This window comes from Mytilus californianus, unplaced genomic scaffold (genome assembly GCF_021869535.1).
Source record: "Mytilus californianus isolate M0D057914Y unplaced genomic scaffold, xbMytCali1.0.p SCAF_6, whole genome shotgun sequence".
Classification (NCBI taxonomy): Eukaryota; Metazoa; Mollusca; class Bivalvia; order Mytilida; family Mytilidae; genus Mytilus; species Mytilus californianus.
Window position 1 is genome coordinate 42876457 of NW_026262712.1, and position 144179 is coordinate 43020635.

General features: G+C 32.8%; 2 protein-coding genes across 5 annotated transcripts; both read left to right on the plus strand.

The window, feature by feature from the left end:
• The first annotated feature begins 15858 nt into the window (after positions 1–15858).
• On the plus strand, positions 15859–33545 carry LOC127705665 (uncharacterized). Its single transcript, XM_052209993.1, has 6 exons — positions 15859–15896; positions 17446–17632; positions 19567–19872; positions 28558–28624; positions 30378–30445; positions 33523–33545. The coding sequence occupies exons 1-6, from the start codon at positions 15873–15875 to the stop codon at positions 33543–33545; spliced, it is 675 nt and encodes a 224-aa protein (XP_052065953.1). The 5' UTR covers positions 15859–15872.
• A 1451-nt stretch (positions 33546–34996) lies between these two features.
• LOC127705285 (uncharacterized) lies at positions 34997–67802 on the plus strand. Of its 4 annotated transcripts, XM_052209601.1 has the most exons (14): positions 34997–35021; positions 38992–39051; positions 39455–39742; positions 45314–45580; positions 45985–46135; positions 46732–46883; positions 47577–47870; positions 48705–48983; positions 49157–49291; positions 61737–61772; positions 63681–63725; positions 64523–64567; positions 65365–65409; positions 66568–67802. In XM_052209601.1, exons 1-14 carry the CDS (start codon positions 35003–35005, stop codon positions 67356–67358), a joined length of 2607 nt encoding a protein of 868 aa, XP_052065561.1. In that variant the 5' UTR covers positions 34997–35002; the 3' UTR covers positions 67359–67802. The 4 variants fall into 4 exon arrangements, with proteins under 4 accessions (XP_052065561.1, XP_052065563.1, XP_052065562.1 ...); XM_052209603.1 differs by lacking the exon at positions 64523–64567; XM_052209602.1 differs by lacking the exon at positions 63681–63725.
• The last annotated feature ends 76377 nt before the right edge of the window (positions 67803–144179 follow it).

Sequence of the window (144179 nt, forward strand, 5' to 3'; positions counted from 1 at the left end):
AATTTATATGATTTTGGTAGAAAACCTTTATATTACAGACGTTGAACTTAAATTCAATCAAAACAATACGACAGACAAGTACTTTCAGCAAGTTGACTCTTGTTCTTCATAACATGTATCTGTTTTTATTGCCTGACTACAACCATGTAGCCCAAATAAAAGCTTTATTCAAATCTAGACTTTTTTTTGTGAAATTGACATTTTGTATTTCCGACAATGGTCATATCTGGTTGTATTTGTATGTTATATTATGCGAATGATCTAAATCAAAGAGGGAGAGAACTCAAAGTAGAGGGGAAACCTGATATTTTAATTGTTCCAAGGCAAAAAAAAAAGATTTTTGTGTTGATGGCAGACATTTTAAAACGTTAAAGTGTTTTTGAGCAATTGAATGATCGTTTCTTTGGTTGACGAATGTATTTTGATGTTTCTATACCGTTTCTGTTTATTTGTGGTATTCGCATAATATCTTTAAATTTGATCCAACATCTATCTGTTCTCATAAAGAGATTGATATACAGCCTTCAACAATTAACAACAGTTAAATTCAAGAAGCATTCGGGAACTTTGCACGTATTTTACTTAATGTTAGATTGAAACAGGCAAATTTATTGTCACATGAATGGAATATACATAAATTGGACCCCTCTACAACGACATTTGTTTTACATGCACACGTATAAAAATTGCGGTTTTTATCCAACGCAATCATAGGTTTGAACGCTGTTTTCAATTTAGACTTATTTATATTTATTTCGTCTGGGCTTGTGTTATATTTTCCCCCCGGTTTATATAATCTGTTCATCCTATTTCGACTCTTTAAAATTCAAGAGTCTATTCTAAATTGAGTTAAATTATATGGCCTTCCAAATACTGTTTCGATCCCTAACATTACTGAAGTGACATTAATTGTCGAAATCCGGATATGGTGTAATAAATTTAAGCGCCTCATGTTTGTGGTTTACCATCATTGCCACCAGTTTATTGTTTTCTGTTTGGTATTAAATCAATCCATTTTTACATCTTGTGATCAATTTATTTGGCAATCGTCAATGGCAGTCAGCAGGGTTTAAGAACATCAGTCGTTCGACCTGTTGGTCAAATGCGTTTTGTTAAAATATACTTTTTCACTTTTTTGGTCTTTTGGAAAATGTTGTTAGATATATATGCATATATACCTTTCATTAAAGGAGCATTTACAATAATTGTCACATTTTCTTCCATATGTGCCTTCACGACATGGTTTGCATGGTTCTTCATTCTTTGACCTTGTCCAAGGCTCACATTCTATAATATAGCATAGCTGTCTGAGTTTTAATAACTGGAAATGTTAAAATATTGGCGACAAATAAAAAAAAAGAAAAAACAACAACGCTAATTCATTGCTAATAAAATTCACAAAGAAATGTGTTTTGTGCTTTTATCTGTTGTCAAATGTATACAAAATAAAGTTGTTGTCTCTTTGACACATTCCCCATTTCCATTCTCAATTTTATTAAACAGTTTATGAATTCATACATAATGTTAATAAAATGTCTCATGAGAATAATTCACAAATAAAGGATAATAATTCCTGGATGAAATCTTACTTAGAAAAGTAGTCTACGTATACACTAGAAGATTTCGGATCATAACAGACAAATCAAAAGTTCGAATCATCTGTCAGTTAATCTCCTTCTGTTTTCTCTTTTCAAAGGTATATGTTGTTTTTATAAAACGTTAGATTGGAAGTTAACATAAAATTTCGCCTATCATATTACAGAATGTATATGTGTTCAATAAAAATCTTTAATGTTTAGCTTTTTAAAATTCAACAATACAATGTACGATTAAAGTTGAATCTTGAAATACTCCACAATTCTGGAAATATTTACAATGTGAACATAACACTTTTCGGGTGTCATTTATAAAAAGCAAAACGTATTAATTGATTGACTGTATGACAGGTTTTAAATTTGTTACTGGAACTGTGTACACTGCAAAATGCATGCTTTTTTCGTTATCTTTAGTGTTTTTTTTTCTGTTATGATTTGTGGACTGTTTATTTATATTCGGTTTTACAAAGTTATTTTATCCATGGTGTTCCAGAAAGTATTACACGAAAACACTTCCACCCGAAACCTGGTCAATAGGGAAAACTGTCTCTAGTTTAGAAATGTCAGAATCAGTTCTAGAGTAAAGTTTCCAAAAAACAGTTTTAAGGTAGAACTGTCAGAATGTGTGTTAACGCAGAACTGTCAGAATCTGTACCGAGGTAAAACTGTAAAAATATGTTCTATGATAGGACTGTAAGAATATGTTCTAGTGTATACCAGTTCTAATTGACGTATATCAAAGAAGATTTTTAATCGTTATTAAGAAGTTTTTGGAGGCGCCCTTTTCAGATTTATTAACAAGTAAGGAAAAATGGTATCAGTGCCAATGAAACTTTTTGTACTTTCCTCGGAGTTCAGAATTTTTGTGATTTTACTTTGATTTTGTTAGTCAGGTGAAATGTATGTCTTTGATGTATTTACAGAGTTTTGACTGCTGGATCTCACGTATAAGCTCATAAACAAATTATGCCTGTTTGGGTTTCTCATCCAATGTCTTCAATTTAACGGAACCATAAACAATTGTTCTACAAGTGGCTGGTAAATTATGTTAATATTTAAATGTAGTAGCTTATCTTTTTTCCGAAATTCATATTCAAGATAGAAAATATTACATAGTAAAATTAGTTACAAACTTGGATGTAAATTTTATTTTTGTTGGTTTTCAATGTAAATGTTTAATTTTTAATCAATACTAGTTTTAGTTGATTACTAGTATGTGCTTAACTAAGGAGGAAATATGCTTCTCAAATTTCCAAAACAACCAACATGCTAGGAATCTCTTCTCTTTAGTGAGACAATTTCACTGGCTAAGAATCACATATTAAAGGCTTACTATTTTAGTTGTTTGTGACAGGAAAAATATTTGAATAACTCAGTGACCATATAGATATTATACAAGTAACACCAATTACATACGCTTTACGTACAGACTTTTGTATAACCTCTATTTTATTTTGATAGTTTATGGAAAATTTAAACATAGAGTAACAATGCTCAAATTATTCAAATTACTCTAAGTCAATGAACCAAGACAGAAGGAAAATTATTAAATGATCCACGTGTAAGATATGTCAATCTTATCATAAATTTAAGGTGATTACACCACCGCCGGAATCAAAATTTGTAAGTCTCTCTTTTAGTCTCCGTCAAGGCGAAACACAACATTATATATAAATTCAAACACCTAATTAAATGGGCATTTAAAACGACGGAATGCTAATGTCGACATTCTTCTCAAAGCTTATCAAACCTTTAAACAGACTTATTCAGAAGTGATATAGTTTCGATACTGCTGTCAGGTAATTGACGATGGCATATTTTTGAATTGAAATTGATTCACTCATATGGTCTTTGCATCGGAAATAAACACATTTATTATAATAATCAGTTGTTGGCATTATGCGGGTTATGTTCATTTCTCATATATTTTGTAACGGTATGATACTAAACCACTAACGGGAGGGGTTGTGCTTAATTTTCATATAATGAAGACAATCTTTCAATCAGTTTAATTGAGGTCTGAAGCTGTCATGTCAATAACTGCTAGAAGTCCTCTTTTTATTTTGTGTATCATTGTTTGTTTTTTTTTTGTTTTTTTTGCTAAGTTTCTTTTGTTAATTATTCTAACATCGGACTCGGGCTCCTTTTAAATTGATTCTACTATGCGTATTGCTGTGTGTTTCCTTATTCTACATTGAGTAGAGGTATAGGGGAGGGTAAAGATCTCACAAAACATGTTTAATCGCGCCGCATGTTTGTGCCTGTCCCAAGTAAGGAAACTCTGGCCTTCGTTAATCTTGTATGTTTTTTTTATTTTAGTTCATTTTTATGTTTTGGAGTTTAGTTTGACGTCCATTTTCCCTGAACTAGTACACATTTGTATTGAAGGACCAGCTGAGGACCACCTCTGGGTTGGGGATTTTCTCGCTGCGTTGAAGACCCATTGTTGGTCTTCAGCTGTTATCTGCTCTTATGTCGGGTTGTTGTTCTTTTGACATATTCCCCATCTCAATTCTCAATTTTATTACAATACATGATATTTTATCTTGAAAATTAACAACTATCTCTGAATATTTTCATTTGATTGATAGAGATAATGTTAGAAAATTAAGTATAACAAAGAAAATTGAAATAATATAGAACAATTAAATGAGAAAACAAATGAACAAACATTATGAGACTGATAAAATAGATTGATTAGTTTAACATGTTTAATACATTATTAACTACTGTTCTTGAGATATAATGTCGGCATCAGTTCTAGGGTAACAATGTAGATCTGTCTTATTTAGTTTAAGTGTAGACCTGTTTAAAACGTTCAAGTCTGCAACTGTGCAAACATGTTCTGTAGGGTAGAACACATGGAACGGTGTTCAAGGGTAGAAGGGTTGAGATGGTTTGTAGAGAATTGTTCTACAGAATAATCAAGAAGTTCTCTCCTGTCAACTCTCAACAGATTGTAAGAGAATCAGAACTGATTCCAACTATGTACATGACATATCATTTATATAGACTTTTCAAAAATGCGAATTATTTCTCAACATTCATTTACAAGATTTCAGGAAAGTTTCTTCTTGTTTCTGAATAATTTGATAATTTAAATTCAAATATTTTTTATGTATTTGGTAAACAACCTGATTTTAGCTCATTGTATCAAAACCATCTTCAACTAAAACAATATTTAATCACTAACCATGTCAACTGGAACTTGATTGATATACGAAAATACATGTAGTTAAGTTTTTGAAAAATCTGTTTAACTGATTTTGAAAGAAGTGAACTGTTAGTTCAAATGCATAAAACAAATCTTACCAACACATTCATTGTTCAGGCGAACATAGTTTTCACAACAGATCGTTTCTATTCCTTTTCTGAAATGAAATTATTGTATTTGTACTATACTTTATTTTTATTTATTGTTATTTGGAGGTTGAAGAGGGCTTACAATATATAATTTACAGGTAGACAGTCGTTCACCATTATGATACATATCTATTTATGCGTATAGATATTATGCAGCTAGGTTTGAATGAGACAGCATTTCTCTACATTATTGTTTTTTTCTTGTACACCAGGTGAACTTTTTATCAATGCATGATGTTTCGTTTCCTTTTTTTTCGATCATATTCATGCAAATACACTTGCAATACATTTATGCAATTAACTTGAATGATTGAAGTTTTACATTAACAGATACACCTATACTCTGCGCCTAACGAACGGAAATTTACCAAAACTTTGACCATATGTTTCTCACGATCCATATTTAAACGGGGCCGACATTCTCCGTGGAATATCAATTTCCTGTCTAATAGGCGTATTGATATTTAGAGGCCATTACTATATTGACATTTCACTAAGAGAATACATAATACTAGTATACCCAAGTATGTAATTGGGTTACTTGTGTGCATCATAGTGTATTGTGAATACATGATTCAATTTGTCTTGACGTTTGCTATATTGTTTAAACATCTAACTTCTCAACACTTTACACAAGATTGCCTCACCTTAAAACTAAAAGTAAACTGTCAGATTTAGTCCAATTTTGCCTAAGAAAAAATGAGAGGCAACCGTAGAGAACAAATATCTGGCTTTACCAAAGGAGAACCACTTCTTTCGAAAAAACTGACAATATCAAAATCTTTATTTTTTTTTAACCATATACGATTTAAAGTAATTTATGGTGGATGTGTTTGATTCAGATTGTCATTACTCTAATGCAACCTAAATGTACCAAACCGACTATTTTAGTAATTGCTTTAGGCATAATTCTCAAAATTTCACATCAAAATTGCCTTACCGTACATTATTTAATTTTTCTTTAGAATGTGTATGTCGCAGAGTATGATGACTCAATTGAAGATGCATCTAAATGTACTTCTCTACTTGCTTTACACCTCGTATAATCGTGAAAAAATACTAAGAACTTGACTATAAGACAATCGAGATGCCTTTAATTTTCGAAAATGTAAATCTTCTATATTTGTGTTGTGTGCATATTTATATTTTGTACATATGTTTATGCCTCAGCTTTTTTCTTTATATGTGTGTCCGTTCGTTTGTCCATCCATTCGTCCGTCCGTTCGTCTGTCCCGCTTTAGGCTAAAGCTTTTTGTCAAATAGTTTTTGATGAAGTTGAAGTCCATAACAATTAAAACTTAGCGCACTTGTTCCCTATGATAGGATGTTTCTAATGCTAACGCAAAATTACTCTATTGACCAAACTTTCACGATCCATTTAACTTAAAAATAATAATGCGATTGGGACATCCGTGTACTATGGATACACTTTTGTTTAAGTATGTCTTATTTCTGAATTATGATAAGCAAACTAGTGTATTTATGTACTATATTTTAAAAATTAAATTAACTAATTGTTAATAATAGTTTTGTTAGGAGTTTTTTTTTTAAGTTACAGGCGTGTTTTCGAAAGCTACGTTAAATTGATAGCTGAATGCACATACATATCTGTGTTACATATGACCATCAACTTAATTGATACCATTTAATATATGTTGTGTATTTTTGTTTGGTGGTTTTAAATGTCATACAAAGAAATTAGAAACTGAAACATATTGTTACTACTACTTTAGCGACCTTTGATAATTGCCTGATATTTGATATTTTTTATTAAAGTTTTATTTTCCTTAACTGTACCTACGTTGCAGTTGATATAAAAAAAAAGTGGGTTAATCGTTATCAATACTGTAAATATACCTGTTTATTCTGAAACATTCCTTTGAAGCACATAATGAACTCACAAAAATTGCCCCATAGAGCAACATACTCGTTATAAATGCATCCATGTTGTTTCATATTGCAGCATGACAAGCCTATACGAAATAATGTCCTGTAAGGAAATAAACTAGACATAACCTGATTGTTCAAGGTCAAATGACTATTACAATTGCAGAGTCGGAAATATGTTTGCTGTTCTATAAGTGTTCTGCATTCAATTTAACATGAAATCATGTGAAAAATAATGTTTTAAATCTAATATAGTGTCATATAGAATTATTGATTATTTGTCTATGTGAGAGATAAATAAGTCCATGTAAAATGTGTCGGGGCGGACAAATATTACTAGTATAAAAAGCCCATGCTTACACAATTTACTTGTATATTTAGTCTGATGTCAATAATTCATGTCCCTGACTAACTGTCTTGGGACTTCATGTCCATGCCATCGATATTCTTTTATTTTACTAGGAAAATGTGTTATGAAAGAACTCATTTACCTGTCAATTTTAATTCTCATGTTTAGATGTTGTTAAACAGTTATGCATTAATCTTATCATAAAATGTATATGCCCATATTTTTTTTTATAAACTAGATGTTTTTTTTATATTAAAACGGACTTTTTTCTCTTAGCAAAAATTGATATCACAGACTTTTATGATGTACATAGATACAAAATTTACTTTTTTATATTTGAGTAATCTAAGAAATGGTTTAAGAAATTAAATTTTTAAGGGAATAGTTTTAGAAACGAAAATGAGAATACGGATATATTTTTTATCCAAGGAAAAAAGTGCCAGACATATCTTATTACATGTAGTTATGTCATTATTTTCAAAGAAAAACAATATCTTGGGACTTATATTCCTAGTACAATTATGGTCATGGACTTGATAACCAAGAGAAAAAAAAATCAGGTCGACAAAGTTTACTACCAGGATGAATTTACTGTTACATAAACATATATACAACTCATATAAATCCACTCATGATCAGTTACCGATAGGAATATTGATTACTGTGTATAAAGAAAAGAAAACAAGAAACTGTTATTTAATGTCGAAGGTCTTGAAAGAGATTAGAAAATGAATGTTACTGCTATGCTTTACTTAAGATCCCAAGTATTTGATTCAAAAACACAATCTTAGATCGTCTTTGTCTATTGATCCCAATATCTTATTGGCCTATGTGTGACATGACAATTTTATAATATATGTCTAATATGGGTGCTTACCTGTATATTTTAACAGGTAAGGAGATCGTCGTAATTTTTTAGTTGCTTTTTCGATTTATTTCCGAACCACATGAATGTAGAGATTGACAGTATTTGTTACTTTTTTAGGTCTGTGATTGAATGAGAAATGTTTGATTATGTGAGTACGGTTTATATAATATTTAACGATAAGATCGTGAATATAATCGAAATATACAAAAATAAGGAGACAACTGTCCTTTAGATTTAAATACTGTGGATAAATGTCCCCGTGCAACCTTCAACAATAGATAGTGCGTGCATAAGTTTTAAAATCAATAATTTTAGATTATTATATTCCTTGGACACAGATCCGGAAATGAATAAAAAGGAGGAACAATTTGTTACAAAGCGTTTCATTCCTCCCCCCTTTAAATAACAAATAAGAAGATAAAGAAAATACTTAAAAAACAACCTGAATATTTATTTATTGCAATCATGTTATTCATAGGGAAAGATTGGGTATTTAAAAAATTGTTTTAACCTAGTCAGAAGATATGACCAAGGATCCATGGAATGGTCAATGGTTGTCTTTTATTTCAAATCTAATGTTTTATCAGTAGTATACATAATTCTAGGTACATGACATATCTTTGAAAGTGCTTGTTTTTCTTCGTAAGGGTAGACACAGGACGAGGTATGATTCTCGCCTACCCCTATATTCGACATTTTTACCTATAATGTCTAGGGTTTTTTTTTGTACGCACAGTGTTGTCAATATAATGGAGTTTTATACGACTGTCATACAAGTGAGAAGTTTAGCTAGCTATAAAACCAAGTTTAATCTACCATTTTTTACATGAGAAAATGTCTTTACCAAGTTTGGAATTTCATAGTTGGTGGCCATTCGTTTTATGAGTTTTAAACTTTACAAAAAAACAGGCATGACAACGTTTATTACCTAAATGTCATTCAAAGTACTGTATAAAACATAAGAGAATTGATAAAACATTACAATGTGAGAATTATTTTTTTCTCAAACTTTGAGGATTGTTTGCATATGTTAGGGGTTAGTTAACACCTTATAGTATTTCAATTATTAAGTTGTACCTGTTGAAAATATTTTCGTTATCGGGTTCCATTTGGATTCTATTTGTCGATCTGTGAGAACAATGTCGTAATGACAACTTTAATAATTGATTTAAATCCTTTTGAAATATTATTGATTTTGTACAATTTTTCACTGGACTGACAAAAAGATATTGTTAATCATTTAAAAATAATCTTACATTTACACACTGTCGTAATTTTGAAAAAAGATATATATTGTCTACCTGAATTGATTTATTGTAATCTTGAAATCAATATGTGCATTACTATTATATATTAAATCTTACCCTATATCTGTTTGTTTTGGGAATTTATTGGGGTAATATAATACGTACAAGTGTTAACCTAGTGGAAAATAGAACTTTAAAAGAATGGAGGACCTTGCTGTGTAAGGTAGTTTTGCGACGTTAGTGTAATCATTACAGTGCCGGATTATTTAAAGTATCCTTTTGGAATACCAAAGGAAAGGTTGACAGATTTGAGGTTTTCTTAAATTTCTGTTGCTCTCCTGGTTCAGGTAGGGATATTGCTGGATACCAGGTGTTGCTGTGAATACCACGTTCTCTTGTTAGGCATTCCAAACAATGATTTTAACATATAAAACAGTAGTTGAGACAGTGTCTGCTGTATCAAAACCATATCTGTCGATAAGAAAGGATCAAACGTTTACAACCTCGGGATTCTTGAAAGCGTTAGAATCACTTAACCTCAATGTACATCGTATGTTCTGAATACACTTTTGAACACTTTTGATCCATTAAGATGAATTGTCCGGTTTCTCGGTTTCTGCTTTGCCCATTGTCTGACATAGTCCATAAATCGATTTAATTCAGTCCAAATATTCCGAAATGCACGCTTTCTGATCTTGTTTGCACGTTTGTTTTGCGATAAATTTGTTAAACGATATTCATTGTGTTTTTCCAGGTACAACAAACAGGATTGTGGATCACACTGGCACTTTGACATAATTATGCAAGGTAAAAAAATATTCTTCAATATTCCTAAAATTCTAAAACTCAATACTTAAAGCTTCTATCAAAATTAGAAAAAGAATCATAACCTTTGCTATGAAGTACCATTCGAAAACTTATAAACGGTTTCCTAATATATAAGACTAATTGTCTCTTAAAATTGAGGTTAGATTTTGATTTGTTTAGTATGAAGTTTACTGCACTGATCTTGTTCGTACGTTCGTTTTGCGATAAATTTGTTAAACGTTATTCATTGGGTTTTTCCAGGTTCAGCAAACATGATTGTGATATATTCAGTACTGTTTAGACGATTCATTTGCGTATCATTAAGATCAATAAACTCATCATAGATACCAGTATTGAAATTTAGTATTAGCGCCAGACGCGCGTTTCGTCTACAAAAGACTCATCAGTGACGCTCGAATAAAAGATGTTAAAATGCCAAATAAAGAACGAAGTTGAAGAGCACTGAGAACCAAAAATTCCTACAAGTTTTGCCAAATACATCTTACATGTATAAGGTTATCTATTCCTGAGGTAGAAAAACCTTAGTATTTCAATAGTTCAAAGTTTGGTAAACAGTTAATTTATAATTATGACCATATCAATGATAATTCTTGTCAACACAGAAGTGCTGACTACTGGGCTGGTAATACCCTTGGGGAATTAAAACTCCACCAGCAGTGGCATCGACCCAATGGTTGTAAATAAACTCATCATAGATACCAGGATTGAATTTTAGTATTTGCGCCAGACTCGCGTTTCGTCTACAAAAGACTCATCAGTGACGCTCGAATAAAAAAATGTCAATTTAGCCTATGTTCATACTTTTAAATAGTCGATATTTACCTGTTCACATCATAATCATACTGACTTGTTTAAGAGTATTGAATATCCCGCAGAGGATAAGTCTGAAAATTTAATGAAAGACAATTAATGACCGATGCATTTATTGTGAAGACTTTTTAGATTATGTTACGATCCAAACGACTGTTTGAAACTAAAATTCAGTTTCTATTGGCTCTTGGTGTGTTCTGGACTTACACATCCTTGGCTTTCAAATGCTTGGGTTCGAGCGTTAATGATATAGATAAATCACGAAAAGAGCTTTGGGAGCACGAAATTATTTGAGCCTTTTTCTCAATAACATAAATAACTGATACTAAGTCGATAACATTGCTTGTGGAGTTGTTAGTCTCTGAGGGCATCTACAGCTCGACAGTTAGGACTTCAGTACCTTAATGATTAATCATTTTTATAATACACATTTCGTAAGTTCTACGTTAATTATTTATAAATTCTGACACAAAAACTATATATATATCTATCATTAAACTAACATTCGAATTCCTGGGGTTTGGTTGACCTTAGTTGAATTTGTCTACTTTTGCTTTCCCTTTAGTCATTTAGCGATTCTTGTGCGTTCTGCGCATATATCCAATCCTTTCTAATGTTTGGGTTTGACTATTCCTGATGGAGATCAATCAAGAAAAGCGTTTCGTTTATAATAACTTATCTAAAAGGTTGTGTCTGTGTTGTTGTATTTTGTTTCATTCACTAGCATTACTATGCTGGTTGACTATTAGTCTTCGAGGGTATCATCAGCTCAATAGTCAGTGCTTCTTTATTGTCTTTAAGCAAAATTTACCTTCAATGAATTTGGTTGTTTTTATGTTTCTTCTGGTCGGGTAACTCTTCCTGTGCGAGGTCTTTTACATCTGTGCTAATCGATGTTAGGATTCTGACATTCTTTATGACAGTAAATCCAGAATTGAGCTTTTGACGCATCAAATTATTTAAGTATTGTATTTACTGATGACTTTAATAATTCATGTGAATAAATAAAAATACTTTCGTTACTATGCTATAATAAACAAAAGTACTTTTTGGATTGTTTTCAGCGAAAATATGCAATAATTTGTCATGGTTGGTTGACCAAGGTTAGTACCTCCTAAAAGTTTATTACTTTTTACATTTTTTCTTACACTTATTGTTCCATATTGTGTTTATTTGTTCAACGTCATTTTTTCTTTAAAACATTTTTTCATGCTTTTATGGTAGATTTCGGGGGAAATGAAGTGTTTTGTTGAATGTCTGAAAGTACCTAACAGCCACGTTTGCTTATTCTCCAGGACCCAACACATCGTGTTTCTGCAGTACAGAATAGGACAAACTCTACAATATTCCGTGGCTCATATGAAGGGTGGGTGCTTCATCATGGGTCCTGACCCAATCCTTCATGTTGTACTAAGCTTTGACTATCGAGCTAGTCAGTATTTCTTTTAAGTTCCGATGTCTACTATACGCCACCATTGGTGGTTTTGGAAATAGATCCCTACATTTCGCATTGCGAAGTAGTTTTTTATAATGTTTTCGCAAAGCTTTATTTATATTTCCCAACGAAAAGTGATATTTAGTTACAAATACTAGTGGTATCTGCTTGTCAGATTCTTGTTTAAAGCGGAGTAACTCTGATCGTTCGATATTGAGAGCCGATTCACAGTTACGATGTATTTCATGCTCCTTATATCCCCTTTGCTTAAGATGGCCTTTGAATTTACAAATTGTATCTTTTAAATTCTGCGTGTTGCTGTTGTTTCGGTGGTGGCGAATAGCTTCCCCTTTTATAAATCGAGAGAAGACTGTTGGGTTATGCATAGACGTCCTATCTAAATATTGAAATGTATTAGTAGGTTTGATGTAGCTCTTTATATCAAGGATACCGGTGTTCCTGAACCTCAACCCTTTATGTACGACTGTATCGAGAAAAATAATTTCTTCGTTTGAAATTTCATAAGTAAACTTTAATAAAGGGGGATGATCATTTGCTATTTTAAAAAACTCCTCAACCTCTTCTCGTGATGAATGAGCTATTATAAACGCATCATCTCTATACCTACCGTAAAATAAGATCTTATTTTTATACTTATATTTTTCAATTATTTCGTTGATAACTTCGAATGCTCTAATATCACAAATTTCTGGGCTGCATTTACTTCCCATACTAGCGCCTATTTTCTGTACGAAGTATCGGTCATTAAATTCAAAATAATTGTTTTTCAACACTGTTGCTACTAACGATTTAATTGTTTCACAGCTAGGTCATTTTATCGGATAATCTTCTTTTACTGCACTGCTATAAGCTCGTCCAACAGATTGAATGAGTTCATTGAACTCCATGTTTGTATACATGTTGGTGCAGTTAAAAGAGATTAAAAGGCTATCCCGATCAGGCCTTAAACTTTCTATTTTATTTATGAAATCCCCACTATCTCTTATGTAACTGGTCTGTCTTTTAACTATAGGTATCAAAAAGTAATCAATAAATTTGCTAACCCTTTCGGTGACAGAGTTACATTGAGAAATAATTGGTCTGCATGGGGGCAATTCATTAACTGCCATCGTTTGTTTTTTTATCCCTTGAATAATAAGTTCACTTAATTTGTGAAGTTTAGGAAGGAGAAAAAGACGACCCAATCTTGGTCCCTCTTTCGATGAGCCACGGAGAAAATCAAGAGTTATCCCATCAATCTCACCATTGTCAAACATCCTGCTGATTTGTGTTTGTATATTATTTTTAATCAGTAATAGATTAGGTTCTTTTATCTCCGTGTAATGGATAGAGTTTAACTGCCTTAACCCTTCTTTAATGTAGTGTGTCTTTTTAGATATTACAATTGCGCCTCCCTTGTCGCTCTTAGAGAAAATAATAAATACCATGCATGTTTCTCAAAGATCGCAATCTTAGCTGTTGTTCTTTAGTGAAATTGTAGTAGTTATTTCGTAAATCAAGATTAGATAATTCAAACTTTTTTAGATCTAGATAATTTTCAAGTTCAAAGCAAGCAGGTGTTGGTTCATAAAATGATTTCTGTCGGAATGGATGCATTCCCCGACTTTCTGTATTGCCAAAATGAAAACGACATCTAAGTTTTCTGGCAAATTCATTGAAGTCTGCCATTACAGTTCTGCGTATATTACACTTCTTAGGCATAGGTATAAATTTTAAACCCCTACCTAGAACTATGTATTGTTCGTCTGTCAATTGACAGTTGGCTAAGTTATAAACATATTGTTTAGCTTTATATACCTGTGCTTTTATTTGTCTTTTCTTTCTAGAAACCCGATCGAGTTTTCTTATTTTTTGTTAAACAGTTTTAACTTTCTTTTTAAATCTGCGAGCCATTCTTAATATTGACGATTTCAATTCTGATAGTTATAATTGCGATCACAGTTATAACCTTTACGCCTAAAACAAACCACAATGGGAAAACCAGCTGTCTGCAATCACAGACAAATGGAAACTGAATGCACACATTTTATCGTACATCTACTTAATAATAAATCATGATGTTGACCTCAGCTGACCCAATATGTCAGTGGTTGGAAAGTAAACATATGTTATCCAATATATTGATACCTTAATTAACATGCATAACTCCACTTATCTGTATTGAGGAGTGGTAGAAGTGGTACTAAGAACATTAAAATCCAATTAAGATGACAGATTAACACTTGTTTTATGAAACAAGAAATAGAAAAATCCAATGACAACATAACAAATTTCCATAGTATTATAGTTAGTAATTATATGAATTGTCTCTGTGTCTTTTCCTTTGGTCATATGGCCCATTGTGTTTTTCGGATTGTTTGTAACGGATTGCTGCCTTGAATTCGGCTAGCTTACTGTCATTATGGTCTTTCAGTTCTCCTAATTTTTTGTACATTATTGATCTTGCTGTACCTGCACTTTTACTTGTAATTCCAATTTTTTCCTTCGCCTCTCTTCTTATAGTTGTTATTGCTTCCTTTTTCTCTTCCAGGAAACCGTCTAATGTTCGGATAATTCTGTCCGTGAAAGTATTTCTGGTTTCTTCTGTGATGTTCTTCATTTGATCCCTAAACAAATTGTTCATTTCAACATTGCCCAGATCAGGGGTGCATCTCATATTCAGGTGACAGAAAGGTGGCATATTATTTGATGTTTTGCCGTACATCATTCCTTCTCTGGCTTTTGCTATGCTGAGTCTCTGGTTCATTACCTCTTCTATTCGGTTAGGTACTGGCTGTTAGGTACTTTCAGACATTCAACAACAAAAAAGCATTAGAAAAAGTATCAACAGGTCAAATTAAAAAGAAAGCATACATGTCTTTATGATTTTAAATGAAAGAAAAAAGATATAGAAGGAATATTTAAACTAAGAAGTTTAAACAGACTGACTATATGCTAAAATAAGGGAAATAAGAACTAAAAGACAAACAACAGTAAAAAAAGCACAATATAAAAAAAAATAAGACTTAGAAACACAACACAAAAATGGTCTTATGGGTTGTGGAAATGTAACTAAATCCTCCACCCCAGTTAGCGCCTTCATGTATGGCTCGTGACGAATTCGAATATCAGTCTCATTCATGTCAGACAACAGTTTAAGTAACGCATTTTCTTGAATAACAAGATCGATACATTTGTTAAATTTGACAAATGTTTGAATTATAACTGTTTTCCTTATTCAGATTGTTCAAAGATAATAATATCTTAGATTTAATTTTAAGACTACTTCAAATTGCAAGTTTAATAAAACAAAATAAATACTTTGCACTATTTAATACTACTTCAAATTGCAAGTTAAATAAAACAAAATAATTACTTTGCACTATTTAATTCAAAATAATACAAAGGAGTATGTGTGTGAACACTTTTTGGAACAAACTTATAAGTGTGATATTTCATTTTGTAGGATCACCTTCCTTGTTGTGCTGAAATGATGATTTTGAGATTATCACTGGTTGGTTTATTTAAATAATTTTCGTACATTTGACTTATAATTCTGTCCATTCAATTACATGACTTTTAAATAAACATGCATATTGGTAAAATAACTTGTAAGTTTTCTCGTTTGGAAATGCTCGTCATTATATATGTAAAAGCAAGTTGATTTATCTGCATTCAATCAAGTTTTCATCAAAATAAAAGGGTCTTTATATAAAAAAAAAATATGCATCTAGTATCTACGGGTATATGCACGCGTATGAATTGAAACTAAGATAAAAATGTATATTAAGGTATTGATATATATAATCACTAAGTACTTTGTTCTAACTTCTACTTGTTGTGTGTCTTTTTAAAATATATACTGTTCATCTAAAGATGTCAGACCACTTATTAAAAATCCCTATCTATTCAACCACATTTTGCAATTTTCATAGCTTTCTTAATATTTTTCTTTAAGTTTAACTTGATAGAAACCAGTTTTTCCCTGAATTGTATATGTATCACCTTTCTACAGGTGTTGGTTAGTTTAGACTATGCTATTTGCTAAATGCATGGAATGACGCAATGATATACGGGGTAAACATCAAATAATTTAAGTTCATGAAATCTTCATGACGACAATTTTTTTTCAATTTTATTTCGGTAGTAAACAACCTACGTACGTTTAAATGTTTAATACCACAGAAACCACTTATTGTGCATTCATAACAATTTAGGACCATTTATATATAAATGCAATTTGTAAGGGTGTGAAAAGCTAAAAATAGCACACATTCAGGTTTAGGACTGTAATTTTGCAATATGTTACTGTTTGCCAAAAAAAAGTTAAAATGAGGCTACTATCAATTCAAATGATCAGTTAGAAGAAAGGGAAATCAACTATTTTCTGATTTTTTGGTTTCATCGCTTTTGCATTTAAAGATGTCAGACCACACATTAAAAATTGCTATCTATTCAACCAAATTTTGCAATTTTCAAAGCTTTCTTAATGTTTTACCTTAAGTTTAACTTCATAGAAACCTGGTATATCATGAATTATATATGTATCACCTTTCAACATGCCAATTTTCAATCCGTGTTTAAAGACTTCTAAGAAAGAACTGTTCCTCGGAACACAAATACTACTAAAAATAACCCATGTATAGCTTAAATAGTATACTATAGAGCGAATTAATCGTCAGTTTTAGGGACAAGTTAATTTTGTAAAATGGTCAACATATATTTCTCTTTCACTTCTGAAAATTTGTTCGTTTGTTTACGTCAACTAAACAATTGCATCAAAAGCATTATTTTGTGTCAGAGTAGGGCTACTTTATTAGTGAATTGGTGGTCTGACACCTCAAAATGTTTCTTTGGTGAATATCTGTTATTGATTTGAGAGATTTTCCATTTTATTGTATGGGTATGGGGAGGTATGTGTTGGTTATATGGACTGTTGTTTTTTTTTCTATGTGAACCATAATCATATATTTGTAGAATTACAAATATCAATACTATTTAGTATGTATCTCCTAAGCCAATACACTCAATTGTATCTAATTGGAAGTATATCTGACTTTCAGCTTATCATAAGTACCATAATATGTTTATGTTATCGTGAGTTTCATTGTCCGTCTCCATCTGAATGGAAGATTAGAGCAAATTGGTACTGCAATGGGATAACAACATCTAGATATACCTGTCTATATAACGTTTTCAATCAAAAATATGAAGAGGCCTGTAAACATGAACCTGATCTATTGGATCTAGGTAAGACTTATTTTAAACATTTTTTTTTTTTGTATTTAAAAAAGAGAGGCAAATATACAAAAGGGTAATTCAAACTCATAAGTCGAATATAAACTGACAAAGCCATGGCTAAAACGAAATAGGCCAATCGGCAAACAAAAGTTTAAAAAACATAACATAGAAAAATAAAGACTGAGAAACACGAACCCCACCAAAAACTTTAGGTGATATCAGGTGTTCCGGAAGTATCAGCAGATCCTTCTCCACAAGTTGACCAGTCGTGTTACTCTTGTTAGTACACACACGATGATAAGTCTAGTTCAGTATTTTAAATACGGGGAACTATCAAGGAATTTATAGGAAATGCACGCACTTGACTATCGTGCCAACTTTGAGATATATACACCGTATGCAGACGCTGATGGAAGATTGCAACATAGAAAATGAAAAGTTCACAACGGGTAGACTTAAATTATCATTTTTGTCATTAATGTTTGTTTTTCACCTTGTTTGACCCGAGTTATCAATTTCTAGTTTAAATCAAAGTATGAGGCAGACTTTATATGTTGAATGCTATATCTCAGTTTGATATTTTCAAATATTCTTTAACCAAGTTAAAAGCTCTTAAATAAAACGAAATTAACGAGTACAAGCCGTTTCTTACACTATATCGTTACACCACCAAAATAAACGTTAATTATATCAAAGGAATCATATTATTCTTGGTAATGTATCTTCTTGATTAAACGATATTTTAGTGTTTGTTATTCCTTGTCATCAACGTTAAAGAATTTACATATTTATCACCAAATTTGAAATAACTATAAGCAACACGCATATAGTATGACACATGTGAGTCAGCAAATGTCGTCTACTCTTCCAGAGCACTAGTGATCAGCCAGCTTCTAATTTGGTTCGTGCTATTCTTACTCATAAATAGGGTTTGTAGACGGTCGTTTAATTTTGTCAGTTATTGCCATTGTTTAAAGTTTCCTTTTGACCGATCAGCCTCTTTGTTTGACCCGAGTTATCAATTTCTAGTTTAAATCAAAGTATGAGGCAGACTTTATATGTTGAATGCTATATCTCAGTTTGATATTTTCAAATATTCTTTAACCAAGTTAAAAGCTCTCAAATAAAACGAAATTAACGAGTACAAGCCGTTTCTTACACTATATCGTTACACCACCAAAATAAACGTTAATTAGATCAAAGGAATCATATTATTCTTGGTAATGTATCTTCTTGATTACTTTTGACCGATCAGCCTCTATGTTTGACCCGAGTTATCAATTTCTAGTTTAAATCAAAGTATGAGGCAGACTTTATATGTTGAATCCTATATCTCAGTTTGATATTTTCAAATATTCTTTAACCAGCTTCTAATTTGGTTCGTGCTATTCTTACTCATAAATAGGGTTTGTAGACGGTCGTTTAATTTTGTCAGTTATTGCCATTGTTTAAAGTTTCCTTTTGACCGATCAGCCTCTTTGTTCTCAATTATTTTCGAATATCCACAATATTAATTTATAATCTCGAATATGATTTTTCCGTTTATAACGATTTCTACAAGAGGATGAAATTGCCTAACCACCTTGTTTCTGTTATTCATTTGTTCGAACGTCTTTTACGACCAAACATTATTTTTTGTTGGCATGATATTTGATTATAGATTTATTGCCCTAAATCATTGGAGTGGTCGGAATATCTTACTATGATTAATGTGAAGAATATTGCAGTTAATCTGTGTTATCAGTTTCCAGTTATTCATTTACGTTTTATTAGTAATAGTCCACGTAGAAAAAACACAAGTATCAAGTTTATCTAGTCTCTTTCACATGTCCTCTATCGTACATTAAAATTTATTTCGGTTCACAAAAATATTTTGGAAGTTCTTTATCCTTCCGTTCTCTCTTCACATATTTGCTTTATTGAATATTATCTTGTGTTTGCAGGGGAGGAATACATTATCAGTCATCTTCCACGTGGAGAAAAATGCAAAAATGAAAACAAGTATCAACCTTTTAAGCTTGACATAAATGTAAGCAGCGAATGTGTCCTACGTAAATCATTATGTAATGAGGAAGGACAGGTTTTGTTTTACAATGGATCTTCAAAAGAAGACAGATCATGTCGATGTGATTTTACGAATAGTTACGCTTTTGTGGTCAGGCCGCAGCATCAATGTAAATGTTTACCAGCAATGGAAGACTGCTCCTGTTACGTAAAGAAATGCTTACCAAACTTCAAACTCACATCTGGTACGTATTTTATGTGTGCTGTTCGACTTATTTTTTTCAAAAACTGTATTAGATGGATGACAAAATCGATGATCATTATGTTTTTTTTTCTTTGTTCAAACTGTATAAGTGAGGCGGAAATACAGACAATTTATGCACTGTGCTTTTTTTCAACCACAAATTAGATTTATACTGGCGAACAAGTTTCATGTAAATAAAACAAATACTATTACTTCTGTCATCAAATGACATCTTATAAATAAGAGCTAATCAATTTCAATCAAAAACAATTTAACACAAAATAGTTCATAAATGGAAACTTATGATGTACCACCAAACACATTTGAAAGTCAGATGTTGAGGGAGGGGTATTGTTCTTGAGAAAATCAGTTTTAATATGGTTGGTTCCTTTTCGGTAATTATACCTTTCAAATTCAGTATTTATTGTCTCCTCCATGTTTCTGCCCTTTGACCGTACTCAGGCAATTTAACTATAATGTAAACGATCTTCGAGCAAAATGGTTATGCAAGATAGTTTTTGAATGTAATAGAAGACATTGATATCATTACATGCCTTCATGTCTGACGAAGATGAAATATTTTCAACATTTTTACGAGATGGTGACATTGGGAAAGTTGTGAACTGGTTTCAATATGGTCATCAGATAAGAAATGACTTCTTTCAGATCAACTCTGAAATAATTCTGAAAAATATATGATGTGCAGTATTACACTAATGTATATATTTTTCAACTGTATTTGTAAGAGTCGTCACATTTAGCATTTTAGGCATCAAAACATTGATGTTCGTTTCAAAAAACGTCTTTTGTAGATAATGAACGCTTACCCTATAATTGTTACTTTGCGCAATTGTTTTTTTGGTTATATAAAAGCGACTCCAAAAGCAACATTCACCAATTATGGACTCTCACGAATATCACGTATTAACTTTGGGATATATAATTTGTTTCATGGCGATTAGTTTTTATTGTTGGAAGCAACCGGAGTGCTCAAATGGAAATGTAACAATTGCAACTAGCAACGGAGTTGGAGGACCTGGTAACTATCATACACGCTTCCGAAATGATTTTAGATACAACAGTGTAGTTAAGATTTTTTCTAACCAAAAAAGCCCACACGGCATTAACATTAAATATGTATTGCAATACAGTTTCCCCATTGAGATGGATATCGAACTTCACAATAACGATTAGAACAATTAGGATATGCCTTTCTTCAAATGTGTTCAGTACACACCCTTGATGAAATTTCAATGGATCGGCATGACCATTTCTTGTTTGGTTATTGGGCTATTCCAATTTACTCCCTCGTCAATGAAGGAGTAACCTTAGTTAAGATTGTGTAAATGACATCATTGAACTATGAAGAAAGATTATAAAAATTCTTCTGGTTAACGCACGCAACTTCAAATCAGTGTTGTAAGTTTTCTTTTATAACCGTTTAGTGTTAATGCAAATCAATGTTATAGTTACCGGTCAAATATCTTGAATTATAATAGCAGAAACTTTTAAATCTTTTTTAGTCAGCAAATGATGATTCAAGAATATAAACGTATGCGATTTCATATTATAACTACTAAATTTACAGCAAGTATAATGTCCGGCTGGTTTCGTTTTTTTTCTAGTGTTTTGATCGGTCATTTTCGAGTGTGACCATGTTTTGTCGAATAAATATGATAAAAATGTGATCAAAGATACTTCCTCTTTATTCTTATATAATTCTTATATTATTTGCATAAAAAGAAATACTTTTATACGGTTGGTCGAGAAGGCTTCCGGTTGAGTTTCTTATTCTTTTTTCGATAGACAACATTAACCTAACTACATTTTGTAACCAATGTAAGCAAGATGGCGGCAACGTTAAAAAAATTTACTTTCCCTTTGCGTCCATCGGTAAATTAAATAATAAACTAAAACATTCATTTGAATGACAATACGATAGTTTTGCAGTTTATTTTGTTATCCGATAGCAAATATTATGGAGTACAGTTTTTGTTTTGAGTTAACTGAGAAATATATTCATCCGCCGCGCCAGTTCAATGGCATAAATATACAATTTACGAGTAATAGAGGTTAAAAGTGTGGAAATTAAATTCCTTCTCTCCAATTTTAAAGAATTATGAGGATTAAACGCCTTTTTAAAAAATAATATTGGTGTATAAACTGTACCAAGTCACTCACTATTTGTTTGTGAGTGGATTGGTCGAGTTTTTATTTTAAAAAAGGCGTTTAATCCTATTAAATGAAAAGGATGCTTAAAGTAGATATACAAACTTATACAAGGTAAGTTAGCATTAGTTATAAAAAGAAATCATTCCCCTACATTGATTTTTTTTATCCCAAAATTTTAATTCAGCTGTGCAATGAAACCATTTCAAAACATAGATTTAGTTTTTATTATACAAGTGCTGACGCAAATTTCAAAGGCAATATGTGTATGGGATCTATACATACGTAGATATACTTATGAAAATTCGCGTTTCTGCTTTGAAAGGGACATTTAGAGAATAAAGTTTATTTACATGTCCGTATTTTGTCGAGAACAGTCCGTGTTTTTAGTGCTGTCCAGGTTTTGATCGAGTTATTAAACCAAATGTATTAAAATTGATATATATCATTGCGAGTACGTGGTTAGAACAGCAATAAAAAAAAATAAAAAAAATACTTTTCAATCCACAATGCTAATGCATTTGAGCAGTTTGGTCATACTGTAGTACATATCACGTAGTAAAACATTGTAAAAAGAATCGAATATTTGTATATATTTCTTTCGGCCACATTTATAAATAGCATACTAGTAGTATAATTTGAGAGATCATGTGCACGCCAATGTACATACGGTGGAACTATCCAACCAGTCAACGCCAAGGTACAAATTAAGTATCGATCCAAAGGTTACATGTATAGCAAATTGTTTTATTGACAGAAAACTATCATTCAAATAAAATTGGTTAGTTCGATCAATATGGTAATATGTGTTGTTATTTATTAGGTAAATATAATATTGCACTTCGTTTAATTATAGTTTCAAACTAGAAAAGTAAGATTTTTTCAAACCCAAGAATTGTTTCTTATTCACATTAAATTTGTCTTTCATAAACCCAGACCATTTGTTTAAAAACCAGGGGGGGGGGGTGGCGTTTAAATGTTGCCATCGAAAAAAAAAACAATGTTAAACACTAAATAGTAAGGGAACTGCAAAGAAAATTGGGCTTCGTGTGTGGTCCAAACATGTTAAGTATTGAGAATAAAAGGAAAAGTCGTGAAAAAAAAAATTATTAACGCGAAATAGAAGTAGTCGCATGTAATATTACTCGAAAAAAAACAAATATCTACACTCGAAAAAAGTGAACCGATTCACTTGACAAAAACACGATATCCGACCTATCGTTAAATTGTTTTATAATTGTAGGATATGTTTGCTAGGTTTTATATTATAACATTAGAACACAAAGGGGAGGTAAATAGTATAAAGAATGGAATTTATGAGAAATTTAGCTTTTTTGTTAAGGTAGACAAAAATAAAATACTCTGACAGCACATGTATTCCTATAACTATCCACCGTTGTACCTAGCTGACGGATGTTCCTATCTCTTGTACCTCTCATGCAAGTCTCATATAGCGTGATTTGATGTATTACCTCTGTGGTACTGATAACCCTTTCAGTCAGCAGCTCAATAGCAATACTCTGTTCCGGCAATCCTTTGAGTATGTGCTCAACACTGAGTGTACTTTGTGTTGCTGTGTCAATGGTTGGGAAAGACTTCCTGACTAGCATCCCAACCCTTGAACTGTTGTATTGTGTTCTCTGTTGTTCTTTTTCAAAGTATTGAGCTCTTGTCTGTAAGTTTCAGGATACCCATGGTCTCCGAATCTGTTGGACCTGGCTGCAAAATGTACTGAATATGTTCATTTTGTCTCTGGTGTAAGGAATGATGCATAGACCGTTGCTTCATCTTTGGGAGCTGTAACCAGTTCAATGGCCATGGTTGGTGAAGTCCAATTATTCTTTTCTGCAATCAGCTTAAATTGCATCATATATTCGTTCCCTGGATCCTTTCCGTTGTAGAATGGCACTCTTGTTCTGCGTCCATTATCATTTAATCTTTGAACTTCTGATATGTGATATACTCAGGTCCACTGGGATGTGCATTGGTAGCAAGTTTGGCTCTGTGATTGGTCGATATTGTCGGGAATCTATATTTGGAACTGGATTACTTGACAAATTTCTGTTTTGGGCGTGATTCTGTATATATAATGGCTACTAGTATTCTGTACTGTTTTTGTGAATAGATAAATCTTTGCATATTATGAGGATATGTGTTGCTCAAAAATTGAATCTGAGTATACATTTTGTCGTTACAAACTGAATTCTGTGAAATGTTACTGCTAACAATATCCTGGTTTTTATGTCTATGGGTACCAGCATACACATGGTTTCTATATACTCTGTCGACTGTGTAATGGTGTTGACCAGAAGTTGACTAGGGTTATTTTGACTTGAACTTGGTATAGAGAGGCTGTTTTGTTGGGCTGTTTGCTTTAATTCAAAATTTTCATTTTTTACGGCATCTAATTGTCTTTTTAATTGTATGAGCGTATCACTAATAGGGTTTGTTGATCTGGAAATTAAAGCGCCATCATTTCTACTTTGGGTTAGAACCAAGAACGGATTGTAGTTATTCTCAATTATATGACTTATAGCAAATAAGTTGACGGAATGATCCATTGTACGAGAATTTCGATCAGTCAAAGAAGCTATCTCCCTTTCGCCCTCATAAATTGTAGTAGGCATTATATTTGGGTACTCATTTATTGTCTCCCCTTGATTAAAATTAGGGACAGTCTTGCAGTAAAATACCCTGAAAAATGACCCTCAATATTCCCAGATGATAAGGCTAAGTTGGAAATTGCTAAACTTGGTGAGTTTATTCAAGATCCCCTTCCCCTACCTAAAGACATTGATACCGTAAACATAATAGGTTGTCTGTTTCTCTATTAATACATATAACTTTTGACTGTTGAATGGAATCAAGAGTTTGAATTTACTTTTCAACTTAGACATGTTAGATTAAATTCTATTCTGGTAAGTCTTGTACTTTTTCATAATTATTCAAATTAGATGACTGTTTAACCTTGTTGAATTTGACATAGAATTTCCTATGCCTTAGTTTTAAATCACAATTTGGGATTATGAATCTATCCTTACGTTGTGAAATAGACTATTTAAATAAAAAAAAATGAAATAGACTATAGACGTTCAACTTTAACCTTAATGAAATATAACTACAACTAAGACGTATAGTTATCCTTGTTGTAAAACTTGTGAAATGTACTATTTAATATACAACTTCGAAATATTTACGACAAATGAGACGATTTTTCATTCCCTATTGTTAATTTTCCTTTTTTAGACGGCAATGTTCCTTTGGCTCCATCATACGGTGTTTATATATCCCAACTCGTTCGTTATGCCCGTGTGTGTAGTGATGTTATATATTTTAACGAACGTAATCTATGCATCACTGGTAAATTATTAAGTAAGGGATTTCGTTACCATAAATTACGTAAAACTGTTGCTTAGTTCTTTCATAGATATAAAGATTTGATTAGTAAATTTGGCTGTATCTGTAAAAAACTGATTAAAAACGGTATTTCACATCCTAAATTTTACGGTAATATTGTACTTAAAGCGCGGAAATCACTATGTGATCCGTGTAAACTCATCGAACCTTTAAACAAACTTATTAGAAATGTTATCTTACCAATGTTGTAATTATATCTTTGAATATAGTTTACATTGGCACTAATATCGATGTTGTCATCAGCAAATTAAAACATAACTAAATTTGTATTCTTTTTAAACAGGATTTATAATGACACACCCACGTTCATTTTGATCTATAAAGAGGTTAAACTCCTAACTATCCTACTGTTTGTCGATACATTTATTTTTGGCATTGCACTATTCATGTCTTCTTTCACTGTCCATGACGTTCAAATACTTAATCCCTGGGATGTGTTTTAGTTGATTTTAGTCTCTGATTCATGATTTTTTATTATTAATTGTTTTGGCTTTTAACTAGCTGTCAGTAACTGCGAGTACTCTCAAATCGTACTTTCTTGTTTATTTGACCTGTTGGTACTAATTGTAATGCTTTTTTGTTATTTAATGTTATTCAGGGTTATACTGGTCTATATACCAGCTTTGATAAGTGTTTGGTATTACTATTAATTTTCACTTCATACTATGAACATCAAAATTATTTATTTTGTAAAAATATTTCCTTTCTCTATTGGAACTGTACACGTATACCTAACAACTAAATTATTTTCATTTACCTGTGTTTAAAGTTATTGCAAGTGGCTGATATTTGTCTTCGAGCATATTGTTTTTCTCAAATTGTTTAACATTTCATACCGATATAACATGTTACTTTTATTATTCTTCCCTTAGTTTACTTATTTTGTATTTACATTGTATCATAGGTCAAATTTATTTGTTCAGTGTATGTTCACTGGTGTTAATATGTCCTTTGATTGAGTTAAGCTATTTCAGTTGATATTTTACAGTGTGTCTTTCTATGTTGTGATGTTACACTTTTGTTTCAGAAAAAGGTGAAGGTTTGGTACCATTAAAACGTTTGAATCCCCTGCATTTGTTTGCACATGTCCTAAGTCAGGAATCTGATGTTCAGTAGTTGTCGTTTGTTGATGTGGTTCATAAGTGTTTCTCGTTTCTTGTTTTTTTATATAGATTAGACCGTTGGTTTTCCAGTTTGAATGGTTTTACATTAGTAATTTTTGGGGCCCTTTATAGCTTACTGTTCGGTGTGAGCCAAGGCTCCGTGTTGAAGACCGTACTGTGACCTATAATGGTTTACTTTTATAAATTTTTACTTGGATGGAGAGTTGTCTCATTGGCACTCATACCACATCTCTTTATATCTTTATAATGTTTTAACTAGACCCTATAGAAAAAAAAACTGTGGTTTTGATATTCAACTTGGATTCAGATTTATTCTTTTTAAAACATGACAAATTGACTCCTAAATATAAAACTCAACTTGGATTCAAGTTTATCATTGTTGAATATGGTATATTCGATATAAATATAGCTCAACTTGGATTTTATTTAATCCTTGTTGAATTTGACTTAAATATTTATATATTTTAACATTCAACATTTAACGTTCATAAGTGTTGCTCGTTTTTGTTTTTTTATTAAACCGTTGGTTTTCCCATTTGAATGGTTTTACATTAGTCATTTTTTGGGCCCTTTTAAGCTTGCTTTTCGGTGTGAGCCAAGGCTCCCGTTTGAGAGTGTACTTTGACCTATAATGGTCTACTTTTATAAATTGTGACTTGGATGGAGAGATGTCTCATTGGCACGCAAACCACATCTTCTTATTTCTATAGATTAGAATTTATCTTCATTGATGTGTACCGCTTAACCATTTTATTTCATCTTGGATTCATATTTATCCTTGTTGATATATATTCAAATTTGATCATTATGACCTTTTTAACTTGGTTTAAAATGTATCCTTGTTGACATAGATTTTGATTACTACATATTTCTTTTCAACAAATTTATATTTATCCTTTTGTTGATATATATTATCACTCAATAAATATTTTCCTTCAACTTGTATTAGAATTTATCCTTGTTGAATTATTAAAATATATACTATAAGCTTAATTAATCTCACCAACTGTGCTTTTCCTTTCTTTCATGTTTTGTTGAAGTGTACTTTTATATTATGTTCAGTTTGTTTTTAAGTTTAAACAAATATGGACAGTAACAATTTCAAAATATTTTTACTTAATAATTGCATTGCCTGCCTAATAAAATACGTAGATTCTTAAGATTTTCTTTAAAAACAAATTTAAATTCGCTGCCACCAGTGTAAAGATTGTTCTCAATCTTTAATACAATACCTTTGCCAGGTTTTTAACAATATAACAACTAAACTACTATTTCAAGTATTAGAAATCGTTATTATAACTATAAAGTACTACAAAGAATAAAGGTAAAATATGTTAAACGGTTTAAGTGATTTTTGTGCTAGTAGTATTTACCTATTAAGTTTCTGAAAAGATGAGTTCACATTCGTTTTGCCTCTCTGAAATCCCCTTTTCATTGAACTTAGAACGCCTTTTCTCTTCGTGTAAGCAAATAGGTCGCTTCCGGTCAAGGTTAATCATATAAATCACTGGCAATACATACGTAAATATTGGATTAAAAAGAAAACAAGCACAATTTCATACGTCTCGACACCAATTTATCAATATGAAGCATGCAAATAGCAGTAACTAAACAAATGTAGAATTACCAATAAAATAGAAGATGCATATGTTATTCGAATGAGACATGTTTGCGGAATTTTGTAACGCTAAATTGTCAACTGTAAATTTTACCGGGAACGACGTTGCGTTAACACAAAGGTAATACCGCGTTATCTAACGTTTACAACAATATTGATAAATATGGAGAGGCAATTGCTGACCAATTTATGTTGAAGATATGTAAATGTAAAACATAAAACAAAATATTCATATAGAACAAAAACATCCTTTGCATCATTTGTAAAACACGTTTGCGGAGTTAACCCAACATTAACAATGAACAGTTCAAGTCAAGACAAAGCTTGTTTTATATTCTAAGGTGTATTTTTTTTGCAGAATATATGTGTATTCATAGAGATAACAAAACCTTCATATCTTCTTGTCCCGATATGATATATGCAAGGTAAGAATATTTGTTTCTAGTTTTATATATATTCATTATATTGTTTTATAATATTTATGACTATTCCTCTTCTAAACACGATAAATAAGTTTGACCATTTATTTCAGCAAATGTTAGTGTACTTTCCCTTTTTAGTTCATTATAAAAATATGGAGATTTTATATGATTGACAATAATACAACTATCCCCCAGAATGCAAATGAAGTTGATGTAGGTAATTGTAGTCAAGCATAAGGCCTTCAGCAATGAGAAAAACACATATCATATGGTCTCCAAGATGAAAATCAAACAATCCAGTTAAGACAACTAACGACTTCTCTTATAATAGAACAATTTAAGAAAAACAAATATGACAGACCTGGGCCAAATATCAACCACTAAACTTCAAGATCCTTTCATGTAGTGGGGTTAATCATGTTTGTGAGTGCACATCCCTTCCCTAACCTAAAACAGTGTCGAAACAGTAACAAATACGAACAAACTATAAAAAATATATTGAAAAAGGCTTAACTCTCGAGATCGATATAAAGAAAAACGTTAAACAAAAACACTGACTTGCCGTTGCAGGGTATTTATCCATTCTTGCCTTCGGCTCAGGTGATATAAACTCTAAGCCGGAAATGTCACAGTAAATATCCTGGCTGAGACCTGAATAACATATAAAATATATGTATGTGTGTGTGTACATCTTCTGACTTTAAATAGCACATAAATTAAACCTTTTAAGGTCTAATTAACTTGACAATTCCAATCTTTGCACTCTTGTTAAATATTGTATAAAACAAAAACAAAATATTGACCAAGAGATTTTTCTGATCCTGATCAGTAAAATACGGGCCCACAACAATTATAAATGACACGACACCAGTGTATGCTATGCAAAACTAAATAATCATAGCCTTAAAATTAGCTCGATACAATAATATATCAACCTGATTTTAATATATCGACAAAAGACGCAGATGATGTTGGTTGTTGAAGCTTGCTCAAGGTTCTGAATTGACATGTCAATATAAAAACCTTGTCTAGCGTTCGCATTCTAACATTGCACATTAATTCATTAGGATATTTTAGCAACACATGTTCTACCAACTGCAATATAGTCTTAATTGACACACCCGTTTAGTTGGTTTTCAAATCTCATTAACATTGTAGTTGATATGTGTTCTCAACTAATTTGATTCGACAACCATTGATGCGATTTGTGATGGCTAAATGCACGTCACATGTACCAAGTTATACACATGATATAGTTTATTGGTTATAAGAGTGCACTAAATATAATCTGACAGATTTCGGTTGATTACTTTCTGACAAAAGCAAATCTTTATATTTATAACATTGATATAAACCTGCAATGATATATATGAGATTACAATAATTTAAAATAGTTTGAATGACCTTTTCAAATTGTATCTGCAATAGTATTAATTATCTATCGACATTAAGGTGTGATATATTCATTTTTTTATTTCTCCAAGTGTCACATTTACACCATCAACCCCTGAATGTGTACTACAACATGTACAATTTCGTTAAACGATGAAACAAATTGTGCTTTATGTTACAGTTATACGATATGAGACGCCACTAGATATTCATTATATGTGCGTATCGATTGAAAGGTGAGATATTCATTCCAAAAGATAATATCAATAAAACTAATCCTAACATTCAAACTGCAAAACTATTCCAGATTTTAAAAGAGTAACACTTTGTGTCTTTAATGTTGATTCCGTCTCACATATTGCAGCTCTCATCGTAAAGATACAGCTTTGCAATATCAGTTTCGGATATCAGAAAAAGAAACAGACAATATTGGTAAGAACATGGATAGTAAAATTTTTAAGATTTTGTTTAGTAAGATATTATATTTTTTTATTATTTGATAACGGAAATCATTAAGAACATCAATTATTATAATGAAAAAATAAATACGATAGACAAAGCAACAAATATACGTGAGAAGATAAACACATAATTTAATAAAAATAGTTTTATAGATTATATTATATAAGTTTGACACGACTATCTGGACCGGTTAGTCATTGTAAATATCTACCTATGTTGATCATGTTGATGTTGTGTATATATGTTCCCTCCGATATTCTTCTGCAATTTAATCCTTTACTGACTGTTATTATATTAGACGATACATATATCATTGCTGTAGTTTGGTCAATCAATACTGGTTGTACGATTTATTACACGTACACGTTTAATGAGTAGAGTCACTCGTGCATTCAGTGACTGTTAGACATAATTACCAAATTTTATAAATACAAATTACATGAAAAGTGTTCATAAAATTATATTTATAAAAGAGGTAACTATGTCCCAAAAAGTTGGTTTTGAAAAAAGTGTTCACAAAGATACTGATTGCAAGAGTAAATGCAACCATAAAATGTTTCAACGTACAAACCTCTCGCGGGTTTTGATAACCAGTTAAGCTAAAAATCTGGCCAAATCGAACTGTACGGAGAATTATGCTTTTTCTATTCACGATCACGGAATTTGTTCAAGTCGAATTGTGATAGCGTGAAATCAGTCTAAACGTCAAATATGCTGTCATCCGTTTTGAATATAGGGGTGAAAAATGAAAACAATATTGTGTCAAATGATCAAAACTTGGGTCTACTCAAATTTTTCTTTACTTTAATGAGCATGATATTAAAAAAAAATGATATGCAAAATACAAAATATAAATGGATCAGAAAAATTATAAACGATACAAAATATACTATTTTTCAATATATATGTTATTCCCCATAATAAAAAAGTAACATCATTTTTATATCTATATATGTTGTTCTATATGTTATTGATTTCATATTTATACATGTTGTATTTAGGTTTGTGTGATTACTGTAACTTATTTCATTTTATATGTCATTGAATTCAAAATTTCTTTAATCGATTGTTCATGTTTTTATTTTTTATATATTTTGGGAGTTATTATGGGGATGGAGGAGATGGTGGGGGAAAAAGGCAATCACTTTACTTTCAAAATGGATGAGGGAGGAGGCAAAACATATTCCTTTGTTTGATTTATTTTGTTTTTTTAACATACCGGTATGCATACTTTTTCTTGGTTTGACGGGGTTTATACAAATGCGGGGCTTCGGAGTCAGGAAAGCGGACCATAGCCATATACATACATCATTACACACTTACAAAATTACATTAGTGAAGGGTAAAACTATAACCCCCTACCCCTCCCCCAACCCCTACCTCACTTTTGCCTTTTTTGAAAATCCGAAATGGCTACGAACACGACGAAAGAGAACAATGAATTATTTATATATTGAGACTATTATAATAGAAAATAAAGTTATTTTTGTTTTGCTTATCACTTCAAGAAGTCCCCCCTCCAAACTCTCTCCTACTTATCTGATATCAATCACAGAAAAGGGAACAGTTAATCAAATGAAAAGCGCTTTCGTAAACGCAAAAACCGTACTTTATTAAGGATTGTGTTCCCTTTTGTTGTTTGACCTGACTTCTAGTGCAGAAAAACTACGCGGGAATGATTGTGACCCGCCTTTTTTTGTTACCTTTGTTCTGTATCTTAAACATACTGAAACATTCTGAAAATATACCGCAAATGAAATGTGCAAACAGAAATAATTTTAGAGGAAATATTTGACGATGAACTTAACAAACAAAAGAACATGTCTTACTAAATATATTCCTCCTTTCAGAGCCGTTCAGATGAACATAATCGTCTCTGAAGTAAGGATAATTAACGCTTACCTTATCAATGATAACAAATATATGTAACCACCAAGTTTGATAGTATGTATCTGATTTATGTGCTTTTTGCCAAAAAATATCTCCAATGCTTTAATCTTGTTCAAAGCGGATGAAATTTATTATTGTTTGATCGAAACCTCTGACATTTGTATAATGCATCGTTTTAGAGTCAGTTATCGTATTAGCCACATTTCTCAGTTTAATCATATCTTTTGCCTTGTTTCATTCAACAGTCAATTAGCTCTTGAGTCACTTCTCCCAATCGTTTTTCAACTTTTTGAGACTGTTTGTTAAAAAATATAGATATCCAAGATTGGATTTAACAAAATGAGTGAATCTAGAGTAATCATGCTTTCTGCCTTTATCTGATTCCCTCAATTTGAAGCAATATATATTCTGGGTTACTGTGTTCCACCTTTTTATCACAATAAGCTTGAGCGTTTTTATTTCAATTTCTCCCACCTTAGTAGCAATACACCAACTTCACCTGCATATGGGATATGCGTTTTACAACTTATTCAGTATTCAAGAGCTTGCAGCTCCTGCTCAGGCTTTGTAAAACGTCACCAGTGTCTGAGCAGAAGATTGATGAACCAGGGGTTTGTCAAAGAACGTGTCGTCCTTTTCCTAAAAAAAAGTTCATCGGAAGGTACCAAGACCTTGTTGATATATATTCCGTATCAACTTCACAAATAATACACGATGGTCTGGAAGTATAGATTCTGCGTACTGACGTTGTTTGTCATCTTAATACGTGTAATAGTGTTCTCTAATTTGTTTTTATTAATATTACTTTTACCGTTTGTTCCTTTTTTATTTGTGATATCCATTTGACGTGGCTCTGTACTTATACATCCCGTCATTTTGTTGTTTGCATTATCTTTCATATTTACTTTGTCCTTGTGGCTTTTTGTGTTTCTTTGATGCATATGATGTGGCTTTGTACTTAAACATCTCGGTACTGTGTTATTGTTCTATTATAATTATTGTATTCTGGTCTTTCATATTTGCTAATGCTTTGTCTATATGCCCTGTTGTGTTTCTTTTATACATAATGACGTGGCTCTTTTTTTAGAAGATATACACAATTACCTTACAGACAAGCGGCAAGAAGGAAATTTAAACTTCTAATTTACATTCTGCAGAGGATATGTGTAAAGAACTATAGACATAATTTGGATAATTTGAACGACATTATTTTATAGTTCTACCTGTGTGACGTTTACATTTTGACGTCATACGCACGATTCAGTGTTAGAGCCATGTTTATCGTGTTTAAAACCTTGCAATCGTTTATGGGTAGATTTAACATACATAAATAAATTTCAAAAAAAATAAAGCGATGAAAAAGGTTGTTCCATTTGATATATGCCTTTTTATGCATGTTTGTTAAGTATTTGTTTATTTTATTGGTATTACTTGTACTTGTACATTCTGTCTTTATTGTTTATGACATTGTCGTATTCTTGTCTTTCATTTTGCTAATGTGCTTTGTCTATATGTCTTTTGGTGTTACTTCGAAAACTTGTTTGTTGCTCGTCTTTTATCTTTGCTATGTGCTTTGTCTATATAGATATAGGAAGATGTGGTATGAGTACAAATGAGACAACTCTCCATTCAAGTAACAATTTATAAAAGTAAACCATTATAGGTCAAAGTACGGCCTTCAACACGGAGCCTTGGCTCACACCGAACAGCAAGCTAGAAAGGGCCCAAAAATTACTAGTGTTAAGCCATTCAAACGGGAAAACCAACGGTCTAATCTATATAAAAACGAGAAACGAGAAACACTGATGAACCACATAAACAGACGACAACCACTGAACATCAGATTCCTTACTTAGGACAAGTGCAAACAATTGCAGCGGGATTAAACGTTTTAATGGTACCAAACTTTCTCCTTTTTCTGAAACAATAGTATAACATCACAACATAGAAAGACATACTATAAAATATCAATTGGAAGGCTTAACTCAATCAAAAAACGTAGTAACACAAATTAACACACAATGAACGAATAACTTTGATCTGTGATACAATGCAAATACATAGTTAATAAAAATAAGAGATGAATAACTAAGGTAAAATATATGCCTTTTTATGTTTCTTCGTTACATATATGACGTGGCTATGTACTTATATATCCCGTCATTGTGTTATTGTACTATGGTAAATTTGTGTATTCTTGTCCTTATTTTTTACTAATATGCTTGGTCTGTATGCTATTTTGTGCTTCTTTGTTACATGTTTGTATGTATTTTTAGTGATAAGGATTATACCCAACGTGACTGCTGTATTATTGACATTTTTACCTATTATGTCTGTTTGTTTTGTTCACGCATCGTTGTCAATATAATGCAATTTGATGCGACTGTCATACAAGTGAGAGGTTAAGGTAGCTATAAAACCAGGTTTAATCCACCATTTTCTACATAAGAAAGTGCCTATACCAAGTCAGGAAGATGACAGTTGTTATCCATTCGTTTGATGTGTTTGAGCTTTTGATTTTGTCATTTGATTAGGGACTTTCCGTTGTGCATTTTCCTCGGAGTTCAGTATTTTTGTGATTTTACTTTTTGTTTGGAATTCATTTCAGATAATCAAGTCCGCTTTTCAGCAAAAACCATGATTACGATTTGCATAGGTATGCTTGTTTACTTATAAGTGTGTTTAAGCATAAACAGACACGCATCTAATACTTCTTTGTAATAGAAAATTTGATTTTGTAATGTAATACATTACACTTTATCGTCAAAATTATTTAGATTCCGTTACCTTGATAACATTCTAGATAAAGAATTCTTTACATTTACTGCCGATAGTTAGAATAAGCGTAGTATATGTATCACTCGTATATCATTAAATCAGCGATCGATATCTTTACCATAAATTACTAAACATCGTTATTAAATTCTTTCAAAGGTTCAAACATTTAGTTTGGTTAGAGGTAAAATATTCTTGTTTTACTTTGACGTAGTTCATATATACCGAAAAAAATTAAAACCTCTGTTGAGCAACTTTATTCAAGGGATCAATACGTTCATATGGTTCGCATTTGAAATTAATAGTACACATATATTTGTATTGTATTCGTATTAAAATTAAACATACTAACTAAATTTGTATAGCTACGCCGTTATAACACTACCGGTAGTACACTTTGTTGAAAGAATATTTTTACTGTGCACAAACACTACAAATCAGTATAAGACTGAAATGGCTTAAATCTGTATTTGACTGTACTGATTTTTACTCAAACAGTCTGAATTGGTCTGAATTTTACTCGACTTTACACGACCCCAGTCTTAACCATACTCGACTGTACTGATTTGTACTTGATCCTTGTCTTTGCCTTGGGAATAGTCTGAAGTATTACGCGACCAGTCTAGAACAGTCTTAACCTAGTCTCAACGTGTAGTCCACCTATATTTTTAGTCTAAACCTTACTCGACCAAAGGTCTTGACAATACTAGACCAGTCTGAAATATAAAAAAAGAAGATGTGATTTGATTGCAAATGAGACAACTCTCAACAAGAGACCAAAATGACACAGAAATTAACAACTATAGGTCACCATACGGCCTTCAACAATGAGCAAAGCCCATAATGCATAGTCAACTATAAAAGGCCCCGAAATGACAATGTAAAATAATTCCAACGAGAAAACTAACGGCCTAATTTATGTACCAAAAATGAACGAAAAAAAAATATGTAACACATAAACAAACTACAACCACTAAATCACAGGCTCCTGACTAAGGACAGGCACGTACATACAGAATGTGGCGGGGTTAAACATGTTAGCGGGATCCCAACCCTCCCCCTAACCTGGGACAGTGGTATAACAGTATAACATAAGAACGAACTATATAAATAAGTTGAAAAAGTCTTAACTCATCAGATGGATAAAAAACAAATGACGTGACCGGGTACTTGTACATCCCAACAACAAAAAGACACAAGGTACATATCTGAGAGTACTCACAGTTAACTGACAGCTAGTTCAAAGCCACTTACAACTAATAAAAAAATCATGCATCTAAGACTAAATTATGAATCCGTACACATCCAACATACGAAGGATTTAGTGTCATTTTGGTCTCTTGTGGAGAGTTGTCTAATTGGCAATCAAACCACAATTTTCTTTTTTTATTTGAACCATACTTGACCAAATAACATCTACTTTTTTCAATTCTAACTATTAAAATAAATTTCTTTTTAACTGACATCACAGCCACAATAAAATAAATATATATATATAAAACAGATTGTTATATCCTTACATAATTCTCATATTTAACAAAAAGAGATGGTTAATTCAAATTATCTAAAATAACAATTTAATTAAAATAATTTCAAAGTTTTAGAGTTTTGTTAGAAAAATACATTCTTTTACCTAAATACCACACCTATACTGAGGGTGATAAAACCTTATCAAGGTCGTTCTTGTTTGGCTTGTGTTTTTTTAACTTATTTTTTGTAAATTCATTAAAAAACAATTGATGTTTCATGGTTACATACAATAGTTATATAATTATCTTTTAACTGAGGTAACAACAGTCAACAAAATCACGGAAATTGTTTCAACTTATATCAGAAATATATCTATTCATATTATAATTTGGAATACATGATATATAATATATATCAAAACAGGATGACAAAGAAATGAATACAATTGTTCTTCTGATTAGTGGTGAAGTATAAAGTAATACCTCCTGCTCGGGGCAATCTCTTTAAAAAGATCACACCTGGTCCGAGAGTATCAAATTCTTAATAACATTCATTAAAAATTGCAACATCCTATAAAACTTAAATCGCAATGCCTTTTACATTCACTACATAAGAAATACACGAGTTAAGGAAAAAAAGGCTTTCTTTTTACCTGTAAAACACACATGTAATGAGGTAATTAAACCTTATTTAAGTGCTTCTTTTATGCCATGTCTATAATTTTGACAACAGTTTTTAAAATTTAATTGAAATAAATTTTTACTCCAATTTTGGAACACATTTCCTTTTTTAAAAGGTTATCAATGATTGCTTTAGATATTCTATTAATATGATAAATTTAAATTCTTGGTTTTACAAAAACAGAGGTGTAATGTTAAAGTTATTAAGTTGCTTTATATACTATTTTATATATATTTTAATATAAAAAAATGTTCACTGCATTATTAACTAAACTCAACTAAAACCATTAATTTATACAAGGCTTAAGTAAATGGTGAAAATTGTGCAGTGACCATAAGATATATCTGAAACATTCAACAATTTTTGAATAACATTGAAAATACAAGTCACAATTCAGTTTTGAGATTCTTTGTTCAACTTGTTTTATTTTTATTTTAAAGGTGATATATATAAGTATGTAAGTATCGATGAATATGGTGTTGAAGTTATATTATGTTCATTGTGAAAATTTGGCTTCAATGCCATATTGAATACATTTTTAATTTCAAATTGTTGTTAAATTTTCTATCCTGGGGAAATAGTTGTCCAAACAGTTCCTAAATTGATGAAATGCAATAGATAGATACAAAAAAAAATAGGTCAAATTTAGTTAATAATAGTACGAGTATGAATCAGAATAAGTCTAGTATGGTTCATACTAAGTTGAGTATGGTTCATACTAGGTTGAGTATGGTTCACACTAGGTCGAGCATAGTTCACACTAGGTCGAGCATGGTTCAGACGCAAATAAAATGGTAAAGTACTGTTTGAGTAAAGGTAGATAACAAGTTCAGACTGTTAAGTATGGTTCAGACTACAGTCGAGTATAATCAAGTACATTTCAGACCAATTCAGACTGGTCGAGTGAAAATCAGTACAGTCGAGTACAGATATAGACCATTTCAGACTTTTATTGGAATGCAGTGAAATGTGTGACTTTCTTAGACTATTTCTGATACCTTATGTTAAATCCATTGTAGGTGTATATGAATAGATTAATGTTAAAAACATGATGCATTTATTTATGTTCTTACCTGTATTTTGCCTTAATGAGATTTCAGTTACTGTGCGTACTCTAAGATCGGAACTGTTTGTCTAAATTCTTGTTGTTAGTTGATTATTTTGTGCTGTATATCGGTCTGACAAGGTCACCTGATTTTTACAGTTTGTTCTTATGTGTTGCTTTTATATTACTGTCAAAGGTTAGAAGAGATTTTAGCGCCCACAACAATGTTTCACTTCGCTACTTTTTTTTAACTGCATGAGTATATCGTAAGTTTTGTTTTTCTAATATAAATCAGTTGGTTTTCTGTTTTGAATTGTTTAATGTGTTGAAACTATTATAGCTTACGTACGATGTTTTGGTTATTATTTTAACAGACCGTATAGTAACTGATATTTATTCATGTCTACGTCTGTCGGTATTTGGTTGAAAGTTGTCTCATTAGTAATAAAACCACGTCTTCTAATCTTTATACATGTAATATAGATGTCTGATAAGGTTTGAAATGGAAAAAAATTGTGTTTCTTTTTTATTCAGCTGATTTTTATTTAATATAAAACAAAAGAAATATTTCGCTTGAATCATCTTTATAGTAATTTGATGTAACGCATAAAACGAATTTCTTGATACTCCTTGATATTGGGTATATTTGTTTAAGGTATTTTGACTTCACTGCTGATGGTTATAATGCAGACATCGTCTTTTTACACTGATATACGTAAGTAAAACTATCATAGCTAGATGTTGTTAACAGTGATAGTCTTATAACTGATGCGTAATATCCTCTGGAAACGTACAAATATAACATGTATAATAGGCGGTTGTTAACGCCTTTGTTCTTTTATTGATTTGTAAAAAAAAATTAAAAAACATATAAATCTACACTTTAAATAAAAAAAAACTTATGAGACTAAAAACACAGATGATCTGAGGTGCTGTAAACATTTAATTGTATACTTAATTTCCTAGTTGTGTGTGTGTGTGTATTTTAGGTTCTTTATAAGTATACGAAAATGATCATGCTGAACATAAGTAATAACATAGTAATATCATAAGTTGGAATTGAGTCGAGCTTAGTTGTTTTGTATTCACAATTTAGCTTAACATACATATATTTGCAGCTTCAGCATACAATTTAGAAGTTATAAAAGAGGGTCGACGTTTGAAGCTAACATGGTCAAAGCCTGAAATGTCAGAAGATATAAAAGGATACCGAATTTATTGTAAATCTAAATCAACGTGTGAAGAAAAAACATTTCCAGTTGAGGGTGCTGACAACTTATGTTTCTACCTAACAAAAGATATGATAAAGTTTGTACCATGTAACACTTACAGATTTAAGATATCAGCTTGCTTAGATGAATCAAGGGAAAGCAAAAAAAGTAAAGAAGCAAAATTTGAAACAGGAAGTAAGTTTCTAAAGTATATTTCATTTCTATATACATTAAATGTAAAATTAGTTAATCATATAAACAATCGAAGATGCAGATAGTTAGATAATTCACCAAGAAGATTAAAACCAAACAAACCAAATAGAATAGCAGAAACCAATCATAAGGTAAACTGTGGATACATAAAAGGGTCAATGATGTTTACACACACATAAAGGTTGCATTTCCTTTTACTCATGTGAAGAAATAAATGCGTTATGAAACAATTTGTTTAACAACAATACTGTTTCAATATGTTGTAGATCAAGACTTTTGACTGATGGAAAAAATATCAAGTTTTTGTTCTAATGATGTAACAAAATTTTGAGACTATAACAAAAAGAATATACAGTTCTAGTTTTCAATAGCAAATATACAATGAAATATAGCTCAAATGTTAAATAGAAACATTTTATATTGTATTATAGTCACCAAATCAAGTACTATGGCTTGTTTAAATTACTTGATACGATATTAATGATTATTGTTCAATAAAACCGGTTTTGTGCTTTCTTTTTTTTTATGTGTAGGAGAGGTCTTCAATATTTTCGGTTGAGCTTTAATTTAAATCTTTCGCTTCTCTTTAACCCTTTAAGCATATGTGACCAGTCATAAGATTTTCAGGCTTTTTGAGTTAAGCCATTTCAATTGACATTTTATAGTGTGTCTTTATATGCTTTGATGTTACATTATTGTTTCAGATAAGTGTGAAGGTTTCGTTCCATTAAAACGTTTAAATCCACTTCAATTGTTTGCACATGTCCTAAGTCAGGAATCCGATGTTCAGTAGTTTGTTGATGTGGTTCATAAGTGTTTCTCGTTTCTCATTTTTTTACATAAATTATACCGTTGGTTTCCCGTTTGAATGGTTTTACACTAGTCATTTTTAGGGCCCTTTATAGCTTGCAGTTCGGTGTGAGCCAAGGCTCTCTGTTGAAGATCGTACTTTGACCTATCATGGTTTACTTTTATAATTAGTTATCAAAGGTACCAGGCTTATAATTAAATACGCCAGACGCGCGTTTCGTCTAAATAAGACTCATCAGTGACGCTCATATCAAAATAGTTATAAAGCTAAACAAGTACAATTGTGACTTGGATGGGAAGTTGTCTCATTGGCACTCATACCACATCTTTATATATCAATTACAATGTATGTAGGTGTCAGGCCAAAATGAGTAATTTGCATTTCATGAAGTATACATAGATTCAAAACACCCTGAAGAGTTCATTAGCTAGATTTTGCAAAATAACAGACTTATGGCCTGATTTTACTAAAAACATTGTTTTCAATTTTTCACATGTATGATCAAGGATATTGTTTATCTTTAAAACTTAGATTTGTTTTTGTTGTTTTTTTTTTTTGTAGTTTTTTTTGTAGTTTTTTGTAGTTTTCTTTGAAAGAAAAACAAACAAAGATTTTTTTTTTCTATACCAAACGTTCAGTGGTCATAGGAACAACGTACTGGAATATGCATCTAAATGATAACGACTTAAACATTTTTCATTTTCATAAAGAAATGAACAATAATGCTGAGAAATTTAATACAAGGACTTTCCCTTACAACTTTTTGTCCAATGTAATCATTGAGTTTTTCTTCAAAAACTTTTGATTCGTGCTATAAACTGTTTTGGTAATATTTAAGAGAAAAAATATGAACACTTCACTCTGAAATGCCTATAATGATCTAAAGTTGTTTTTGTATCAGACCAGTTTGAGAATTAATTCTAATTTAGATCAATGCAATGAAATTTGAACACGATTCTTAAAGGGAAAATAATTTTGACACTAACGACGGACACCAAGTAATACAACATATGACAAGTATTTTCGTGTTAGTTTTAATAAAAAATAAAATGAATTAAAATATATGAAAAAAATGCAGAAAAATGTTATTACAATTTTTGATAATCAAACATTTCATCGATCTCATTGTAAAGAGAAAAAATATTCCAATGTTGCCTGACGTATAGATAAAGTTGAAAATGGAAATGGTGTATGTTTCAAAGAGACAACAACCCGACCAAAGAGTATAAAACAGCCGAAGGCCGCCAAGGGGTCTTCAGTACAGCGAGAAAATCCCGCATCCGGAGGCGTGTTTGCTTTTCACAATTAAAAACGTCCTCGGTCATTGAATTCAATTGCTCCGTTTTATCTAAGTAACGACTATCCTTAGAAATAGAAAATTTGCGCAACGTTGTCAATAAATCCAAAATATCAGAATGGTTCATATCTGAACCGGGTTGGATCCGGGGGGGAAATTTCTGTTTCTACATCATCGTCGGATTTCATTAACGCGTCTCCAGTAAATTCAATGATTAAGTCCGTTTCCCAGTCACAAAATAAGTGCAAATCAACTATTACTATAACTATAATTGTTGAAAGCTTGAGTTTTATAGCCCCGGTTTAATTCTCAGTTTCAAACAGTATTGAATGTCATAATATGGATGCAGATACCCCATCATATACCAAAATATATCTATCAGCTACGATTCTTCCAGTATGGAAGCGAATTGTTCCCAAAAGATATGTAAATAGATATAAATTTGAGATTACGCATTAAAAGAAATTATCACTGTTTAAAATCGTAATAAGTTATTTTGTAATTCGTTATAAAGGATTAAATTTGTGATTTCAAGAATCTTGAAGAATCAGTGTTCATATGTTTCTTTTCGTAATCGGGTATCATTTTGCGTTATCACAGATTGTTATATTCGTTATAACGACGTTGTTTTGTTTTGTTTTTCACTTATTAAAATAGTGAAAAACAAATTTTACAATCAGCTGTTCTATTTATCTAGTTTGTCAATATGAATTAAAACAGTTATCAGAGATGATGAAATCAGTTCACTAATTATTAAAAACAGGAACATCGATTTAAATCTGCTATTAGGAACAACTAATATATGTAAAAGGTTCTCTTTTTTTTTAATTCAAACATCGTCACAGCTAATTATAGTATTTAAAAACAAATCATATAATTCACTACTTTATTTGTAACCAAAATTTTTTAAAATCAAAAAAGATGTCTGAAAGGTCCCAAATGAGCTTTCGTACTGCCTAATTTTTGTGTCGCATGCACCGTAGCTTTATTGCAAATTGTTATAATAATTTAAATACGTATCTATGTTTTTTTCCTCAGAGAACAATTTAGGTACCCCATGGATGCCTGAAACTTTGCATTGTTTTTTTTTATTAAATGAAATTGTAGCGCAATATTTGCAGTAGTATTAATCGATATGTAATTGTAGCGATATAAGATTAGAAAAGAAAAGTTTAGAAAAACGTTCAAACCAATGTCAAAGGTAGTTCTCAACTTGAAGTGAGTAAATTCCATCTAAAATGTATATTTCCAATTTGGACTTTCAATGGTATGGTGAACAGCATATCCATCACTTTTTATGATCTTATGTCTTTATCTTGCATTGTGAAGTATCGATTGTGTTTCGTTCATTGATTCCCAATCTCCTTCCTTTGCTGTTTTGAACCTATTACTATTCTGCTTTGACAATATCTATGTATTACTTTAAAGAGTTTGTATACTTCATCTCTACCTGTATGACGTCTATAGATGAAACAGTTATGTTACTTTGCATTCCGTTACAAAACAAAACCATCCTTTTCAGGATATGAAATGGTCGTCCACTAAATCAGACGGTTGTAGCATTCCCATTTGACCATTCTGATGAAGATCAATCTTAAAATGTGAATTTGGCTACAATACATTGATAAAGTTTCATTTTCAATAGTCATTGCCGTTCGTGGGCTAAACGATTTGTATTTTTTTTTATCATTGCTGAAAGGTAATGCTAACCTATATTTGCATATATCGACGTTATTTGGTCTCTTATATATGGTAATTGACAATTATACGTCCACTCTTTACTTTGATATATATCAATGTAGGATAATTATGAAAAATGAAAAACACATACACTTTGGATTTGTGTATTTCGTTTTTGCTTACTGATTATTTTTTTTTTTAAAAATTCGAAAATAATAAAAGTGATTTGACGGACATGTGAACATCAACAATTGATAAAGAAATAATGTAAATTCCTCAACTGTTGTGAGTATAAATAAATAGATGTAGTATGAGTGCCAATAATACATTTCCATCCAAGTCACATATACAAGAATTAAACAGTTATATGTGAAAGTACGGTCATGCAGACTTGAATCATACAAAAAAGCAAGCTATAAAGAGCCCCAAAACGACTAGTGTAAAGCTATTCAAACAGAAAAACCACGGTTTTCATTAAAGTGAATACATGGACTGTACGTCTATCGCAAAAAAAAGAACTCACATTCGGATGTATGGTACATATATCTGTATGAAGATTTTGCTGAAATACAAAAATTTCTGAATTTGCAGTATATCTATATATTTATTTTTTTGGGTTTGTTTTTTGCTTTGTTGACATATTCATGATATTCATTTGTTTTCAAAGTGATTAAGATTTAAACACAATGTTGACTCCTGTTCCCACAGTTTTAACATTTTTATCTTTTATACCAATTTGATTTGTTCACACATTGTTGTCAATATTATGGAGTTTTGTGCGATTTTCATACAAGTTAAAGGTTAAGCTAGATATGAAACCAGATTTCTTAACCATTGTCTACATTTAAAAAGGCCTGCAACAAGTCAGGAATATGACAGTTGTTATATATTCGCTTGGTGTGTTTGAGCTTTGATTTTGCCATTTGATTAGAAAATTTCCGTTTTGAGTTTAACTCGGGGTTCGGTATCTTTGTTATTTTGAAAAAAACTGCAAGCAATCCTACTCAATGCAGATCGCAGTTGAAAGCGCCTCCTACGAGTACAGTGCGAAATTCATACTGTGGATTCATTATTATTCGTTGGATACCGATTTTCGTGGGTTTCTTGGGTATAGGTGAACCACGAATTCAAATGTTCAACGAATAGCATATTTTCAGAAAACTTTGTATACAGAGATTGTTTGTGTTCCCAGTAGATGAATACATATTAAAAGAGCCGTGGGGTAGTGGTAAGTGTATCGGACTACTAACACAAAGGTTCCTGGTTCGATCCCCGGTCCGGGTGAAAATGTCAGGGACTAAATATTCGGCTCTCCCTTGACACCATTTGCGAGTATGGTCTTGAGAAAACGATGATAGTCCGTCGGAAGGGGACGATAAATGGTTAACCCGTGTTAAGCAAGCGACATATCTCTTGCAAGTAAGAGACACCCTTGTAGATTTCGAAAAAGAGCAGGCTAATGCCGCTACAAGGCAATACTCGCACCCGCAAAGTGGAAAGGGATTAATATAAGTTACAATAACGTGTTTCCCAATCCACTGTAAATAAATATGTTTAAAACTACAGAGATTGGCAAAATCACGAAATCAATTATCCACGAAAATACATGTTTTCAGCAATCCACGAAAATTGATACCCACGAAAATAAATGAATCCACATTACCTCAGAGTTCAGAGGGAAGTGATCACTGTTGATGCACTCCTTAGAACAATCGGTGACATTTGTTCCAAAGCTGGATTTTTTGTCTTTTATATTTGTTTGCAGTCACATTAAAGCCGCAGGATTTTAAGTCACATGTTGCTAATGGAACTGTTGTATTGGTATGGGCAAGTCCACCTGAAACTGTGTTCCCAGTAGAAGGATACACATTAGAACAAAAAACAGAGGACGATTGTAAAACGCACCACCTCTCATCAGACACGTTAAGTGTTACTGTTCAAGACTTGCAGCATACAGTGTATCATTTTAAAATTTACGCTTCTAGTAACAAAGTGCTAAGCGAGCCTGTGGAACGTATATTTTCAGCAGAACGTAAGTAATCTTTCTAAATCATTAGCATCAATTACATCAGCAATTATTTGCATATTGTGACACATTATACTCCAGGAGCGGCGAGATTCAGATGTGGATATTTGAAAATTCAAAGGATCTGTTACAGTGCATTCAATATAAGTCTCTTTCCTACTGCAATAGTTGTGTCTGATGTGTTACCTGAACATTTGTATATATGTTTGTGTGGTGGTGGTTGGGAGGGAGTTTCATCCTACTACATTATTCTGCATAGTTGAAAGATACAGAAACATATGTTGTGGGTTTTTATTAATATTTACAAATGTTCACTATTGATCTCTAGCCACAAAATGAATAAACATGTATCGTACGGTTTGCATGGTTTGTATTTAATAACAGATGCATGTATGATATTTGAAATTCAGATGCATATATCGTTGAAATGGTTTTAAGCATTACTGAAAGAGAGCATGGAAAAGAAGTAACTGGAAAAGTCGGTAAAATTATCGAGAAAATTTTTAGTGATGGATGCAATAATATACCAGGGAATCAGAGGATCATATATAGCAGAATACGGTTTGTAGTGTATAGTTATTTTTGCTTAATGATGTATTCAATTTAATGCTTGTTCTTTTCTACAGCCTTTCGTTCTCTATACACAGGGCTTTATTTGAACGTTGCTATATAAACAAATATGAAAAAAAATAATGCAGTGTAAATTTTTGATCTGTAACCCTTTTAGGAACTCGCTTGCTTCCATTGCAAATTGACACGTGTAGTTTGTTGTGCTTTTTGTGCATATTTTTTGACTGTATTTAGGGTGTCTAATATAAGCAAAATTACCATATAAAGAAAAATATAAAAATACCTTAATCCATGCCGCATCTCGAACCATAGTATCACCAATAACCTTATTATAAAAGCTAACTTGCAATTTTTATTTTACATTTGTCTAAGTGATATTTGGAATGTAGAATGGCAAAGTTGGAAATGCGGGTAGTTCTTCGTTTGAATATGCGAGTTTTAAATTAGACTTGTGTAGAATTGTGAGGTGTGAACGCTGTGTGGTCGAATAAGAAAATAAAACAAATGTTTAATTAAATTATTAACATATTTCGTGAAATCAATGTAATTCATCAATAACTTGTAGTTTTGCGTTCATTTTCTTTCAGTGATGGCTCTTTGCTTGTGGATCTCACATTTATATCTGAAGGATTCTACGAAGAGCAATATTTTACTAAAATATTAAAAAGTACTTTTAAAAGTATAAGAATCGGAAATAGAAAATTTGTTCTTGAGGACTTCTCATTACAAGGACTTAACAGTAAGTAAAAATATTAAACTTCCAATTAACATTTGTATATGTTTTTAAATCTTTTACTGTATAGACAAAAGTAAAACTCATAACATGTTTTGTCCTATTGTGTTGTGGTAGTCGGTAATTAAATTAAAATGTATACAATGATATATTTTTTCTAAATATTATTGAAAAAAGAGCATGAAACGGTTTTAAAAGGACAAAATGTAAAACTGTCATATGCCCATTCTTTAGACAAATAAACTATATCAATTATTAAAAACAGTAGAATCTTAATAAGAAGATTAGGTAAATGACAATTCAGCTGAGTCCATCTAGCTGTTATACTTTTCAGTGCTTTAACAGAAAAATCAATTGTTAATAATTGGTATCTAGGGGTGCCAGCTAGATAAAAAAAGATGGAATATGAATCACCATTGTCGACAAATCTTTTCTTTAGTCCTTATGAAAGAATTCGAAACAAACGAGCGAGAAAAAGCCAGTTCGATTATATAAGCATTTCATAAAATCATGTTAATTAAAACCCGTACCTTGACGATAATTGCCCATTATAAACCATTTAAAATATATCCTAAATCCACTAAGCAAAGGTTTAATCTTATTTTAGTCTTTTAATTCACTTAATTTTTTTTTTCTAAATATCAATTAAAAGAATCGATTCGGATACAGACTTGTTTTATGGAATATGCCTTTTTGTAGATCCAGCACCACCGCAATCTGTACACGCATCAAATGATGACAACGTTGTTACCGTCTCCTGGAATGAACCTTTGACGACATTGTTTAAAACCGATCACTTTAGCATACACGTTCAGAAGGTGGACAAAAATAAATTGACATTCGAGGAGTCTGACGAAGACGTCCCTTCGAATCAGCTGTCTTACACAATCTCTGATGTTTTACCAAATACTTCACTTAACTTCACGATTTTTACATGTATATGTCACTCAATCAGAAGCTTACCAAGTGAGATAGTTAGGACTTACGTTAAAGGTATGTTATATGAAACTTATTCTGTAGAAATAGCGGGCGTCCTGTGAGCTATTTTCGTTTAATCTTCGAAGTGAAATCCGTATTTTGGCTTTTTTCTGACTGTATTACGTCCTATTCAGTTGTATTGGATATCAGCAACATTTACAAGATTGTATGTATAGTCAACGTATTAAAATCTCGTATTACATAACAATCATTGATGATAACTGAAATTGTATCATTATTTGTTATAAAAAGGACCTACAACTTTGCAAAATGATCAGATTAAACAGAAATATCATGATATGTTGTACACTTGATTATGATTATACTTCAATAGACTTTCAACATGTTCAAGTTGAACTTTATCCAAAAATGAATTTAAAGTTTTGACGAACATGTTTATTATCCCAAGATCACATGAACCAGTGAACTTTTTATGTACAAATGAAAAATACTCTTAGTTAAAAAATCATAATTCAATTTACAAGGATTGCGAGAATGGAAACTGGGAACGTGTCATAGAGACAACAACCCGACCAAAGGGCAATACACAGCCCAAAGCCAACAACAGGTCTGGAACTCAGTGATAAAATCCCGTACACAGAAGTGTGCTTCGGCTAGTTCTTTAACAATAGTGTATACCTGTTCAGCGAATTGGACGCCAAGCTGAACTCCAAAATCGACAAAAGAACCAAGATTTTTTTTTTAAATATTTGTTTAAGCTTTTCTGAAAACATATGTCATCATCTAATTGTAGAAATAAAATTGTATTCTAAAAGAAAAAAAAACATCAATATCATACGTTTTGATCGAATATTGTCAAAACTCTTATGGTCAACGTTGTTTTTTTAGGTCCTACACCACCTGTAAATGTAAAGGCCACGATTAAAGGATCAACCATAGAAATATCCTGGACGAAACCTCTTAGGCCTGTATTGAAATTTGTGGAATATTTTGAAATTAAGATTGTTGAAAATGAAAATATATCATACGATTCAGTAAGAAGTGATTGTTACGAATATGAATTAATTAACTGTAAGCCATTAACGAAATACAGATTTGAAATTTCTACATACACAATGAATGATCATAAAAGCGAACCTAGTGACAGCATAGAAATCCAAACCACAGGTAGGTTTTAATACGGATCTTTATTAAATAAGTTTCGTTTTCGGCTGCTAGAAATATTACGTTAACAATAAAAAAAACATGAATATTTTGTGCTATTCTTTTTAATATACAGGACGTTGTATATGTTGAAAATAAAACATTATAATAGGACTTATTTATTTGTATATATGGAGAATGCATAACAGTTCAAAGCCAAGCACACGAGAAACCAAGTAAAGGCAATGATTATATACCTCCTTCGTCGCAAGGACTGACCACCGATCAGTTTACTACCTCAAAAGAACTGACTAGCGCCCAGGTGCCTGTTTGTAAGTACTCATTAGTCCGATTTATTCATTATTCCAAATCTTAGATCATTTAAATGTACAAGTAATCAATAATAAAAAAAAAAGAATTGTAAGATAACTTTAATGTAAGATTAATATAATGTTGACAAGCTAAAATGTCACTGTTTCTTACAAAATAATGAAAATTTTGATGTGCCAACGAATGTGTTTTACATTGCATGCACACATAGTTAACGAAAAAAGCAGCATTTAAGGACGTTGCAAGATTTATTTTCTTGAGAATATTTTAAATATTGAACTTGTCTGGCCTATACCGCGCTTCTCAAGGGGATGAAAAAAAGTTTTATATGCATATCTATTGATTGTCGATTACTAAAAATGAAATTTAACATTCTGTTGATGGCACATCACCAATTATCATAAACTATAGTGTTGAATTGTTATTATTTTTCTTGTTCTGCTTTTTACCTACGCTCTATATGTATATCGTTTGATATTCCACTGGTTAAAATCACAGGTAATGAAACGAGAATTGTTGGCATCTTAGTTATTTAATCCCTGTTTGAGTAAGGAGCCTAACCACTGCCATGTAAATAAGAAGATGGGCTATGATTGCCAATGAGACAAGAGACCAAATGACACAGAACTTAACAATTATAGGTCACCGCATGACTGTTTGTATTTTATTAACATCAATTTTCTATGAGTATCAACCAACAGCTGGCCACTTGAAATAATATGACTGGTAAAAGTTTGTTTTTTGTACAATCTAGTTGAGTTACAAATAGAAATAAATAAGAAATGTTGATGCTTTTGTAAATTCTTTATTGTTGCAATAGACAAGGCTTTCACTAGCAACCATGACAAATAATAAACTCGAAACTGACATTCTAAATATGGTTGAACTCAGCAGGTTGTAATGCAATCAAGGTTAAATACAAAATATCATTGAAGAATAACATCATATGCTATTAAAAACAAACATTAAGATACTTTGCAATATGTGATATCTTATTTGAGTATGCATGGCGCAAAGTTTAGTCTTAAAGATTATGTTAAATTTAAGTTTGGACCCTCAAAACATTTTTTGCAGAAATGTAGACCATAAATAATGTTAAGCTAACTAACAGCTAACTTTTGTCTATACATCTATGAAAAAAAAAACTTTCGGGCATTATCAGATTATTTAAGAATATGTTGTAAGAAGGTATACCACCCCCTTTTTTTCACAAAAAAAAACATGTATTTACTAACAACATAACAAGCTTTTTGCACATTTATAAGCTATTCTTCAAATATTGGTATGATGTTTCTGATCTTATGGTATAATAATTGTATAAATTTATTACCCTGACATATTACCTTGATGTATTGCTATTTAAATTTACTTTAAGATCTCCTCCAAATTTGTTATTTTTATTGACTATGCTCTTAATCAAATTTCAAGTACATGACCCATTGAAGTTTATTCTCCAATACTACTATTAATAAAATTGAGAATTGAAATGGGGTTTATGTCAAAGAGACAACAACCCGACCAAAGAGCAGACAACAGCCGAGGCAACCAAATGGTTTTCAACGCAGCGAGAAAATCCAGCACACGGAGGTGGTCCGCAGCTTACCTCTAAAAAATGTGTGTACTAGTTCAGTGGAATTGGACGTCACACTTAACTCCAAACCATATAAATGAACTAAAATTGAAAAACATACAAGTCAATAGCTAACAAAAGCCAGAGGCTCCTGACTTGGGACAGGCGCAAAAATGCGGCGGGGTTACACATGTTTTGTGAGATCTGAACCCTCCCCTTATATTTCTAGCCAATGTGTAAAATAAAGAAACACATAGCAATACGCACAGTAAAATAAGTCCGAGTCCGATGTCAGAATTAGGTAATAAAAAAAACTAAGCAAATTACAATGATACATAAATTAACAAAGGACTACTAGCAGTTACTGACATGCCAGCTTCAGACCTCAATTGAACTGATTGAAAGATAATGTTTTCATCATATGAAAATCAAGTACAATCCCTCTCGTTAGGGGTTTAGTATCATACCATCATAAAATATATGAGAAAAACTTAATCTGTATCATGCAACTGGTTTTAGAATAAATGTGTTTATTTCCGATGCAAAGACCTTATGAGTGAATCAAAAGTGTTACCAAAATATGCTTTCTTAATGACCTGACAAAAGTATCGCAATTATATCCTTTCCGAAAAAGTCTGTTTAAAGGTTTGCTTAGCTTATGGGGTGAATGCCGACATTTGTTTGTTATTTGTAAAGAATATTACCATAACATACTAGTATTGGATGCGAAAAGCCTGAACGTATAACACGTCTGCATGTTAATTTATATTTACGAATGATGTCCTTGTACCGATGATAAAATTTAGAAAATATTTTGACTAGTTTGTGATATCAAAAACCCTGGTGTAATATTTTTCAGTAATACAGAGATTTCTTTCGTTGAAATGAAGTACGTTGTTACATGCACGGGCAAATACAACAAGTTGAGATATATAAACACCCTAAGATGATGACAACGTCACCATCTAAAAATGGATAATTAACAAAAGGAAATAAAAAATCATCTCTTTTATCATAAGTTTTGGTATTAAGCTTCCCGTTAAAGATATCAAGTTCCAGGAAAGGGCAGTGTTCATGGTTAGTATTAGCTTTATTTAAAGTCAGTTCGGCAGGATAAATCATTATAGTGTACATACGGAGGTCGTCATTATTGAGAGCTAATATATCATCTAAATATCTAAAAGTGTTATTAAATTTTTGAATCAGATGTTGTTTCAATGGGTCTTTGCTGATTTTAATCATAAATTGTAACTCATAACAATACAGAAACATGTCCACAATAAGTGGTGCACAGTTAGTCCCCATGGGAATTCCATTAACCTTACAATATACGGAATCTCCATAGCGAACAAAATTGTTATGTAGTAAAAAGTCAAGGGCAGTTGTAGTATCAAAGCAGGTACAATTGACATAGTTCTTTTTTTTTTTTTTGCTGTTACTAAAAAATGATATGAAAGAGTTTGAACATATATATCCGCATACCGACTTTTTAAATGCCCAATTTGAACAGCTGTGTATTTTTTTTTTCTTAATAAGATGATGAGGCAAAGTGGTATATAGGGTAGAAAAATCACCAATATAAGAATGCAATTTATCAAGTACTTCCAACGAATTTTTGACACTCCAAAAGTAATTAATTCCACTAAGTGTACAAGTAAGCAGCATAGATAGTTAAGTAGTGAAACAATGGCTTGAAGACGAAATAAATCTATATTTGTAAGGAGTTTTGTGCAGCTTCGGAAGCCAGTATATAGTTGGAACTATTATTGTATTTGGTTCGGCTTGTAAAGATGTAGCTAAAAGTTTATGTTTGTTACAGATGTCATTTTCCGAAAATAAAGTAAGTTGGAATGTTGATGAATTCATGATTTCCATTTGTAGAATCTTAATGTAAAATTTACGTCAAACAATAATGATATTGTTAGCAGCCTTATCAGCCGGGATAAAAACAAATTCCTTGGCGATTTCTTTTAGCTTATGTTTGATACGAGAAACTGGGCTTTTATGGTTGTTGTAAAAGATCTTTAAAATGGTGAAAACGTATATCAACTATGATCATTATTGAATTAAAAAAAAAATAATATCAGTGAAGGTGATGTTTTTAGAGAAAACTGTTACTTTTAGGCACACTGACATTTTCTTTGTACAGTCATTGATTTGACTCCATTTCATCAGCTTTCCTGCAAAAAAAAACAATATGAAATAGTATTCCTGTTCATTTACATACATGCAAGTATAAATTCAAAACAACGTTCAAACCTATGATTGCGTTGGATAAAAGCGCAATTTTTATACTTGGCATTCAAAAAATATTTTGGTAGAGGGGTCTAAATAAAGCACATACAACATTTTCCAAAAGACTAAAAAAGTGAAAAAGTATATTTTAATATATGTAGTACAAGATTTCTATTTTAAGGCGTTTTCTGACTTCATAATTAGTTTTCCTTCAAAATGTCTACACCTAACTCTTTATTTTCAACTAAGGTTGTGAATCATGACAGAATTTCGGGTACATTTGTATTCCCATAAACAGGATAATCTCGAGGTAAAAATATTGAGCAAAATAAAAAAAACTAATATCAACCAACGAATATTTTGGAGGAAAATCTAAACTAATTTGTATTTTGTTTTGGCTAAGGATTGAGCACTTAATACATACATAATAAACCCAAACAAACTAACCTGCTCTTTGGTCGGGTTATTGTCTGCTTTACACATTCCCCAATATTTCCATATTTCAGATAGTAAATTCATGATTATTTTGTCAAAATGACAGGAGGACAAATTGTTCTTCCAATAGAACAAACTTTCCAAACGATTTTTTTCGAAAGTTCAGATTCAAAACAGAGAAGTGAAACATATGAAACCAAGAAAAAGAGGTTTGTTTATAATTAACTGATTGTTTGCTTTCAGTAGCAAATATTGCATGCATTTTTTAGATGAGGATGATTTGGTTATAATTCATATGGGTATTTTCTGAAGTGGATTATTCTGGATAGTGGACAGGAATTACGACTGCCGCTTGCCCATCTATAGCATGGGTTTCGCGATACAAAGCGGTTTACGGTTGTGATGTCAATATATGAGTATCTTCATATTCACTGCCTCAAGTAAACTCCAGTTATAATAGATGCATCAACCGTTATGGGCAGATCTGATTCACTGAGTTCAGTCCGTTAAAAGCTATTAGCCAAAAGATACAAGTCAAACTAGTCATGATAATGTACTTTGAATCTTCTGGGAACATATGAAAAATAAAGATATGCATGTGTGAGGTGTGTGCTCATTGCGAAACCCAATGTTGTTGAATTTTAAGTGTTTTATCAATAATGGTAATGGAAGTGCTTAATTAGTGATGATCCAGGTTTCTCCAAATGTGGTCGAAGTGCTTAAACCAGATGTTTGCGTCAATCAATGTATTTGCAGAAAATCAGGAAATATATTGTGATCAGTGCTGTCATCCAAACATTTTGAGAAATAATAAATAATTTTCAAGTTCTGTGCTTGTGTTAATTTGAAATATTTCAGTAAAATTTATTCTTGATTATTTAAACTCTTTTTTTCAGTAATTATCATAAATAAAACTGCTCCAAGGCTTTCATTTTTTTTTGTTTACATATCATTCTATAAATTATTTTCAGCCTTTTTGTAAAATGCCTTTCAATTGTTTCAGGAATTTTGTAAAATATCAAATATTATGTATAATGACGGAATCTTGCAGGCATTCTAGAAGATTCCTAAAGTTTTCAGGCATGTTACAAAATGCCTAAATTTAGAAAATGCCTGAAACATATATATGTGAAGCTAGGAGCCGGTAATCTGTTGTTTGTTCTTGTTAATGTTGCTGTTAGCCAACATGTTTATTTAATGATCGAGCAAAAATTTCTCCTCTGTTTTCAATTGTTTCACATTTTTTAATCCTCAGGCCTTTTGTAGCTTACTAAATGGTTTTGCACATTGCTGTAGGCTGTAAAGTAACGTTTAGCTGTTTGAATCCTTGTCCTTTGCTATTTGGTGTATCAAATGTAGAAGTTTATTTTGATGATAGAATCAACAGAACATAGTTTTTATCAATATTTGTTACCTTTTCTAATCAAATATGCTTTCAAAACTGTCAAACCATGATGAGAACAATTGAAATTACGAAATGATGAAATGGAAGGCATTGCCTTGACAGATGGTTTAAGGACATTTTCATCAATTTCAACAATTTTACGGTTGTAATTTGGTTGTTTCTTGAATCAATTGCCTGAAATAAAAATTTATTGTACTATAGAAAAAATATATAATCGATCTATGAGTATGAGTTTTATAGGTCTAGGACGAAAAGGTTAACCGTAAAATGTTTTTTTTTATTCCCATCTGTACATCTGCAGTCTGTCTTATTTTAATGTGTTACTTATTTCAGTGCTCTTTTTTTTAAATTAATACAAAAATATGTTTACATGTTGATTCAGGTTAAGTTATAAAGTAGAAAAGGAAAACTATACAAACACATCCTCAGATCAATGTCTTTTGATTGAGTTAAGCCATTTCAATTGATATTTTATAGTGTGTCTTTCTATGTTCTGATGTTACACTATTTTGTTTTCAGATAAGTATGAAGGTTGGTACCTATTAAAACGATTAAACCAACTGCATTTGTTTGCACCTGTCCTAAGTTAGGAATCTGATGTTCAGTAGTTCTCGTTTGTTGATGTGGTTCATTCGTGTTTCTCGTTTTTTATATAGATTAGACCGTTGGTTTTCCCGTTTGAATGGTTTTACGCTAGTCATTTTTGGGGCCCTTTATAGCTTGCTGTTCGGTGAGAGCAAAGGCTCTGTGTTTAATACCGTACTTTGGTCTAAAATGGTTTATTTTGACAAAGTGTGACTTGGATGGAGAGTTGTCTCATTGGCACACAATCCACATCTTCTTATATCTATTGAAAATATTAGCACTGGAAATTGGAAGGACATCTGGATATTTCTGTGGAACTTTCATAAAATTTATTAAGTGTTGTTCAGAAATATCCATTAATAGATATAAGAAGATGTGGTATGAGTGTCAATGAGACACCTCTCAATCCAAGTCACAATTTGTAAAAGTAAAACCATAATAGGTCAAAGAACGTTTTCAATTCAATTCTTTTTGAGGTTGAAATCTAAACTCGACAACAAACATGGCAAATCAAAACCTTTAAGCGAAATAGTATATCATATATTATTTAACCCTGCCACATTGTGTGTGAATAAAGGTCGTTGGTTACCTGACTTGAAATATTTCACAATTGGTCTTTAACGTTGACCAGCATTATAATATATGGCATGGGTTTTGCTCATTTTTAAAAGCGACCTATACATTGCTTACATTTAAATCATGCACATCACTTGGATTATTTTGGGTATGCTTAGCACTGAGTGAAATATTCAATACGTGTACTTGATCCCTGATCATTTAATTGTCATCCTTATAAATAAATTATATGTAATGACTCGTTTAACAGAGCCGGTATACTTGTCCATTGTCTATAAACACCTTATCGCTATTTAGTCCAATCCGGAAAATAACAGTCACTTAGACCAGTTCCTGTTTAGGTCAAGCATTGCAAAAAACAAAGGACATCTGAAACAAACTGAATCAAACCATTTAAAAGTTTGATAAATTATGATCCACTTTTTTTTAAACACAAATTAAACTAAAAAAAAATGCTTTGTTTAAATTGTTTCATGTTTAAACATTGTTAAATATGTCTCTTAGAAAAGTTTTATGCATAATATATATTGTTTTAATAAAACAAGGCACCAGATAGCTTCATCTCAGAGGCAGATTAAGGGGGGTATGGCCGGCTCGCTTTTGTAGGAAAAATTTTGTTGATTTATTTAGCGATTCAGTGAATCATAACTGGAGCAGGCCCTATCTTATGAATATTTCTTGATCCGTCTCTGCAATTGGATTTAAAAGTTGTGTAATTTCAGAACTTATCCGGATTTGTATAAACAGCGATAAGGTGTATTGTGAATTCGGCATGAGGGTGTGGATGGGGGTTCACAGAATGGAAAATATTGGGGGAAAATATAAATAATAAAAAAAAATAGACCTTAAAAATAAAGAATATAGAATAACAAATGAATAATGTGGTCCTTAAATGTAAAGAATGGAGAATAATGGGCAAAACATATACAGAATAAAAAAAAATGTCCTTTAATATACAGAATACAGAAATGAAGGACCCCCATTGATACCCTCTTGTTAGCTACGGAACCGTAGCTCTAAGGTCCTTGCGATATGTTTTGTTTATTTGCGGACCATAGAGCTACGGATTTTTTCCTATTTCAAAACATTAATAATTGCGACCAAGGTTCAGGTCTATGGTCTGCAAATAGTCAGAAAATAGCATAAGAACCTAAGAGCTACAGATACCCCCCTGCATGTTTTGGTTTTGGATTGATGTATCACTTACATTTATCCTAAAAAAATCAGTAAGTATCACACACATATCATAAAACTGTTTCATTTTATTATCAGTATTAAATATTGTTACATACGTGTTCCAACCGGCAAAACATATCCAGTATTTCTGTAAATGATTGTAACATATTCTACCGCTTTCTTTCTATGTGCAGAAATAGACGTTAATTTGCTCCTACTTTGTTTTTAGTGTGCATTTATCATTACTTGAACGTCAAACGATTGTTTTCTACTCCTGTTTGCTGATGTTTGATGAATTAAATTTAAATGTGTTGACAAATGGTAGTTTTTCAAGAGGATTAGAGTCACACTGCATAAGCCCTAGCTCTGCAAAAAGTATTGGTCTGTTGCTTAAAACTGTCCAAGTTTAAGGGTTATTCTGGATAACAATTTTTTGGTGCAAATTTCCTAAAGAAAGATCATTCTAAACACCATATTGATTGTGTAGATCTCAGGGATGGGCACGATTACTGACACATGTAATCGATTAATAATCGATTACGTGAAGGATTTTTGTGCAATCAATTAATAATCGATTACTCTGATTTTTGTATGTAATCGATTGCAATTGCATTACTTATCGATTACTGTCAATAACCTGCTATAAAATAATGAAGAAAGTTTAAACACAATTATGTTGCTCAACTTATTTAGGTGGAAATTTAGAACTTTACAAAAACAGCTTTTAAAGCATTGTTTCCAAATGTTATGTTGACAGTTGTTTTCTAGATGGAAGCTCTTACAGATGATCTAAACTATTTAAAAATTCTTGTGTGAGGGATGATAAACATGAGAACATTCCTGAAATGACATCGACCATTGCATCAATCACTTCTTTATATTGTAGCTCATTTTCTCCATAGTTGGCAAATTTTTGCTGTCATACTGACTAAAGTTTAATATTAACTCATTATTAACAGGTATATTTGAATATGATTCATTACAATGTGAGAGGTCTCCACTGAAAAAAATTATATAAAAAATAAGAATTAGTTCAGCTAATTTAAAAAGATGGAAATTTATAATTTAAATTACATGAATGAATTTATCCTTTTGTTTGGATAATCCCCTTAATAACAGGTTATAAAACTGCCAATGGGGAACAATTTTAATCCTAGGGCAATATAATGTATTAAATCTCTCACTTAATTAGACATAATTGAAATCAAAACAAAGTCTGTATCTTATTGATCAAAGTCTACAATCATCTGATTAGTAACAACAAGAAGGTTGTTTAGAATTCTTTGTTTTCTATTCAAAATCATAAACAATATACATTTTTGTGTCAAAATGGGATACATGTATCTATTACCGAACAAAAATGTCAATGCATTGGTTCATTGTCAAAAGGATTTGTATTCTTTCCTAATTTTGACATCATAACATTATGAAAAATCAACAGTTTATCTATTCTAAGCTAAAATTCGAACTCTTATTGAAAATTATGCTTCAAGAAATTGTATTACAAATAAGCTTACTACTTCAATGTAGTACAGAACTTAACTTAGACTACATGTATTTTCCTATTTTGAATCTATTTTCTTAATCTTAACATTTTTTTGTTAAATATAAAAGGTCTTAAATTATTGACAAGCATTGAAAGTCATTTGTTTCAAAAGCTGGAAATATAGTAAAAATTTGTTAGGAGATCTGGTTAATCATAATGCAGCTTGAGACAACAGATCTAAATGAGGTAATTGATAAACTCTCATTATTGACAAGTAATATTAATACATTCTATTTTATCAGTACTATAAACTGATGGAAGCATGCAGTTGTCTATTTTCATTTAAACTAGGTTTTATTTCATTAAACTATTTTACTAAAGTAATCGAAATTTTATCGAAACGTAATCGATGATTACATCCTAATTTTTGCTGTAATCAATTAAATTACGATCACATGTAATCGAAAATGTTGTCGATAACAGATAACTGTCAATTATTTGAAAAAATGTAATCAATTACAATCGATTACGATTACAGATTACGATTACCCCATCCCTGGTAGATCTTCTCTCTCTTATTACCAAAGAATTCCAAAAAGGGGACATAACTCACTTCAGTCCGTTTAGGAGCTTTAGTCTGTACTTTAGTACTATAGATATTTGATATTAAAGGAGATAAGATTTGCTACTATGTTTTAAATTGTTTTTAAAAAATAAAGGTGATACATTTTCCTTAAATTTTGAATATTTTTAATATTTTTGTAAAGGTCTGACTAATACAGCCATTGTATATAAGGGTAAGGATCAATACAATATCTATGTGGGTGACATTCAGACATATTGCCTCAATAATATTTTTGGGTCAATTTAATGAGAAAACAACCCCTAATTCATTTTTTCATAATGATATATTATGAAAATTCTGCTTTTTTTAAATAAATGAGGGGCAAAAGATACCAGAGGGACAATCAAACTCATAGATAGAAAATAAACTGACAAAGCCATCGCTAAAAAAGAAAAAGACATATAGACAAATAATAGTGCACAATAAACAACAAAGAAAACTAAAGACTAAGCAACACGAAGGTCACCAAAAACTTGGGTGATCTGAGGTGCTCCGGAAGGGTAAGCAGATCCTGCTCCACATGTGGTTCCCGTCGTGTTGCTCGTCTTATTACAAATCCGGTTAATAGTCTAATTCTTAAGGTCACATTCGTGAAAGGGAAGGGGATTGTAGTTAGAACATAAGGAACATATCCGATATCGTCTGTGAAACGGTTATTCCATAACGGTCAACTAACTCGTGATGGCGTCCGTAAAATTTACGGAGGTATAATTTCAACATGCTCAAATGGCCAAAAATCTAGTAGTTTTCAGTAAAAATACTACTTTTAACTACACTTAAATCTAAAAAATAGACTCAAATTTTATCAATATTTATTTTTAATGATTTTTACACCTGTATTATCCTTAACACAACTGCTGCAGTGACAGATATTGTATCAATTTGTCTAAATTTCTTTCAATAAACGGTCACTTGCTGAAATACACAAAAACGCCTATATAATCCAAGGACAGCCTTGTTTCAATGGCAACAAGAACATGGCGATACAAATGCTTGTCTGTTTTATGTTCTTATGGTTCATTCCTTTAATTTGAACACAACAAAAAAATATCTTTAAAAAAATAGTTTTATTTTGTGTGTATACGACCTAAACGTTAACTCTTTGTTATCAATATAGGGAGGTATAAAGTTTTGAATGGTAAAGTCAATAAATATACTCATATGTTTGTCTTCTTCCTCATAACCCTACACGTGTTATTTATACTTGTTTATCGTTTCCCAAAATAATGAAGGTGTTATACGTAGTAAATCAGCCAAAACAAATCCGACAAATAAGTGTATCAAAATGGGATTATCTTAATCACAAACCACAAAAAATGTCTTTCTTGAAATCTTCTTTTTGGTATTTGAAAATGAACAAAACTCTTTTAATAACAAAATACGTTATCGTCTATATTTTTGACATATTCATCATGTTCATCAGACATATCTTGAAGATAATTCTAGGAACACAGCTAGCTTGTCATACCGTAAATGCAACGAAAATTATGGCTCAAATATTTCAATTACGATGTTTTATATTGATTACGAAATTAATCATACAATGACGTAAATTAAAATTATTGTATATCTATTATAAATTCTCATTATGAGTTAAAGTGAATCAATATTAAGAAAATTATGCGGAGTTGTATTTGGCCTCCGAAATTACAACCAAATACAAATGGAACGTATGTTTCATTTCTTTTAAATTATATTTACATTTAAGGTAAAGTGGTTCCCCAAGTTACGTTGATTTATATTTGTTAACTATATCTTTTTTTTTGTAGAACAGCTCATATGTCTGCTCTTTTTTTTGCAGAAAGCTGTTTTATCTGGTAATGTCATGTGTTAATTCGTAGTTCAATTAGCATTTAGCGTGATTGTAATTAATTGATGATGTCTAAAAAAAAATCCCGAGTACTATATAAAGAATTTGATTAAGTTTAAGCTGATGAACAATCGAATCACCAAAAAAATGATTTCAGCTGATGTTATCATTTTAACTAGAATTTCTGTTAACATAAGTCATTTAAGTTAATTTGAAGTGTTGCCATTTTTGTTTTGAAAGTGTTTCTTATTTTCATAAATTATTTCATTATTCTGACGACATCACGAAAAATAACAAATCACTGTTCTTTATCGTTGATCTTAATTGGACTACATTACTCTGTGTGATATTTAAAGATCTGATAGTAAAGACTGTAACATTCACATAGTATGTTATTTAGCAGTATGTTAATTTTGGTGCGTTAGCATTAAATTCTTTGGCTAAAGACACTTCATTATCTCATGTTACAACACCAATGTCCTTTTGTGTATCAATTATATAGTTGTGTACCTTAACATATTATCTACATATAATTATATTTAAGCGCCCACAGACCTGAAAAGTCCATCAAGACTACCAGGTATTGTTTAATATATATTTACGTTAAAAAAAACATATCACAACAGCACTTACTCTACACTGTTTAAAATATCCATTTGGTCAATACAAAATCAAACATGGCAGGCAAGAACCAAAGACAACCACTGAACTACTGGTTTTTTAACTCGGGCCAGTTACATTAACAATGTTGCGAGGTTTAATATATTTGAAGGCGTCAACCCTTCCTACATCAAGGACAATGGTGTAACTGTAAAACATAAAACATCATCTGATTGAAACAAAATCAAGTACTCGCAATGCGTTTTGTACTCCTATTGGCCGACAAATCAGTCAATGATAAGTTGGTGGAATATCGTAAATATTACACGGAACTCCTTAAGAATATGATTATACTACATGTATGAACTACATTCAAAGATGTATGCTCCACAGATAATCAAATAATGAATAGTAATGGTACTACCACAGATCAGCTCAAGGCCATTTCTGCACATTTGTTGGTACCTATGTGTAATAAATGAATGTTTTTGTTACCCAAAGTACCCCCCGCCAGCCAACCCAACTACCTCCCCCTCCCCCGACCCGACCCCATCCACCATAAAGCAACTCCAATATCGTTTACTTTCGGCTTCTAGTTATTATACCTCAAGGAACAAAGTACTGTATGGTATAATATTTTTGATCCGTCTGTCCGTCAATTCTGTACGTCCAACAGTCATTCCATTCATTAGTCCTCTTCTTGGCATCGCAACTCTTCTGAAAATACAAATCAGAATTCATAAAAGGTTGTTGATACTAAGGATATACTATGAAGATGTGCATATCAACATCAAATTATAATTCACTTAATTTCTAGGAGTTAATCCACTTTGAACTTATAATTTTGAACTTAATATACTATTGCAACAGTGTGTCAACATAACTCCTCCAAACCCACACAACAAAATTTCATAAAACTTCGAAGATAATAAGGATATAATATGCATACGTGCATATCGACAAGAAATTATGATTCGATTTTGGAGTTAAGCCATTTTGATCTAAGAATTTGGCCTAAATATACTACTTTTTTTAAGGGCCTGCTAAACCCGCCTCTTGGTGTTTGATTTTTAATTAAACAATTTTATACACTCCAAAAAAAGTTAAATTTACTACTGTTTTATTACACACGTTTTTTTTTTTTAAATCCCTGAAAGTTTAGTAGTAAAAAACTATTTTAGATAAAGAATATTTGACGGTTTTGTTTTGAGTTTTTTTTTTTTTTTGTGTAGGTATTCAGTATATAGCAGGGACCTTTTAAAAATGTTAATGTCTGTTCTTAATGTTGTTTATTTTTTACGCTTTTTATACAGACAATATCTTGGAAATTAGTGCAATTGAACATTGATCTTAATTTGATGGTAGTTGCACTGTACAAATATTTTACGATCTGACCAAAATAATCGAAAAGGTGATGTGCATTTGAGTGGTAAATAATTTAGCCGTTATTTAGATAAGTGCATTAAAAATGAAATATTATGGTTAATAAAGGCAACCATATGCCGCTGTTCAGCAGTCATGAATAGATAAGAGAGAAAATAAATCAAGGAAACAAACTAAAACCGAAGGGGAACACATCAACTTTAAGAGAAAAACAACGGAACATCAGAAACACTGATTTCTTGACTTGGTACAGAACATTTTAAGAAAAAATGGTGGGTTGAACCTGGTTTCCTATATGGCAATGATAACACTTCGTGACAGGAATATAGCACAAACAAACACAAGAACACTTAAACCAGAGAAACACATAAATAAATCATATAAAAAGTTCGTTAATAACATAAAAACTGTATTTTAAATTCCCTTCACTTTGGGTAACCCACTTTTTTCTTTGCAGGAATACATGTTTGTGTCCCTTAACCTATATTGATCTATCTTATTACAGATGTTATAGATAGAAGAGACATACCCAGTTTCTCAGGACAACAAGGTATGGTTTGTAATCTGTTAGTTCAAATGCTATTCAACAGGCTCATTCTCTTAGCTCTGAGTACTATATTTGTATTTGACATTTAGATCTTATCATGCTTGATATGTTTAAAAATATGTTATATGCGTGACTATGTATGTGCTTGTGTGTAGAGAGACACAAAAGATGAGGTTGGATGTTTTGCAAAACTTTACATACTACTTTGATGGATAATGTTGGACTAAAATTTGCTGTAATATCATTTTGTAAATATACCTCCCTCTTTCAAAGCTTTGATTCAGTAAAGGCAGCAGTAGTTTATCGCTGTTCAAAAGTCATCAATCGATTGAGAGAAAACAAATCCGGATTACAAACTAAAACCGAAGGGAACATATCAACTTAAAGAGAAAAACAACGGAACAACAGAAACACTGAAGTGCAACAAAATAAAACGCCAACAGACATAGACATGGACTATTTTATAAAAACTGCCATATTTCTTACTTGAAACAGAACATTTTAAGAACAAATGGTGGGTTGAGCCTGGTTTTATGGCAAGCCAAACCTCCCGTTTGTATGACAATGTTACAAAATATCAATAAAATGACAACACTACACGACATAAATACAGTACAAATAAACGCAAGAACACTCAGCACAAAAAAAAACGCATGAATAAATAATATAATAGAAAGTAAGTACTATGTAAACCGAATGTTCAATTCCCTTCAGTTTATATAGAGGATAGGTAATCCACTTTTTTGGTACAGGAATCCATGTTTGTGTCCCTTTACCTATATTGAACTATCTTATTACAGATGTTATAGATAGAAGAGACAAACCGAGTTCCTCAGAACGACAAGGTATGGTTTGTTATCTGTTGGTTCAAATGCTTTACAACAGCCTCATATCCTTAGCTCTGAGTATTATATAATTATGTATTTGACATTAAGATCTTATATTCATTATCTGTTTTAAAAGTATGTTCTATGCGTGAATATGTATGTGCGTGTGTGTAGAGAGACACAGAGGTTGAGGTTGGATGTTTGGCAAAACTTTGCATACTAATTCAATTGATATTGATTTACTAAATTTTGCTTTTATGACATTTTGTAAATATACATCCCTCTGTCAAAGCTCTGCTGCAATAAAGGTAACAGTAGTATGCCGATGTTCAAAAGTCATAAATCGATTGAGAGAAAACAAATCCGGGTAACAAACTAAAACAGAGGGGAACTTATTTACTTTAAGAGAAAGACAACGGAACAAGAGAAACACTGAAGTCTAACGAAAACAAGCACAAACACACATATAAACGGACTTTTTTATAACAACTGCCATATTCCTGAATTGGTACAGAACATTTTAAGAACATTGAAACTAGTTGAATGGCTACTCAAATCCCCCGCTTATATGGCAATGTTAAATAAATATCATTAAAATGACAACACTACGTGACAGGAAAACAGTACAAACAAACGTATGAAAATTCAACATAAAGAACCGCGTAGATAAATAATATCAAAGTACATTAATTAAGTTACATGTCAACAACATGTTACATATTCCATTCACTTTATAAAAGGTCGATTAACCGTCTTTTTTGGTACAGGAATACATGTTTGTGTCCCTTAACATATATTGAACTATCTTATTACAGATGTTATAGATAGAAGAAGAATACACAGGTTATCAGAACATCAAGGTATGGTTTGTTATATGTTGGTTCAAGAATTATCTGTTTTAAAAGTATATTCTATGCGTGACTTTGTATGTACGTGTGTGTTGAGAGACACAAAGGTTGAGGTTGAATGGTTAGCAAAATTTTACATACTACTTTGACGGATATTGTTTGATTAAAATGTTGTAATAACATTTTGTAAATATATCTCATTCTTTCAATAATCTAATTCAATGTCCGGAAATGGCTGTACCTTGTGTTCTCTTTGAATTGGTCTTCTTTCGTCATTTGAACATATTTTACATTCAGGATAATCAAATATTTTATCCGGGAGTATCATTGAAAAGACATTTAGGGTCAAAATGCGCTATTTCTTCATTAAATTTGATACCGTTAATGTTATTCGAACTGTAATTCGAAAAAAAAATTACTGCATTTATCTTTTTTTATCTGAAAAAAAAACTGTTTGAATTAATTCAAAATAGGTAATCATTTGTCTAAAACACAATTAAAATCACTGAAAAAGCTTCTTACAATCATCAATTTTTTTTTTCTAAATAATATGTTGTTGATGTATAAATTTCAATTTCAATTGTATAAAACTATCAAATGGCCACCACTTTCATCTTTTAATCAATTGGTTATCTAGAAAATTGTAAAACATCGACGTTTTACGGCTTGCAGCGAAATGACTTGTCACTGCAAGTGATTTATATCGTGAAATTGAGCCGGTGATCATAATATTATTTTACAAAATACAAACGGAAATTCATGCATAAACAAAATATAGCTTTTTTAAAGATAGATCTATGGATTTAAAATTGGAGATTTGATGTTTTTAAGACAAGAACTATTCTAGCCAAATGCATATGATTGCTATAGAAATGAAAATATTTTCATGATTAAAATATCGTTTCACCATCAAAATGTATCGACCTATTTGCTCCTAATTTCACTCTATAAAACAACATTGTCTGTTCTATAGTCGGGTTGTTGTCTCTTTGACACATTCCCCATTTCCATTCTCAATTTTATTGGTCCACGAAGATTTCTGCTTATGAACAGAACCAATCACGTTTAATAGGCATTTCAAAATAAGTCATTATATAGTGTGAGTGTCAATTGTCTCAATCTTACAATCAGTCTTTTGTCATTATCTAAAAATTGTATTTCTTATTTTAGATTGCATTGATCTATTTTTTGACTGTGTCATTATAAATGACATGATAGTTCTTACCAGTTATAGTAACTGTGAACTACTTATTCGATATACTGATGGACGTGGCAACCGAAAAATCCGTTTATCTGGTAAACCAAGATGTATGTCAATAATTAACGATGACCATATCGCTGTCTTTTACATTAAACCTGTCGCATTGGAAGATGGGCAGATAGGAAACATAGAAATAATTGACATCAATAAAGGCCTAGAAAACACCATAGCAGATGTGTGGGAAGTTGGATGCATGACTTGTCAGGACGGGCTGCTATTTGTTGTTATTGATGGACGGAAGATAACTGCAATGAATCTGTCAGGTATAATTGTAAGATCGTTTTCGTGTCCTTCGGGAGATACCAGTAATATTTCATCTAATGAAACGAAGCTATTCCTTACTGCCTCTGCCAAAAATGTCTTATACTGCTGTGATTTGTTCGGATCAGTCCTGTGGGAGTTTAAAGATGACAGCCTGAGAATTCCATCGAGTATTACAGTAGATCCAGATCACAACGTGTACGTAACAGGTGATCGTTCAAAAAATGTCATTATAGTATCGACCGATGGAAAGTATCATAATGATATCCTCCTAAAAGACTGTCAGGTCACCTTTCCGATTATCATACGTTATGATACAAAAAGAAACCATCTGTTAGCGTACAATTGTGTTATCGGCGAGGCTTTTCTCTTTGGTGTAAAACCTTCATTTACAGAAAACTGTGATGTGAATTTGGTGAAAACAATAAAACTTGTATAGACCGTAAATGGTATATTCTCTCATTGGTTTCGTCAAAAAAAAATAATAATGCAAATGATTAGATAACATAGAAAAAAATCACTATATACCCACTGTCCATGTGTAGAATTTTGAATTATTTTCTTTCAAAACTGAAGAAACAAACATTATTTGAATTTTCTCTAAATGGATATTGTCAGTATATATGGAAAAGAGTATGAATCACCCAGATGTAAAATGAAAAATAGAGCAAGATAAACGATATCAAAACTAATAATTAAGGATGAAATGTACTAAACATACGTTGCGGTATTTGTAGTGATGACAGCAATATTAAGTAGGCGGATAGTGATGGCTTGACATCCGTGAAAAATAGCATGGCAAGATTTTACACAAACATACAGTTTAGAAAATACTTGAAAAAACAACTGATGTTAACATTGGATACAAGAAAGGTATGGCAGGGTCAAAATGGTAAAATGATGCCGTTTTCAGTTCAAAATAGCGTAATTTTCAGCCTCATGAGGTATCCTTGACAGCAGTTCGCAAAGCGAAATTTCTGTTCATGTGTGATAATAATTATAAATTCATATATTTTATTTCACACTTATTGTAAATCTAACAGGCCTCTAGTTCAGAATCAACTGGTTGTCCACTTAGTACAACTACATATTAACCTAGCTTAAAGTTTGGAATTCATTTATCATTGTTTGCTTTGATTCTAGGGGGCAAATCATTCACGCGTATTGAAGACAAGAACCAATTACCACTAAAATAATAACAGGTATTGCAATAAGGGTTCGGAAGGAAAAAGAACGGTCATACAATTCTTCTACCCGGAAAAAATATTGTGGGGGAAATGGCTAAAGGACACCGGTCGGAAGAATACCAAAATGAACCCATATGTTGTATTATTGCGAGATTTCCAATGAGGTAATTTAAACATATTTTATTGTCCAAAAACATTGACAATAGGATTAGACACAAGTTTTGAAACTTAGAACGTCTTCTCCATTACAGACAAATAATAAATAACCGAACAAAATAAAATACATAATAATAACATCATAAACAATATTAATATGGAGACATGAAATTAACAAGAACTTAAACGACATGGCTCATCGATTTCTAAAAGTCGAGTTGACCGTCAATTTATTTATGATAGACCTAGTAGGTTGTATTAAATTTGGAATAAATATTCACTCAAAAGGTAAGTTATTATTTTAAAGCAATTAAATTAAATTGTTGTTGTCAATTGATAGGATTTTGTATGTAAAACCAAATTGATGATCCATGTCTTTGGAAAAAATTAACAATTTCATTCGAAGTCAACAAAAAGTAATTACATTATTCATGTTATTATTGTTATATATTTAACCGTAATGTCTATACACTATGAAAAGCGATTGGTCTCTTTGATATAATTCTGCACTTTTGTAAAACTTAGCGTGTTTATGTTCATATTAAACATATCATAACCGTACATTAAAGTTTCCAAATCAGTAGGTATATTTTCTTTTCTAAGTTCAAAGAATAAGATATTCCTTTGAGCTGTATAATTTTTACATGAAAGGAAATAATGTTGAGCATTTTCATATAAATAACCACATTGACACATTGCATGCTAGATTTAATATTTGCGTGATACAGATCCATGTTAAGGGCACTGCATTTGTTTCTTAATCTTGCGTGCAAAACATTTAAATATCTATCGCCAATAGAGAAATATGTAGGGGGTGATTTGTTTTTATAATATTTCTGTTTAATTTTTAGTTTAAACATATTTAAAGACAGTTCATTTCTAATACTTAAATCGAGCGAATTCCACAGTTTAATACTAGATGGAATAAATGATTCTTGATAAAGGGACAGTCTGCTAGAGCTTTGGTATATATTTTGACTGTTTCGTATATTGTAATTGTTTGTTTCTTCAACTGTATGGGGTATTAAATCTAATAAGTATTCTGGAGCGTCCTCTTTCATAATTTTGTAAAATAAAGTTAATTTCTTAACTTCCCGTCTAATCTTTAACTTTTCCCATCCCGTCTCTAAATAAAGTGATTGAGTGCTAGCATAGCTTGTTAAACCAGTGACAATACGTGCTGCTTCCGGTTGTAATTTTTCTAATCTTTCAGAATTCAACTGTTCGCAATTATCCCAAACTTCAGAAGAATATTCTAGAACGGGCCTAATAAAAGTTAAATATATCTTTTCTAAATATTCCCTTTTTAGTCGGAATTTCAAACGTCTAAGAACATTTAATTTTTTTGATACCTTTTCTATTAAAGAATCAATATGCTTGGTCCACTTACCGTCACTGCTAAAAAATATACCTAAATGTTTGTGACTAGTAACTGTATCTACCTGAACTCCGCCAAAATCATAAATCAAGTTATTTTTTGAATTTTTGTTACTTAACAACATGATATTAGTTTTATTTATCATAGATTGAAGAGTAGTTTCATCTGGAGCAGTATGTCCAATAGGTGTATCGTCTGCAAACATTCTACTTAATCCAATCATATTATCTGCAATGTCAATAATGAATATTAGAAATAAAAGAGGACCCAGTACCGAACCCTGTGGAACACCAGCTTTAAGATTACCTAATTCGGAAGTCGCCTCTTTTAATACTACCCTCTGAGTTCTATTTGTTAAGTAACTTTCAAGCCATATTAACAGATTGCCTTTTATACCATATCTTTCTAACTTGTGAAGTAGGCCCCTTATCCAAACTCGATCGAATGCCTTGCTAACATCAGCAAAAGTTAAACTTTTATAAAATTTATTGTCTAAAGCATACACGATAGAATGGTACAACTCAATTAGTTGATGAAAAGTAGAGCAGCCGGGTATGAAACCAGACTGAAATTTATACAAAAATTTATTAGACACTAAATGATTGAACATATGTTTATATATTATTTTTTCTAGTACCTTGCTCACGCAAGAAAGAAGTGATACTGGTCTATAATTAGACGGCATTGACTTATCTCCATTTTTAAATAAAGGAATAACATATGCCAATTTCCAATCTTTAGGAAATATATTTTGAGAGAGCGATTCATTAAAAAGAATACATAAGGGAAATGCAATTTCATTTTTTACTGTTATAAGCATTCTATTACTGATTTTGTCTGGACCAACAGCTTTATTTGGATCTAAAATAGAAATAATATCTTTAACGTCTTCTAAAGTTACAGTAATTTCTGACAAAACGTTAATACCTCTATCATCGAAGTCAGGCAAATTTTTGTTTTCTTCATCTAGACTAGCTATTGAACAAAAATATATATTTAGAATATCAACTTTTTCTTTTGCATCATAAGAAAATTCAAAATTATTACTAGGGTTTTGCATCGGTAGAATATCATTTGAAGATCTGTCTTCTTTTAATAAGGAGTTTATGATTTTCCAATATACTCTACTATTTGTTTGCTTGAGTTCATTTAAGTTTTCATTAATATTTTCATGAAAGTTTTGTTTAATTTGTTTCTTCAAATTATTCACTCGATTCCTTTGGTTTCTTAATTTCTTTTCGTTTGTAGTGCTTTTATTTTTTTTAAATATTTTCCGAAATCTGTTTCGTTTTCTTATTTCTTTACGGAGATTTGAATTAAACCAGATTTTATCATTAGATCGAATAATTACTTCTTTTTTCGGAATGCAAGATTCAGTCACTTTTAAAAATTCGTGCGTAAATATATTGCAAGATGCAATGAGGTAGTTTTTGCAAAAAAAAAAAAATCGCATTATGGTTTTTAGATGATATTTTTTGTAATTAGCATTTCTTTTAATCGAAAAATTTCATCTTAAGTTATTATCTTTGGTTCATCATTCGCAACAATAAGCAAATGTATACATTTCTGAATTTACAGTATTTTGCATCTATCATGCTCATCGCGGTTTAAACCCTACAAAAAAGCGCCAATACAATTTTGACTGATATGGACGTTCCTTTCAGTCAACAAAATTATCTGTCCTCACAGCGATTCCTATAAATTGTGTTGTTTGGTCTGAGTTTCATTGTTCATATTTTGTCTGTATATCAATCATTAGCAATAAGAAGCATTTGCTTGGTTCAATTACGAAACAAATTCCAAATATGAATTTAAGCATTCTGCATTCCCCAATGAAATCTAACCTCGTGAGTTTCATTTGCGACGTCCTTAGTACTACTTTCAGGGTCAATAACGAGATTGTTATTTTGATTCATTATGTTGACATCGATAGTTTCGTATAAAGCTTCGCCTCTAATGTGTACGTCTGTTGGATCAATATTAACTATTCGATATGTCCTGAATTTTTTATGATTCTCAGATACTTTTCTCCATTTATAGTAAGCTAATACAATTTCAAGTACGAAACAACCAACTGCTGCTGATGTATATGCTAATATATATTTTATCGACAATTCTGAAAATAAAAAAAAAAATCTGGTAAATTATTGCTGTTATCAAGATTGTGAAGTATGTATTTACACAATAAAAAGTAAAAAAAAATATTTATTGTCTTTAATAAAAGATATATCAATGGAACTAAAAAAGTTTTAAACTATATAATTTGGACACAAAATGAAAATAAGGAGATGTGGTATGAAGTTCAAATGAAGTGGATGTAAGCAACTATGGGCAACCATACTACCTTCAATGATAAAACACCATACCGTATACATTGTAGTCGCCCATAATAGGCCTCGACATGAAAAATATGAAACAGTTTAAGTGAGAAAGTTAACGGCTTAATTGATAATAAAACAATTTACGAAAAACCAATTTGACAAACATGAGCAAACGACAACCAAATATCTGCATGCTTCTGATTTGGGACAGTTCATATAAAGAATGTTGATGGGGTAAACATGTTTGAAGGCGTTAACCCTTCCCTCAAACCTGGGACACTAGTGTTACGGCAAAACATATCGGTTATTAGTATCTAAATGTGTACGAAGAGAAGGAACTAAATTTAATTACGATACCAATGTCGCAACAAAGCCCCACAAGTCCAGGCTGCCGTTTCATAAAACAATCGCTAATAACAACAAACGTAGATTTTAGCGTGTAATTAACGACTACATAACGATTACGTTTACGTGCGTTTCATAAAGCATACGTAGACGAATCGTTAGAATTTTTAATCGCTAGACAATCGCTATTAGCACGGGAATCCCAGGAAATCGCACTCTTTATCATTAGAGAAACATATACTAGCAAACGACGGAGAGCAATAAAAGAGTCCAAGCCAAAGAAAGTCCCATTTAAAATTTTTCCTCCAGCAAGGTAGACATACTAATATTGTTTCCTATTTATTTAAGAATAATTCATGCAAGTTCTATATTAGTTGGAAATTTTCACATGACCTCGACCATTTTATATTCTGATTTTTTACAGTATGGGTTTTGTTCACTTAAAAGCGGTGACCTATAGTTGCGTCTTAAACAACTATCATTTCCATTTTAATATTCCTTTGGTATTTTTCGCCTTTTAAAAAAAAACCATCAGCATAAAATAATTTTAAATTACTTCTGCTTCATGTGTATCCAAAATCATGTTCGATTTATTTTGATATCGTTTTTTGTGATTGACACTGGTTCGTAATCTCTTTCTTTCCAAACATCGGAAATCTGTCATTTTATCTAATTTCTCTTTTCTCTAAATCCTGATCATTCTTTTAAATGCATTTTTATTTGCATGTACAAATACGTAAAATGAGAATATGAAAATAAGAAAACGTGGTATGATTGCCAATGAGACAACTCTCCACAAGAGACTAAATGACACAAAAATTAACAACTATGGGTCACCGTACGGCCTTTAACAATGAGCAAAACCCATACTGCATAGTCAGCTATAAAAGGCCCCGATATGATAAAACAATTCAAACGAGAAATCTAACGGCCTAATTTATGTACAAAATAATGAACGAAAAAAAAGTATGATACACAGAAACAAACGACAACCACTGAATTACAGGCTCCTGACTTGGGACAGGCACATACATAATGTGGCGGGGTTAAACATGCTGGCAGGTGCCCAACCCTCCCACTAACCTGGGATAGTGGTGTAACAGTGCAACATAAGAACAAACTATAAAAATCATTTAAAAAAGGCTAAACTCTTACTTATACATCCCCACAACAAAAAGACACTTAAGTACAGACCTGAGAGTACTCGCAATTACTGACAGCTAGTTCAAAGCCAATAACAACTAATAAAAAAACTCATACATCTTAGACTAAAAGAGTAAAATATTCATAAGTCTTATTTCTTATTTAAAGGTAAAGATATTCTCTAACCTCTTTTATTTTCTTCAATTTTTCAGGACTTATTATTACATGTATACTCCCAAGCTTCTTTTAAAGCGGAGGAATAAAGTTAAAGTAATGGGAGAGTCCGTCCGTCCTTCTCTCCTTGTGTCCCTCTTTTATATACTTTACTACTCTTCAACCGCTAGACAGCATGGTGAGTGCCTTTTTCAGAATCTTAATCATATATTCTGCACCTTTTATTCTGTTTTTTTTTTTTTGTCATACTTATTTTTGGGGTTTTCCCATTAGATAATCAAAGACTTTGCTATAGATTTGTTTTTGGAGGTTCTAAAATTTATCCTGAACTGGTACTCGACTTTTGACTCACAATCAAAGTTTAACTTGAAGATTCTCTCGAACTTCAACTCGAAATCTAACTCGATAGGAAGCCACGCTGGTAGTAAACAAGATTAATGCATTTTACCACCTCGCAACTCCTAGAATTTGTGTTCCAGATATAATACACGGAAAGAGTTTTGAATACCACAAAAGGAACTGATAGGATTAAGTTTTATTCATGTATGATAAAACATGAGGTGTGAATGTTCGTCCAGTAGCAAGTTAAATGCATGTTCAGGGTGAGAACTTATAATTATGAGATATGATTATATACCCTGCTTTTTACTAGGCCGACATAGACGGATTTTTAACATGCTAGTTCACTGGGTAATAGTTCACAGGAAAAACATGTCACCTTATCCGCACATATTATTCTTACTTAGGACCTACCATTCTTTGATAATACCCCAAATGCCACAAACTAATTGGGGAAGCAGCAAATACCAACTTTTGTCTTTGGTTTGAACTGGCTGGGAATCGAATCCACGGCGTTTGTCTTTGGTTTGAACTGGCTAGGAATCGAATTCACGGCGATCCAAATATTAGTGGACATTTTGTTTTATTTTGAGGGTACAGCTATGCACAAAAAATCTTTAATCGATATTTCATCTTTTCAGTTCATTTAAACTGTATAATGTTGACTTGCAGGAACATAGATCAAAGTACTGAAGTACTGAACATCGGATGACCGCAAGTTCTTGTGGATTGTCAAAAGCACTTGTCACAGAAAAAAAACACATCTCTATACCTGAATCTGAGGTTAATGTACAGAGATATTTTTTTCTGAGACAAGTTCGTGCGTGGATGATGAATAAATGACAGGAAATTCAACCTCACCGTAATAACTATTATATTGTAGTGATACAAATCAGTATACACTGGTTTGTTGTTATATATATATTTATATAACAGTTACATGTATATATAATTTTCATCCATTTGTATATCATTCTATTCTACTATCTTGATAAGAGTGCAGTGCAAGTGCATGGTGGACACTCTTCTGTAAAAAGTCGATTTTTCTAAAAGATTGGATATGAGTAGGCATTCATATTTTCCAGCAAAAAACAATCTTCCATGCAGAGTTACCGTCCTTGCCGGGATTGTCGCAAAATGTTCTTGAGATATTCTTCCGCATACTTTACCATATCAATGATTTTTTACTGATATATATATATCTAACGACAAAACATTTTCATATTATTAATTTATGTTCTAAACAAAAATATTGTTATCAGTATTCATTGAAGAGATGTATTTATAACAAACGATAAGGAATGTTATTTTGCAGTCGTTAATATCCGAGTATTTATCATGTTTATAGATCGGTTACAAATCCAAAACGAAAGTTACGTAATGGAAATCTATGCGATAGCAATATATCGGAATGCCCTCACGGTCATCGCGATGTAAAAATTAATCAGTTAACACAGAGGGAAATTAAAATCATATTGTTTAGATACTTTTAACTACAGTAAATGTCCAAATTTATACCGTAACCTTCCATGAAGGTTTTTCAAAGTAATAATTGTCTAAACACGAGGGTCTTAAGAGCCTGAAATCGCTCACCTGTATGTTTTGTGTAGATCTTTCTCCAATGATTTTAAAATTTATGATATTCAAAGTATATTAATACATGTTTAAACATGCCATTTTATGTTTCTATTCATCATACTTTCTGCAAAAAAAGTTAAAAATTAGTTCAAAATTATCTTTTAAGGACAATAACTCCAGTAAGGGATGAATTTACAATTTCAGTCATTTGGCTTTATTGTAGATCTGACTTTGTTAAACACTTTTGCTGTTTACAATTTCTCTTTATCTATTATATTATTCAAGGCAACCAAAATCTGTGAAATTTCCCTAAAATGAACAATTTCTGGACAGTAAACAAACATTGGGTTGTCAAAATGGTCTGAAAATTTCATGTCAGTGCTTTAGGTTTTGAGATATAAGTCAAAAACTGCATTTTCCCTTATGTTCATTTTTTCAGCAACGGTGAGCATATTTTTTTACACAATATACATGTAATATGATAAGACTTGTCTGGATTGGAATGAGAGAAATTAAGAATTCATCATTTTAATTGCATGTTTTGAATTTTTGTGTAATTCTGATATAAGATTGTACAGATTAAAAAATGTACCAGTACACAATTTTTTTTAGGGGCCAGCTGAGGACTACCTCCGGGTGCGGGATTTTCTCGCTGCGTTGAAGACCCATTGGTGGCCTTCGGCTGTTGTCTGTTCTTTGGTCGGGTTGTTGTCTCTTTGAAATATTCCCCATTTCCATTCTCAATTTTATACATTTTTGCTGAAATATAAGGTCACCATCACCAGCCAAAAAGCTCATTTGATATAGCATACATCTTTCTAATTTCAAAAATATTATTTCTCTCGTTTCATTGTGAAAAGGGCACTAAATCAACGATCAAAAAGATAAAGTACCGTTTTACATACTGTCTAAAATATTTTGCTTATCCCTTTGGGCCATGTGAGCCTATGTCATCACTTGACGTCCGTCGTCGTAAATTATTTAAAAATCTTCACCTCTGAAAAAACTGCACCAAATACGAAATTTATTTCGCGAAAGCGAGACATGGCGCCGGCGTCAACTTTAGGTACAGTCTGTGGTTAAAAATGTTTGAGACATCAATTACTTTTTTCAAACCTAAATGGAATTTTATGAAATTTGGACGGAAGCTTGTTTCAGTATCCAGAGCAAAACTTGGAAAATAGTTATTTTTAGTTTACCGTATTTTTCTTATAGAAGGATTTTATTTTTTTACAGTTAACATTCAAATTTAGTCTGAGGTTAAAGTTTTTCAGTCATCAATAACTTTGTCAAACCTACACGGAATTTCATGAAATTTGGACAGAAGCTTGTTTATTAACATAAGACAGTATCCAGAGTGAAATTTTGAAAATATTTAATTTCATTTTTCCGTATTTTACTGATAAATGGACTCAGTTTTTTTACAGTTAACAAGTAGATACAGTCTGGGGTTAAAGTTTGTTATACATCAATTACTTTGTCAAACCTTCATAGAGTTTTATGAAATTTGGCAGATGCTTTTTAATAATTAAGTGAAAATGTCTGAAGCAAATGTTTGAAAAAATATATATATATTTTTTTTCATTTTTAGTATATTTCTGATAGATGGACTTTGATTTTTACGGTTCAACCTGAGATTAAATTTTCATGGATTGTAATTAAATTTGAACAGACGCTCATCTTCAAGACTAAGAAATAGCATCTAAAGAAAAAGTTTGATTTTTTTTTTAAATTCTGTATTTTAATGATAAATGGACTCAATTTTTAACACCCAGTCTTTGATAGAACCATGCAAAAGGTTTATAAGTGGTCCACATGACTTGTCAACCAAATGTAATGAAATTTTGCACATATGTTATGATAGTCAAGAGAAAAAAAAAATCTAACTTTTAAATCTGATTTAAGCTGTTTTTAGATTTTGCAGCGCCATCTATTGGAAAAGGCTTAATTTCCCAAAATTTCCACAAAAATGTCATAATTTTGTTACTCTGATTATGCTAGATATGGTTATGTTTAGCTGATATATGGATTGATTTTTACAACAAGCATCATTCGTCCTTCGAAACTTGACAAAATGTTTTTGCTTGAGTATAGCTATATTTTGGGGCTGACCGGTCTAAAGAGGGCATTTTGAACATTTTTATGGATACTTCCTAAAAAGATCAATAAAAAGACATGACATCTTTTGAAGTACTAATGATCTTTTTATTGTTTTAAATATTTCTATAAAGGTTTACATGTGTGCTACAAGTTTAAGGATTTTTGAGCTGGGGTCTCCTACACAGTTACCATGGCAACGGAATAAAACTGTGTAATTTTCACGTATTTTTCACAAAACTTAAATCATGACAACTTATTTATCTTATGACACTGGCTTATGATATTTGGCATGAAGGTGTATTACAATAAGACAGTGTATCTCATAAAAATTAAAATCGTCAAATTACCTTGACCTTTGACCTCAAGGTCACAATTCTTGATTTGTTTACATGTTCTTATCTGGAGCACACAAGTGCTTGACACACAATGCAACACCTCAATATGATGTGTCGCGTATCATGGATGATGACCTTGATCTTTGACCTTCAAGGTAAAATGTTTAATTTTATATGTCACCCTAAAACCAAACATATTGTTTCTTGCCATGTCAATATGAAAATGAAGAGATGTGGACTGATTACTTATGAGACAACTATCCACCACAGTTAAAATGAAGTAGTAGTAAGCAATTTATAGGCCACTGAACGTGCACGACCTTTGCAGTGCAGCTAAGGGTTTGTACCTAGGGGTCATGCCCCGCCCCCTCATATAATAGTGTTGTTATTTAGATTTATCTAAAAAAAAGAACCCCATCCTTAATCCATATTTAATCTTAATTGCCTTTCTAGTTCTTCAAGGGGGTGGGCATGCATGCCCTGCCCCGTGCTTACCATTGATGGTAAAATAGCTTTAAATATGTTTATATCCCTACCTCTAATCATATATATATTCTCAATCAGCATGACAACACCTTTGAGTACCATATATGTTTTTGCTGTGGTTCGTGACCCTTATATACACTGTTCAAATACCACCACTAAACCATATACTCTAATAAATATATCATGACTACATTTGTAGACCAGTTAGGTGTAACATATATTTTGTCCCTCATGCCCTACCCCACTCGTTTATAAACAATTTGTAAATTTATTGAAAACTGTATATTTCCACGCTTTAATCAGATATTCTTACTTGCAATGGCAATCTTTTTTTTACCAGAGTGACTTCTACAGGGGAGACATTAGTTTTTATTCACTAAAATGGTTCTACCTAGTTGTTATTAAATTCAAAAATAATTTGGTAGAATTCTGACATCATGCAGAAAAATTTGAAATACTGTGAATTCAGAACTTAATGTGTAATAAAATTATTTGCGTATTCATGGTGACTGTCGAAAATGTGAGATCAATTAAAGCAAATTTAAATTATATTGAATATTGTACAAAAAAAAATATGCAACAAAGGTCATGTCTTAAACTTATTAAAATACCACATCTTCTTATTTTTATATTTTATGCTTTTTTGAGCAAGGAGAAAAAAAAACTTGAAAAAAAACCTCGTTATGAAGGCATTTGCGATCGCCTTAAAAAACAACTCCATATAAAATGTTTCCACTAAAAGAATGGTTATCCTCAAGTTAGATCAGAAGCTTATTTGGAAACTTTACCTCAAAGAAAACAAATGAATTGGTGAACAATTCTAATAAAGCGGAAACAGTTGATGAAGCAGATGTAGTACATGATTCAGACTTCATTGAAGTACTACTGTCAAATATTGAATATATTGAACATTAGATCAGCTGAGGACATTATAACGAGACATTTTTGCTTCTTCTGTGTAATATATGTGTTTATATAACAGAAGTATTTGTGAATGTATTATGACATGCATCTGTTGCATCACAATTTGATAGTCAAATGATTTTCGTGAGTGTTTGGTCCTTGGATCCAGCATGCACTGTTAATTCAAGTCTGGCAGTTGAATTCTAAGTTTGACTACATTTTGACAGTCTGAGAATCATATCTACTTTTTTTGTAAGCACCAGCTTTTTATCTAAGGGAACAGATTGCCCAACTATAAAAATACAGTCTCTGAAAAATTTTTCAAAGTACAATTTAAGAACAAAGGGCCAGTGTGACCTTTCCCCATCAATTGGCGTCAGTCGTCCGTTGTGGTCGTCCGTTAACTTTTACAAAAATCTTCTCCTCTGAAACTATTGGGCTAGATTTAATCAAAATTGGCATCAATCATCATTGGGGTATCAAGTTTTAGAAATTGTGTGCGATGACCACCTCCCTTTTTTTCCAACCAACATGGTCGACACGACTAAAAATAGAACTTACGGGGTAAAATGCAAGCTTTGTCTATTATCTTGAAAACTGCTATAGATAGACAAAATCTGACAGGGGCAGGAATTTTCAAAATGGTAAGATCTCCCTACGATTTTTTAACGTCAAAACTGTCAGATGAGCTCGTGTTGGAGTTTTTGCCCTTAAATGACATCCTTTTTGCCTATTATTTACATTGCACTTTAACACTGACAACAGCATCGCAGGCGAGACACAGGGTTCCGCGGAACCCCTTTACGAATTTTTTGTATAACATGTGTTCCTTTTAGGTTATTGACATTATCAAATATTTTTTCTGTGTTTATATTTATATAGGGAGAGGATGACACTTATATTGTGTCCAATCCCTTTTGCTACTTTTGCAGATAAGATATGTTTAAACTAAATAAATTAAACTATGGATTTCTTTAAAGTATTAAATTGGTTTTGCTCATTGTTTAAGGCACTACTATCAAGGGGTTATGTTCGGCTATTGTCCCATCGGCTATCGTACCGCATTTTTCTCAAATTGATAATAAAATTTCCAAAAGCTATTTTTTTTATTATATATAATTATTGTTACCATTTTCAGGGGAGTTAGTTCTGACAAGTTTTTTTTTTTATATAAATATACCCTTATACCCTTATATCCTTTCCATATCTACATATTTCGATAGATTCAAATGCCCTCGATGATAAACCCCCCCCCCCCCCCCCCCCCCCCAAAAAAAAAAAAAACTTTATTATATTTTAACCGGAGTTATTATGATTGGACAAACAAGCACTACCTGTCAAAACGCGGACGTGACAGAAGACACCTTTAACTAGCGTCAACAGTAAACATTTGGTATAAAATTCAATTTGTTCATGTTTTTGTTCATATATCATAAAAAAATGGTTTGGTTCCAGATATTTCTGATTGTTATGTTGAAATAACTTGTTATAAATATAAATTGTAAGTACATAGCACGCTAAGTGTAGAGGAAACAAGTTTTTTATAGAGTTACAGAATTTAGGACGGTAGATCATAAATGACACGTGTACATAACTACAAACATTTCTGTATGGTCTTAATATAGGCGATATCAGTGTACTGTTTGGTACAATAATGAAAAGTTCACTCAAATAGCATACATTTGACTTATACCAGCTTCATGTTTGCATCACATATGCCTTGATCATTTAAGGCATGAAAGTTTATCCAACAGACAAAAGTCTGTTCATCTTCCATAGGTCTTATGATAGAGATCAAGATGCAGTCAACGCAAACAATTACATTCAGCATAACGTAGATACTGTAAAAATCTTGTATACTGTAAATTCAGAAATTTTTGCGTGCATTTATTATTGCGATTTTGTCATTTTAGACTAATATGCAATTTTAATTTTTGCTATATTGACAAAAAACCTGTTTAAATCATATAAGATATTTCAAAATGCGAGTTTAAATTATTGCGATTATAACCCTGTCGCATTTTTCGCAATAATAAAAACATCGCAATAATTTCTGAATTTACAGTAATTCCTCTCAATGCTGCTTGTTCATTGGAAAAATTTATTTCGGTCAGAAGAGAGATGCAAATTAACTCTACTACGGAGGATATTGAACGACTGACCGATGACTAGCTTATCCCATGTTTATCTCCTATCTCGAACACGAAGCCCCCCTTCTGCATAATACATAAGGTTAGTTGTCCATACTTGGCAGAAAGGAGGTTTTGCGAACTTTCTCAAAGTTGCCCTTTCAAGGCGTGGTAAAAGTTTATCTGCAAACTCAAATATGTCCTGTCTATTAAGACGGTATAGCGAGATATAATATCTGTGTCGTTTAAATTGTCCATGATTTCAATCCATTCCCTGAAAACCCTTTGTCGTCTAAAGTCTCGGCGTCGGTTGTGCATCAAAATGTGCAAGGCGACGGCCATCTTTGTAACGATCGCTTTGCCACAGGTTTAACTACACGCAAATAGCGTTCGCGATTCACACGCAATGTACGACCATCGCAAAGTACGATTGTTTTATGAAACGGAATGTTAGCGTTACGTTTGGTTAACGATCAAACGTGCGCTAACGATTGTTTTATGAAACGGCAGCCAGGTAATTTTAAAAGGAAACCCCAAATTGACAAACCATTCACAAAACACAACTGTAACACAAAAAAGTGCTGTAACACAGAAAACTAAAGATTTGGCACAAACACATTATAGCGGATTTATTAAATGCAGTTGCCTGACACATAGACATTAACAAATTCAAATAACATCTGTCCTAATACATTCTCTGGTCCTAAAGTGTGTAAATTTCAAACTTGTGAAGGATGTATGTTGAAAGTTAGTCGGACAGGAACACACAAAAACTTGTTGGTATTTATCTTATCTGAATGTACTTTCTCTTTTGACATGTTGAAATGAACATAGCCTTGTTCAACGCCTGTAGACACACGTTGATCCGACGTTGTATTTATATACTCTACAAACATTACATGTTTAATATTTAGAAAACATGAATATGTGGTTAATGGACACCCCCACTCCATGTGACCCCGAGTTCAGTTCAAACTACCAGTTTCACACTTCATGTCCATTGAACCATGATATCTGGCTCAAAATGCTTATTCGTCCCGCATATTTTTTCAAAAGTTGACTTCAAAATGATCAAGCCACATTCTATATGTGCCTGTGCAATTTGCCAAAGTCAGGAGCCTGTGGTTGTTTGTTAATGTTGAATACATGCTTTGTTTGTTTATTGTTTTGCTTATTTCTTGTATTGTTCTCTTGTACCACTGTCCCAGGATACGGGGAGGATTGGGCGCTCATCATCATGTTTGACCACGCCACATTCTGTATTTATCGCACCGCGGGTAAAATATCACGTTGTTATTGGTTAAACGACGTCACGTGGTTACCCCTTATGGATCCATTCCGTAGGGGCCTCGTGACGTCACGTCTGTTAATAGTGGCGTTATATATTGATTGTTGTATTTTATAGCTTATTTTTCTACAAAACGCGGTAGGAAACTTCCCGTGTGCGATACATTCGTTATACGGTTCACTACTGACCCCCTACGGTTCCATAGAGGGTGAGTAAAGTCCAAAGGAGATTCGGCCTTCGGCCTCACCCCCTCACTTTACGGAGTCAAGAGTTGATATATCAGTAAGCTTATCTGGAATACATTTTAAAGTTTGAACAAAATAATGAAACATTCCAAGCTGGTTGACAACGTCATACATCTTTGTACACAATCACAGTTTGATCAGATTGTTTAGTATTGACTTAGTGACTATATGATTGTTTTTGTAATGTATGAGATACCTATATCAATGTCGTTTGTTTTTCTGTATACATAAAGAATTATTCTTATTCATCCTGATTTCGATTTTATGAAACAGACATTTACAGCGAAAGAGGAAACGAAACGAATTATAACATATTTTGTAATCAGCCTTCAGAGAATGTTCAGATTCTGCGATTAAATAAATTTAATAAATAGAGAATGTATAAACATAGTACTCAGATGAGTCCCCCGCTTGCAAATGATTGTAAAAGTGACGCAACCCCATTTTGATCCGGATCCGTGTTTGTGATAATACACATTGTGTATAAGTACCGTATACGTTATATAACATTTGGTTGATGCAAACTAAAATAAGTGAACACAAACTAATTTTGGGGCGTATACACGCATACAGGGACGGACAATGGTTATATAAAATTAATGCACCATCCGGTGTGGCGAGGCATAAAAATGCAAAACCTTTGGAATTGTAAGTAGTGTAAAAAGGCCGATTCTGCCGCAGAATATCTACGTATGTCTCACCTTTAGATCATGTCAGGTTACGATCACCCAATCATCAGACCTCGATTTCGAGATTTCCCTTGTGGCAGAGAAGGTTAAGGAAAATATGGCCAAGTATATGCGCGATGGTAGTGGATGGACATTTGGAAAGATCAATAAGCTAGAAATCCACTTGAACAAATTCAAACCACTCGCCGGGAAGTCTTACATCCCTCTCCCACAGAAGCTCACCCAAAAGAAAGCTATCATCTATGTGAGAAATGAAGATGATCATTGCTTCAAGTGGGCAGTGTTATCAGCACTTCACAATCCGGAAGTAGACGGGAAATCAGCAAACCGAGTCACACATTACAAACAGTGGGCAGGCGAGCTTAACTTTGATGGGATTGAATTCCCGGTTTCCCTCAAGGCATTTAACAAATTCGAGCAACAAAATCCAAACCTCAACATTAACGTTTTGGCTACGATGGTGTAAAGAAAGGTGAAGATGAAGAGGAGGATCTCCAAATATATCCCCTGAGAATATTGGAGAACACCGGAGAGAAACACATAGACCTCATGTTTTTGACCCATAATGACAAGCAGCACTACTGCTGGATTAAGAGCCTTTCACGCTTTTTGAGCTCACGAATTACAGATCATGGTCACGGGCTCTTCTTCTGTCGTAGGTGTTTGTGCCACTTTTCCAGACAGGACATCCTAGACGAGCACATGGAATATTGCAGTCAGAAGAAGCCGGTCAGACTCGAGATGCCGGAAGAAGGAACCTTCATCCTTTTCCAAAACCACTAACGCCAGATGAGGGTACCATTCATAATCTATGCGGATTTTGAGTGCTTTACGGAAAAAATGGACACCTGCCAGCCAGATCCATCACAAGCCTACACCAAGACATATCAGCTTCATCAGCTATCTGCATTCTGCTACCGCATAAAATACGTCCATGGTGACAACAAAGATTCAGTCGTTTACTGTGGAGAAGATGCAGCCAAGACATTTGTGGAGTGTATGAAAAAGGAAATCGGAGAAATTGCCAAAACCTATGAAACCAAAATAGCTATGGTAATGACGGATGAAGATAATGAGAATTTCACAGCGAGCTCACTCTGCCACATTTGTGGTAACACTTTGGGTGGGGATAAGGTTCGGGATCACAATCATCTTACTGGCAAATATCGAGGTGCAGCACACAATGAGTGTAATTTAGCGTTTCAGCTACCCAAATTTGTCCCCATCGTATTTCATAATTTGAGTGGGTATGACGCCGATTTATTCGTGAGAGAATTAAAATTCGGGGAAGGAAAGATTAACTGTATCCCCAACACCAATGAAAAATATATTAGCTTCTCCAAGAAGGTTGGAGATATCGAGATGAGGTTTATTGACTCCATGCGATTCCTACTCTCCTCCATTGAAAACTTGGCAAAGAATCTGACCAAAGATAAATTCAAGGCAACGCAGAAGTGTTTTGGTGATCACACCGAACTGATGATTAGGAAGGGAGTATATCCCTACGATTATGTAGATAGTCCCACCAAACTGGAGGAAACACAGCTACCACCTAAGGAGGCGTTTTTCAACAAACTCAGCGGTGAACATATTTACAATGAAGATTACGCGCACGCCCAGCTGGTGTTCAAGGAATTTAGTTGTCAGACGATGCGAGATTATCGCAATCTTTACTTGGAAAGTGATGTAGCCTTACTAGAAGATATTTTTGAGAATTTCAGGGATAACTGTATGAAAACTCACAAGCTCGATCCCGCACACTATTTCACATCCCCAGGGCTATCTTACGAAGCGATGCCAAAATACACCAGGATCCGACTGGAACTTCTGGCCCATCCAGATATGCTGTTAATGTTCAAAAATGCGACTAGGGGAGGTGTGGCCGTGATATCTCACCTAGTCGGAAAGGCCAATAATCCATATATGAGCAATTACGATCAATCGCAGCCAACCAAGTTTATGACCTACCTAGATGCAAACAATTTATATGGTGGGGCTATGGCACAACTCCTTCCCACAGGAGAGTTTGAATGGGCAGATCCAGAAGAGATTGACGAGATGTTAGAATATCCAGCAGATCATAAATATTCAGCGGTAGTAGAAAGTGATATGGAATATCCTCAACGCCTTCACGATAGCCATAACGACTACTATCGCGCGCCGGAAGCCATGGAAATCGACGGAGTTCGTAAATAGGTACCTCATCTGGGCAAACGTGAAAAATATCCCCTTCATCTTCAGAACCTCCAATACTATATCTCCCAGGGAATGATCTTGAAAAAGGTTCATCGGATCATCAGATTTGAACAATCCCCATGGCTTAAACCGTATATCGACCTGAATACTGAACTCAGGGCTCAGGCTACAAGCGATGCTGAGAAGGATTTTTACAAACTCATGAATAACTCAGTGTTTGGAAAAACGATGGAGAATATTCGAAAGACGGTCGATGTTCGACTGGTGAACAGTGAAAAACAAGCCTTAAAACTGGAGTCCAAGCCCAATTTTGATCACCGTTTCGTATTCAATGAAAATCTGGCAGCCGTTCACATGAAAAGAGCCAAGATGAAATTCGACAAGCCAGTCTACTTGGGAGCATGAATCCTAGACATCTCAAAGCTCCTGATGTAGAAATTCCATTACGGTTTCATACAGGAGATGTATGGTGATAACGCCCGGCTACTGTTTACCGATACAGATAGCTTGGCCTATGACATTCAGACCGAGGATTTTTACAAAGATATTACCCCCATGTTCAGGAAAAATTCGATACCTCGAACTATCCAGCTAATCACCCTTCAGGAATTCCATCCGGCGTCAATACGAAGATAATTGGAATGTTTCAGGACGAATGTGGTGGCAAGAGTATCACTGGCTTCGTGGGACTTTGACCAAAATTATATGCGTACAAAATGGATAATGGAGACACTACCAAGAAAGCAAAGGGAGTTACGAAGGCTGTCATCAAGCAGCATTTTACCTTTGACAACTATAAGAGATGTCTTGACACCCAGCAGGAAATATACCGACCGATGAATATTTTCCGAGGTTACCGCAATCAGATCTACACTCAGGAGATCAACAAGGTTGCACTTTTGGCTAAAGATACCAAGCGACACATTCTCCCCGACGGAATTAGCAACTTTGCTCAAGGACATTATAAAATGGAGGAACAGCACCGCCTGCAATAAAAAAAGTATGGGTAAAACTCAGAAAAGAATGAAATACCTCGAGGTGCACAATTTAGTTATTCCCTAAAAGCCTCTGTCGAATAAGGAATTGGAGAGAGCTGTCACAGCCCTAGGAATCCCAAGTTTTAGAGGGGTGTTTATGCGAGATACCCTACCACCCAGCCCGCACCGCATCGAATGTGGAATCTTGAATCATGATAGCTGGGAGGGTACTGGAACGCATTGGACTTGCTGGTATAAACGTGGACCGGTAAAGTATTACTTTGACTCTGATGGGTTGCCACCGCCTACAGAGATGGTGAACAACTTACAGCTTGAAATTCGATATAGCCCCGATGAATTACAGCAGCGAGGCTCGGTGGTGTGTGGTCACTTTTGCTAATTCGTGTTGAAAGTGTTGGCGACAGGAAAATCGCTGGAAGATGCAATCTTCTCACTCTATAAATAAATGGATAAGTTTGGATCTCATGTAAGAAAGCGCATCCCTTTGGCGAATGCTGCAGGATTTGGATATGAACGACAATCGTATTTCAAGCCTAGGATATCCCAAGGACAGCACGGATGCCGTGACAAAACGGTGGGTGACCCAACAGTTGAAATATGGTATAAAAGACATCAATGATCTAGAGGCTGCGCTCGAAGCAATCTCGAAAGAGCTTTAGGTGGAAAAAAAACGTTTAAACGACATCGAGAAAGATGTGGCGAAGTGCTTGCCTTCGAACGGGGGAAGGGTAAATGGTGAAATAGATATGCTGGGACATCCAATCACCAATCTGCCAACTCCAAAATCGGCCAATGAACCTGTGACTAGAGAACTGGCAGGAACTTGTCATGAGCCTCACCGGTAAGATAAACGATCGCGAAAGGAAGATTAAGAGAGGAAGGTCACGGCGCGAGCTTGATGTTGCGTCTGAAGAGGATAAACACATTGATAGGATTAAGGAACTTGGGGTAACCTCAACAACCTTTCCCGTCCTGATTGAAAGGATTGGAAAGCTTGAAAGCTTGACATTATTGTACATCTGACTTTTTGATCCAAGAGTTAAACTCTGCATGATAACCCTTCCACTTCACAAACACCTAATTAATCCTGTTCTTGGTTCGCATGCGGTGGATCTTTTCTATGCGGTAGACGTCCTGATCAGTCTTCTGAAGTTCGGGCTCATAGAAGGATCCCTGAATTTCCTCCCCATTTAAATCCTTGAGATGATAAGTGGGTGGCTTGGTGGAAAGAGCTTGAGACACCTCGAAAACTTCCTCGGTCCAGCGCGGTGTGTAACCCTTCTCAAATGTGCCTTTCTTATTAGTAATTCGAACCTTATCACCTATACGAAACCGTGCCTGCTGCATGGGAGAGAGGTCTCCATACAAATTCGAATACACCTTGTTTTCATGTTTCTTGAGGCTTGCAATCACTGGAGTCATTTTAATGGATCTATGTTTGACGGTATTGTACTGGTGAACAAGATCATCCAACACATTGATGTAGGTGCGTGTAGAGTTGGCTGAGAAATATTTGAACATCTTCTCTTTCATGGTGCGATTCAAGCGCTCGACAACTCTTGACTTCTCCTCATTCTCAGTGGAGTAGAGCTCAATATCATGCTTTTGGAGCAGCTGCTTTACATCCTTGTTGTAAAACTCAGGGCTTTGTCTGTCCACAATTTCTCAGGAACGCGCTCCTTGAACACCGCTTGAAAGGCATCCCGCACCGTCACCCCCTTCTTGTTTTTGAGTGGTATCAACCAGCCATATTTGGAGAAGACATCGATGATGCTCAGGATGAACTTATTTCTCTTGTTGTCCTTGGAAAAAGCACTCATATCAACAAGGTCGGCCGCCCAGGTCTCATCCACACCACCCGCTACCACACGGCGTTTCTGAAACTTGCGTCGAACAGGTTTGTGCAACTCCTCAGCTAAATCATCGGTCCAGCGAACTTTTTTTTTAACACCCAGCCCGAATCGTGCTTTGGTACTGATGATGGGTCTGACAATGCTGCGGTCCATGCGTTCGCGTGTGGTAGGGTTGGGAATGGTGTTAAGCGAGGCTAGCATAGCTTTGTCACAGATGGAGTTGCGATCGGTTGTATCCTTATGCTGCGCATAACAAAGATCGTGGTGATATGCAGCCTGGTCAACTCGATTAATGGGTTTTGACCAAGCCTTCGGGGTGCCATCGGGGAGTAGCCGCTTGCTAAGTTTAGTCCCTGGTCCGGTGAAGTTGTGTCCGGGCAGATGCATTTCCATGGGTAACCGGTTGATTAGCTTGTTCATGAACCCTGCACCGGTTGTAGCAACAAACTGAGACTGCTTGGAACCGCACACCTTGCAGTTGCCAAACTTCCTTCGACATTTCACACAAAACACACAAAACATTTCTTTCTTTAAAGAAATGGACGTTGAAAACCTTTCTTAAAGCGATAATACACCCAAGAGAAGCAACCTATCTCCTACCACAGTAATCGATCCGAGGGTTGATCATTGGAAAATCGGATTGTGGTAAAACGAATCTGCTCAACAATCTTCTCCTGCGAGATGGATGGCTTGACTGCAATCGCGCGATCGGTTGTATGTGTTTGGAAAATCGCTTCACCAACCCATCTACCACTTTCTGCAGCGAGCCCTGGGAAAAGGAATCTCGAAGGAAGATATTCGAAACCTGCTGCAGTGTAAGTCACCCTATTCGTTGACCGATGTTGTTGATCTCTTACCACCACCCCGACGCCCCAGTGGAATCGATACTTTTTTCTTCGAGCAAAGGAGCGATGTGCCAGATCCTCGAGATTTGGATCCCGCCCGCAAAAACCTTATGGTGTTTAATGATTTGATTCTGAGCAAGCAAAATACGTGTGAAGACTACTATGTTCGCGGTCGTCACAATAATGTTGACTGTTTCCACCTGTGCCAAAACTACTTCAAACTTTCCCGACAATCGATCCGTGAGAATGCAAACTTTATTTGCCTCTTTCAGCAAGATGCTAAGAATCTCGACCATATCCGGCGCGATCACTGTAACGATCTTACCAAGGAACAATTTAACACTCTGTGTAACCATTGCTGGTCCCAACCTTATGGATTTGTAACCATCGATCTCACGAGTCCCAAGTCGGCAGGGAAATACCGATGCAAAATAGATGAGTTCTATGAGGTATAAGATAAAGAATGGATTAATTGGAAAATTTCTTCCTGGAACTGGAATAAGAAGACACAGAGGAACCTCAGCCTTGCAAGTTTGAGTGGCCCTGCAAATGTAAGTTCGAGTGGGACCCAGTCGATATGAGGAGTATGTGTTGGAAGTGTGGTTGCGTGATCACCCGCCCGATCTATAGCGGTGGAGGTGATTTCGACACATGGAACTCTGGTCGCTAGAATGGTAAGGTGCAGCGATTTTCTCAACCCCAATGCCCCATCAAGACAATTCGAGATCATCAGCGTACACACCCATGCCGCCCTGGTAAAGACCTATGCCGCAGACACTTCAATCTTGCAAAGAAAAAGGGGGCTGCAACGGTAACAGACGATACCTCTAGCGATTGGGAAAGGCGTCTGAACCTTCCCCCAGGCGCTTGGGAGCGTTTCACATAACGCTATGGGGCGTTCACACCAATGCTATGGGGTGTTCACACCAACGCTATAGGGTGTTCACACCAACGATATTGTGCGTTCACACCAACGCTATGGGTCGTTTACACAAGCGCTATGGGATGTTCACACCAACGCTATGGGTCGTTCACACGAACGCTATTGGGCGTTCACACCAACCACTAGTAACAGGCTTACTAAAACGGTCATTTTAAACTGCCTGAATTTACCGCAAGGAAAAATGTCAAGATCTTTTTCAGTTGTTCAGTACATGTTCAGTACACTAACTATCGCGATCGATTAAGTACCAGTCAGTACTGGTTCAGGTAATTAAGAAAAAACGCGTAGCGTTAAATCCAGTACTGTTAAGTACATTTTAGTACACGTCAGTTCATCGATAAAATAGTTGATTGGGAATTTTCAGTAGCATCCAGTACCCGGTAAATCTATCAATTTTGACATAAAATTGTTTTTGCAGAGTCATAAGGTTTGTCTCCCTTTATTCGAGCTTGTTTGTAATACCCTGATTTCTCAATTATATTCATGTCCTTCCGTGAAAATGTGTTTGCTTTGTTCAATTGTCCAAAATAAAATATATGTGCGGGTTAAATGAGCATAAATTACAACTAAAATGAAATATGTTTTCGGAATTGCGTACAAATTTACCTTGCTTTAACGGCTTTCGGTAAAATTCTACAATTTTTAACCTTTAAAAAATATATACTCAATTGATTAAATCGGACTTGACAATTAGACTTTGTTATTGTAAAAACCAATTTTAACTGTAACTATGACATGTAGTTTTATGAGATTAAAATTCATTGAATATCATTCAATTTGCAATGTATATTTGATCATGTTTTAATATCAAATATACTCTATTGCAATCATAAAAATATAGCAAGTTTTCAAATGGAAAGAAATATTGATGATCGAAAATAACTTTTACATAAAAACTGTAATGTATTCTTTACTTCTTTTTGGTAAATTGTATCTATAAAGATTATGTTCCGTAATGACAGGAATTTTATTCGAGGTCTGTAAAAATACTAGACACAAACTTTTATTAATACTTCGTTAAAAAAAATCGAAATTTATAACAGTTAAAGAATATTGTTTATACAGCATAAACATAAAAGGCTCCTTAAGTCTCTATTCGTTGTTGCATAATGAGTCGCTAAAAAACGACAATTTTCAAATAAAATATCCAAAAATAGTTGTCAAATCCGTAAGTAAATACGTCTTGAATTCTTTTGACAGCTTTCGAAATACTAATTGTTAACCTTTTTTACTGGACCAAATCACAACTTTACTTTAAAATTCATGACCCAATTTTTTTACAGTGTAATTTCATCCCCCTACTTGCTATTTGAGGCATAAAACATGAAGAAATAAATTTGGAAGGAGTATAAAAAAAATAGCAAGTTACATCCACACTAGGGACTATGTTTGTAGACAACGAAAATCAAAGGACATAACTGTGTAGCTTTTGACATTAAAATTGAAAAATTTCAACTATCAACATTTGGGGCTTTAAAAATTCAAAAATTGCTAAAAGTTACTTTTTAAATGCCCTTATATTTAATATAGCATGTATTAAAAGCAAAAGAACACTTATTTGATGTATCAGATTTATTACAATTATTTAAAAGTCAAATTTATATGAGCCTGTGAATGAAAATAGAGGTTTTTGAATGAAGGGGGGGCCTTACGTGAAGATGTAACATTTTCCAGCGATTTTAAATTTGTGAAGTTTTTTTATTATAAATAATCCTTCCATACGTATTTAATGTACTTTACATGGAAAGAAAAATTACAAATAATATCATATGAGTACAAAATGGTCTTAGGCCAAATAAGACTGAACATATTTAGGGTCAATTTAGGCCATAGCACACATTTACATTTAAAAATGCATACTGAAGCTATAGGAAATACAAATTTGTTTCTTTTTGTTCATTTCTATACTCAGGTGACATGATACAAGAAGTCTTGAGTACAAAAGGACTCTTGCAATCACATTTTTTTGCAGACAGTATGGTCTGATACAAAGACTTTTCACTTTTCAGTGAAAAACTTGCATGCAATGTTATTCTCAACAGGCATATATAAGATACTGTATAAAATACTATCTAAAGTCTGACCTTTTGTCTGTTGTTACAGTAAATAAACTACTTAAAGAACAGAAGATTAAAGAAAAGGCCAGCAATAAATTCACTGTTTGTCACATGTTATGGGAAAACTTTACCTCAAGTCGGCCAACTAAAATAGCTATAATTTCCTTCTAAAATTTATCAGTAAACCCTGGGTTTCATATGACATTTGTGTTTTAATTTCTTTCTTCATTTCATTTTGTTTTTGTAATAATTAATGTTTTAAGTTGATAAATAATAAATACAATATAGCATGTTGCTTCATACTTCTTTTTCAAATTGGTTGGAATATCCAGTAAAATTACGTGAGTAGGTACATGATAAAGGGTGCAATTTAACATTTTCGGAAATTGTAGTTGTGTGATACCTACATGTATGAGCCTTTGAAATTCACCCCTCAAGACAATTTACTGTTTTGTTGACAACCTGTTTATTACCTGTAGCATGTATAGAATGTACATGTATATTCTAATTTCTGATAATTACAAATACAATGTGAACATCCTGATTATTACCTATTCTAGATGTTCTAATTTCACATTTGTATGGTTATGAATTCATTTTCAGTAAATATATAATACATCATGTGATTTGGGAAATAAAAATATTCTATTCTATTCTATTCTATTATACATTGTATATATAAAAATATTTTTGAGGAACAAATTAACTTTAAAATTAATATTGAAACCGACATTGTATAAATTAGCTTATTTTCAAGATAATTATGAATTTTAGGACAAATAAGTAGATATCAAAGTTGTTTTACATATAATTGTTACAGAAAATACGAAATACACTTAAAACATATAAATATGGTAAATCAAAGACAAATTTGTCTCAAAACTTAATGATCACTTTTCCTGTACCCTTTTGTCTAGGGCTTTCTGTCCTGCATTCTCCAACTGGTAATACACATGGATATAGTAAATAAGGAGATGTTGTATGATTGTAAATGAGAAACTATCCACCCGAGTCTAAAGGACGGGGTTGTTAAACAACTATAAGACACTGTATAACAATCAACAATGACCAGAACCCATACCGCAATATTGTGTGGTGAGAATAAAAGGCACAGCATGACAAATTCTGAAATTTTCATAAGAGAAAACTAATGCCATGAGTTATGTTCTAATTTATTTGAAAATCAGGAGATGTGGCATGATTGCCAATGAGACAACATTACACCAGAGTTCAAATGGCAAAGATATTTTATAAGCAATTATAAGTCACCGTACGACCTTCAACAATGAAACCCCCCATAATGTATTATATAGTCAGCTATAAAATGTCCAACATGAAAAATTTGAAACAGTGTAAACATGTTAAATGAGAAAACTAAAGGCCTTTGAGATTATTTTATAATTAATCATAATTTATCTCAGGTGCACTATTTAAAAGATAAAGAGATGTGGTATGATCTCCAATGAGACTACAATGTATCTTCCAGACTGATCATTTAATAGCTAGTCAACAGATTGATGTAAAGTTCAACTTCACTGGAAATTCATAAATTTCAAAAACTATAAAGAATTAGGTGTGACGCTAAATTCGTCAATAAACTATACAGCCTTTTCTTCTTCTGTGTATCATTGTTTGTTGTTTTCCCCATACAAATTTAAAAATCAACGAGTATTGAAAACACATAATTTCCTATAGATTAAGATTAACAAGCAAAATAAGTCAGTGTAGGTAAACAAATTTATGAAAAGCATTATACATATTTTGATTGATTAGTGTTTAATACCACTTTCAGCACTATTTTGACTATTGTGCTATTTCCTGGAGGTCTATGTATATTTGTGTAGGAAGTTTGAGAGCCATGAGAGAACCACCAAACCTTTGATAGTAAAACTGACAATCCTAGACAGTTAAGATTAGAGTATTTAATAGCATGCTAAATATACAGGTAGATATATATAGGTACTATAGGTTAAAGTGCACAAATGTGATATTTTTTTTTTTGTGTGCAAATGTAACATATGTTAATACCCAAATCTATGCAAATGTAATACACTCGTTTTTGCAGTTTTAGACATGTACCTGACAGAATCAGAAATTGTTAAGAAATATCATGGGATATGACAAAATAATGTCTTACCAATGATAATTTTTTTCCTACCAGAATTCATCTTTGCATTCAGTTACATTGTATAGGAAAAACATATCTTTTAATTGGAAATTTTCTAATCGAAAGGGACACATGGGCCACTTTTACATGTACATTCATAACAAAGTGTTTTTTTTTTTACATCAAAATTGACGACTTTCGAGTTTGTGCACTTTCCAGTAAATTTCATATGTCACAATGCTTATGTTAATGTGTCACAGTAGGACCGATTGCACAGGGCAGCTGTTTGGTAACTCCTTCTTAAAAAAACTTGAGATTGGTTTATAAAGACTTTGACTTCTGATTGTATAAATAAAATGTTGATAACCATTTATAGCAAATGCTTTACTTTTTCCATATAAACATGATAAAACAGTGTTAAGTTCTATTCGTCCGATCTTGGACTATTACACTAATATAATAGTCTACATGGTCTAGGTTCGCCAGGCAGCTCCCTTGTAATGCTTGTCACTGATAATGTTACACAGCTGAGCTGCCCAGTGGGAGATTCAAAGGGGGGTTCCAGGGTTGGAACCCCCCTTTTTTGACGATCAATGCTCTTGAATGGGGACATAAGGTTGGAACCCCCCTTTATCGAGGCTGGTAAAGGGTTATTTTCGTGCAACGTGTTTTGCCATTTTTATAAAATTTCACGTGCAGCCGTGAAAAAGGTTCGTTATTCAACGTGTTTCGTGAAATCGGTAAAAAGATCAACGTGCAAGAAAGTTTTAATTGTTCGTTTATCGTGAAATGGCAATTTTATTTCGCGTTCTTCTGTGCAGATACCCCCATTTACGCCCCTCTTTATCATAGGTTGGGGATCCGCCAGAGGCAAATTTAGAGCGTTTTTCAAAATTGATCAACTTCACGCTTTAGATTATTTTGTTTTAAGTTTCGAAGAACAGGAATTTCAATGAACAGTTGAATAACCAAACCCCTTTCTTGTGAAAGTCGTCCGATATAAACAGTTAATGATCATTTAGTTCAAAAATCAAACAAACACTGTTGTAAAGTAAGGAATGTACATGTTTATCAATCGAAACTGTCAAAATGTTTTCAAAATCTATACTTACGTTACTTCAGTCGGACACAGCAATTAACTGTCAAAAGACAAATGGCGCGAAATCATAGCGTGGATATTTTCGAAAGCTATCGGGATTTTTCATCTTTCTAATCTTTACGGCTGAACTCTCAGTTAACAGTCATCAATATCTTATAATTGCGTACCCATTTATAAAGAATAATTATCAGAATTTCATAGGGTTCCATACAAATATTTCAACAGTTATTATTCATGTTATTTTTACCAATTTATGAAAATGAAACGCATGTTAACAAAAACGTGTATTTACAGGGGGTCTTTACAGTCCCGTTGCCGATTATGTCTCTTTATATTAATTTGTTTATTATTGTTATTCATTTTATTGTTCGCTTTTTTTATTACGATTCCTCTGCTAATCAAAGGGAAGCTATCCTCATATTATTATGATACACTGAAAAGTACTGGGCAACGATTCTATCGATGAACTGACGTGTACCAAAATGTACTTAAAAGTACTAGATTTAACGCTACGCGTTTTTTCTTAATTACCTGAATCAGTACTGACTGGTACTTAATCGATCGCGATAGTTAGTGTACTGAGCATGTACTGAACAACTGAAAAAGACATTTGTCCTTGCGGTAAATTCAGGCATTTAAGAGTTGTTCAGTTTAAAATGACCGTTTCAGTAGTAAAACCCGTTACTAGTGAACGCTATTGGTCGTTCACACCAACGCTATGGGGCGTTCAACAGCGTTCGATCCTATAAATAAATGACGTTTGCCAGGGAGTTGCAAGACACCAAGCGGAAGATTCAAGCCACTAATATGCAGCATCGTCTCGACAATATTGGATTCAGCCGAGACCTTTCCAAGGTGTACAAGCCTGTGGTTGAGGCTCAGCGAGAGGAAGCTTCACAGATCACAAAAACGATTGCAGACCTTCCTACAATAGTGCCAGCCCTCCCTCCTCCACCCCCTGAGCTTGCCGATCCATTATCTATCAACCAGGCTCCAGTTGCTACCTATGGGCCTCAAACAGGAAAGTATCTTCACATCATGACAACAAAAGATGCTGACCAAGTTGTTTGGCTAAGATCCGAAAACAGTAAATTTTACATTGGGAATGCACTTGTTACCATTGAAGGAGATGACATTTTTGTAGATGGGCAGCGATACAAAGGAACGCTTGGATTGTAGGAACTCATGATCAAGAAACGTCCTGAAACATACGAGCCAGAGGACTTAGACGCCTATGAAGACATCCTGAAAATGTCAAATGCAATGTATAAAAATTATGATCCAGCGTCTGGGCCCAAATCAAGTAGGAGCTACAAATGGAAGGGCATCGTGTCGCATATATATATGAAAAATAAACAGGGTAGTGGGCTACAAACCGTGTTTCGTCCTTCCAACTTTAAGCAGCTTCTCGATCGCCTGGAAATGTGTGCCGCAGCATACCAAGCAGGAAATAATGGTGTGCGCAACGAAATTGTGTCGATTATCGATGCTATGAAAAAAGGTAAACATATCAGCATCGAGGAATATAAGGCGCTTCATTGTAGCATCCTATAAATAAATGTTGCAAATCAAGAAAGGTTACGCTCGAAAGTACGCCTACGGTGGTAGAGAACTGTTTGACACAATCGTCAGTTTGGCTGGACGCATGTTTAGGTGTCAGACCACCAATTACTCCCTCCAATTTAGAACGTATGTGAAAGTAGGCCTACTCGGACAAAAAATAGTGCATCTGATGTCATTATTTACTTAAACTAACCAACAAATTGGCAGAAATGAAACCTTTGGTGAAAGAGAAATATATTAAGACCATTTTGAGCCAAAAATTTACTTGTCTATGAGTTTGAATTCAACATAGAGGATGAATGCACTCCATAGTATACTAATTTAAGATTTCCAGAAAACCAGGGGTTATTTTTAGTGGTACCTCTATTCGGGAGGCCTCTTCTTTCTTATATGATTTTAAAGGTATGTTGAAAATTGGCATGTAGAAAGCTGATACATGTACAATTCAGGAAATACCTGGTTTCTATGAAGTTAAACTTAAGGTAAAATATTTAGAAAGCTGTGAAAATTGCAATTTTGGTTGAACAGATAGGGACTTTTAGTTGGTGGTCTGACATCTTTAAAGCGAAATGCGGTGAAACCCCAAAATCAGAAAACAATTGATTTTTTTTTGTCTTAACTGATCATTTGAAATGATAGTAGCCACATTTCATTTTTTTTTTGTGGTCAAAAAGTCACATAATGCAAATTAAGAGCCTTAAACCTGACTTTGTGCTATTTTTAGCTTTTCCCAACTAGACAAAATGCTTTTTATATAAAAAAAATGTCCAACATTGTTATAAATGCACAGTAAGTTGTTTCTGTGGTGTTAAACTTGAAAACATAGGTTGTTTACTACCCAACAAAAATTGTTGTAATGAAGATTTAATGAAATTATTTGATTTTTACCCCTTATAACATTGTGTCATACCATGTATTTGGCAGATAACATAGCCTGATGTAAACACTGCATAAACTCACAAAAATCCCATTTATTATCTCAAATAAAATTTTTATATTTTAAATTTTATTGACTGATAGTAAATAAAACAATTTAATGACCATGACTGCACTTTTGATCAATTAATAGTCCCATTACTGACACTAGGTGAAAAAAAGGGGGGTCAATATTCCTTGACTCTTCAATACCTTGGATTTTTTCACTAAACTCATTGCAAAAATTGTGGAAAGTCTTTAAAGCAGTAGAACACACAATGAAAAATCAACAAAAACTAATCGTGATATTGAAAGTTTATGTTCCTGTAGTCCAAAATGAAATTTTCAAGTATTTCCTAAAAAAAATCATACATTACAGTCAGTTTAAATTGAGCTGTGAAATTTGTAATATAAGTCGCATTATACTCAGATAGGATGTTTTAACTACAAATTGACTAAGGATTAAGAATAATGAAAAACAAAAGATTTCTGATCAACTTTTTTTTTTGCTCTTTAGGTGTCAGACCACCAATTACTCCCTCCAATTTAGAACGTATGTGAAAGAAGGCCTACTCGGACAAAAAATAGTGCATTTGGTGTCATTGTTTACTTAAACTAACCAACAAATTGGCAGAAATAAAACTTTTGTTGAAAGAGAAATATATTAAGACCATTTTGAGCCAAAAATTTACTTGTCTATGAGTTTGCATTCAACATTGAGGATTAATGCACTCCATAGTATACTAATTTAAGATTTCCAGAAAACCAGGGGTTATTTTTAGTGGTACATCTATTCAGGAGGCCTCTTCTTTCTTATATGATTTTAAAGGTATTTTGGAAATTGGCATGTAGAAAGCTGATACATGTACAATTCAGGATATACCTGGTTTCTATGAAGTTTAACTTAAGGTAAAATATTTAGAAAGCTGTGAAAATTGCAAATTTTGGTTTAACAGATAGGGACTTTTAATTGGTGGTCTGACACCTTTACTTACTCTGCCGCCAAAAACTTAGGAAGTAAAGCCGTGAGTGCTGCCACCAATGCAGCCTTAAAAGGTGTTGACAAAGGGGCCTCTAAAGCCGTCAACTTTGTGGTTGATAAAGTGGCCCGCCCCAGGAAACGTAATAAAACCCCTAAACAGCCTAGTGTTCAACGCAAGAAGCCAGAGCAAGTTTGGTTGAACAATCTAATCTCCGGCTCTGGTATCAAAACCATCCACGACTTCTTCCAGCGCTATAAATAAATACAGTATGTCCGACATCCTTACAATCACCGAAGGGTTGACCTTCGACGAAAGTCTCCAGGAATATCAGGTTTACGAATACGAACCTCAAGCTGGTGCCAACCTGAATAATCCAGTTGAGATCTGAATCAACATTGAAACCCAGGATTTGTTCCTACACCCCGCCGAGAGTTATCTCGTGGTGGAAGGTCGACTTCTCAAGGATGATGGTACAGCATATGATGATGTCAATCTTGTGTCGCTCACCCATAGTGGTATCATGTATCTCTTCAAGAGCATCAGTTACAGGCTTTCCGGTCAGCAGATCGAACATATTGACGACCCCGGCATCGCCACCACTATGCTGGGAATGTTAACCTACACGACGACATCTCCAAATCGCAGGTTCTCAACCAACTGTGGTATAAGGATTCTTCCACCGATGCTGAGGCTGAGAACACAGGATTTGCAGCCCGCCATGGATACATTATCACCAAGCCCACCAACAAAGGATCGTTTTCGTGTGCCATCCCTCTGAAACATATTTTTGGATTCGCAGATGATTACAACACAATGGTGTACGGGTTCAGGCACGAACTCTCACTCGTTCGCGATTCAAATGCCAATGCCATTCTGAGAGCAGCTGACGTCGACGATGCGGCAAAGATCGTCCTGAGTAAACTATCGTGGTTCGTCCCTCACGTCACCCCCTCAAACGAAAATAAGATGCAACTGTACAAAACCATCCAGAGTAAATGTAAGATCCACTGTGGATTTCGCATGAGACAGTGCGATTCAATAGCCGTTTTCCAAGCCTCACAGTTTACCTGGCGCCTAGCTGCCAAGAGTGGTCGCGAAAAGCCTACATATATCATTGTTGCCTTCCAAACCAACAGAAGTGATGACCAAACCCATAATGCTTCCGTGTTCGATCACTGTCGATTGCAAAATATCCATGTCACCCTCAACAATGAACGTTATCCAGCAGTCGACTATAATGCAGCTTTGAACGAAAATAGGATCGCCAGAGTATTTAAGGAGGCCTCCGACTTCAGAAAGAAATTCTATAACATGGACACTCTCCTCAGTAATAGTGGTATCAATCCCTCCGATTTCATCGACGTGTACCCCTTGTTTGTCATCGATGTGAGTCATCAGTATGAACGTCTCAAAGAATCTGCGGTAGACATTAAGATCCGAGCAGAATTCTAGGGCAATGTTCCAGTCAACACCGAAGCGTTTGCACTTGTCATTTCCGACAGAATCCTACAGTTTGAATCCGATGGTCAGAAGATGAACGTTGTGTTCTAAAAGTAAAGAATGGATAAAATTTACCTACAACTACTCTTTGCCAACCTCCCTGCCGAAGTCTATGCGATCGTGGTGAAGGCTGGTAGACAATTCAAGGAGCAGTATGACGGTATCGAAGAGTGGAAGCAAAAATATGTGACAATGGTGTACCATAAATAAATGGATAACACATATTTGCAGCGAATTGCTAATAACACCGACCCCAAACTGAGTTTTTCCTTCATCGTCTCCGGAAACGATAGTCGAATCCTTACTCGGTTCAACCTCCCACTGCAACTCAAGGAATCCAAGACCTATGAGATGGCATTGGTGAACCTGGAAACCTAAAACTCCATCCCCAACATTCATACAGGTAACAATTCCTTCCGCTACTCACCCGACGATGGTCCCAACTGGTTTCCTATCGCACTGAGCACAGGTTCCTATGACATCGAAGACACCAACAATGAGATCCAGCGGCGGCTACGGCTCAACAAACACAAAACAAAGATCATCATCGATGCCAACCGGGGAACCTAAGAGCAACGCTGACCCTCGCCAGAGACTATCAAGTAGACTTCAACGTTGTCAATAGCATCAACACCGTCTTGGGATTCAAGCGGCAGATTTACAAGTTCTATATGATCACAGACGGCTATACGGAAGCGGAACACATTGTAAATATCATCAGCATCAATAGCATTCTGGTGAATAGTGATATCATCCATGGAAGTTATGTGAATGGTACACAGCAATCTACCATCTACAGCTTCTTTCCCGCAGACGGCCCTGGTATGAAGATCATTCAAACCCCCAAGAATCTAGTATACTTGCCGGTGACCTTGCGAACCATCAATCGCATGCAAACGTATCTCACCGATCAATATGGTAGGCCCATCGATTTGAGTGGTGAACATCTCAACATCCGCTTTCATCTTCGTAAGGTATAAATAAATGACTTATCACGAACATGCTTTGAACTTGACAAAAGGTCAAGCTGATAAACTACAACGGGCTGCCAAGAAAGGCTGTCCGGTCTCCATTTGTTTGATGTGCCTCACTCCTCGGCAGGTTCAAAAGATTATCAAGCTTCTCCAGAAAGGTACTGGTGGTATGAATCTGGAGCTGAGTGCCGCCCAAATGAAGGAAAACATGCAAAAATAAGGTGAATTCCTACCCATGTTGGCAGGGCTGGCAATGAGGGCACTTCCCATGGTAGCTAAGACCATTCTACCTGCCTTGGGTGTTGGAGCCTTGAGCGGTCTGGATGGTGTAGCCATCAACAATACCTTAGGGTCTGGATTGTACCTGAAACGTGGTGGGTTTGTTTGTACCGTGAAACCTAATGGCAACGGACTCTTCCTCAAACCCTCAATAGCCCGAATCACCTATGGTGATGGACTCTACTTGAAGCGTGGTCAGCAATTCCACGACGGAGCCGGTCTGATTTTAGGTGCTAACAGCCCCTTCAAATACATTCCCCTCCTCGGTATGTTCCTTTAAATACATTGATGATTTAGATTCCGGATACCGGCAGACCAGAGTCAAATGTATGGAAGACCAACTCAACGTGGATATTCATAAGTATCAACGTACCTTGAAGATCTACAAACGACTCGACAAAGTAGTGTCTATAGCACAGGGTGTGTGTTATGTAGTCAGTTTGATGTTGACAAGCTGTACCATGGGTTCAGCTTTGACCGGTATAGGTATTATAGCCTCCCTTTCCCTAGGATCCCTTGCTTGATTGAGTGCCACTGGCGTGATGGTACTCACACTGATCTCAAGGCGTATCATGAAAAAGAAGAAAAAACACCGCGACACCTTACGATTGGCACAGTCTACAAAATCCTTGGTTGAACAATGTATTAGTACAGCTTTAACTGATGATGAATAAATTGATGATGCTGAGTTTGGTAAGATCACAAGCTGCCTCAAGAACTACTATGATGAGAAAGATCAGCTGCGACAACCTTCCACCACTTTTAGTGAGGACCTTAATGCGCATGCGCCGTAAAAACGTCACACATTATTCCATTACGTTTCACTACACACATCGTTTCACGATGTGTTCCGTTCCGCTTCACTTCACGATGTGCTCCGTTTCAAGCATAAAAAAAACTTTCCAATCCGGTAGAATTGTCGGATTGGAAAATTTTTTGTACCCCACCCGCCCCATTTTTTTTTTTTTTTTTTTATTTTTTTTTTTTTTCATTATTTCTTACAAGATCGCAAGAAAAGTACTCCTATTTTGTCTTTTTACTAACTTTTAAGCCTGTACTTCTCACGAAGGCTCCTTCCAAGGGTTCCTTCTCTCTGTTCAGACTACTGCAGGCCCATACCCTTGTTGTTTCTCCTTCTCTGTTTTTCATGGTGAGGATTTTACTCCACCCATACAACCCAGCTACTTGTTCCACCTCTAGGATTTTATAGATTACCCAGGTTGGGAGTTCCTTCCATTTCAGGGTTTTCAGGCCCTGGTCCTTTGCCTTTTCCTCGAAAACATTATCATTAATAAAATCGTTGTCTACGATTTTCGAACTTCTAAGTTCCTCCATCTTTTGTACGAAAGCCATATTTTGTATCTACCATTAGGATTACATCTCCTTTAAGGTGTCTGTACAATTGTTTACAAAAAGCCATATTCTTGTTTCTACCCTTAGACTAGTTGAAACACAATGAATTTACATTATATGTTTGAGGTTGGGTCCCTATGCAGGATTTGTGCTTAAAAATGGGAAGTGCGGCAGAATCGGCCTTTTTACACTACTATTGTATTTATCAAATATCTTTCTTTTTCATAGCAAGGTCTATTGTAAAGAATAACTCACATTAAAAGATTGATAACTAAGTTTCCGATATTTTTACATGTAGCATAAAATTTTCAAAAACAATATATCATTCGGTCCATTATAATTTGATGTATGTTTAATTTCCGACGGTTGGTTTTCCATACGCTTTTATTTTGATTTCCTAGTGTACTAGTAATTTCCCTGATAATTGTTCCTGGTTTGCTACTATGCCCTGGAAAATGTTTTCCTGTACAAATTGGGGATTTTATCCATTGCTCTGTTACTAATTGCATCGTAAGGTGGTATACTTTTATTTTTTTAAACTAAATGTACATAAACCTTTGTTATAAAATAAAAACGTAGGAATTAAATTACCTGCAGTTGTTATATTCTGTTCGGTTCTATTTTGATTAATGGCATTGTCACTGCTGTCATCTTCAAATTCTGCATGAAAAAGGTGGGAAAATGCAGACATTCATATATGAGTGTATGGATGGTGGTCCTTCATATCTGTATTATTTAATGTTTTCGCTCATTTTTCTTTTTCTTAAAAAAAATAATGGCTATTCTGATACTTGATAACTGTATACTAAACATTGGTCTTTTTAGCCAATTCTTTAATTTTTGCTGTTATTCTTTATATTTCAGCACCCCATTATTCCCTATTCTTTATATTTGAGCACCCCATTATTCTCTATTTTTTTATATTTCAGTATCCCATTATTCGTTATTCTCTATTCTTTATTTTTTTGCTTATGTTTCTCTATTCTTTATATATTACAGCACCCCATTATTCTTTATTCTTTATGTTTCAGTACCTCGTTATTCTCTAATCTTTATATTTCGGCACCCTATTATTCTCTATTCTTTAGTTTTTAGCACCCCATTATTCTCTATTCTGTATACTTCAGCGCCCCATTTTTCTCTATTCTTTATTATTTTTGCTTATGTTTCTTTATTCTTCATTATTTTCTCCCATTTATTCTCTATTCTGTGAACCCCATCCACAAACCTGGTAGATTCTACACTTTCTTCTATCATATACGTACTATCTATTATCGATTTTTCAGTTTACCCGTTTCCATGAATTCATTAAAAAAACGCCTAGAAACAGGATTTGAGATATTATTTTTTTCTGTATTGAATTGCTGCAGTAAAGAGCAATGACAAAAACATATATTTAAAATTATTTGTCCTTTAGTATTTCCTACATATGTAGGTATGCTTGAGGCCAAAACCACAAAAAAACAAACGTATCGTTCAAGCTATCACTTGTTTGTGAAAAAAAAAACGTTATTTAGGGATTTTGCTTTTCAGCTTTTATGTATACTAAAAAAACTGCCTGTTTGTTAAACGGATTGGAAAACATTTAAGGTATAAAGAGTACAACCAAAACATGACGTCATATTAAAGGCTTATTTTTATTTAAACAGTAGACTAGCTCAGACATCACGAAATATTTACTGACAAAAACGTCCAACTCTATATATTCATCAATCACTCATCCCATAACTGGGTCACATCTGGAAAATGAATTCTAAATCAACTCCAACAGAATTTTTTATATTTGTGCTATCTACATCTGATTTACACCTTAAGAGTCGTTTTTTTTATTTGATTGATCAATGTCTTCTGATTTTTACAATTATTTGAAAAAGTACACACACTCCATTTCCTCCATGTCCTCCTTTAATTTCTATGAAAAAATCACACGTAGCTACTAATAAATACGCAAAAAGAGATTTCATTTCTGCAAAGTAAAACAAAACACAACTGAGGTTGTAATTGAAACAAAACGAAGTCATTATCACCTTATTTTTCCTCAAACTTTGTTCTCAAAACCATAAAACAATAACCGCTAGACAGAATATTTTGTTTGGTTTTAAATCTCGTCATCGATTTGGTGTTTTCACCCAGTAATGTTATGATTGTATCTGATATTTAATAACTTCGAAATGTTGAATTGTGTACATTTTGTAATGCTTTTCCACAGCAAATAAATATTTAGCAGTAAATAACATTAAAAAATGTTTTCTTCAAATGATAAAGTATGAACGAAATATTCTTACAAGATTACACATGTTCATTACTATTACTACATGTACTAATATGCTATGAGTTGATGGTTTTGATTTTTTTTAATAAGATCATGTAACATTAAATCTTATGTAGGGTAGATATGCATAAAACCACTTAAGTTAAGATATCCAATCGTAGTACTATTCTTTCGTGGGATATGTAAATAAAAATCCGTCTGTTCGGAACAAATCTTAACCTAAGTATTTTTATGCATATCAGCCCAGATATTTAAATCACTGTTTGAAAATTTGTAGAAGGATGATTGAAATGAACTGTGACAGAAGTCAGATTAAAATCATAATTTAATGTCATTCTTCCTTTGTTATTTAAAGGTTATATTGGTGCACTATTTACAGATAAATATCTATACTACATCATGAACATTGTACCATGAGATGTCGAAAATGGGAAAACCTTAATCATTAGACCGATTTTACCATTTTTAAGAACTTTGGTCTTTTTTGTCAATTGTCGTTCGGATCAAATTCTATGGCATAATACCAACATGTGATTCATCATATTTCCTTATCATATTTACTTCATTTGTTATTATAACAAACAAGATGAGATAAGAAGGGATGTACAACATGTTATATATTGTATCGGAATCTATATTTTACAGTAGCAGATGTGCATTTCGAACTTAATGTTTCCTCAATAATAATCGTGTTATTAATGCCATATAGATCTAAAAAAAAACAAACTTACGTTTGATTTATTTATCTGGGTTAATTTCTAAAGCACCTTGCACAAATGATCAGTGTGAGCACTTGCGATTCATTGGCGTCCGTCGTCTGTCGTCGTCGTCCGTCGTCGTCCGTTTACTTTTCCAATGATCATCTCTTCAGAAACTACTGGGCTAAATTTAACAATACTTAGCCACACTCATTGATGGGGTATATTGTTTTATAAATGTGTCCAATGAATACGCTTGCCGACAAACATGGCCGACATGGCTAAAAATAGAACATAGGCGTAAAATACAACGTTTGTCTATTATCTTGAAACCGTTATAGATAGAGAAAATATTCACTACAAAAGTCAAAAAGTCTGAAAAGACCAGTTTTTGTCTGAATTTGCATGAATTTTTACTCGACATTCTTAATTTGTCTGAATAATTTTTAAAAATTCTTGACATAGTATGAATTTGTCTAATAAGGTTCTTGATTTTTCTTGACAAGTGTCTTGACAGTATGAACATTGTCTTAAAATTTCTCGACACTTCCTGTATCATCTGATAAGAGTCTGGATTAGTCTCGACCAATTCTTGACTGTCTTAAATTTGTCTCGATCTGTCTTGACATATTCTTGACATTCTCAATAATGTCTGAATATGTCTCGACATATTCTTGACATTCTAAATAATGTCTTGACAGTCTTAAATATGTCTTGACACTATCTCAACAGTATAAATTTCGCCTGAAATGTGAACAGACTTACAGACTTATTCTGCACTGTTTATGACATTCTATTGCTGTTATATACTCCTTTTTATTATGGCTAAACTAAACTTTGAAGAATCAAGGATTAATTTGGTATAGTAAGATACCCTTTTGGTGCAACTAAGTTGGAATACCCTGAATAATCCCCCATGTAGTTTAATTTTGATTTATTTTTATTAAACATTTAAGTAATTGTTTTCACTTGGAATATAAGTCGAAGGTATTGACAATCAGCATTTAGATTTTTGCCGTTCGCAAAACTGCCAGTCAAATTTGCTTTACTAAAATAGGTGTCTTGTATCTCTTTTGGACCCCACAATTCATCTTTTGGGTTTGTGTGGCTAAAAAAAGAGGGGAGGGGGGGGGGGGGGGGGGGGCTTTCGTTTAGGTCAAAGAATTTGTTCCCATCTTGATTCAAAAACCTTATTCATTTTTTAGAACAACCCAAAAACATTTTTTATTCAAATTTGAGTTTTGAATTTTATAATTTTTTATCAAAAATAAATATTTGTGATAACTCCTTCCTGAAAAGAAAAAAATGATTAGATCTATATTATGCATGTCTGTTTGAGAACCATTTCATAAGACCGATGATTTCTATAGAAATCATTGATGGGACCCATTATCAATACATTTTATATATTATTCCTGGAGTAGATAATAATTTTCTTTTAATCTTTGGGAATTATTCAATTTGTTTTTATGTTAAAATAATTAACTTCATAATTTTGATGAAGAAAATCCATTTCAATTCAATTTTTTTTCATCAAAATGATGATTTTCATTTTCATCTATCAACAAACTTTTTAAATTGTAGTGGCATGGTCGGTCAACTGATAAGTTGTATGGCTGATTACAGGTAAAGCAATAACTTCTATTTGACAGTTGCGTGTACTCTGGGGTGTGGAATACCTTAATTTTATGGGGAACATCCTGTCCATGTGTAATACTTAAAATATTCCAACAGATGACATTACACAAATTTTTCTTCTGTTAAATGAATGATTTGTATATCATCATAATTTGCTATTTATATAAACCACATTTTGGTATAATAATTATTTACCATATCAACATTGAATATTATGAATGTAGAATGAAATATGTTTACAGTATGATTGGTTTGAATCATTTAATTTATAAGATTTAGGAATCCAAATTTGTAATTATTTAAAAACCCACATTGAAATTGTTTTATATCAACACACCCACATTTGAATTATTTTATTCTTTAGATTTCATAGCCATATTTGCATTTGTAAAAATATTTATATACCCAAATTTTCAATTATTTTACATGCCCAACTTTTATTTTTGTTGTAAAGAAGTGTAACTTGAAACAACAGTATATCATATAAAGAGAAATAAAGATTGAAGTTATATCATGAATATTGGTCATGATTTGTAAAACTCAGAACTGTCAAGTAAATTTAAGACACCATTCAAAATGTTCAGAATATGTCAAGCCATACTGAGAAAAAATAAGAATGTCGAGAATATGTCGAGAAATTTCAAGACAGTATTCAAATGTCAAGAATTTGTCAAGAAATTTTAAGACCATATTCAGAATGTCGAGAATATGTCGAGTAAATTTCATACAAATTTAATATAAATGAGAATTTGTCAAGAAAAATTTGGACACAAGTCATACTTTTGGAGAATGTCGAGTAAAAGTTCATGCAAATTAAGACAAAAACTGGTCTTTTCAGACTTTTAGACTTTTGTAGTGATTACAGGAGTAAAATGTTTAAAACGGTGAGATCAACATAACGTATATTGACATCAAAACTGTCATACGACTTCTTATAGGAGTTATTACCCTTTAAATAATGCGTTTTTCCATTTTTTTTTTAATTTTTGCCTATTATCTCGAAAATTATAATAAATAGACAGAACTTTCAAAGCAAAAATTATCAGCAAGACAAGATCTACAAATAAGTCAAATGATCGAAATCATCAGTCGACAGCTTATTGAAGTTATTGCCCTTTATTGACATGTTTTCGCAATGTTCTGCATGTTTGCATATTATCTTAAAAACTATAATAGATAGATAAAAACTTTAAATAGCAAACATGATCAGCAAGTCAATATCTACATCAAATTATATTAGCCGAAAACTTCAGTCAACTCGTTATTAGAGTAATCACCCTTTAATGATAATTTATACAATTTTTTTCTTGCATGTTTTGCCTATTATTTAGAAAACTGTAAGACATAAATAGAAACTTTAAAAAGCAAATTGATCAGCAGGATAAGATCTATAAATACGTCAATATGACTGAAGTTGTCAGTTTACTCGTTGTTCTAGTGTAATAATGATTTTTACGAAGAGGTGGCCATTATTGAAGATGCAGTAGTAAAGTACCTCGAGTTTGTATGTTTCTGAAAAAGAAATCAATATGTTTAGTTGCTAAAATCTTTCACGTACAGAAAAGTAGGTATGGTCACAGTTATGAGTATCATAGATTAGAAATGACAATGAATTTCCTAGTCTTATATCCTTTTGCAAAAACGACTTCATATATTTATATCAGTTGTGCAAATTTTGTCATATTCCTCGTACATGTGCATACGATCACAAATACTTGCACTGGTGAATTTGTTCAATAGAATTGAAATGTTTTTCAGATTATCTGTTTTGTATCATCATATTTTTTTATTTATATGTGTGATATAAAAATGCATCTTACTTTTCACAACAATTTATAAAGAAATACTTGCATAACAAGATGCAATTGTTTCTTCGAGCACTTATACAAAATGATGGATATATTGATACTAAATAAGAAGATACATTGATTTATTATATAGATGATGGTGATACATATGAATTTCTAATTGTGATCGATTCCGATAATCTCACATGTGAAATAATTCGTTTTCTGTAATTTCACACCTGGAACTTCCCTTGCCTATTACCAGACGCTGACCTGAGTCTTCCAACTGAAGATTTGAAATGAAGAGACATTTATTGTCGAAATGCGCATCTGGTGCAGAAAAATTGGTACCGCTTATGTTACTGACACTTCAAACTAATTGATTAAGTTTATTACGCATTAACCATTTATAGTCGAGATGCATATAAAAGAACTTCTCGCTTCATATATTCGCTACTATAATTATCATGAGCTGATGCTTCAAAAATCTTTGTGTACTGATTGATATTTTAGTCTTAGAATACGTGACTTATTTATTAGTTTTAATTGTTTTTGAAATTACTTTTCAGTAAACTGCAAGTACTCGTAACTCGGTATTTTGTGTCTTCTGGCTATTTTTTTATAGTTTTACTGTGTGTTTTATGCTGATCTGATGACAAAAGCTCTTTTCATCTATTTTTGTACAGCTTGCTCTTATGTTGTGCTACTACTCAACTGTCAAATGTTAGAGCAAAGGTTGAGCATTGTTGTTCGTTCTTTGTCCCAGCAAATGTCATGACGTTGCTATTCTCGTTTAAATCGCTTTTTTTTCATTCATATTCTGCCATTTATTGTTTACTATATGGTACGGATTTTTAATGAACTAATTGATAAAAAAATAAGTAAAGGACTGCTTTAAGTTAACTTGTGTACAGGTTAGGACCGCACCCATCTGTACCTGCGTTCAGATCCAGTATATGGTCTTTTTTTATTTGAAAATTCATCTGCTAGTCCAAGACGGTATAATTAGTTAAGTACAATGCAAGTACCCGTAGATCGGTATTTTGCGTCTTCTGACTTTTTATAATTTTTTTATGTGTTTCATGCTGATCTGATGACAAAAGCTCTTTTCATCTATTTTTGACAGCTTGTTCTTCTGGTGTGCTGTTACGCAGCTGTCACATGTTAGAGGAAAAGTTGAGCATTATTGTTCGTTCCTTGTTTCAGCATATGTCTTGACGTTGCTATTCTCGTTTAAATTGCTTCACATTTTGTCCTATTGTGCTTTCTATTATTTACTATATTGTACGGATTTTAATGATCTTTTTGATAATTAAAAGTCGAGGTTGACATGAGGTGTCTTTAATTATACCTTTTCCATTAAAATATTTCACCAGGAGTAACATCGATATCACCACTGTACCATGAACGTCTTTCCCGTCCGGAGTACCTGCGTTCAGATCCATTTTTTTGTCTTTTTTTATTTATTTCTTTTTCTGGCAGTCCTAGAGGGTATAATTAGTTCAGAAGTCGGTACTTGGAAACTAACAAGGTTTATAGCATATGAATTCCCGGGTGATGATTTACAAAATTATTAAGAAACTATGTTTCCATCTCCTTCAGAAAAAGTTGACCTTCAATTGGTTTGGCTAATATGTTAAGTTACCATTTGGTCATGTAGCTCTTCACTTATTCATGTTCTTATACATCCTTCCACAAAACTGTGTGTACTTAAGGGTATGGTTGAAATGGTTAAACTCACGAATAGTTCCTATGACAAATTTACTTAAATTTCCGTTCACGGTTTCCGATGTATTTTTTATATTTATTTTCCATTTTACGTTTGACTGTATTTAGATAATGCAATTGCATAAGTATTGTATTAGCAATGTATTTAAAAAGTTGTCCGTTAATCTTTTGTCTGTTCACAACAATTAAAAAAAATTATCAAGACGAATATGTTGTGTTGTGGAAAGAATGACACAGATAACACACGATAAGTTCAATGAGTTAAAAATTATAGCATTTAAGTTAAGTGTTTTACATTGAATTCAAAAGGATACCATGACAGTTTAAAAATCAATTGTACTTTAATCTAGGCCCTAATTTAAGACCAATAAAAAAATGCTACCGAAAAAGTGGAGCGATAAAGGAGAAAGCGTGAATCAAATATCATATCTTATTTCATCGTTCAATTAACGGTTGTTTCAGGTGAACATTTTACAGTTGAATGATGTATTCGTTCAAGTAACTAGTCGAAACATATTTTTAAAATATATAAAGTATAACCAATTATTAACTTTACATGGATACTAGTTGTATTTTGTATTTATTGTTGTTTGGTTGCAGTCTTGTTGAAGTAAATGTCAAACTTACATCTCTATTTATTAAAAGGTGCGTTTGCATATTATTTCATCAAAGGTGTATCCATTATTAAGAATTCAAGATTTCCTACAAATATATGTTACATACATTTATTGAATATATCCTTTTATCAAAATAATTCACTGCATGAGCATTACCCAAATATTAAATATTTTACGAACAGACATCATTGATGATGGATTTGTATATCACTACAACATATAACAAACACTGATTTGGTTTGGCTAATGAATTGCCATGGAAACATTTAATCAAAATTCACACAACAAAATACATTAAACAACCACATTATGTGTCAGTCAAAATAAAATTTGACGACGGTTTAACTAATCATTGTATCACAGCTTGGCAATCCAAAGCTGATGTACTGAAGAGCGGTCAAGTTAGCAATGTTTCACAATTAGCAGCTGTAATATCCTTAGTAAAATCAAGTAAATTGTTCTTCTGTTGTGTAAATATGTATTTCAAGATGTTACCATGACAAATAGATTAAAGACTGGAGCATCTGAAAAAAAACATAATAACAACAGCAAACAAAGCTCAATATATATGGGTCGATGAGGTTGGGTCTAAATTTTCCAACGTCTTCAGAGCTTGGGTTTAAAAGTAAATGTGATCTATTAAAGTGCACGGTGTTTTGCGGAAAAACTCTCACATGCTCGAATTAGCATTAAAATAGTAGTAAAGGACGACTCTATTTGCCAAGCCTGTCAGTTAACGTATTTAATTTTAATTTAAATAAATCCTAGTATTATCGTACTGACTAAGCATAAAAGTAAGTTGTTTCCTCGGATATTAATGCAATTTGATGAAAATAAGTTTTTACTTTCACAAGGTTGAATGTTTTATCTATATCTAATATTAGAATGTGTCGATTTTACTTTCGAAGGTGGGTGAACTATTAGAAAATAAACTTCATTCAGAAGCCAGGCCGTCTATCACCTCTATAACACATACCTTAAACAAACATGGCGTTTTATCTGGGTTAACAAAACATGTTGCACTTATGTCATTAACTTTTTTTGTTTAAAACTTTAAAAAAAGGGGGGAGTAAAATGTTGTTTTTCGTTTGAATTTATTTTACTACAAACTTTAGTTCTTATCCGTTGGATTAATGTAATGACAGTTTTAAAATTTACAAGTGAACTTTTCAACACGTTTTACATTTATACGCTTAATAATAAAAATATTTCAATATACATCAAAATGGTTAAAACCGCCATTAGTCAGTACCTACAGCAAGTAGTTTTATATATCATGTATATTAGTTTCAGAGTTGATCATTCATGTTTTGTTTTTTTTTGTATTTAATTTCTTTATATTTGATTGGACATTTAGCTATGCAAATGCATATGTATGTTTAAGCAGTGTATAGGAAACGATATCCTTTAATCCATTGCATGTTCAAAACAATTTAATAAAAAGTTATCAAGAAAATAATATTGATTTTCGAGTATTGTTATACATGTAGTATTGCAAACAAAATGTTATCTTGCAAGATAACACAGATTAATTACACGGAGTTAAAAAAAGATAAACGGGTACGGGTTAAATGTTTTAAAGGATTACTCAGTCGTTTATCATTCGCTGGGGGCTTTAATTTAAATTCAGATATAAGACCAAATAAAGAATACAGAAAAGGTGAAGCGAAAGGGTAAAAACGAGAACCGAATATCATATCTATCTTGTTCCCATCTTTCATTTAATGGTTATGCCAGGTAAACATTACATAGTTGAATGAAGTATCTATTCAAGTAACTAGTTGAAATATGTTGATAACTTGTGTATAGTAAACACAATTATTAACGTTAGATTGATAGATGTCTGTGGTTAATATTGTTTTTTGGTTGCTGTTTTGTAAATGTCAAACTTACTTCCCTATTCATAAAATTTGCGTTCGTGTATCATTCCATCGAAGGCGTTTCAAATTATTGCATAACTATCTGTCATTCAGTTTTTATATACATTTATCAACGCAATTACAAATTTGACCATCTGAATAGTTATTCATGAATGACTGCGAGTAAATAGTCACTGTCAGCTGTCTATATACTGTAAACTTGGCCGGATGTTTCATTTACAATACAGTAGGATATTTATAAAGACATAACTTTGTTATTGTAGCACTAAATTAATGTCTTAATCTCAATAAAAGATGAAAACAGCACCTTTTTAAAACAAACTAGGTTATTAAAAACAATTATACACAGGACAATTAAATGTCTTTCCATGTTTCAATTCAGAACTGTTCAGGTGACGATCAGAGAAAGACAATCGGAACATAAACAGACTCATTGGTAGAATATTGTATCTATAACAGATGCAAATGTTGATCGAAATAAATTCCCGCCTAGTTTGCATACAGTTGCTTCTGATAAACATTTTTACAGGTTCATACGCTTCCCATCTATTTAAAATTCTTCAGTTTTGCTTTATGAAAGATTTATGTTATTCATTAATACTATCCAGTTTACTCCGTGTAGCACTATTGTACTGCTGTAAAACAAAAATCCTTTAGTATTGCTTTTCAGTCTTAACAATAACATATCGATTAAACACGTTTAGAATCTAAAATATTTGAAATGATGACAACACCGCAATTCCTAACACATGGTGTCACAGTTTCCTCTTTAAATAGCCAGTGTTGCCACATAGAGTGTTTTGGTTTGATTTAATGCCCCTTTCATTCATGTGTAACATGTGTAAGTGGCATCCCTATTATTCAATCCCTATCAAACACTTGCCTTTCAAACTGAAATTGGTTTCGTAAGCTCAGTTGAATGTTGATCGATATTATATGAAAATTGTGCATACAATCGAGTGTATATGTGTCCTTTTTTCTTTTTTTTTTTTTATATATATATATATATATATGTGACACCCCTTTTTGCGGCACTTGATATATCATTAGCCAGAGTACATTGAGGGGACGACCAACCTTCACGCGAAGAAATGTTATTTTTTTGAAGTAATTTAGAAGTCGAATACGGGTTTGGCAATCACAACCTTAGAGTTAACATGATTATTTTCACTGATAGATGAGAACTAACATGTACGTCAGACAACTTAGCAACCGAGGCCCCTGAGTGTTTGTGAGGTCACAATCTTTTATATGAGACATACTTTGACCTAAAAAAAAATCCTCAGTTAAATGTTGTACTAATTTTTCTAAGTTCACTTTATAAAAATTTCATGACTGTATTGATTATATATGTTACTTCTAAAGATACCAATATGTAAGAAAACAACAAAATCAATTTAAACAAATGTTGTCTACATAAGGTAAAAACTTATCGAATGACGAATTATTGTTCGTGTAATTGACATGAACGATCAACAAATTGTAAGACAAAACGAAAGAAACAAAAGTGGTATGAATAGAAAGGTATACATTCCTTACCTAATGGGAAGTATATAAATATTTACTTCTTTTATTGCATTTTTGATAGTCCTGTTTGAGAAAGACTTATTTCAAATCTTTACTATTAATAGTTTTTTCTGTTTGTTTATGCTTAACGCAGCATGCAGCGAACATAGCTATATCATGGCGAAATCAGAAGAGATACGTCACATTTCTTTGGGGAACATGTTTTGTTGTATTACGTACACTACTTGTCCAAAGAGGCCCTCTCTCAGGTGGTATCACATTTTCAGCACGTTGAAAAAATTCGAGCTTTCATGAGTTCAAAGTCGGTATTTTTGGCGCTTTCCAACAAATGCAAGACATTCATTTTTTGTCTAATGACATTCTCTCACATCAGGAGCTGTGAACCCAGAATTGCTCCCTTGTCTTCTTTGACATAACTCATTTATATTTGGTGGGTTTTGTATCATTACCTGGTGTAAAGCTTTTATGTTACAGAATACCAATCCTATAGCATAACTTACATTCCAATGGTGTGTCCGAATGTATTATTTCATTATACAAATGCGTTATTCTTTAGGTAAATTCTGGAATGTTTGGTTGTCATTTTGAAACCTCAAAATTTTGTGTCCGACGACCTTTTTTCATATTTTCAAACTTTTTTTTATCAGAATTCAAATGAAAGAAGACATGATAATAACTACTATATTTTTCAAACGTAAGTGGTATTTACTAGTTGGTCTTATTTTAGAGAATACACAAAATGTAGAAAACCAGTAGCCTGATTATCAAAATAAGTTAATAAAAAAACAAAAACATCAAACAACACGAACCCCTGTAACTGGCTCTTGACTTGGGATATGCACGTTAAATTGTTATGTATGTCTTGCATCTGTCATTAAAGATATTCGGATACATGAGGTACAACTCAAAATTTGCTGTATTCATTTTAACATTTTTTCTAGACACGTTTCCTAATGTGGGTTTTGTTCGCATTATGTTTCATGGGCAGCTTCGAAATAGTTCTACCCTACCTACCTACCTACCCTACCTACCCTACCCAACCTACCCTTCCAACCTACCCTACCAACCTACCTACCTACCCTACCTACCCTACTCTACCCTACCTACCCTACCAACCTACCCTACCAACCTACCCTACCTACCTACCTACCTACCTACCTACCTACATGCATACCTACCTACCTACATACCTGCATAAATACCTACATACATGCCTACATACCTACATACATGCCTACATACATCCATCCATCCATCCATCCATCCATACATACAATTGAGAATGGAAATGGGGGATATGTCAAAGAGACAACAACCCGACCAAAGAGCAGACAACAGCCGAAGGCCACCAATGGGTCTTCAACGCAGCGAGGAAATCCCGCACCTGGAGGTGCATACATACATACATACATGCATGCATGCATACCTACCTACCTATCTACCTACCTACCTACATAGCTACATATGTACATACCTACATACAATCATACAGGTTGTTGTTTGTTGTTGTTTATCACATTTGTTTTTCGTTTATTGTTTAGTAGAATGTGTGTTTTTTTTGTGCTGTTACACCACTGTCTTAGGTTAGGGGGAGGGTTTTGCGGCATCTAACTAGTTTAACCCATCCACATTCTGTATGTGCCTGTCCAAAATTAGGAGCCTGTAATTCAGTGGTTGTCGTTTGTTGCTGTATATCATATTTGTTTTTCGTACATTATTTTGTACATAAATAAGGTAGTTAGTTTCTTCGTTTGAATTATTTTACATTAATTTACAATTTGTGACTTGGATGGAGCGTTGACTCGTTGGCATTCATACCACATCTTCTTATATCTACTCAAAGTAATTGTGAACTACCATTTCTTAGAGTCATTTGCATCGGGTGTGCAATCTTCAAAATTATACAATGCCTCTCTCCCTAGAAGGGGGCACATTCTTCTCTGAAACTGATATTAGCAAAATGCTTAGTGTTCTATTTAAATATATTTGTCATTTTTTTGTTATTACAGATTGTCGGTAATGCAATTAAAACTAAATGTACTCCTTTCTCTCGCCGATTAAGGCAAACGTCCTTCCTGAGATTTCTCAACCTTAATGAAAATAATGTAGCATTGAGTTTCATCTTCCGCTCAATAGATTATGTACTTTCACTGTAGTAATCAAAATTTGATAACTCTGTTGAAGGTGTCTTACCCATTTTGCTAACCATAAGATATCACAAATACATTATAATCTGTGTAATTGTAAACTTTCCATGTTTGGTTTTGTAGGCGCTAGCAGCACTTTCATGTGTATCGTACTACTTAAAGTCCATTCCACGTGTTTTCTTTATCAGAATTCCATTGATCAAGATTACTAGCCAACTAAATTCATGGGTCCCTGGTTATAGGTTATTTTTTCGCATTAGTATCGTAAGTCATGTTTATTGTCGTAATTGACAATAAAAATTGTTTGATTATGATAAAAAAAGGTTGAATATATAAATCAAAAGTTGAGTATAGTTGAACTGTGTAACCAGTGCAATTGCATTTTTGATGGATGCAAATGCACTTCCGTCCGTTCTACGAAGGGTGTGCTTGACGACAGAATGAAATAAAGACAAAAAGATCATTATGCCCCAGCTCGAGGACTGCTTTTTATAAAATGTTTAACGCAGATCAATAATTGTAGATAACTATCTTCATTTTAGTAGCTTTTGAAGCAGTTTCACATTTGATTTACGCAAGAAAAGGACCAGCAAATATGCGAAAATAAAAGGGACATACCGTTGTAAGTATTTGGCATCATCTGCCAATGAGTGTGCAATATCCGAGCACAGAACATCATCAGGGCGATTCATGACAAATAATACATTTGAAAGCGTAATCAAAATCAGTGAAAACAAATTACACTGAAACACTCCTCCTGATCTGGTGTATAACGGTAGATCGTATGGCCTTCGTTCACTTTAACGGTAGGGTTCCGTTTTAAAGGCGAGGTTTATGATTTAGAGTCGGAGTGTTCTTGTCTACATCTTCATGATTATATTATTATCTGGAGGTCAGGACAGTATACTTTTTTTGCAAACAGAATATCCATTTTCATCTGATGCTTGCCTGGCTTGCAAATAAAGTGTGTATGCCGCGCAAAAATTCATTTTCACTTTGATACAAAACTTCCTCCTGCATTTTGTGGAACAGAATACATGTAATCGTAATTATCCGGTCTTTGCCAAAATTATATTTTTGGTTCATTCAAAAAGATCTTTTACTTTTATTGTTGTTCTTTTTTATATCCCCACACGTGTATGTGAAAAACATTTGGGTTGTTTTCAAATTTTTATGAAAAGATTTGTATTAATAATCTTATTTCACATAATGACCCCTTATTGTAGCGATAGATTAACAGACTGCACTTCACAATAGTCTTTTCGAAAGTTAAACTGTGCGTTAAGGACGTTTTCTTATAAATGGATTGTTTCTGACTAAAACCTTTAAAGAATATTAAAGAGGGAAAATTGTACAATAAAATACCAATTGTACACAACACGTGATTATTATATGCAAAATCTAATGAATTAAATTGTTTGAACTAACTAGTTGGTATTTCAATCAGGGTGAATAATGAACTAAATAGAGTCATTATTTAATGCCTTGAAGCACATTCCATTAAAATTTGGCATCGCCCGGGTTGTTTCCTCAAAAGAAAGACATACCGTTCTGAAAAGAAATAACCCCATATAGGTATATAATTGTAAGTGAAAAAGGGATAATCCCTGACTTAGAACAATTCATGCTTACTATTAATTTCTTACAATAAAGAATAAACAAATACACAATCTCATTAGTCGAAAGCACTTGACTATAGTATAATGTTAGTTGGTACTATTATAATTGCTTCATCACGTAACAAATGCACTTTCAACAGGAAAAGCGGTCAAATTGAGTATGGAACAATAGGGAAAATATATGATAACCAGTGGTCAGTAAAGGTCAATATAAACCTGGTGAAAGTACAAATGATATAGGAAGTGAAAATGTCTGATCTATATGTATTATTTCTTTTTTTTACATTTAAATACCATTACATAATATATCTGCATACTATGGGATAATTTAGTCACTTATTTTGAATACAATATGATACACAGCATAACCTCTTATTTTTACTACAAATGTGTTATCGACAGCGTAACTGCTTAAACACTGTTAAACCTTTTGACATAATATTTCCTCACTTATCATCATTGATCATGAGTTATAAGACATCATTATTTTGTATATAGAATCATTTTAAGGCCAAAATGGCTGTCACCATGCCCTGATCTCATGTTCGTGGTTCATCCGTGAACTTTAATTTGCATTGTAGGGTCCATTTCTGAAATACTATAAGTCGTAGGTTAACTACTTTGATTCATGGAAGGATTGTTATGTGAAAATACCTGTCTTGCAGTGTTTATCTGATCCTGACCTCATTTCCATGGTTTATTAGTAAACTTTACATTTTTATTCGTAAAGTTGGTTTCTAAGATATTGTAAGCAGTTGGTAAGTTATACAGGGATCAGCTTATTAAAGGTGTTGCACATCCACCTTTGAAATCTTGTGCCAACTTATGATTTCCAGCACTACTCTTGATTGTTACAGCAAAAACATTTAAAAGTTCAGAATATAGATTTTAATCAGTTTAATTTGAAAGACCATCCATTTTTTTTTTGTGGTAATGAAATTAAGATGCATACATTTGTGTACACACAGAGGCATTTGTGTGTGTATTTATGAATATTACAATGGTATACAATTTACAAATATACAATTAATTTTTTTTAAAGCTCCACACTTGAAAATTTGACTTTGGTGATCCCTGATATATTTGGTAAGCTACACATGTTTGTCTAGTAGGATTCATCTGACCTTGGCCTCATTTTCATTGATCATTGATAATGGTAAATTTATGTAACACCTGTAAAATAACATTTCTATTGACAATTTTTAACATAAAACTCAAACATGATCATTTAACTATTTGACCCATTTCAGCGTGTTGACTCTTGTGAAAACAATTATACTAAGTCTTATGTTTATAATTATGACTTATAGGTTTGGGAAGCCATAAAACTAGGTTCAAATCACCATTTTTTCTTAAAATGTCCTGTACCAAATCAGGAATATGGCAGTTGTTATCAAATAGTCCGCTTTTATGTATGTTGGAGTTTGTTTTTGTTGCAACTCAGTGTTTCTGTTGTTCCGTTTTGTTTCCTCTTATAGTTGATGTGTTTCCCTCGGGTTTGGTTTGTGACCCAGATTTGTTTTCGATTAATCGATTTATGACTATAAAGCAGCGGTATACTACTGTTGCCTTTTTTATAATCATAATGAAAACTATTTTATTATTCTTTTAGGTTTTTTCTCCAATTTCATCTGGTCATTTTGAAACAATCTATCCCAAAAAAAACCAACATATCTGCCTGATCATGTTGTATGTCTCGCATGTTTTAATATATTCTACATTCATACTCATAGATGTTTCTTGTTTCTATTTAACACAGAAATAAGATAAAAATATATACATAAAGATGTGGCAAATACATTAATGAGAAAACAATCCAGCAAAACAAATATAAACAAAAATGTAATGTAATGTGTATACCAGTGCATTCTAAATGTACATGTTCAAGTTGGAAAACCCATCAGGGATCCTACTATTTAATGTGTTTACAGTAAACCCATGAAGAATTCATACAATGCCTGATGAGAGTTCCAACTTGAACATTTTATCAATCTTAGAATATGGTATGGGAAAACAAACAGGTATGGTCAGTTTTCTCTGTAATGGTTTCAAAGGGCCAATATATAAAAGCTGTCAAATCCTACTTGAAATTGAAAGATATATAAAAAATATAAAAAATATATTGTTTCACAATTCTAAATATTTCCATAATTTTAAAATACTATAGTAATCAGTGATACCTGTAGTTTTTGATACAATGTTGCAAATTGTACAGGTGTTTGTCAAATTGTGCATCAAGGCCTGCACTATCCAAAATGAATAAATTTAAATCAGAAAGACAGTGCATTGTTTTACTTCCACTGGAGTTTCGGGTTTGGTTAACGATGTTCATCCTATTTTTTTTTAAAGGTAAATATTTACCAAAATCTGTCAAAATTGAGGTTTCGAGCTATCTTCGTTCACTTATAATATAGGGCCCTGTTTAGAAACAAGGCCTAATATTGTTAGAACCTGAGAGTACATACCTAGAGCCATGATTCTGTGAATTCAAGTAAAGATTAAAAAAATTTTTGTAAAAGACCCTGGAGTGAAATAAATTCAGGGAAAATTGCCTCTCACTCTGTTTAAGTGTTCGGTTAGATTATAATTTTGAGATGAAACCAGAAACCTTACAAAGTCTTTTATAAGAAAATCTCTAGAGATCTGGTTTATGGGCATTGACTATTAACTTTTTTTTTATTTTACAATCAACTTTAGGGACAATCTTTACTTTTCATTTGTATTATATTATTTGTTTTCACGGCAACAATTTATTTTCTTTTATGCTTTTATTTTGTATGTTTGTACCTTCTAATTTTCGTAATAAATCATTCGCAAAACATAAAAACATATACATCAATACCTTTATCTTATTTGAAAATTTCAAAGAATACTGCTTTCATTTTTCATGGAAACCATAAAAAGTGGTTATTTTCTTCTTGATATGCACTGTGACTTATATATTTTCATAATTTTTTTTTTTAATCTTATGTTTATGGTACTGCATAAAAAAATATTAGAAATTACTGTCATTTATTTCTTTCTGAAAATACGTCTTGGACCGATATAGTTGCAATTTTCCCAATATGTCTATAACAAAATATGCTAGATAAATACGTTTTTTTGGGTAGCTTATTATTCTCTTTAATGCGCAGAGCCTCCCAGTACGTTTGATATTTTTATGAACATCTTTTAGGGATCTGTATCTCTGTCGGTTTTTAAGTCTCCTTCTACAAGTCAAATACTCTGTTATATAATTGTTTTCTGACAAGTTCCGTTTGTAGGATAAAACATCATGTAAAACATTTGTGCTGTGATCCAAAGAAACCACCATATACAAGTGAAATGTAACCTTACAAAAAATAGGATAAAAGCAGTAGAAGCCTCCAAGGCTCTATCATGTGGCACTAGGGCCTTGAAGGAACTTAATGTCTTTGCCTGTGGGATGTCCTGATGTTAGATATAGTCTGTGGTAAGTAGGCCATCTTATGTACATCAATACGAAAGTGTGCTACTTGGTATGCGTTTGGATTTATATTTCTTCTATGACGCAATGGTTGTATGAGTCGCTCATATTTTGATATTCAAACCATGTTGTTCTCAATTTTATTAAGCATGTGGCATTGTGCAAAATTTTAAAAAAATCTATATTTTTTTTATTTCCTACCCCAATAGTTCCTTAAGCAAATAACGAGAAAATTGACGACAGTTGTACATAATATGTATAATAAAACTATCTTCACGCACCCTACTACAATAAAAACCTGAGGCTTTATTCACTGAGAGTGAGAGGATGCTATTTAAAAACTGACACCAAAGGGACATTAAAACTCATAAGTCGAAAATAAACTAAATAGTTGTCTCATTGGCACTCATACCACATCTTATTTATATTGACAGCGGCTAAGAAAGAAGAAGACCAACAGACAAACAATAGTACACAAAACACAACATAGAAAACTAAAGACTGAGCAACACCAACCCCTAAACGTCTATTCCGAACAACCTGAGATCACCAGCGGTGGGGAATGTTTTGTTCAGTCTTAAGTCTTCTATGTTGTATTTTCTTTTATTCTTTTTTTTTCTTTTTTTGTCATGGCGTTGTCAGTTTTTTTTTCGACTTATGAGTATGAATGTTACTTTTGTAACTTTTGCCACTCTTTAAGTTCTTTATGCGCCCTTTTTTAAGCTGATGTATCTCAAACATTGTAATATAGGGAAGTTGTGTTTGCAAAGATGTTCTACCCAGGACATGATGCAAATATAAGTGCAAGAATGTCCGCTCGAAGCAGTGATCAGTAGAAGTGGCTATGATGCAATAATCTGTTAATAGGATGTTATTTACCTATCAAATCAGGGGCGGATCCAGAAATATATAAGGAGTGTCACCAACAGATGGATTCTGAAAAGGGGTATAAGCGATTCAAAGAGAATGAAATTTAGATATGGACTAAAGTGGTGATTGACATGATTACTATGACGGATGTAATGAACATTGAAAATAATATACTTTTTCTGGCATGGGTTGCTTAGCCGATTTGTCTATATCTTCTTAGTATTGACGTCTTAATTGTAGTGACAATGTATCAATGCTCAGCCATTTCAGAGTTCCTGTCCCATTGTTTCAACTATGCTCCACTTATTGCCGACTTGCTCCTTTATTCATATGAGGCTGACTTTATACAGGAACTTTTTTAGGAAGAAAGAAAAGAAGTTAGCAGTATCCTTTAACTTCCCTTTCCGCTATATAGATGATGTTCTCTCACTAAATTATTCAAAATTTGGTTACTATGTTGAACGCATCTATCCCATCGAACTTGGGGTAAAGGATACAACAGATACAGTTAAGTCTGCCGCATACACTACAGATGTCCAAAAGTCTGAAAAAAACAATTTTTGTCTGAGTTTGCATGAATTTTTACTCGACATTCTCCTTTTGTCTAAAATGTTTGTAAAAATTATTGTCAAAGTCTGAATTTGTCTTAAATAAGTACCTAGATTCTTGACATATGTCTTGAAAGTATTAACATTTTCTTCTCGACACTTTCTCGACAGTCTGAAAAGTGCATTGATTAATCTCGACCAATTCTCGACTGTCTTAAATTTGTCTCGATAAGTCTTGACATATTCTTGACATTCTTAATGATGTCTAAATATGTCTCAACACATTCTTGGCAGTCTTAAAGATGTCTGAATATATCTCGACACATTATTGACGGTCTAAAAGATGTCTCGAAACTATCTCAACAGTAAAAATTTCGTTTGAATTGTGTATCGACACATTCCTGACAGTCTAAACACTTTCTTATTCTGTTTTATACTCATTTCTATTATGGCTAAACTAAACTTTGGTTATTATAAAAAAACTACATTTTGGCATAAAAATTGTTTATTTACCAATGTTAACATTGAACATTATGCATGACAAATGAAATATGTCTTCAGTATAATTTATTTCAATCATTTAGCACTTATTTATTATAATTGTTAGATATAGAAACCCACATATTAAAAACCCACATATTAAATTGGTTTATAATAAAATACTCACATTTGTCATGTTTGTATTTGTTATTATTTTTAACCCATATTTGTATTTATAAAAATATTTACATGCCCAATTTGTTTTTGTTGTAATAAGTGTAACTTGAAATAACAGTATCTCTATAAGAGAAATAAAGCAAAATATATATCATTGGTCAAGTAAATTCAAGACACAATTCAAAATGTTCAGAATATGTCAAGCCATACTGAGAAAAAAAAGAATGTCGAGAAGCTGTTAAGAAATTTCAAGACAGTATTCAAATGTGGAGAATTTGACAAGAAATTTTAAGACCTTATTCAGAATGTCGAGATTATGTCGAGTAAATTTCATACAAATTTAATATAAGTCAGAATTTGTCAAAATAAATAAGACATAAGTCATACTTTTAGAGAATGTCGAGTAATTGTTCATGCAAATCGAGACAAAAATTGGTCTTTTCATACTTTTAGACTTCTGTAGTGATATCTTGACTTACATCTAGAAAATGACAATGAGTGTCTGTTGAAAACAAAACTTTACAACAAAAGAGATGATTTCAGTTTCCGAATTATGAACTTTTCATTTCTATGTAGTAACATTCCTACCGAATTGGACTTATCACCGAGTTTGTACTTACATGAACAACACGACGGGTGCCACATGTGGAGCAGGATCTGTTTACCCTTCCGGAGAACCTGAGATCATCCCCAGATTTTTGTGGGGTTCTTGTTGCTCGGTCTTTAGTTTTCTATATTGTATTTTGTGTCCTGTTGTTTGTCTGTTGGTCTTTTTCTTGTTTAGCAATGGCGATGTTAGTTTATTTTCGACATATGAGTTTGAATGTCCCTTTGTATCTTTCGCCTCTCTTTTGCACTCGTGTAGATTTTCTAAAGACGAAGTCAACTCTCTGCAATCTCACATTTGCAGCTAGTCATGCTATTCATGGTACAAATAACCAGTTTCAGTATAACACATAATCGTGAGTGCTGCTGTAAGAACATGGAAAAGAACATGGCCTGTATTTTTCTAAAATAAACCACATGTTTAGCTGCACGGGTAATCCGCAAAGTCGCTTTACAATGCTAGAGATAGACTCCTTTAACAACGTGCATTTCAGTTCTGGCAATAACAGTAAGGTGTTCTGACTAAGTGTATCTTCGGAATGTGATACTATCGGTGCAGAATTGTGGTGCTTTCTTTTAGAAATGGATATTTTCATAAGATTTATCCCGATCTAACGGAAAGTCCTTATGTCTTTAAATGCTATCAAATATTATTTTTTCATCTCAATACTTTTTTTACTCCACAAAAAGGCAGGCCGGGACTAGTTGAACAAATTTTGACTGGATTAGCAGGACATTGTTTTGTCGACAAAATGATAATCAACGGAAAAAATAAATCAGATTTACTTTGAAGCGAATAAAGAGGCTTCTTATGATAAACTATGATTTGATAAAGGCTTAAAAGCTAAGTAGTTTGTATTGACAAGAATGATGTAACACTGTAACGTGACGTGGAAATAGAACTTGAATGTCTAGAGAAGGAGGGTTGAATCCGACAAGTGAACGTATCAGACTTGGTCGATTCGATAGCACATATAGTCAAAGATAACGGATTTAATAGATGTATAAATTTGTTTCAACTAGGAGATCCGAAGCAATATGAATTGATCAAATTCATGTACATCATGCTATCGTTGAAACTACAAAATTGAATTCTAAACGGCACATTAACTTTCTTTATAGATGTATCTAAATTTATATTTCAAATGAACAAAACTCATTTAAGATACCAAACCTACAGTTTTGTACGCCAGACGCGCGTTTCGTCCAAACTGAACCCACCAGCGACTACTTATTACATTTGAAATATAGAAAATTATACAACAACCGAGATGGATCTTGTCAAAAAAGTTTTAGGTATCAATACAATAACATACTTAAGCTTTGGTTAAGTTTAAATACAAACGTATTTTCATTAATGAATATATGTTACAAATGAATTACATCGAAAAATGAAGAAGTATTTTAAGTTTGAAATAATATCATATTGTCCGATTCATTTTAATACAATAATGAATCAACATATTTCTTCATTTACCAATAATTCGAACGATAATTGATAATGTTACTTATATTTTTGCTACTCCTACTGCCGTTTTGCTTTTTTCCAAAATGAGACTTTTATCAACTACTCAAACCCGAACCCCTGAGCACCAACACCTCAACCCAATGCTTTCTAATAGGCTTTACTTTCAGTTTATACACACTCATCTCATCATATCTAACCAATACTACTATTTCTATCAAAATACTTGTGTGTGTTTATACGTGTAGATAAAACGTAATGAACCTTGATATAGTTACAATATTTGTCTGATAAATGATCAATTATCAGGCTTTGTAACTTAGGAGGAGGATGTACAAGAAGGTATAGTACGCTCGTAGTTGTAAAGAACCTATTCATTTGTAATGGATAAATCTAAAATGTAAGTGCTACTCAACAATTCCATTATCAGTATATTTGTAATTCAAATGATAGGGAAATCGACGAGTAACACGTTGTTTATTGAACTTTCAAAGAGTAAACCCTTTGCTTAAGCGATATTCTATTTCTTTTAAGCAAAAACTACATGTATTACGTGTTATCGGTGATTATGCCTGTAAAATTGCAATGTATCGGATGACATTTCAAACCTCAAATTAAAAACTATTTTTTAGTTTTCTATTGAATAATTTATATTGACTACGTTTTGAATTTGTACAAGTCATGTTAAAATGCTGATGACTAATTCAGCGTTTCTCTTTTTAATCAGTTTCCATTGCCGATGTTTGTTACGACATTGTTTTTTCCTGATTCACAGTTGACATTGCTTTTTATAACACGCAGGGATGGGGTAATGGTAATCTGTAATCGTAATCGATTATAATTGATTACATTTTTTCAAGTAATCGACAGTAATCTGTAATCAACAAAATGTTCCTTTTGATGTAATCGTAATTTAATTGAAAACAGTAAAAAAAAATATGATGTAATCATCAAATACTTTTCGATTACATTTCGAATAATTTTGTAAAATAGTCAAATGAAATATAACCTAGTTCAAATGAATATAGACAACTGCATGTATTCATCAGTTTATAGTACAGATAAAATAGAATGTATTGATATTACTTTAGAGTTTATCAAATATCTTATTCAGACCTGATGTCTCAAGCTGCATTATGATTAACCAGATCTTCTTACAAATTTAACCGAATTTTCAGCTTTTGAGACAAATAACTTTCAAATATAAATAAAAATAAGAAAAATTCCAATGTTAAGTTCTGTTCTACAATGCAGTAGTAAGCTTATTTGTAATAAAATTCCTTAAAGCATATTTTTCAATAAGAGTTAGAATTTAAGCTTGGAATAGAAACTTTTGATTTGTCATAGTGTTATGATATAAAATACATGTATTCCATCTTGACACTAAAAAAACATGTATATATTGTTCATGATTTTGAAAAGAGAATAAGTAATTCTTGTTTTCACTAACCAAGTGATCATAGACGTCTTATCAATAAGATACAGACTTTGTTTTGATTTCAATTATGTCTATCAATAAAGTGAGAGATTTGCATTATATTATCCTAGATTATTAAATGTTCTCCATTTGCAGTTTTATAACTTGTGATTAGGGAGGTTATCAAAACAAAAGGAAACATTCATTCAGGAAATTATAAACTATAAATTCCCATTTTTGAAATTATCTGAACTAGTTATTCTACTTTATATATATATATATTTTTTTCAGAGGAAACCTCCAACATAGTAATGAATTGTAAAATAAACCTGTTAATAATAAGTAAAAACAAAAAACAAACTTAAGTTAGTACAAAATATGGAGAAAATGACCTACTAATAACGAAGCAATTGATGCAATAGTCAATGTCATTTCAAGAATGTTCTTATGTTTACCATTCCTGATAACAGGAAAAGATGTGTTATTGGATGTCAATGCTTGATACATGCTGTAGCTCTACATTGACAAATGATATTTGCATTATTTTCTTGCTCTTTTAAAGTTTCTTTTATATATTTCATTGTAAAACAAACTTTGAAATATTTTAAAGAACATTCTTGTTTATTATTCAAGTTAAATATTAAGTTATTATTATATGAATATTAAGTTAGCATACTTGCAAGATTGCAACTAAATCGTGCATTTCGAATTTCAGCGTATCAAAGTTGCGTAAGTACCAAGTTGATAACTGATTTTAAAGTAATCACATTCACTTTTCACCCAATACATTCTGTAAGTATATGTTATTTCAAAGGAACATATTCATTTTGTTAAACATAGATGACGATATTAAAATATTTACAGAAAGAAATGGTCCATCGCCAAATCCAAAACAGCCGTTACCGGAACATATAAAAGTAAGAATTATATTGATAGATAACTTAGACACCGTAGTCATCTCATTGTCTGCATGTAATGTCTGTTACTGGAGTTTCCTTATTTGAAAATTTTACAATGAATTATCTGTTTAATAGGCTGGTCTTTGATTGAACAAATGGTTCACTGGAACTAATGGGTTGATATATATCAAACATCAGACGATATACCTTAATTAATTGGTATGCGTTTCTTTGTTTATTCCTTTGTTAGACAAGATAATGCTTAAAACAAAGCTAAGGAACCAAGGGTGCGATGATTAGTTTGAAATTATCAATCTATTTTTTTCGGAGGCAAACATCTGTTGTTAAATATTAAGGAGTATTTGTGTAACAAATTATAACGAATATGTTTTACTTGACGTAGCCATGGTGTAATCCTGTTCTGCACTTAGAAATTGCTAACAAATTCGAATAAATACTTTTAATGCGGAACATGACGGGTGTAAATAGTGTTGTCGGACCTTCTTACCATACAGTAGCAAAGAGGTCCATGTGGAATTTATTCAAAAATTACTGTCGTGTTACGTATTAACATGTTTGTTGTGTTTATCGATAACAGCCTTGTCAATTTTTATGGAAAAGGTCGTGTTACTCCATCTTCAGCATAAATATAGGTAGATATTAGTAAAGTTTTTTTTTGTATATATGTATACTCGTTGTTTTTCCTTCAGCAATAGTTACGTATGCTTTTGTAATGGCTCTCGGTAAATTCAGATTTGGGATAATTTTTCCTTTAACTGTTCAAGCATTAATTTTTGAAATGTTGTTACTATTGCAAAAATGTCCACGGGATAAATGTAATAGTTTACTTTAATAGAAAAATGTCATTTCAAATATTGATATAAATATTTGTTTTCTTAATTTCCTAAAACCAATATAACAAATTTTACGTTTTTTTGTCCTTTGTTCGGCAATCGCAATATTGGATGCCTGCCGAAAATACCGAATTTACAGTATTTGATAATCCCTGATTAAAGAATAACAGAAAGGAGCAATTTTTGGCTTTCAAAACTGTTACGTCAACAAAAACAAACTAGCACATGAATCATTTCGTGTTATTCCTTTTAACATATAAGAAGTCATTCTGGAAATGAGACATTGTAACGGAAGTCGTTTATTTGTATATTTGAAGGGTACAGACACGTACAAATTCTAGCAACTGAGAAACCAGGTAAAGGCAATGAATATGCTGATAAAGATGACACGTCATCTCTAACGTCACAAGAACTGACTAGTGCCCAGGTGCCTGTTTGTACGTATAGATTAATCTGAGATATTCATTATACAACATCTTAAAACAATTAAATATATAGTAATCCAATAAGATTAAGATTTGCAAGATAACTTTAATGTACGATTTATATTATGTTGACAAGCTAAAATTACGTTTGTTATCTTTGTTCTTACGAAATAATAAGTATGTTTGGTGTGCCAAAGAATGTGTTCAACATTGCATGCATTTATATTTTTTTTTTAAATGAGGACTTAGCAAGTTTCACCTCATAATGACCTATACCGTGATGTGAACATTTAAAATGTTGAACTTCTTGGGTTTTTTCCTGCTTCACAATGGTATAAAAAGAAAGTTTAATATAAATACTTATTAATTGTCGATTATGAATGATGGGATGTTAATGTTATATTCGTGGCTCACAATATAACGAATAATATATAGTATAGTGGTGTTAAATTGTTATTACTTTTCCTGTACTGATTTATTTTACTTTACACTATATATATAGCTTTTGATATTCCCCTGGTTGAAATTAAAGATAATAAATCATTGGCATCTCCACTGATATTAAACCCTACACAATGATTGCCCTTTTTGGTAAGGAGACTAACCATTGTCATGACTGTTTAAATTTTGTTACACATTGATGTTTTTGTCATTCAAAGAATATACTTTTCGCAGAACTTTGATTGCCTATAGTCTCTGTTGAATAAATTGACATCTTATCTCGACTCGGATGATAAAGAGCTTGAAACATGTAGTTTTTTTTTTTCTTTTTTGGTGTGTGCTAGTATTCAAATCTACATGCACGTCTTTTTGCTTCGTTTGTCTTTTGACTTTTTTCCCATTTGCGTATACTTATCATCTACACTTGTTCATCGTTTCCCGATATGTAGATTAGGAGTAATACGCAGTATATAAGCCAAAACAAATCCGACAAAAAAAGCATCAACAGGTCAAAAGGGGTTTGGCTTAGACATAAAAAATAAAAAAATTCTTTCTTGAGAACTTCTCTTTGGTATTTGAAAATAAACGGAGTTCAAACAATAAAACAATTCTTCTAGGTGTCGTATTCAACATTGTTGTTGTGCATTAAACATATCATTACGAAAATTCTAGGACCACATCTAATTTGTCAACACCGTATTTGTAATGACGATTATGGCTCAAATATGTCAATTCCGATAAGTTTATGTTTAATAATAAAGTAAATCATAAAATGACATTAATGAACTAAATTGTTCAGATAATATATATATTTTTTTAATTTACAAATAAAATTTACAAACATATAAAGGCTTAAAGAATTTGACCATTTTTTGCAAATAAAAGAGTCTCTTTTTACACTTACTTTGTAAATGAAATCATAACATCAAAGGAGACTGTGTTACTTAAAAGGAATCTGTTCAGCACAACATTGTCTGAAGAACTATAAGGCAAGTGACATTTTTGAAAAAGACTCTGTAAAAACGTCTTTAATGCACCTAGTATACGGATATATCATATATCAGTCGAAAGCTAATTATCTGTCCGTTCTTTTTTCCCGGCCGTAGAAATAATCCAAGCAATTTTTGTTAAATCAAAGGGTGGAAATGGATGTTCATAAATTTTGCTACAATTAAACAAAGTGTAATTTTCTTGTTTTTGTACAATGTATGATAACGTTTTCTTAACAAAAATATCAAACTTATAGACGAGAATACACTAATACTACATTGAACGCAACGAAAAAGAAATATTCAAATTCAGATGGCAATTAGTATGATATGATTTGGTCAGAATATATATGAGCTAAAGTTTTACCAAAAAAGATATTTCACGCTCATTAACACCGTTGTGAATACGTCATGTAGCACAATATATGTTTGTGTAAAGCCTGGGATCATTATTCTTCTTAAAAACTATTGCCTCATATCTAACGATAAAGACAATATTTGAAAGAGAGACTACTTTTTTAAACTCAAAAATAGAATGCTTAATGTTTGACAGTCTTCTTATATCTTTATATACATCTCATGTTAAATGGTAGAGATGAATAGAGGCAATAGTAGTATACCGCTGTTCAAAAGTCATAAATCGATGATTTAACTGAAACAATTCCGGGTCACAAACCAAAACTGAGGGAAACACATCAACTATAAGAGGAAACAAAACGGAACAACAGAAACACTGAACTGCTACAAAAACAAACGCCAACATGCATAGAAACGGACTATTTGATAACAACTGCCAGATTCCTGACTTGGTACATGCCGACTTGTTCCTTTTTTTCATTTGAGGCTAAACTTCTTAGGAAGAAGTTAGCAGAATCCTTCACCATCACACTCTGCTATATAGATGATGTTTTCTCACTAAATAATTCAAAATTTGGTAACTATGTTGAACGCATCTATCCTATCGAACCTAAAACAGAGAAGACAACAAAACTCTTAAGACTGCCTCATATCTTGACTTAAGAGGGTCGTTTGAAAAAAACAAAAGTGATGATTTTAGCTTCACCATGTTCATTTGAAACGATATTCCAGTGGTTGTATTTCCTATCATGATTTTCCTGATATAGGGTTGCTGCTCACAAGCAAGCTATTCAACCAAACCCGTCCCCTTTTCCCCGAATATAACCTACTGAATTAGACTTATCATCGGGTTTGTACTTACATGAGCAACACGACGCGTACCACAAGTGGAGCAGAATCTGACCACCCTTCCGAATCATCTAGCAAAAAGATTGGAAAAAGGAAAAAAGTCAAAACATTTGAAGCTATCAAATTGAATTGTTTTGTTTTTTTTAATTTAATGTTCATCTATTGTTTTTCTGGTTATTGTTGTGTAAACTGGGACGAGGGAAACTGATGGACATTTTGTGAGTCAGCGTCCTAGTTTAAAAAAATAATAACCTACATGTATATGAAAATGTGCTTACTCTTTATTGTTTTCAAGGCAAAGATTTGAAAGTTTTATTAAAATTTTGTTATTAGCCGTCAAGTGCGAAGTTGACATATCTAGTGAGTGAGACGCTTTATTGACCTGCAGCAATTTATACAGTACATGTTCTAATAAATCACTGATGAAATTTCTTAGAATTTAATTCATTTTGATGTATGCATTTTCCTAAGCCCTAATGCATTTTTTTTGTGTGTTATGCATTAATATACGACGAGAACACAGTTGATTTGTAGTGCATCAGTTTTTCTAATTATTTCATTTCTAATCTTCTATAATAAAATTGTAAAAAAAAAAAGACATGGCAGTTTGATCTCAAATTCGACCATATATAATTTATTCATGCAAATGTATTTTTTGCCTGATGAATTTTTGAAAACGGCAACATCGAAAGGCCTTTTTTTATAAAGAGTAGGCCAACTTTCCTCGACGCTGATTGGTTGATGTGGTAGTGTGATACCTAAACATTAATTTTTGTCTTTTCACTATAGCTACTTATATTTTTACTACTTAAGGAATTAATTATAGCTAGAACTATTGCTGAATTGCTAGATTTGTTATAATCAAATCTACAAAAATAACATTTCAACAATCTGATACGTCCGAAGAGCAGTTTTGGTTTTATCTTCACCAGGAACGCGCACAACAAAAAACTGGAAACCCACAGTTTATAAATACTGAAATAAGTAAGGAGCTGTATGACCAAACGGGCCGTTAAAAAAATGAACAAATCATTATGATGTCAACATTTCTTAAACATGTTAAGGGAGTTGAAACCTTAGTCTCTTAGTAATTTGTAAATTGATCAACAGAAAATGTAAGAAATAACGAATGATTTCGTTCGGACAGAAAGCACATTTTAATGTTACGTATACATATGAACGTTTTAAATTTCCTTTCAGTCATCGATGAATTTATATTTTTATAAAATGAACAATGTACGATGGCGTTAAGGCAACTATATATGAAGACATGTTTTAAAATTTATATAAGAAAATTCTTTGAAATATTACCTTTATTCAATTAGTTTATTTGTTTTTCACTTGCTTTATATAAATGAAAATTCTTTTATATCTATTATAAATGCTAATAATGAGTTATAATGAATTAATATTAAGAAAAGTCTGAGTTTTTTCCTCCCGAAATTACGACCAAAAATAAAAGTATCGCACGTTTTATTTCTGTTAAACTTTATTTACATTTTAAGTATAGTGTTTCCCGATTTATACTGATTTATGTTGGCTACATGTATACATTTTTTGGTAGAACAGCACTTTAAAAAGCTCTCATTTTGCAAGAGGCTGTGTTTATTTGGTAACTGTATGTGTTGTTATGATTCGTAGTTCAATTATCTTTAAATGTGATTGTAGTTAATTGATGGTGTCAAAAAATTCCCTTTCACTAAATATAGGATTTGGTTTGGTTTAATTTGATGACCAGTAGAATCACATTTTTTTTTTAGATTTTAGCCATTGTTATCATTTTTACTAGAATTTCTGGAAACATACGTCATTAAAATTTATTTGATAAGTGCTGTTAATTTCGGTTTTTAAAGTGTTTCTCCTTTTCATATATTATTTTGTTTTTTGAGACGACATCACGAAAAATTAGAAATCGCCGTTTTCACCTTTGATCTTAATTGGACAGAAAATGCTCTGTGTGATATTTAAAGACCTGATAAAAAGATAGTAGAGGGATATGCATTCACATGGTATATTATTTAGCCGTATATTAGTTTGGTGCGTTAACATTAAATGTTATGTTTAAAGACACTTCATTATCTAATAAGGTTTCATCGTCTCTTTTGTGTATGAATATATTTTGTGTACATTGACGTCTATTGAATTATCTTATATACATATGTTTCAGTTTTCACAGAAAAAAAAGTCCATCAAGACTACCAGGTATAGTTTGTTATTTTTTCTTGAAAAAACACATAACAACAGCACTTACTTTACACTGTTAAAATACCATCTATTTTGGTCAATACAAAATTACTAGTTGATATTCCGTCCAGTATTGAAAGCCCCTGCATTGTCCATAACACATACATGATTTATAATTTGGTACGCTAAAGCAAATTACATTGAAACTTTCTGTAATATGAACATGATAACAAAGATCAAAAACCTTATCAATTGTATATATGACAGGTGTCATCGAAAAGCACTGCATATATAAAATAAAGAGATGTGCTATGATTGCCAATGAAACAACTTTCCACCAAAATTATTAATTAAATAAAGTAGATGTAAGCAATTTTAGTCAACCATACGGCCTTCAACAATAAGAAAAACCTATATCACAAAGTTGGCTTGAACCACGTGAAAAATATGAAAAAAATTAATTGAGAAAATAACGGCCTAATTTATAACAAAACAATTTACGTAAATCAAATATGACATACAGAAACCAAAGACAAACACTCAACTACAGGTTCATGACTCAGGACAGGCACATAAAGAATGTGGCGGGGTTAAGAATGTTTGAAGGCGTCCACCCTCCCTTAACCAAGGACAATGGTGTAGCAGTAAAACATAAGAACAAAAAATGAAAATCAGTTGAAAAGAGTTTTTGGATTTCAATGAGCGCAATCTATGTATTACTAGTAAATTATTAAGTCAGGAATTATGTTACCACAAAGTACTTAAAACCTGTACCTAATTCTTCCCTTAATACAAAGATTTGGTTTGCAAGTTTGGCTGTACCTGTAGAAAACTTATTTCAAACTGAATAGCACACCCTAAAATTTACGGTGATGTTGTTAACCGAGCGCGGAATTTTAGATACGATCGGGATAAACTAATCAATCCTTTCAATAAACCTATTCTAAAATGTAACCATTTCAACACTGTTATTAAATTTTTGAATATTTTTTTATTGGTAAAAATATTGCTTTTGTTATCAGTAAATTAACCTTTCTAAATATTATTGTCATACACATATGTTCTTTCGCTGTACTACAATCTGACGATAGCTATATTTTGACAATTGCATAAGGTCATGTTTTTCTCTGACTGTTAATGACGGCTTTCCACTAAATCTGATTGATATTTTAGTTTTAGATACATGATTTTTGTATTAGATGTTATTGGCTTTGAACTAGCTGTCAGTATCGGCGAGAATTCTCAGATCTGAACTTTATTATTTTTATTGATAGGGATGAGGGATGGATAAATAACCTGCTACGTGCGGTCTGTGTTTTGTTTGATGTTTGTTGCTTTGAAAATAATGTTCATAGCTTGTTTTTATGTTGTGTTGTTACACCACTGTTCAAGGTTAGGGGAGGATTGAGCGCTCACAAACATGTTTAACCCCGCCACATTCTTTATGTGCCTGTTCCAAGTCAGGAGCCTGTAGTTAAGTGGTTGTCCTTGTATTCATGTCTGACGTATTTTTATTTTTTTTTGATAGATTGTTTTGTTATAACTTATGCCGTTAGTTTTCTCAATTGAATTATTTCATATTTTTCATGTCGGAGACTTTTATAGCCGACTATACGGTATGGGGTTTTCTCATTGTTGAAGGCCGTACGGTTGCCTATTATTGCTTACATCCACTTCATTTTAAATTTAGTGGATAGTTGTCTCCTTTTTTTTTTATTAACTCATCAGATCGATACAAAACAGAAGAACAACTAACAAAAAAAAAGCAGACCGGACGTGGCAGGGTATCTACACATCCACCACAACAAAAAAGACACAAAGTACAGTCATGAGGGTACTGGAATTTACTAACAGCTAGTTCAAAGCCAATAAAGATTAATATAAAATCATGTATCTAAGACTAAAATATCAATCAGTACACTTCTAAAATAAAATAGATTTAGTGTAAAGACGTCATCAACGGTCAGAGAAAAAACATGACCTTGTGCAATAGCGAAATGTAGGTATCGACAGATTGTAGTACTGTGTAACCTTTTAGAAAAAGTTAAGTTAAAGGATTGATAAGTTTACCTGGATCATAACTAAATTTCCGGGCTAGGTTCACAACATAACCGTAAAAAATGGATGTGCTATTCCGTTTGAAATAAGTTTTTTTAAAGAAACAGCTAAGCTTCTAAACCAAATCTTTGTATATATGGAAGAATGTAGTTTGAAGTTATTTATTGTAAAAAAATCACTGATTGAATAATTTAGCAGTAATACATATACTACGCTCATTGAAATCCAAAACATCACTACAGACACGGGAATAGCGAACGGTAAATATAAACACCGTAAGACGGTGCCAATGGGACAAAAACAAATGAAAAAAAAGTTTCTCGTGTAAAACTGAAATTTCTCAATCTTGGAAAGGACAATTTTTCCTGTTTATATTTGATGTATTTAGAGTTACTGCCTTTGGGTAAATTTCAGCAGTATATTTAGAGACTTTTTCATTATTTAATGAACAAATTTCATCAAGATAAATGTAAGTGTTGTTGACTTTGTCGTTTAATTGGAATTTAGACGGGGTTTTACTGCGTTTGGCCATAAACTGTGATTCATAACAGTACAGGAACAATATGTTATTCAAGGGGTGCAATGTGTGCCCACATGAATACCTGCAACTTGTCAATATACTATATTGCCGAAACGTACTTAAATGTTGTCAATGAAAATTTACAGCTTTAATCATCTCATCACACATCCAATAAGTATGTCTAGCATATTTACCTTTCTTATTAGATAAAAAGGCTTTCTATGAGTTGCAGCAAATATATTCCAAACGACCATTTGATCACTTTTGTTTTAAATAGATTGTGTGGAAGTAAGTGTATTACAAAGAGTTGTCAGTCAAAACTGTCTACCATAATGAAAAGCACCATCAAAAGCACGTAATTTATTTAAAAGATCCAAAGAATTTTATTGATAAAAAAATTGTTAATTCCACAATTTTCATATGTTTTTTTTTTTTTACAAAATTTAAGGATACGTTATTTGAAAAGCATTGAAAGATTGGTAGTAGAACACTTAGTAGAGACCGAGAAGAAATGATATGTTACTGGGTTTTTTTAGTGTAGTTTAGGTATTCAATGACTTCCGTGTAGTATTTACGTCATACCACTACCACCATATGGCGGGCTGCTCTGTCGTCCTGTACGCACACAAAACGCTTTGCGAGCACTTGATGTTTGTTTTTAATCCACGAAATGGACGTATTAGTTAATCCTTTACTTATTTCTGAATTATTTGCGAAATGTGATAAGGGAATATCAACAATATTTAGACATTTATCTCAATATGAATCCACTGACTTTCTGCCAGATTTCTCCCGTTTTCACTTATTTTTACAACAGGATGAAAGACCATCCTTAATGACCTGACGACACTCTTTTTAATTTATTTTCGACGATGGACGATATTTTAGTCGTATACCTACATCTCTTTTTTTTTTTAAACAAAAGTGATTATTTGACTTCCAGTTTTCTGATTTTGAAGATATAAATTAATATTCGATAATCAGAAATATGAATACAAGTTAACTGCCTTCTATAAAAAACGCAAAGCTAAAAACATAATGATGATAATTTCTAACGCACAATATTTATGTTTCCTGTTATTTCAATAGTCCTGGTATATTTGAAACCATGCATCTAATGTATTAATGAATTCTAAGTTCTGTAATGATTCAATATAAAACATACGCTGAAAAACTGTCCATTATAATAAGGTGTTAGGTATGTGCTGAATTTGCGCCATAAATGTGGTTTGCTTGTAGGGCTAAACTCTCCAGAGTTCGATGAACTATTTTTTTATCATACTGTATGACCTCTACCATATCTTCCCTGGTAGTGTGAATCCGGTATCAGTTGAGATCATAGTGTTGGCTGGTTCCGTATCAAGACAAGAGAATGCATGTTGGCCTTTAGTCGTTGTGCTTTGGCAGGACTGACATTTCTGTTAGAGGATCATGGTTTTGTAGCCTACCGTAGACCAGTATTGACAACATAAACCTACATGTACATATACTACATGTATTCAGCAGATATAGTTTATTTTGGGTGCCTTTTGATTCGCCGAAAAACCATTTTCTGTAGACACAATTTTGCAAACACCAAAGAAGGGGTTATTCATTAACAAATTAACAAGGACATAATATTCGGTGGTTTCATATACAACTCCCGGTTTTCAGAACAAAGGAATGAAATTGAGAATGGAAATGGGGAATGTGTCAAAGAGACAACAACCCGACCAAAGAGCATAAAACAGCTGGAGGCCACCAAGGGGTCTTCAACACAGCGGGAAAATCCCACACCCGGAGGCGAGATTCAGCTGGCCCCCAAACAAAAATGTGTACCAGTTCAGTGAAAATGGGCGTCACAGTAAACTCCAAAAACATATCAATGAACTTAAATTTAAAAAACATTCAAGACTAACAAAGGTCAGAGGCTCCTGACTTGAGACAGGCGCAAAAAGGTGGCGGGGTTAAACATGGTTTGTGAGATCTCAAACTTCCCCTTCACCTATAGACAATGTAGACATATATAACTACAGCGTCTGCAGTTTTGAGTGTCACTGTCAAAGAATAAATTTAGGGGTTGCTGACAAATTTTGCCTCTGCATCAGCCCCAAAGAGCCTACTCTTAACGAAATCTGGAAAAGGGGTCTTTTACATGCACAGGGCGTGACATGTCCCTGTACATGGAGCCTCGGTTTCTGCTTAATTTCACGTGCATTATGATAACCATTTATTGTGTTTATATTTGTATCACATATTAATGTAAGTAACAAATCTATGAACACATGTGCTACATCTATCCTCAGAGACACAAATTTCGCAAAACACCTGTTCTTCCTGCATTATGAAAATGTTTCTTTCTCCACAGTCAAAGCCCCGTACACCGTCGTTGTTGTGTGTAAATCACATTAATAAACGGGTTGATCATCGTATTAAAGCAACAAGGTATTAATAATTCACTTTGACAATCAACATGTAATCCAACAAAGATTGCAAAGAATGAAATCCGGAAAATTCATAGGTCTGTTTTATGTTCATTTGGAATTTCAATCAAAATTGTAGAACTGGATCCCCTTTTACTAAAGTGTACGTAATCAATATGTTGTTGATCAGACAAGAATGCAAACGTAATCACGATAAGCATATTGCCATTCATTATTTTTGTTCTTGCAAAACAAGGTTAATTAGTCTTTTATATATATCTGAATGTTAATATGAAATAACAAATAACTTACTCCGTGTTGAAGGCCGTACTTTGACTTATAATGGTTTACTTTTACAAATTGTGACTTGGATGGAGAGTTGTATCATTGGCACTCTTACCACATCTTCTTATATCTAAATAAGAAGGTCGAAAGAGTTTTATTTTCTTCGAAAAACGGCCATTTATGTATCAACAAAAATTAATTTCAAGAACAATCCATGGATTTAAAATTGGAGATTACATGATTAAAGACAAATTAAAGAACAATTTTCTTCAATTGTATGCGTTTCTGTAGAAATGAAAACATTTTGATGATACAGATATTGTTTTACCCTCAAATTGTATCGAGCTATTTACTCTAATTTCATGCCTATTATCATCATGTTATGATACACCACCTGGTTACTGAATGACAATTGGTTTAAAATGCTACCTTTTTGGACACTGTACTCTATCCATCCTTTTCCTTCGAATATATTCTGAAACACTCCATATCACCCTATACAACATCCTTACGGGTCAATGAAGGCTTCTGGATTTAAACTGTACCAATCAGACTGAAAAAGCAATTCAAAATATTTGTGTACATAATCTGAGGGTTGATTTCTGTCTTCAACTTAAATTTATATTTTTTTTTAGATTGCATTGAACCGTTCTTTGACTGTGTCATTTTAAATGAAATGATAGTTCTTACCAATTATAGCAACAGTGAACTACTATTTCGCTATACTGATGGTCGTGACAACCGAACAATTCATTTATCTGGTAAACCAAGATGCATATCAAAAATTAACGATGACCATATCGCTGTCTGTTACATTAAACCTGTCGCATTGGCAGATGGAAAAGTAGGAGACATAGAAATAATTGATATCAATAAAGGTCTAGAAAACACCATAGCAGATGTGTGGGAAGTTGGCTGCATGACTTACCAGGAAGGGCTGTTGTTTGTTGTTATTGATGGACGGAAGATAACTGCAATGAATCTGTCAGGTATAATTTTAAGATCGTTTTCGTGTCCTTCGGGAAATACCAGTAATATAACATCTAATGAAACGAAGCTATTTCTTACTGATTCAGCAAAAAATGTCTTATATTGTAGTGATTTGTTTGGATCAGTCCTATGGGAGTTTAAGGATAACAGCCTGAGAATGCCATCGAGTATCATAGTTGATACAGATCACAACGTGTACGTTACAGGTGACCGTTCCAAAAATGTCCTGATAGTATCGCCGGATGGAAAGTATCATAATGAGATTCTCCTTAAAGACTGTCAGATCAAGTTTCCGATTACCATACGGTATGATTCAATAAGAAGCCATCTGTTAGTGTACAATTATGCTATCGGCGATGCATTTCTAATTGATGTAAAACCTTCATTTACAGGAATCTGTGACTTGAATTCAGTAAAGACCATTAAACTTTTATAGACCTTAAATGGTGTTTTCCTTCATTGGTTTCGTTGGAAAACATTAATTAATTCAAATGATTTGATAACGTAGAACAAATCCTCATATACCCGTAGAAACAAACATTATATAAAATTACTTTGAATTGATAATTGAGAACATTTTCAACAAACGTTTTAATCAGGATATTGTCAAATGAAAGGAGTATGGAAGCCTCAGATGTCTATGTAAAATAGAACAAGATAAACGATATCAAAACTAATAATTCAAGATGAACACATTCGTTGGGGTATTAGTATTGATGACAGTAATATTAAGAAGCCAGACGGTGATGCATAAATTTTACGGACGCCACCAGGGGTTGGTTGACCGTGATCCGTGAAAATAGCATGCAAGATTGAACACAAAAATGCAGTTGTGAAATTACTTCATAACATAGCTGCTGTTAACATTCGAGACAAGGATGATTGGATAGCCCTGATTTCTACCTTTCAGAAAACATCGTGCAATAACTTATACAAACTGAAGTAGATGTGAGATATATGGCGATTGATGATTGTATAACGCCAATGAAAAGATGGAGAAAGAGATTGCTAAATAGGGCATTTGAAGGATTAACAAGAAGCAGGAATACGGTTTTTTGTTATCAATACATATATATATTTTTTCTTGACCAGATGAAAGTATGCTGACTGACGCTGCAGTTCGAAGTGAATATACTTTTATAGATCGACAAAAAACTTGTATTCACTAAAAGGCTACAATTGTTTTGATATAAAATTGTATAATTCAACACCTTTCAAGATTGATCATTCAATATATACTTTGATTTCGTCCATTTCTACTCCCATTTGCTGTTTAATATAGGTGACCTACAAGAAAGATTATTAACATCCTAATTTGTTTGTGAATCTCGTATGCATGTCGAAATTAAAAACTAGCAAGTCTTTCATCCAACTCAGCATTTGTTTAAATCTAAATGAATTAACCAAATTAATTCTGAGTGGCTGAATTATCTTATCATAATCAAATACTGGCTTTTAAATTATTTTAGAGGTGGCGTGAATCAGATGTGGATACTAAAAAAATGTAAAGATCTTTTAGAGTACATAAAATCTAAGACTCTTTCATCTTGCAATAGTATTTAAACATTTGACTTTTCTACACCTTACACAAGTATTCATTATTCCAATTCAAAATACACATTAAAAAGTTGGTCCTGCTTTGATTCATAAAAACAGAATGGGCAACTAAGATACAAGTATCTTGTCTTAGAGAGGGATAAATTGTACTTTGTTTAAAAATCCTCTGATTCAAACTAAAAATTTTCTGAAACTGACAATATTAAGATGCTTGATTTCTTGATGGACAACATTTTTGTTACGTTTGGATGACGTGATTTTTTTTTCAAACAAACAATCGACATTCCAATGGGAACCAACAGTGTTCCTCTGTTTGCCGACTTGTTCCTTTATTCATATGAGGCTGGCTTTATACAGTAACTTCCTATGGAGAAAGAAAAGAAGTTAGCAAAATCCTTTAACTTCACATTCCGCTATATAGTTGATGTTTTCTCACTAAATAATTCAAAATTTGGAAAATATGTTGAACGCATTTATCTCATCGAACTTGAGATAAAGGATACAACAGATACAGATAAGTCTGCCTCATATCTTGACTTACATCTAGAAATTGACAATGATGGTCGGTTGAAAAAAAAACTTTACGACAAAGGAGATGATTTCAGCTTCCCATTTGTGACATTCCATTTCTGGGTAGGAAGATTCCAGTAGCGACTGCATACGGATTATATATCTCACAGTTGTTACGATATTCCAGGGCTTGTATTTCCTATCATAACTTCCTTGATAGAGGGTTCCATTTCAAAAGGAATCTATTAAACCAAGAGTTGCAAGTGTTGAAGTTCAAAGCATTTCTGCGTAAATTTTACGGACGCCACCAGGGGTTGGTTGACCGTTATGGAATATCTGTTTTCACAGATGACGACGGATATGTTTAAATTAGGAGTATGGAAGCCCCAGATGTCTATGTAAAAGAGAACAAGATACCCGATATCAAAACTAATAATTAGAGATGAACACATTCGTAGGGGTATTGGTATTGATGACAGTAATATTAAGAAGCCGGCCGACAGTGATGGCTTCACATCAGTGAAAATGTGTTTTTTAACGGTTACCAAATACTACTGT

Coding starts and splice junctions, on each gene's coding strand:
- LOC127705665 (XM_052209993.1), top strand. CDS start 15,873: ATGATGATTTTGAGATTATCACTG. Junction 28,625..30,377: donor CCCGATATGATATATGCAAG/GTAAGAATATTT, acceptor CACATATTGCAG/CTCTCATCGTAAAGATACAG. Junction 30,446..33,522: donor AAAAGAAACAGACAATATTG/GTAAGAACATGG, acceptor TACATTCTGCAG/AGGATATGTGTAAAGAACTA.
- LOC127705285 (XM_052209601.1), top strand. Junction 39,743..45,313: donor AGCAAAATTTGAAACAGGAA/GTAAGTTTCTAA, acceptor ATTTGTTTGCAG/TCACATTAAAGCCGCAGGAT. Junction 47,871..48,704: donor AGTTAGGACTTACGTTAAAG/GTATGTTATATG, acceptor TTGTTTTTTTAG/GTCCTACACCACCTGTAAAT.